Here is a 123,646-nt window from a genome sequence, read left to right as displayed (position 1 = left end):
TTTGATATATATTTTGATCTTTCTTTCAAATAAAATGGACATCTAAGTAAAAAGTGATATTCGTCTTCTAAATCGTTAAGATTACATAAAGTACAACTTCTTTCATTTCTGATAATGTTATAATGTCTACCAGTTTCAATTAACAGATTATGTGACGATAGACGTATTTTAGCAATACTGTTCTATGTTTATTTTTATTTTCAATGACATCTAAATACACAGATCTTTCAAATACAGGATTAAGTTCCTTATAAAAAAGTAAAGAAGTTGATGAATCAACATTAACTCTCCACTCAGATATATACTGATCTCTGAGTCTAGTCTTAAACAAAGGAATAAAACTTTCAATTATAACTGACTCAGGAAACAACCATACATCTGTAACTCCTGTTTGGTTTAAAATTTTGAGAACTTTAAAGGACCAATTAACAGTGTTATTTTGTGTTTCAATTTCTAATCTTTGCATATTAATGACCGTTGTAAGAATACAATTTCCTTGTTTCTTTTGATGCAGTTTAAAAAAGATTTAACAATTCGTAGGTATCTACCAATATACAAAGGAAATCGACCAAGTTCGGCATAGAGTGACATTAAATTTGTTGACAGTTTTACATTTAACAGTCTTTTACAGAACTTTCTGTGAATACGTTCAATATTAGTTGCCGCAATAAATCCCCATACTTCAAAATTATAATTAAGGATTGATAATACATATGAATCAAACAGCTTGAACATAACATTTGTTGGCACTTCCATATCTTTTGTAATACAAAAAAGTGAATTCATAGCCCTTGCAGCTTTACCATAAAGTGTATTAGTGGCAGGTATAAATGAGCCCCCACTTGACATAACAATACCAAGGTAGTTAAAATTGCTAACTATTTCAATAACTTTTTCTTTGTAGGTCCATTTGTAGTTTTTGCTTATCGGTCCCCCTTTTCTAAATACCATTATTTTTGTTTTTTCAATATTTACAGTTAAATTCCATTTGTTGCAATATAATTCTAGATTGTTCAACGATTCCTGAAGTCCTTCTTTAGTTTCTGAGAAAATGACAGCATCATTCGCAAATAGGAGTAATTAAATAGACAATTGATCTAACGTTATTCCTGCGTTTATTCCGTTTTGCAAATTAAATTCTATATCATTAATAAATAGAAAAAACATTATCGGCGAAGTTATTTCTCCTTGTAATAGTCCGACATTACTACTAAAAAGGTCCGAAAGTGACCCCATGTGTTTAACTTGCAGTTTGATCTCGTTATACATAGAGCGAATAAGTGAAATTAACTTGCCGTCGATTCCCGATAAAATCATTTTATGCCATAGCTGTCCGCGATTTATAAGATCATACGCCTTCCGGTAATCGACATAACAGCAGAAAAGTTTGTTTTTACTATGTATTTGCTTTTCTATTAAATGGTTAAGAATGAAAATTGCATCAACGGTACTGCAATTTGGTTTAAATCCTAACTGCGCGTCTGTAAGCATGTCATGGGTTTCTGCCCAAGATTTTAAGCATTCGTTCAACACATTTGTAAATAGTTTCGCAAAACAGCTTAACAACGTAATGCCTCTATAGTTATTTGGATCGGAAATATCGCCCCATTTATGTAACGAAATAATTACTCCTGTTGACCAGCTCTTTGGAAATTGTTTCGTATCCAAGATATAATTAAATAATAATTCCAATGGTTTGACTATAATATGCACTGTTTCTTTAAAGTATTCATAAATAATATTATCGTTCGAGGCTGCCTTATTATTATTTAAACGGCTTGTAGCTTTAATTTTTTCTTCTTGGGTTTGTCTAGGTCAGGGTAAGAGCTTATTGGATTTTCTATACTATCAAACTGCCGTAAATAAGTGTCGCTTTCGTCGTTGTTAACGTTAACGTCAGCCTTAGAAGCTAACGTATTGAAATACTCATAGAAATCTTGCTGCGATATATTATCCGCTTTCGGTGATACCGTTTTTTGTTTAAATAATTTCCAGAATTCGCGAGGTTTTTTGCGACTCATGTTATTTAATTTCGTTCCCTGTTCTCTGTTAAACGTAGATTTTGTTTTCCGACATAAATATTTATATTCTTTCCTTGCTGCCAGCATGGTTGTTCGTGTATGTATATTCTTATTTAAATTATACTGGTAAACTGTCTGGGTATACTCTGTCCGTTTTCGTCTGCATTCCTCGTTAAACCAGCGTTGTTTATTTGTGTCAGCAGAAGCGAATCTACTATGATTGTTAGAAACATTATTACTAATTACATGTTTAAAATACTTTTCACCTCGGTTATTTAGAAAATCAGTGAACTCCGAGACTAATAAATCCGGATTGCATCGCGAGTGAATACCTGACTGTAAATTGTGTTCTAGTTCTTGAGCACCGTTTAATATGTCGTGCACGAAATTATCCCTGTACTCTGATTTCCATTTAACGTATACGCGCTGATTATTTTTACAGTTAGAAACCGGTTTATTCGTGCTCAGAGCAAACGTCACTGGGGCATGACTGGAAAATTCCGTGAAATCTTGCACTTTAAAATCGGTTAAATCGTGAAAGTTTTTGACTGAGGTCAACAAATAGTCTACTGTACTTTCCCCATTATGAGTAAGTTAATTTGCCAACTCCTTTATCTTGAAATAGTCTACCGTTTACAATTCGTATATTGGTAGATTTACATACGTCTAATAAATAATCGCCAAATCTATTTGCACCAAGATTACAGGTTGCCCTCTGAAGTGGAGTATCTATTTCAAATAAATCAAAATCACCTAAGCTTCTGTCGTTGTCAATAAAATCAACTTTATGACCGGTTCTAGCATTATTTCTTACTAAAGAAACTCCTTTGCGTATGCTGTCTCTAATATAAACGATGATCCCGCCGCTCGAACGCCTTGCCCTTCGGTGTTGGAAGCGTCTGTACGAGTGTATAGGATTGCTGTAGCCTTTAAAGTCAATTGTTGAATTTTTGTTAGTCCAGGTCTCAATTAAACAGATAATGTCATGTTCAGCTAAAAATGACGAAAGTTTGCTGTCACCGCTCTTTGTAGAAGATAGCTCTTCAATATTCCAAGCGATTACTTTTATGGCACTCTCACTCTTGTCCTATTCGACGTACAGCTGTTTGTTGATGAACAACCTGTCGACCTTAACATAGGCTTCCTTTCCCTCTGATCGTGCCACCCTCATAATCGGAACCAGCTTTCTTCGTTTCTCCATTATTTCCGGGGGATATTGTTCTGCGATGCCAGATGGGGTTCTTTTTAGCTGATTGGCTGCCTTCCGTACCCTTTCCTTATCCGGGAAAAAAGCGAACTTAGCCACAATGGGTCTCACCTTGTCTTGTCTGAAAGCTCCCACTCTGTGTGCCCTGTGAAATTTGTATGGCCTCTCTTGCATTTTCTATATGTAGTTTTGTGACAAATAAGTCCAAAATTTTGTTCTCACAGTTTTCTTTTTTTTTTCTTCAGGGGTTCTAAAAAACAGCAGTTGTCCCGCATACTACGGCATTTAAGATCCGTTATCTCTGCCTGAAGTTTCGATTCCTTGGCTACATGTGCATCTTCTGTTGCTGTCTAATGTTTAATTTTTTTCAACACAATAACCGATGCATTCGTCTTTTTAGTTAGTGTTCAAGTTTCGTATGAATAGATATTATTATTTTTTATCGAACATAAAAATTAAAAAAATAATTTATTTGTACAAAAGCTTCTTTGATATTTACGCACATAATAAATACTGGATTTGTCACATGAGTCTAGTATGTTGTGGAATATATATGTAGATGGGTTGATTTGTCAGGAGCTACTCTGTCTGTTTATGAGGCCACGAGAGACCACGAAACTATGCACGACTTTATAGCGACTAGGGTAGCTAAACAAACGCGGATGTGTTCGTCAGTACGAAAAGGTCAAAGTGATCATACCGCCAAAACGTTACACAAATATATGTGGACGGTTACGGAACATTACCATTTTTGATGGTAACCTACTTGCACAAATAAGTTTCGCTAAATTAAGTCAGCATTATAAAGTTATGAAATACTATATCCCATATTGCGGTCACTCGATGGTTATCAAACTTTTTTTTACAATGTATTTGTTAGTCTTTTGGCACGTCTCCAGTTTTCGAAACGGTCAAATACACAAGCTATGTATTAAAACCAAACAATTCTCTATTAGTATAGGTGCACCCATCATTCGAATGCATAGTTACAAAATAGAAGGACATTGGCCTATATATTGTTAAGATTCAGTTTTTAGCTCCACTGGCCAAAGGCCAGCGGGGCTTATGTCATGGTCCTGTGTCCGTCGTGTGTGCGTCCGTGCGTGCGTCCGTGCGTGCGTGCGTTAACTTTTTCTTTAAACATCTTCTTGTCCTAAACTACTCGTCCAAATCTGATGAAATTTCTCAGGAATGTTCCTGTGGTGAACCTCTTTCAAATTTGTTCAAATTATGCCTCTGGGGTCAAATTTGACCTTGCCCCGGGGGGTCAAAAAATTGAAAATTTGCTTATATAAGGCCTATTTTGTGCGAACTTTATAAATCTTCTTGTCCATAACCATTAGGCCTAGGGCTACCAAATTTGGTATGTATTGACATCTTATAGTCCTCTACCAAGTTTGTTCAAATTATGCCCCTGGGGTCAAATTTGACCCTGCCCCGGGGGGTCATAAAATTGAAAATTTGCTTATATACGGCCTATTTTGTGCAAACTTTAAAAATCTCCTTGTCCGTAACCATTGGGCCTAGGGCTACCAAATTTGCTATGTAGTGACATCTTATAGTCCTCTACCAAGTTTGTTCAAATTATGCCCCTGGGGTTAAATTTTACCCTGCCCCGGGGGTCAAAACATTGAAAATTTGCTTATATAAGGCCTATTTGTGCAAACTTTAAAAATCTTCTTGTCCATAACCGTATGGCATAGGGCTACAAAATTTGGTATGTAATGACATCTTATAGTCCTCTACCAAGTTTGTTCAAATTAAGCCCCTGGGATCAAATTTGACCCTGCCCCGGGGGGGTTAAAAAATTGAAAATTTGCTTATATAAGGCCTATTTTGTGCAAGCTGTAAAAATCTTCTTGTCCATAATCATTGGGCCTAGGGCTACCAAATTTGGTATGTAGTGACATCTTATAGTCCTCTACCAAGTTTGTTCAAATTATGCCCCTGGTGTCAAATTTGACCCTGCCCCGGGGGATTAAAAAATTGAAAATTTGCTTATATAAGGCATATTTTGTGCAAACTTTAAAAATCTTCTTTTCCATAACCATTGGGCCTAGGGCTACTAAATTTGCTATGTAGTGACATCTTATAGTCCTCTACCAAGTTTGTTCAAACTATGCCCCTGGGGTCAAATTTGACCCTGCCCCAGGGGGTTAAAAAAATGAAAATTTGCTTATATAAGGCCTATTTTGTGCAAACTTTAAAAATCTTCTTGTCCATAACCATTGGGCCTAGGGCTACCAAATTTTGTATGTAGTGACATCTTAGTGTCCTCTATCAAGTTTGTTCAAATTATGCCCCTGGGGTCTAATTTAACCCTGCCCCGGGAGGTAAAAAAATTGAACATTTGCTTATATAAGGCCTATTTTGTGTAAACTTTAAAAATCTTCTTGTCCATAACCATTGGGCCAAGGGCTACCAAATTTGGTATGTAGTGACATCGTATAGTCCTCTACCAAGTTTGTTCAAATTATGCCCCTGGGGTCAAATTTGACCCTGCCCCGGGGGGTCAAAAAATTGAAAATTTGCTTATATAAGGCCTATTTTGTGAAAACTTTAAAAATCTTCTCGTCCATAACCATTGGGCCTAGGGCTACCAAATTTGGTATGTAGTGACATCTAATAGTCCTCTACCAAGTTTGTTCAAATTATGCCCCTGGGATCAAATTTGACCCTGCCCTGGGGGGTCAAAAAATCGAAAATTTGCTTATATAAGGCCTATTTTGTGCAAACTTTAAAAATCTTCTTGTCCATAACTGTATGGCATAGGGCTACCAAATTTGGTATGTAATGACATCTTATAGTCCTCTACCAAGTTTGTTCAAATTAAGCCCCTGGGATCAAATTTGACCGTTCCCCAGGGGTCACAAAATTGAACATATGCTTATATTGGGCCCATTTTGTGCAAACTATAAAAATCTTGTCCATAACCATTGGGACTATTTCTACCAAATTCGGTAGGTAGTGACATCTAATAGTTCTCTACTTAGTTTGTTCAAATTATGCCCCTAGGAACAAATTTGACCTTGCCCCAGGGGTCACAAAAATGAACATATGCTTAAATAAGGCCTATTTCGTGCAAACTTTAAAAATCTTCTTGTTCTTAATTATAGAGCCTAGGGCTACTAAATTTGGTATGTAGTGATATTTAATAGTCCTCTACCAAATTTGTTCAAATTATTCCCCTGGGCTCAAATTTGACCCGGCCCCGGGGGTCACATAACTGACGTTTACCAGTGGAGATTACTGTGGCCGTTTGGCTGTGACCAACAACAACATCAACATCTTGTAAACATGAGATAAAACCCTGTCATTTAGTGCCATTTTAGGTCAGATGGTGACTGCTTACAAAGGCATTGAAGTAAGAACATGTGTTGTGAATGTTTTTCTTATAAACTGAAAAAAGTCGGGTTTTATTTAAATATGTCGAAAGTGACCATATATCCGGATGAAAATATTTTGGATGACATGTTAATTTCATGTCTTTTTTGTAGTGTTAAAACCAGTTTAATAATATATTATTGATTTTAAAAACACAACTTCCATGAACATAATTATTTCAAGGAAAGTCAATATATGATACTGCACGGTAAACTCAAACTTTGTATCCAAGAGAAGGTGTTGAAATTAATGAAGTGCAATGTTCTTTACTATCGTATATGCTTCTTTTTAATAACTAATGATTCATTGTTCCATTTGTGAATAGTGACTGATCATGAATTGTTGAAATGATTGTCAATTGCTCAACAATCCATATATATTTCTGACCATTTTATAATTTTCTTAATACAAGTTATGAATTGATCTTAGAAGTCAAATGTATTACTTAATTAAATACATTTATAAATATAAAGAAATAATCTTTAGATTATCATAATATTCTCAGGCCTGTTGGTCTTAGGGATGTGTGGGTTGATGAGCAATTTCTCCTTTTATCACAATTATTTCTACCCTACCTGATCATTTCCTTCATATTCCATTTTAATTCAATTGACGTCTGCAACCTCTTTCAAATTGGGAAAGTCCAAAATGTGTTGTTTGGTAAAGGGTTAAGGCATTTTGATTCCTATGGGTCTTGTGAATCTGTTTCAAATCAAATGCGTAGATTTGATCTTCAGCATCTAAAAATATGTGAAATAGAAAGAACGACAATATATTTTGGAGAGATAAATGTACCTACGTTATAAGCAAAGGACCTGTGCAACAATTCCCGGGCTTTTTTGTCTGTTTAGTTAACACGGTAGTAACTTTTTCCATATATAAAAATGCTCACCCTTCCAACTTTATGCGCCCAGTGAGACGAGGGATAGAAAGAGAAAGTCACATGCTTGAGTACATTTCAACCCATGCGCATTACACGTTTCTTTCGCAAAGAAAAAACAGTGGAGCGATACAGGGCCATCATGGCCCTCTTGTTATATAGTGTTAAGATTAAGTTTCAAACAAAGTTTCAGCCAGATTGATTCATACATGTGACATCTAGAGTGGTTATAATTCATTCTAAGATTGGATCTAGGGAACTGGTGTTTGATTCCAAGTGACCCTGATTCATATTTTTGTTAGATATCATACATATATATATATAGATTGTCTGACAAAGTTCCAACAATATTTGCCAAATATGTATAATCTACAGTGATTACGATGTAAAGAGGTATCTATTATCGTCAACCCCACTTGACCCAAAGACGAACTAAGGTTTGATTTAACCAATGTCTGCGCATTGTGTGGTATAATGGTATTTCCAAGTAATTCCGTATAAAAGATCGATGCCAGGCTGTAATTGCGTCGCAAAGCACTTAAATATCTGAGAAATTTGATTATGTGTACATGTATTTTGTACTGTTGTTTGTTATTACAAGTTAGTCTAAATACAGCGATAGAACGCGCGCCACGTATGATATTTTTCTATCAATATTAATTTAAACAATTGGTATTTAAATTTGCTTTGATAAGTATTTATTTATAGTTGATTGGGTTTTCTTTTATACGATTTATTTTTCATTTCATTTAGTGACCAATTAGAAAAAACTCAGTGCACACATGGTTTAAACACGTATAATTTAATTGTATTATTACACCATTGTGATATGTATTTACTTTTGTTCATCTGTAAATGGTAAAATGGCACGGAACACGTATACAAGAGAAGAAACAGGATTTGCTAGAAGAATACAATAGTTTTTACCACACGCAGTGTGAATAATTGTGTCAAAACCGTAGACTTTGTGTTTAAGTTATCACATGGCAATCGTAATTGTCAAAGTCAAAATGTCTCTAGTATAAAACAAATAATTAGAGAATGATGTTGAATTAAGGTGTTAGCAATTTAATAAAGAGGTTCGACTATGGTGTCGACACTGTTCTTTTTCAAGTTTAATAACGTGGATTGGCCTTGATAACCTAAAATCCGATATTTCAGAAAAAGAGATTCCAAAAATAGCATAAGACGCAATCTGATAGTAAACTGCTTTGATGATTTGACATTTTTTAAACAAACGGAACGTTTTGTTCACATTTATTTGATAAGGATTTTGACAGTTTGTGAACCCACCCCTTTAAGTTCTTACTTACGTTTTACCTGAATTTCTATTCAACCCAAATTCAGTTCGACCCAATCATTTTTCGATCGCCCTATGTCTCTTTCAGTTTATTCGAAATTGCAAGGCTCGACATCAACGTTAGTCCGACTTTCCTGGACGGGATTAGTTATACCAGTCAATATATTGCTTTTCTCTTATAAATTGGCTCAAACATGTTGAAATGCAAGTCATTTGGCTAGAAGTTTATTTCAAAACCAATTTATGACATTTGAACGATCAAGTGCGAGGTATAACACGGGCGATCAGTCTTACATTGAAATTCCCATTACCGTTGCTGTAAGTTCCCTTGTACTTTATTAGCTTTCATCAGTGTGGTTCATTGATGTCAGCTTTAATGTACAATTATGCATAACAGTTCACAATATTTCTGAAGTCCTAGTTAGTTGGCTTTGTTGATAAAACAACTATGAATGTAATGCATAATACATTGCTGTTGAAGTATAAATTCACATCCTAAGTTTATTATCGGCTAAAATAGAGTAAAGTAATAGTTTTAAAGGTAATTCGCTTTCGTCGTAGGTTTGCTTGTATTATATTCAAATATCAGGAGACATCTTGTACGTTTTCAAGTACTCGCGGCCTAACTAATTTATTTAATGCGAGTCTGCTAGATACTAAGGGGACTACCCAATTAATGTCAGTTTAGCCTGTAAGGTACCTATGAACCTACCCATTTAATGTTATATTAGCCTGCAAAGTACCTAGGAGCCTCCCCTGTTAATGTAATATTAGCCTACAAAGTACATAGACGCAAGCTATGCACTCGCAGGCATACACAGTTAATGTCATAGAAGCCTTGCTAGAATCGCAAGAACCAACCAACCCATTGAACGCCAAATGAATCTGCGAGGTACTCAGGGTCCTATCCATTTGATGACACATGGGTCTGCTAGATATTCAGAGACCAACTCATTTAATGTGATTTATCATACCACCGCATTGAAATCTGCCTGCTATAACGTTGCCTGGTATATTTTTTATAGCATGGTCAACAGGAAGTTCTTATATCAGTCAATGTTTGGAGTTACGTGGGATTTGCAATAAAGTCAACTATTTCTATCAACATGAATCAGGTTCAACAAAACAAACAATTTGATACCAAGAACGTACATATTTTATTCTAGTTTAAAGGCAAAACTCACAAAAACGTTTTTGTTTTTTTTTAAATCACCACAGCCCGCTCTACAGAAGTTAAATGACGTCATCAATGGGAAAATAAATCTTAAATATCGATATAGTCATTGCACTCGCAAGTGTTGCTCAGAAAGTCAAGACAAATTATATCTGTATGCTAATACTCAACTATGTAAACAAACGATTTAACACGCTTATGTCAATATTGACACCATCACCAACATGTAAATTTCAATGCACATCTCCAAAATGGCGTCTCCAAACTTTTCGGTGAAAAATTGTACGGCTTATTATATTCTTAACTAAGTGTTACAGCGACGTATAGATAAAAATGGTATTAATCTAAATCAAAATTTAGAAAACATGGACAATAACGTTCATTTCGTGGAATGTTATTTTGAGCGTATCTGACAGTTTCTACTCTCAACGGGTGTTCAGAAACTCTTAATCTTACAATTTTTTTAGCGAATTCGTCAAGGAAGTAAATCTAAATATTCTTCATATTCCAAACTGGTTTTGAAAAAATTATACATATCTTTACAGAATTATTATTCATAATACCATACCATTCTTGTTAAAAATTGTCAACAAGTCTACATGTAAACTCGCTAATAAACCCATTAAATTACACAACGTTTGGATTTTCAAATACATACCATATCAAAAATTATTTAACATTTGCTTGATATTTGAGACTCCATTTATATAATCTTTATTTCAAGCTTGTTTGTATACTTTTTACGTGATGATAAATTCAGTGTTCAGAATTGTACACCGATATTTTATTTTTATTTTAACAAACCTATTTTCATAGAATTGATATCTACCTACTTCACCTTAAATAGTAACATTACATGTATTACTTTTAACCTGAATCAATCTTTTGCAAAATTTCTAATGAATGCGTTCAATATCATTTGACTTTGTGAAATCCCATACTTCTGAAGAATTATTAAAATTTTCCTAGTTTAATTTAAAATGTCAACACCGTTCCCAATTAGATAAAGTTATCAATCAATTCAATGTCATAAGTATTTTTCATTTTCTTTTAATCAAAGATCTATCAAGAAACATTTTATTTATAGTCATTTGTTTTAATCAATCTCTCTTCCGAAATACCATTATTTTTGTGTGTTTTTTACAGTGTTAATATTTAGTTAAAATTAAGCCCCCAAAGACTTGCAATTTAAATATAAGTAATATAAATGGGATTGAACTTCATGTGGTGACTTGGCTAAAATATCCATGTCGTCAGCAAATAATATTAACATCAATGCAATATATGTATATATATATATATATATATATATATATATATATATATATATATATGTGTGTGTGTGTGTGTGTGTGTGTGTGTGTGTGTGTGTGTGTGTGTGTGTGTGTGTGTGTGTGTTCTAGATATATAGATTTTTTTTTAAATTTTTCTTGAATATGAATAATAGTTAGAGTTATAAACCAAGATAATCTACGTGTGTACTAAATAAAATTAACGGCATCTTTACACCATTTGAAAATCCAGACCGTATGATTTGTAAAAATATGAGTCGTACAAAAACATTATTGCAACTGTTGTTATCAATGGCGAATAGAAGATAAATCCAAATGCATCTGCGTATGTCCTTGGTGCAGTTTTCTAGGACGCCAATGTGTTAAACGTATTTACTTCACGAATCCATGTCACAGGTATTGGGCGCGTGGCCAAGTCACTTGAACACTATAAATATGCCATAAACTGTTTATTGTTGCTGCTGTTGTTGTTTTCTTAAAAATTTAGGAGTTTGTTGTCACAAAACATATATTCTGTTCAGAATTAGGTACATTGATCCAAATACATGTTCATTAAGAAAGAAAATACTCGAATTTTCGACTGATTTTAAGCGATTTTCTTGAAAACAATCTTTACGTTGTGAACGTATTTGTTGTTGTTGTGTTGACAGGCTGCGATCATTTTGCTCATAGACGCCCCAAAGTTTAATAGAGCAATTACATTAATTCGTGTTAAATCGGTTATTTACGATCTCATTGCTAACATGTGTTTGCCTGTCGGAGAACACAGTCATATTCAAAAAGATGAAACATTTTGTATTGAGATTGCCATTCATTCTGTATTCGTTTATTTTCAGGCAAAATCTTCATATTGTCCCAAAAATGTTCGAAGGATAGCTGGATAGACGACTCTATGGCTTAATATGTATTGACGCAATCCAATCTTCAATGACCATAGTTTAAGTTTTTATGTTGCTAGTTTACGGGCAGATTATTATAAATGCGTTTGAAGGACGGCTGATAGTCAACCCCTTACCATGATATAAATTAAATTGGAATGCCTAATGAAAACAAGCGTGACTTGTTTTTTCTGTATGTTGCTAGGTTACGGACAATGTTCTCCAATGGCGATCTTCGGTCATCATGTCCAATGCCATGATAGGCAATGTTTCCTGATACTATAAATAAAGACATGTATGTTGTTGATCTCTTTTCATACTTTTATTTCTTTAACTTTTCTCAGGCAGTTATTATATCACAAAATAATTTGAACTGTTTGGGTTCCAATGCGCATAACAGAGTATTCCGAAACTATTTGTATTTAATGAAGATATGTACGGCATAAGAATATTGTATCGGTCGTTATGTGGTGATTCAATGAAAACGAATACCGATGTTGTGAGTTTCAATTGATCCATAACGAACATGCAGTAAATGATAAGCAACAGGCGCGTTTTGAATTATTTTAAGTAACCAGAATAAAGTGATTAAAACTAATTAGTGTTACATGATAAAGATCAGACGAGTATTTTACGATAATGAACCAAGTATTAAGTGATTAGGAACATGCGAGTATTATGTGATAAGAAGCAGGAGAATTTGGTAATCAGGGACATACGATTATTACGTTATAATGAACAGACGAGTATTTAGTGATAAGGAACAGACGAGTATTTAGAGATAAGTAAACAAGTATTAAGTGATAAGGAATTGATGCGAATTTAGTGATAAGGTACATGCGAAGATTGATAAGTAACAGACGATAATTTAGTAATACGGAACAGACGAGAATAAAGCGATACGGAACAGCAAAGTATTTAGCGATAATGAACAACAAGTTTTAAGTGATAAGGAACAGACGAAAACTTAGTGGTAATGAACAAACGAGTATTACGTGAAAAGGAACAGACGAGCATTAAGAAATACGGACCAGACGAGTATTAAGTGACGAGGAACAAACGAATAGTATTTGCTAAGGAACGGGTGAGTTTTAGCGATAATTAATAGGCGAGTATTGAATGCTGTTGCTGCAGTTTTTCAGAATTTGTCCATCTAATAGATTTTGTATAAAATCATTTTAACTGAAACATCTCTCTTTGCGTCAAAATAATCTATGAAATCGGAATCATGTACATCTTATTTAAGCTAAGATACAAATTATATCATTAAATTTCAATGACACCACGCACTACCAATGAAATGGGTGTATTCATTATTCTTTATAGGATAAAATACAACACAAGTGTTACCTTTATGACAAGTTTATAACGGGGATATTTTAATATGGAATTAACGGATTTAGACAAAAACAACTAAACGGTCATGCAAAATACAGATTGCAATTAAAATCGTGTTTAAGTGTGGTGCACTGTGCATGCCGCGTTTTGCGAGAATTTTGTTTTGTTGTCATTTTTGTTTCTTTGTAGAATTATTTTTAGGAGTAATGGCGGCTTTCTTTGAGCGCTCGACAAAATAAGTGATCATTAATTAAATAAAGCCATAAAAACATTTTTGCGACAGTGCGTTTTAGTGCCTGTGCAACCCGGGATAAATGATGTAACGAACCACAAAAGACAGCTTGGCATGGATTGGAACTAAAGGCGTTTTAATGACACGGTAACTTTTGAATATAAATGTATTGGGTGCGGCCATATTGTTTTTACCTGATGTTTACCTGTGTTACCTGCGTTGTACACGGTTTGTGACCTCAAGTGTAACGGTACAATGTGAAGGCCACCCACGCTCGACAAACCAATGTATACTGGGCAAAATTAGTGAGATAACAAAGTGATTTGGACAATGACAACTGAAGAAAAGAAACGTAAAAAGGGCATAAACTCTACTGGTAGTATCAGTGAAATTGATTTGCAAGAATCACCATCACAAAACAAACAACAAGAACAAACTCCAAAACCTCAAAAAACTCGAAAGGCAAAAATGTCAAAAGTTGGAGAGACAAATTGGAAATCAGAGTATAACGTGTCCTCTGAAATAAATGACATGAAATCTCAACTAAAAGACATTAATCATAAGTTAGCAAATGTAGCATCAACTGTCGATAGGTCTATTGAAGAATTAAATTCCAAAATTAAACAACTTATAGAAAAAGACGACGCACGAATTAAAAATACCATGAGAGAACTATTATCTGGCATGAAAGACGATATAGTGATTTCACTTTCAAAACAGATCGAAGTGCTTGAATCGAGATTATTCGAACGCGAAGTAGAAAATGATAAACTTAAACAGGAAGTTAAAGGGTTGAACAAGAAACTTGCAGATCAAGAAGAAGTCAATTCCAAACTGGCTAATTCAATCGCCAAGAACGAATCTGAAAGGAGAAATATTGAGAATGAGGCAAATCAATATAGCCGAAGTAACAATGTAATCATTAGCGGAATTTCGCATATTGAAGAAATCGTTGAGGGAAAAAAACAATTCAAGAGGTTTGAAACCGCTGAAGAAACAACCAAATACATGGTTGAAACCCTGAACACCAAACTGGGCTGCCGGATAGACACAAGCGATATCGACATCGCACATCGTTTGAAGAAAGGACCAGACGGTAAGAAGGACATTATAGTGCGTTTCCAGTCGAGGTTACTGCGAAACTCAGTGCTAAAACAAGGTCGTGTTCTCCGCCAATCAGGCATATTTGTTAGAGAAGACCTCACTCCTCTGAACTTAGAGGTCTTCATGAGTGTCAAACGAAAAATGTCTGACGAAGTGTCCAGTGTATGGACCCGTAATGGGGTTATCTTCTTCAAAAACACACAGGAACAGGTCACCCGCGTCCACTATGAGGACTATCAGACCTGGCTAGACCTGCCCTGGTCAAAACGAACAACAAAATAACGACGGTCAGTGCCGTCATTATCTATCACTGAACAGTATAGACTTGTGAATGATTTAAACTGTGCTATCATGCGTAACAGAACTTATAAATGGATGTAATTATAACAGCTCTCGTATCATCATAATTTTCAGAAGCGGTTAAATAGGTTCACGAAATAAACGCATTTTCTTTTGTGTTGTCACCTTTTTATAGACAAGGTCAACAAAGAATAGCATAAATGATAAATATTGATTTCACGTAAATAAATATTACAATAATAAGCAGTTAACAAAATCAACGTTTTTGTATTGGGCATTAGCATAACATGACAAAATAAGTAATAATACGTTTGATAATATTTATTGTTAACAACTTCTTATGTAAAGTGCTTACATCAGAGAAAACTATATAGAGAACATAATAGAGCAATAAATAATAATATTTATAAATATTATATAAATGTTACATTTAGTTTACTAATTATTGTATACTGATAGCTACACCAATGATACATCAAGCTCGCGATGTTTACATAGTGTATATTGTATAATATATGTAATAGTGTAATTAAACTGTAAAATAATAAAACTATATAGAGAACATCAACTATAAGCAATAAATAATAATATTTATAAATATCATAAACATGTTTCACTAAATAGACATATTATTTTACAGTGATATATACAACAAAAATTAATATAGATCACAATGTTTATATGTTGTATTTCTGTATGCTTTTGTATAGTGTAATTAAATTGTAAAAAAAAACTTTATAGAGAACATCAACTATAAGCAATAATAAAAATATTTATAAATATCATATACATGTTACACTAAATAGACATATTATATTATAGTGATATATACAACAAAAATTAATTTAGATCACAATGTTTATATATTGTATTTTTGCATATATATTTAAATAGTGTCATTCAAGTGTAAAATAATAAATAAGTATTCAAATAAAAATAATAATCAAACTGTAAAATGATAAATAAGAATTCAAACAATAATAGTAAATATATACATCACAATATATACATATGTTTTCTCTTTATTATAGTGTGGTGTATTTGCGAGCACTATTCTTTAAAACCGTTGTCGAATATATTGCCTTCCACCGTTGTTTGTTTTCTTTTGGGGGGGGGGGGGTTATTCCTTTTTTGTTAAAGGCACAAGAGAAGCATACATACATCTGTTGTCCCATTTTGGGTCTATATCCATATATTTACGATGCTAATATATAAATATTTTTTTATATATATTTTTTTATAATACCCCTTTGTGCTCTTCTTCTCTTTAGAGAAAAGGGTAATATTCATAAATTTTGTGGCTCATTTTGCTTCTATATCCATGTATGTACGATGCTAATATTTCAATTATAGCACTGTATACTATTCTTGCAAATATTTGTCAATATACTGCCTTTTCACGGTATTGTTTGTAAAAAGATCGAACGTGAAGCATGCAATTATTTGTTGTTGCAATTACATTTATACCTATGTGTCTTTTTTTTTTTTAGGGCAGAATTGTTTCATGCAATGTTTCCAACTTTCTCTTAAATATATCTCTCAATGTTACGTGTGTTAAATTCCTAAACCGCATCTCTTTTTTTCGTTTTCGCAAAAGAGAGCAACTAAGGAAAATGATATAGCATATTTAACAATGTGTAGTATCTCCATAAGTTTCTTCTATTGGAAGATTCATTCCCACGGGGATCCGCACATACTGTGTTTTCTATACAAGCCATTTATTAAGTACCATTCGTACTAAATTGTGTAGTTACTTGTACATATTTTTCTGTATTGTGTATGTTCGGACTACACTATCCTCACAAACAGTTGTCAAATACATTGCATTTTCAACAAACGTAAAGTGGTATATTTGCGATGCACCTTTCTATTTTCATATTTACTGAATTTGTTTTGGCAGCACTATCAGTAAGTTGCGCAATATATTGCCTTCCGCCTTTTTTTTGTTTCTGTATTGTTCCAATCTATTAAAGGCAAAAAGGAAACACATAAATTTGTTGTCTCGCTTTGCTTCTATACCCATTTATCTACAATGATAATATTTGTTGCCTCTATATTCATGTATGTATGTATTTACGATGCTATTATTTCATTTATAGTGCATGTCCTAGTAAACATTTGTCAATGCATAGCCTTCCACGGTATCGTTTGAAACACTAACGATAAAGATGTGTAAATATGCGCAGTGCAGTGCAAACTGAAATTCTAGTTAATTTAAAAGATAAGAGAATCTTGACACTGCACTAAATCTGGAATTAATTTTTATCAAATATAATTCCTTTATAGGATATAATTGTAAGAATTTATTACAATCCACAAAACCTTCCAATTTTAATCCTTATTCATTTAATCACTGTTAATATAATAAGACGTGAACTAAATTTATGCAATGCACTGCATATTGTAATAATATAGATGATTTAGTTCATTTTCTTGTATTAACACTCGGTATGTTTTCCAGCTGTATATTTTATGTCGATATAGCTATACATTGTCACAAATTGTATAAAATGTGTTTATAGAGCTAATCCATGCTTAGGCTGTCTGACTAAATTGTCAGGTATTGTTTTTGTACATATAATGTTTTTTTGTTGTCTCCTTTTAATCTATATATGGTTGCATAGAGAAAAAAATACGTTCTCACGTATGATTTTGTTAAGCATAATACAATGTATTGTTTATGAAACATCCATTGCTGAGACTTGAGACATGAATTTTTGCATACAGAGTACTCATCTGACCCATAACTCCATTACGCTTAACCTATTGTGTAGGATGAATAGCTCTTCTCTATTTTTCAAAATAAAACGAACCGGTCAAGCACACACACATAATCATTCACATCACCTTCCACCTTTTTAAATGATTAAAATATGTACTTTGAATGTAAAAGGGCTAAACAATAAAGACAAACGAATAAAAATCTTCAAATGGTTAGACGAAAAAAAAAATAGTGTATGCCTACTACAAGAAAGTCACTTGACACATACTTTAGCACAAACCTTAAAAGATGAATGGGACGGAGACATCTACCTCAGTGGGCAACATACTAATAAACAAGGCATTGCCTTTCTGATTAAAAACAATATAGGGATCACAGTCGATAACTTTAACGAAATAATAATTGGCAGACTAGCAAGTATAGATATCAAAATACATGAAACACAATTAACATTAATCAACGCTTACGGCCCTAACATAGATGATTCCACATTTTACGAAACATTACACTCGTTTGTAATTAATAACCAAGATAAAAACATTATAATCGGTGGTGATTTCAATACTGTTCTTAACCCATTATTAGATAAAAAGAGGGGAAACCTTTATGCTCATTCTAAAAATAGAAACATTTTGAATAACATAATTGAAAATTACAATATGATAGACATCTGGCGTACAATAAATCCAAACGAAAGCAAATTCACCTGGCACTCAAACACAAAACCAACAATATTTTGTAGATTAGACTATTTTTTAATATCTGAGTCACTTTGCAACATTATTGACACATGTAACATAAAACCAGGATATATGACTGACCACTCTCTAGTTGAACTTAAAATACACAACATAGAGCCTGAAAGAGGCCCAGGATACTTTAAAATCAATAACAGCATATTATTAGATACACAATACCAAACGCAAATAAAACAAGAAATACTCAATACAGTTCAAAACAATAAAGATGCGAACCCAAACACCTTATGGGAAGTAATTAAAGGAAATATACGTAACACAACAATTAGATACACATCATTTAAACAAAAAGAAACACGCAAACTTGAAACTGAAACCATCAAAAGCATTGAAACACTTGAAAAACAATTACATGAAACAAACACAAACGATACCAAAGACATTGAGAATGAAATAACATCAAAAAAACAAGTATTAGAAGGAATTTATCATACACAACTCAATGGAATTATATTACGAGCACGTGCACAGCATGTTGAACACAATGAAAAAAATACAAAATACTTCGCAAACATCGAAAAACGTAGAAGTGAACAAAAAACTGTACACAAATTAGTAGTTAATGGCGAAGATATAACAAACAGAACTCAAATACTAGAAGAACAAAGTTTATTTTTCGAAACCCTCTATAAACGAAAACATGTTGAAAATAACACCCTCTTTAAAAATACACATCATGCTTTAAATCAAGAAGAAAAACAACTGTGCGACGGATTACTTAATGAATATGAATGTGGATTAGCACTTAAAGAAATGCAAAATAATAAAAGTCCAGGATCTGATGGCATCACAGTTGAATTTTATAAAATATTCTGGAACGATATTAAAATACATTTAATTAATTCACTTAACTATTCATTTAACAACAAAAACCTAACTACGCTACAAAAACAAGGTATAATATCACTCATTCCAAAACCTGGAAAAAACCTTGAATCCTTATCAAACTGGCGCCCGATTAGTCTACTTAACAATGATTATAAAATTGCAACTAAAAGTATATCAAACAGAATAAAAAAAGTATTACCATCAGTCACTTCAAGATCTCAATCTGGTTTTATTAAAGGACGATACATTGGTGAAAATGTACGTCTGATACAAGAATGCATAAATTATTTCAACCAACCAAACAATTCTGGCCTCATTTTCTTTGCAGACTTTGAAAAGGCTTTCGATTCACTAGACCATTCGTTTATGTTCTCTTGCTTAGAAAATATGAATTTCGGTGAAAGTCTTATTAAATGGGTAAAACTATTTTATACCGATATTAACAGTATAATAATTAACAATGGCTTCTTCTCAAACAGTTTTAACATCGAACGAGGGGTACGACAAGGATGTCCACTCTCATCCTCACTATTCATTATATGCATCGAGTATCTATCACACTATATCCAATCAAATAAACATATAAATGGAATATCGCTAGAACCAGACGAAGATATTAAACAGTCCCTATTTGCTGACGACGCAACTTATTTTTTAAATGACAGTATTGACTCATTCAATAATCTCATAGAATCGCTTACCCTTTTTGGAATGGCATCGGGTCTTAAACTTAACAAAAGTAAATGCACTGTGCTACGAGTAGGTAAATTTAAACAAAGTAATATTCAACTTAAAAAAGAAATGAAATTCCACTGGACATCAGATGAAGCAACAACGTTAGGAATAACCTTTACAAACAATGAAAATGAAACAGTTCAACAAAACATACTGCCTAAATTACAAAAATTTAAAAATTGTTTAAAATCATGGCAGCATCGTAAACTTACACTAATCGGAAAAAACACGGTGTTGAAAACAATGATATTATTAAAGATATACAATCAGAAATATTTAATTTCATATGGGACGGTAAACCTGATAAAATTAAGCGAACTCAGTTAATTCAATCTGTAGAAAATGGAGGTATCCAATTAACGGACATCGACTCATTCTTGAATGCAATCAAATGCAGCTGGGTTAAAAGATATCTAGATAATACCAATACAAGTAAATAAATTATTTTACCAGAAAATCCTAAAAAAATATGGTGACTCCTTACTTTTTGAATGTAACATCAGCAAAACCATTTTGCATGAAATTGCAAACGAAAACATATTTCTATCTAATGTTTTATCGGCATGGACTAATGTTACTCATAATCTAGAAACCCAAATCACCAGTAAAACTATTTTATGGAACAATAAAGACATAACTTCAAACAATAAGACTTTTTTCTATAAACTTTGGTTTGAAAAAAACATTAAATATGTCGACCAATTGTACGATTACAGAATAAAAGACTTCTATTCTTTTGAGAATATATGTTATATATACGGAATACCTTCAAGCAATTTCCTAATGTATTACACATTAATTAAAAGCATACCCACACATATTAAATCTACAATTAATACTAATAACACACCATGTACTCAAACATCATTCACGGAAAACATACTTGCAAAACAAAACAAAACAAACAAAATATTTTACAAACTACAAATTAAACACCCTGCAGAAAACTCCAAGATTCAAAATAAATGGCAAAGCCTTCTTGGGGAACAAGAATTTAATTGGAAACAAATATTTATCATGCCATATAAAACAACTATAGATAGCACACTGAGAAATTTTCAATATAAATATGTCCATAGAATCATAGCTACAAATAAATACCTTTTTAAGTGCAACCTATCCAACACAAATTTATGTGATATATGCAGCGAACACATTGAAACAATAGAACACCTTTTCTGGGAATGCAAACATATTCAAATTCTATGGAACCAGTTAACATCATTTCTAGAGAAACAACAATTAAAATTAAAACTGTCTCTCTTAAATATCAGTTTCGGTGTGAATACTTTTAAAATACCAGAAATTATTAACACTGTGAACCACATTATCATATTAATGAAATATTTTATATTTAGCTTCAAATACAAAAAACAAATACCTACTTTCAACTGTTTTATAAACTATTTAAAACTAAAGATCCAAATTGAAAAAGAAATAGCCCTCAACAACGATAAACTTCATATTTTTGAACAAAAATGGAAACGCATAATCTTTCATAACCCAGTCCAGTTGTCTTCTACCTAACTCTACTCAACTCATCTATAGGATTGATTATTACATTTAAAAATAACAGAATACACCACATGCAACCAAGAGAAAAAAAAACAGTATATCCTAGCATATCATGTATAATATGTGTTTGACATGATTACTGTTGCATTGTACCACTTTTGTTCTTGCTTATGCACATATTTATATTGTATGTTTTTATATTGAATAATAAAAAAAAGAATTATTTTAGGAAATGCGTCGCTCGGCATTACTTTTTATCAATGTTTTACAGTAACACAAGTAGTACAAGATATAGAAGTTTGCGGTTGCAGACATCGAACAATGGATGAAGTTCCTTATTTACTACATTACTGTATGCTGCTGAAATACGCCTTTGTGTATTCGTTGGATGCTGTAATTTGGAATAACCGACGAGAAATGATTAAATATTTCAATAAAATGTTGTTCATACTTATCTTTTGTGTAATAAGAGTTTGACAGAAAGAGTGGTGAATTTTGTTTGATTTTTGGCCACATTCTAACGGATTTCTTTAAAAGTAAGCAGCTAGGAAGGTAAGGATTACGTTCATCACAAAGTCATTCTCACTTAGGCTCTGAAAGAACACACGCAAATCTGCTCAATTCAATACGTAAAATATAAAGAATAGGGAAATACTTATACTCCGCTTTTAACCGACATGTATACACTTCCGCAGCCGATGGATGAACCGCAGACGACGCGTTAGTCGATTGCACGGTGTGTTATTGGCATGGCAGAAGTTTTAGCAAAACAATTTATGCGTTTTATTTGTGAAGTTCCTTCGTTATGATAATATATAGCGATAGTTTTAGTTTATATAATAAGTTAAGAACTTACAAAAATAGAAAAAATGATGAGAAATTCAAACAATGCGATAATGCGTTTTTATTGTCTGTACAAATGTATCCTGTTTTTGGAGAACATCGATATGTTCATACATGTGTATTGATTCAGCGTCTTGCATATGAAGGGGTCGTGCAAAAATGGTAGTTATGCCATATGTGGCCGAGCTATCCTGTCCGCAAATGTCCGCGTGACTTAAATGGCGGACAAGGTAGCTCCTAAAACATCGCGAATACACAGGCTGATCTGGAGCTATGACATTAGACCCATTTTTGAATGACAATGCACATTTTCCTCAGACAAAGCTTAATATACCTGACAATGGCATATAATGGTAAAAGAAAAAAGTACTGAACATGGTAAACTATTTGAACATCGCTCTGTCTTTCTAAATTCTGAATAAGAAAATAACACACGGATACTTTAGGTATAGTTCGGGCGTTACTTATACATTAACGAAGCCAGTATTACTAGAACACTAATAAAGAGTTGCGGACATCTTGTGTATAATAAGTGTTAAAGTAAAAATGCAAAACTGGTTTTATTTTATAAATAACCGCTTTATTAGTGAAAAAAGTAAATTATGCAACATATAGTGGACGGGCTCCAGGACTATACATTTCAGCTGAGCCTGGTAATGGGAACATGGGACTTTTGCATTTTGGGGCCATCGTAGCTCCAGACAAGCCTGCGCGTCCTGACAGTGTGGTCAGAAGAGTGTTCTTCGATTAAATTTGTCGCTGCAGTCCATTCCTGATCTCCAATTCAAGGCTTTTATAATTAAAGCGGTTGTACTCTTCCCACTCGTAGTGCAAACAACCTTTTTTCTCTGAACGATGTTTAAAATAAGCGAATAATCTTGTCGTCTTTTCGAACGCCGTTGCTACATGTATGTCAACGTGTAAAAGCCGGATCAGCAAAATCAGTGGGGATCCGCACATTTTAAATATTATCAATGGATTGGTTTGCAGATTTTTAGGACAATGTGGTATGATAAACAGTAAAACAGGTTACTGCCCCATCGTTTTGTAATATATCAGGCTCGACACGAATAAAATAACGGCTCGGCAAGCCTCGCCGTTATATTATTTTAAGCCTCGCCTGATATATTACAAAACGATGGGACATTAACATGTTATTCTCTATATAAGCCTGCTAGGTACTCAGGGTCCTATCCATTTGATGACACATGAGTCTGCTAGGTACTAAGGGATCAACCCATTTAATGTGATATTAGCCTGCTAGGTACTCAGAGACCAACCCATTTAATGTGATGTTAGCCTGCTAGGTACTCAGGTCCATATCCAATTGATGACACATGAGCGTGCTAGATGCTCAGAGACCAACCCATTTAATGTCATATTAGCTTGCTAGGTACTCAGAGACCAACCCATTTAATGTGATATTAGCCTGCTAGGTACTCAGGGTCATATCCAATTGATAACACATGAGCGTGCTAGATACTTAGAGACCAACCCATTTAATGTGATATAAGCCTGCTAGGTACTCAGGGTCATATGCAATTGATGACACATGAGCGTGCTAGATACCCAGGGACCAACCCATTTAATGTGATATAAGCCTGCTAGGTACTCAGGGTCATATCTAATTGATGACACATGAGTCTGCTAGATACTCAGAGACCAACCCATTTAATGTGATATTAGCCTGCTAGGTACTCAGGGTCCTATCCAATTGATGACACATGAGCCTGCTAGATACTCATGGACCAACCCATTTAATGTGATATAAGCCTGCTAGGTACTCAGGGTCATATCCAATTGATGACACATGAGTCTGCTAGATACTCAGAGACCAACCCATTTAATGTGATATTAGCATGCTAGGTACTCAGGGTCATATCCAATTGATGACACATGAGCGTGCTTGATACTCAGAGACCAACCTATTTAATGTGATATTAGCCTGCTAGGTACTCAGGGTCATATCCAATTGATGACACATGAGCGTGCTAGATACTCAGGGACCAACCCATTTAATGTGATATAAGCCTGCTAGGTACTCAGGGTCATATTCAATTGATGACACATGAATCTGCTAGATACTCAGGGACCAACCCATTTAATGTGATATTAGCCTGCTAGGTACTCAGGGTCATATCCAATTGATGACACATGAATCTGCTAGATACTCAGGGACCAACCCATTTAATGTGATATTAGCCTACTAGGTACTCAGGGTCCTACCCAGTTGGTGCCATATGAGCTCCGTATCGATTGATCCTGGGAGGGTGGGACTTTGTTTCTGTCTGTTTGCAAAGCTGCGTCAAAATCACATTTTAGAATGGTTTTTAATTTGTAATCGATTTGAATTGCAAACTTAAAACTTGACTTTAATCGTTTGTTCTTTATTAACCTTCGGCGACTTGTAGTTGAACGTAGTACACAATGATAAATCAGAAAGATGATGGATGTGTCGTTATAACCAATGTCTATAACGAGGAACTACAAAACTGTTTATTTAATTATATATTTAATAATTTTCTAAGTACGATATTTACTATTTGCGCGCTATCAGCAGCTGGAACGTAAGTCTACCTTAATGATACCTACATGTACCGCGTGTTTCAGAAGATGTGTTTAAGTGTTTGAAAAGATTCTTAAGTACTGTGTGGTTTTGTTGTTTTTGTTGTTGTTTTGTGTTGTTGTTTTTTGTTTATTTTGTTGTTGGGTGGGGGTGATTGGGGGAATACATTTAAATGCTTACATTGAAGCAATATGAGATAAAAAGAAACTTATAGTGTATGCATTAATACTGAAAATTATTGACACGTAACACAAAGTAACAGAGTAACCACAACAGACCGATATTTTACCTTGTTCACCGAACTGCGACAGCAACCTTTGAGTCAGGTATTCAGGTCTGGTGCGCAACAGGAGAAAACCTAATCCGAACATGTGTGGTAAGTTATTTTAAACTTCCAGTCTTTTGGGCCAAAGTTGAAATAGACTTCTAACTGTGACATGCTCCTTTACATGCTGGTCGCAGTAATACAGTGTGACGCTTATATAAAGCTGACCTCAAGTAAACATAAGTAATTAATATATGTCTGTTTGTATTGTTAAGGGAGTTTTGTGTCAAACTTTAATGGAATATGTGTAGTGATAACGAGGATAATGATGAGTTTCTCGCATACGTAATATTAGTTACACTGTTAGTAACTGCTGGTGTATGGGATATACACCATCAGTACTTTCATACCATACTCGAGCGAGTATTGTATGAAAATAATGAGAGTGTATATCGCATACACTATCAGTACTAACTGCGTAACGATTATATCTCAACCAAATACTCGATTACTCGGGTTGTATGGAAATTACTCGGGTGTATGGAAAATACACCATTCGGATAAGGTCATTTTTGTTGGAGGTGCGATAAACCAGAATACCACCCTGCACGCAAAATCTACCTCACTTTTCCGACGCAACTGAATAAGTGAGTACTATAACTAAAACTGTTCGATGATTTATTTGAGGACTTTTTAAAGAAACTGGCACATATGGTTTTGAAGTAGTGTATGGTTTATTGGTAAACCTTCGTCTTATATCTAGCGCATAACGCCTGATACAAACAATTGATATTATACAAATATTTTACTGAATGTTGCAAGGTATTCAAACCAGGACATATTTAATCGACATAACTGTTGAGTCGTTGACGTAATTGATTATGCTTTGTTAGAGATTGGGAATCTGACACTTATGAAAAATACTGTTCCTAATTCAAATTCACGAAAACAAGTTACTTTTTCCTTGATCTAACTGAGATAACAATGTTGACACATTGTCAAGTTTAAAACTGTATGGTCTAATTATTTAAAGGCAATCGTGTTGGTCAATCAGACACGTATCCTTTAACGATTTAGAGCTACGTGTGGCACTTTGAATGTTGTTTCAACATAATTAAGTGGAAGACACCGACTTATTAATTTTATTTCTGGTGTACCTTGGTAAATCTAAAATTACGCCTACAAGCTGACCATTTTGTGAATGACTCTAGATGACGAATTAGTAATTCGAATAATTATCAAATGCGGTGTTAAATCTTCAGAGTACATGGACGTGAACATTTATATTTACATGCATATGCAACTTTTCGTCTATCGCCAATGCAGTGAAGTATCAATGCAGTGAATGAAAATTGAGTTTACATACCTATTTTAGAATTCACACACACAATTTTACTTAAGTGCACCTGTGCCAGACTCACATAGATTTTTGCATTTTACAAAAGATTTGAGATTTCTTTATTTTCAGTTACAAAACATGACGGAAGGGATTATGTCAGTTCGTTTCTACCTCAAGTAAAAGAAAGGTTTAAACCAGGTTGCGCTTAATTCATAACTGAAAGCGTAATGTTTAGTATTTTACATGATGAATAAAAAACAACAACATGTGTCTCATTTGCAGAATTATTTAAGTGAACATTCTTAAACGTATGTACGTTTTAAATGTCTGGAACGTCAGCATGGTGTTTCTTAGCGTCTGAAAAAGAAAATAGGCAGAATTGCTGCAAGAACAATACGGACACAGAAATATTTTTAACCAAATTATATTGAAGTTGTTTCCTTGTATATGTGTACTATTGTATTGGATATGTTGTAAGCTATAACGATTTACTGATTCCTACCACGGTGGAAGTACTACTCGGTACTTAAAAAACAATAAACACCTAATTTTGTGATTTACATATTTGATTTGCAACCCGTCCTTATGAATTACACTTATAACAAGTAATCGCCATACTGAAAACAGCACTCCGGGCATGTTTTCAACTGATCCGGATCACACAGCGCCTTTTTGAAGGTTTTCAAGATCTTACATTCGCAAATTGTGAAATAAACACTTGATTAAATTTCATTCCATTTTAATCACTAGATTTTGGTTACAGACAATGTTCTTTCGAAACAAATAATTACATTTCAAACATAGAAAATGACATTGACAAAATAGCGCGCCTTAAAGTTACAGAACAAATGAAACAAAAACCTTAATGAGATTCAGATATTTGTGTTATATTTACGGTCCACGATGTCAACACCCAGTGAATTAAAATACATTTATACGTTTTATCAATCGATCCAGTGTAACGTTGTAACAAATGTCTTACTTATGAAGACCAATATTAATTTAGTATGGCTTTGTAACGGGGTATTACCCTTTTTGCCCAGCGTATTCTCGTGGTAGCAATAGTAAGTGCTGTCACACTTGTCCATCGGAAACCAGCTAGAGTGGCACTCTTCCAAAGGGGTGATACACATTGTCGGATTACCAGGGGGACATTGTGCATTGAAGACAATTCATTATTAAATGAACGATGTATACATGTATTGATTGATCAATGGGTCGATTGTTTGTTAAATTTGAATGGTTGTTAGATAGACGGAAAGATGGATGGATATATATATATATATATATATATATATTATATAAATTTATATAACCAGCGAACATTACTTATAAAAGTAGTGCATCCTGTACGAATGAAAACAAAATGTGTTGAGTTTGCATCTTACAAAGACAACTCATTAATTCAGACATGGCTCTCCTATATCTTTTAAAGAGATACTTGTTCATAACGAGGACTTACTTATTTTACATTTTGCCTTTTGAAATCATGAAACACAAATATAGTTTAAATATAGCACTAAGTAATACCAAACATTATTTCATATTATTGTATACAATTACGATATTACAATTTCGCTCAACATAAATTCGCGTGATATTATGTGTTTATATGAATTAATCACATATTTTTATAAAGCATTCACTCACATAATTGAATACGTTTCTTGATTTCTTATGGTTGGAGTGCTATTTGCTTTTTTATGCAAACACTTACGATTGCTTCAGGCCATATTGTATTTGGAAAACGCGCCTGAAAACAAACATTTTAGTTCAAAACAAGTCGAGTTTTCACCGGTAAGAGCATGCACACGTTAAGATTAACTACCATAAACCGGTTATATTTACACATGTATATTGTATTATAGACATTTGTAACTAGGTTGTTTGTGCAAGATATGTAGGTTGATAAGGTTTTGAACACTAACAGTGTTCGATTACTTCTTGCCACAGGAAGCGGTATCATACATTTTAACTGCCTCCAACGACCTCCATGACACCATGGTCCCTAGGTTGTATATTGAAGGCAAAACAAGGTTATTGAACAATAATAAAGTTAAAGGAGCCTTTTCACAGATTTTCGCATGTTGTGAAATTTGTCATTAAATGCTTTCTTTTGATAAATGTAAACATTGGATCTTAAACTCTCCAGTAAAAAATCAAGAATAAAATTTAAATGAGTAACCCTCAGCAGGGCTCGAACCACTTACCACTGGAGTCCAGGAGTAAAAAGTCTACCACTTAGACCACTCGGCCATCCTTCCTCATACAAAGTTGGGTGTATTTTATACTTTATAGAAGCAATCCTCGTAGTTTCACAAAATATAACGACAACAGAACTTTCCAAATTATCAATCGTTTCGCGTTACAACGCTTTATTATTTTCAGGTTTTTAAATCGTCAAAAGATGCATATAATGGCTATTCTAGAGAATGGTAAATGTTCAGTATAATTGTTTCCTCACAAATATCATAACGAAAACGAAAATGTGCAAATCTGAAACAACTTTTTTTCAATTTTGTTAATTTACCAAAACCTGAAAAGGCCCCTTTAAGAATATTTGACACATCAAACATTAAACAGAATAACCAGAACAAGTGAAGCCAGACGGAGAAAATAACAATAAGAAAAATACTTAGAACCAGATAACAAAAACACAAAGATAAATGAATACCTGCTGTTCAATCTCAAGACTGGAAACAAACATACATTTGGTCTGTTTTAAATAATTCGTAGATATACTGCAAACCAAACTTTGCCATGGGCATCAGCAACGTAATACAAACCAAACACATGCATGTTACATGAGCAGAAATTTATTACGTAACCTTAACGCATATTCTATACAGATATGTAGATGTATATGTATAGACTCTATGTCCGTTCTAAACAGTAGTTATTTAACAAAACAAATATACAAACATGACTAAATATGTAAACGTGAACACATACGTTCTTAATGATGAAATAATACATTTACAATATTTATAATATCATAGATTTAACATATTTACACGATGTTTCAGCATCATCCATACGATATAGTTATGCAGAATTAAGAAAAATGTTTACTTTGTCGTTGTTTGATGTTTATAATATTGATGTATGTAGACAGAAACTGCGGTGCGTTTACTTTAGGATCATCACTTTTCCTTACTACGTATAATGAAATAAAAAAGTAGTAAATTGTTTCTTAAAGGTGTTGACACGTTTTTGAATTTGGACAACGAAATATTCGTCCTTTGTTTATAGAAAACTAGTGGCAGCCATTTTAGAATGTATATGTAATATGCATAATCGAAATTGCAAAAATGTTAATCATTAAAATAGCAAAAATGAATTTTACACTATATAATATGTTTGCAACTCTTTTCCCCTTATATTGGTTTCTTTTTATTTTTAGCTAAGAATCAAAAATCTTTCGACGCAAACATTGAGTTTCATCTACTAATATTGCATCGTTACTTCGACTGTTATAAAAGTAATAACATAAAGAAGAAATATACATAACAAGTGAGGCTGTGATGAACTGTATTGATGAAACAGATTGTTACGTGCTTGATGGTGGCTCTTTGCGTAATCGTTTACCACGGACGAAGGGCTACACAAACAACGTAATAGCCGAGTCTTATGCAGATTTCACTGACAAGCAACAGTGGTGTTCGATGGTAACTAAGACGGTCCTTCTATCAAAGATATCACACACCAGAGACGAGCAAAAAAACGTGAAAGTGAACTTGAGTATGAGTTTTAACAAAGAGCAACAAATGAGGCCTTTTTTTCGTGACAAAGACAAGCAAGGCATGATTGCTCTTATTAGCACTGCTCTGACTAAAAGAGGATGTTATTTTCTTGTGTTACTAGGTTATGCAGACGTTTATATTGTTAAAGCGAAAGTGGAATGATTCCGTCCATAGCCCCACAACATTAATCGGCGAGGATACAGATTGTGTATCAGGTGATAGTGGACATTTGACAAATAATGTCATAAATTGTATTTTGTGATGAATCAACTGCTCAGTGATATCAATAATTCACTTAAAGTGTTCTTTGTCTCCAAAACTATGACGTTTTACATAAAAAATCACCTTTGAGTCAAACGTTATGGACTTCTCATTGTGGCGATGGCTGTTTTTGAAGATTGTGCCGGATGTATGTGTATAATAATAAACTAACACTATGCCTGATGATCTATTAGTGATCGTTGGTACCCGAAACCTGGGTATAGACATCAAAAACATAAAATTTGAGTGGATAGTTACATAGTTCTGATCATTAATAGATTTTGGCGGCCATCTTAGCGGCCATCTTGAAAAAAAAACAATTTTCCGGAGGTCCGAATTCGGTAAACTTTTGAGTACGCGCTGCCCTACCAGGATCCGTGAAAATACCTTTCTGTTGCAATTTTTTGGGGGTCGAAGTGTATATTGACCTGACTACAGTGAGGTGCTATCAATGAGTGTACTCATTAAACTGTTAGGTTACCGACGCTTGGGTTCTAATTACTTTCAAATCTAGACCTACGATCTCGGTGTTAGTAAGTAAACATAAAGGACCAGGACAAGGCCAAAATTAAATGTCCATTTTACTAACAAAGCAGATAAACGCAATTCATATTGCGACGGTCTGAGCGGCAGTCAACAGTTGTTCTCGGAGTCTTTTAAAACAATAGTGTGACTCATTTCATTTCGGCTTCAAAACGTTTAATGATATTTCTGCGATACAGACGGTTACTGTTCGCGCAATGCCGTCAACTAGTAAAGTGAATACAATAAATTTGTCAAAACGTAATGTGGCCGTGATATTGCACGTTGATATGATAAATAGCGGTGTAAAACCTGAAGCAGTTAAATATTATTAAGTCAGTGTCAAAATATTGATTAGTGTTTTGTATTGCTTTTTTATTATTGATTGAGTTTGTATTATTTTTACACATGAGACGGTATGCGAGTCTATAACAAGTTGTACAAAACTCGTATCACTTTACAGCGTGCCTGGATGCGCATGACGATGTCGGTAATCAAGGAAGCGAAAAGTGTGATTGCCTATTCGACTTTTTTCACTGGCAAGGCATTCCTGTTTCTAACTAAGGAGTTGAATTTACTGGGAAACACATGTAAGGCGGTTATGAGGATGCGTTGATCACTTTACCTATTATGCTAAGGCAATCCCTTATCGCAATCAGAAGACGACCACAACTGCTAAAGCCTTGTTTTAACTTTGAATAGCTCATTACAGTTCTCATTTCATGAGCAACTCTATATAAATAGGCTAAAAAATTGAAGAGAGCACCATGCTTTGTCATTGATATTCAATATAAAAGACAGCCTGTGAACATAGTTCATAAAAGAACGTCGTTAAGGGGCCTATTAAATTCTTTACATGAACTTGATGTGTCCATTTGTTCTGTACTTGAACCTTAACATGTATTGCACACTGTGTGCAAGCTCTTGACCCATTCAAAGTTTTTGTCGAAATGCTTGAAGTTATTGTTAATATAGATCACGTTCTGATTATTTACAGAGAAGGAACAACAACGTTCATTCACATACTGCTGTAATATCAGGCTAAGTTATCATCATCGGTGCCCCTGCCATCTCGGATTCTTCTCTAACTCACTCTGATACTTTTTAACAGCCCAATTCTTTAAGGCTGACACTGTCACATGCAGCCATTCAACTCCTGCAGAGTCCGGTTAGTTAACCTCTTTCTCATGTATAAAGCTTTAGCAGAAGTCGGTCTCTGACCTTGTCTAAGCGAGAGTCTTTCACAGCAGACTCATACCCCAACGTCGCCCTACAGGCCGGTAAAGCGAGTTGCTATTTTTACAGATTGCAATGTTTTTCGTTTCATGACTTCATAATGCTGAACTTTTTAGATATTTCATTTTGGTAGTTCTGCTAATACATTTAGCTAATTAAAATAGGCGTTCATACATTATTTGTGCAATTTAATCTAATGTAAATTTTATTTTTGTAATAAGTGAAAAGTTCTTCCATGCTTGTGACCATGATTATTAACATTTTCGAAGCAGTCTATGTTCTGAAATCATGAAATTGTCATAATTTGTCTGCACCAATGTTATTTTTCAGGCCCTACCTTAACTATTGATAAAGGACACGTTAACATGATTTGGCAATATAATTGAGAAAATGTGTTTAAAACTCAAATAAATCAATACATTTTTAAATGTTTATTTATTGTAAAAATCGTACAAAGAAGTGAATCATTCTTAGTTGAAAGTGGTACAATTTATTTTTTGTTCCGTTATAAAATTCACAACAGGGAAGATAAATAGTTGCATTTGACTTTTCCATTAAATCATATTTATTATCGATTTTTTTCATTTCAATTATATGCTAATCAAGTAAGTATTTTTCGAACGTTTTGTTTATGCATCAGGTTAGTATATTGTGATATGTTTAACGTTGCTATGAAGTTAAAAAAATATATATTTGTTCTCTATTTATGTCAATTTTAATAAGTAAAGCTTATCGAAGATGGGACACAATTTATATTGAATAAAAATGTTGGGTGTGACACAGTCAATCCCCTTTGACTGCATGATATTCATTATAGCATAATCAACGTGTTTGTGTGTAATCTATGTTTTAATTGGTATTCGAAGTTCGATTGTTTTTCATTCAGGACTATCATATTGATCTCCTAATACGGTTGTACCTTATATTTAATAATAATATTTGTAATGTGTGAAATTGCAAAATATTTCTTCTTCAGAGAACTATTAATTGCAAGTTTAAACGTTTGAAGATATTTATTTAAATGGGGCGAACTTTATAAGATAGGTCATCTATGTTGTATTTATGCCTATGTTACAAATGACAGTGTCTATGTCATGTGTCTTCAATGTATCGATGTGCATCTGTTGTGAGATTCAGTCCATTGTCCTGTGTGCCTCCAGCCATGTTATGTGATGTCATACATATATTTAGAGGCAGAAGGATGGACATGAAATAATCAAGATTTGATTGCTCAGCATGTAAAAACATGTTTTAGAGATTGCAAATAACTGACCATGCTCCCCTTCGCCTTTGGGCAATCGCAAGAAAACTTCATTTTCACCCCATCGTAACAGTCTATATTTTACTGTTGACTTAACATACATGATACTCAAACATCGAGCGGTGGTTTGATTATTTGTGTCTTGTTCTGTGAATATTGGTCAAAATGTATTTGCGTTAAGTGTCGTCCCAGATTAGCCTGTGCAGTCCGCACAGGCTAATCACGGACGACACTTTCCGCTTTAAAGATATTTTTCGTTTAAAGGAAGTCCCCTTTCACCGAAAATCTAGTTTAAGCGGAAAGTGTCGTCCCTGATAAGCCTGTGCGGACTGCACAGGCTAATCTGGGTTGACACTTTACGCACATTAATTATGCCCAGTTTTCTCAGAACAAGACACATTTATATCCCCCATAACCCACTGAACATAAAATCAATCAAAATCTGCATATCAATTCTTAGTATTAATATGAAATAATTTGGGCCTGATACAAACGTAACTAACTTAATGTTAGTCTTACCTGTAAGCAGTTCATATACATTGTATCTAAATACGAGTTTTTTGCATAATTTAATATAACTTCTAAAATTATCAACGGCATCATGGTTGTGGCAAATTCATAAGTGCAAAAAGTGGGTGCACTTGAAAATGACACACTAGCTTAAAATTTGTTAGGTGCAACTCAAATATTTTTTAAATGTTCGATCAATTAAAGATCATAGAAAAGTTCTATGTTCGAAATGTGTGTTTTCCTTCTACTGTTTTTTCTTAAATATGACTTATGAATAAAAGGTAGTTTATTTGTGGTTTTCTGTGGGCATATAAAAACACATGTGTGCTTATATGTTCTATATTCCACTGTCACATCATTTTATATCATACATTCATATGTATTATTCATTTATGTTTATGTTAAAATGTATATATAATATGTGTTGCTGTATCAATAGCCATATTCATAAGCAAACCATTTGTAATTTAATGTGGGACAACAGTCAAATCGAATTATGTTTTGTAAACTCAAAGTATAATGTGCAACTCTGCGTTTCCAACAGTCGTCCATCGTAGATCATGCCATTTCAAAACTTCTAACCTTTAGCAACTATTAAATTGACGACCAACGTGTTATAATATAACATCCATCTTTGTTCTATTGTTAACATGCATGTAGAAGCATTTTCAATGTGTGCTCTTATGGACGATTCTGGTTCACCACAATCTAATTCTTAAGATTTAGTCTTGGGCGTTTTTGTGATGTGTGGCTTTAAAATGCTGTGTTTTACGCAACATTTTGGTCTTTTAAATTGAATATTTAAAGCCAATGCATACATAGTGTAAGCTGTTGCAAATTGATATATTTAAACAAGATCTAATTAACAAGATCTGCTCTTGTAACTTTAATCTTATTGTGTAATTGGTTTCATGGTGAAGAAATCCAGCCAAAATGGAAAATCAACATAAAACATGCAATATGTTATTCATCTTTATGAAAAATATAATCTTATATTAACTGATATACAATAATCCTTGAATAAGAACATGGGTATAACAGCAAAAATAGAATTATATATACAAACATGTAACAGCAGTAGTAATACATATATGAATCTTTGTTTGAACAAAATATTTACTATTGAGTACACGCATATGAAACCATATTTGTAAATTTTGAAAACAGGTAACGTTTGATACAATATTGATACATTTGTAAAGGGCTTATTTTTAATGTTCCATGAACAAGATTAAGTAGATACAGCCATAAAGGATACTTAAAATGCATATTTTACTATTTAACATTCAGACATATAAAGTATTCATGTGATACTACTTGCGTACTTGTAACTGGTTGTACACTGACTCTCTTAAAAAGCAGATATTAATTCAACCTTTGTATGCAATATAGTATAACAACAACAACAATATACAGACGGATTTCATATCCTTACACAATCATTAATATCTTATAACACACTATTGTTTTTAGAATTATAAATTAATCATAATCAGTTCAATATAGTTCATTAAAATACATAATTGGAACACAGAACATGCACATGTATGCGTCAAAGAAGGCTTCGTTTTTCTCTTTTCAATAAAAAAAATCATAACGAAATGCAGCACATATACCCAGACTACCCAAATAAAGTGACTTTTTTCGATCAGTGGTATACAACTTTATGATCCTCGTCAATCGCTTCAAGTAATCAGGTGAGATACAATAATTTCGATGTACTTGACATGCAATCATACATGAATATATATTTACATAAATATTTGATATGTGTGCTTCGGAAAGCTTTAATTATGCAACACACTTCATTGTTTTCCTATCACATTTGTTAAACCAAAATTGAATCCGCGGTGTATCCACTTTCAATGAATTGTGTGTTCCGCGTAGCAAGCTCAACCGTTCATAACCATAAACTATCGAATTCAAAATTAACATGTCGTTGATATAGAAACTAATATGCACTAAAAACCGTAGCAAGCTCAACCGTTCATAACCATAAACTATCGAATTCAAAATTAACATGTCGTTGATATAGAAAATAATATGCACTAAAAACATTGTTGAGCACCTTATGTTTGATATGTTCACAAGCGAAGTAATATAACAGATATTACATACGAAGTGAAATACATAAATTATTTTGATTTTTAGCATAGGTGCAACGCACCTATGCTTAAGGTATAAGCTACATTTCGAAAACCCACATCGATCGGTTGACCATTATGAAGCCTTACCGGATCAAAAATCAGACGAAATATCTATTTAATTAAGTATATGGTAATTCTTACAATTTTTTTTTTGGAAACGTTTTTCTAACGTTTTCTTCCAAGAATATTGCTGACACCGTTTTTAGTGAATTTTTCTAAGACCGTTTTACGTGAAAAAACCTTCTAAGAAACTAAAACAAATTTCGTTCGTAAAACAATTCTGTTCTTGTTGATAGTGACCTCACACCTAATTTCTATTTCCTTTGTTTACTGTTCTGTGAGAGGTCAAATGTTTACATAACTGAATTCATAAGGCCCTGGTTTAAGGATATGTAACATTTCATCGGTTAATTATAGAATTAAAACATATTCTCAGCAGGAAGTGGGGCATAAAGCACTTTTATTCTTTGAAAATGTGTAAAAAATGGCGGAGTACGATGAATGTTTTCCAATTTATGACATGGATTCTGACCAGCCTTTCTATGGATTTGATGAAGTAGAGTTTAAAAGTAATAGAGATGTGTTAATTGAAGTTAAAATTATTTACTTTGAGCCAGAAATTAACGTTACGAGTAGAGTTAACGGTTTAAATGTGGCATCGGATTTAATGGATTGGCGCGAATTCTGGACGAGTGTTGTGTCTGTAAAATATTAAATGGAAAGCTGTAAATGTATCAAGTCGGAAAAGAAAACGGATGGTTGCATAATGGTATGCGTGAAATAATGTAATTCTACGTATTTATTTTCATAGTTATGTCATTTTGTAACCATTCACATTCGTCACTATTTGGAATTCCCGTTTCTAAAAATAGAACATTTTGGTAGCAACAACAAGGGGGGCGACTCGTGATGTCAGCAATCGTTAAGGTTACAATATACTAAACAATCGAGTCATGAAGGGCTGTACTCTCTAAACAAATCATCATATTTTCCTCGAAGGCATGTTATACACTTTAGACTGTTGTTCTGGTTTTATCGTTTGGAGATATTGATAGGGTAAGCATAGGTGTTCACTACTAAATCCCTGAAATAAGATAAAGTTGGAGATTAAAGTAAACAAGAGGGCCATGATGGCCCTGAATCGCTCACCTGACTCATTAAGATCAGATGAAAACTATGACCTCTATTGTCTACACAATGTTTTTCTATGATTTGACCTAGTGACCTAGTTCCTGACTCTAGATGACCCAAATACAATCCCAATCCAGATTTCATCAAGATAAACATTCTGATCACAGTTCATAAATATTGGATGAAAACTGTGACCTCTATTGTCAACACAATGTTTTTCTATTTATTTGACCTAGATTTTTACCCCAGATGACCCAAATACAATCCCACCCAGATTTCATCAAGAATTCTGACCAAATTTCATAAAGGTTGGATGAAAACTGTGATCTCTAATGTCTACACAAGGTTTTTCTATTATTTAACCTAGTGACCTAGTTTTTGACCCCAGATGACCCAAATAAAATCCCAACCCAGATTTCATCAAGATAAACATTCTGACCAAATTTCATAAAGATTGGATGAAAACTGTGACCTCTATTGTCTACAGAAGGTTGTTCTATTATTTAACCTAGTGACCTTGTTTTTGACCCCAGATGACCCAAATACAATCCCAAACCGGATTTCATCAAGATAAACATTTTGACCAAATTTCATCAAGATTGGATGCAAACTGTGACCTCTACTGTCTACACAAACAAATTGTTGACGGACGGACGCACGGACACACGCAGGCACGCACAACGGACGCCAGACATCACATGATCACATAAGCTCACCGTGTCACTTCATGACAGGTGACCTAAAAACATGAACAGTTGTGGTTAAAATCCCATAGAAACAAGGGCTGTTTGTAAAACATGCATGCCCCCCTATATGGGCTATAAGTTGTAGTAGCAGCCATTGTGTGAATACGTTTTTTGTCACTGTGAATGGTGGTGGTGGTGGTGGTGTAGTAGTAGTAGTAGTAGTAGTAGTAGTAGTAGTAGTAGTAGTAGTAGTAGTAGTAGTAGTAGTAGTAGTAGTAATAGTAGTTGTAGTAGCAGTAGTAGTAGTAGTAGTAGTAGTAGTAGTAGTAGTAGTAGTAGTAGTAGTAGTAGTAGTAGTAGTAGTAGTAGTGTAGTAGTAGTAGTAGTGTAGAAGTAGTAGTAGTAGTAGTAGTAATAGTAGTCGTAGTAGTAGTAGTAGTGGTAGTAGTGGTAGTAGTAGTAGTAGTAGTAGTGGTAAAGAGTAGTAATAGTAGTGGGCGTAGTAGTAGAAGTAGTAATGGTGGTGGTGGTGGTGGTGGTGGTGGTTGGTGGTGGTGGTGGGTGGTAGTAGTAGTAGTACTAGTAGTAGTAGTACTAGTAGTAGTAAGTAGTAGTAGTAGTAGTAGTAGTAGTAGTAGTAGTAGTAGTAAGTAGTAGTAGTGGTAGTAGTAGTAGTAGTAGTAGTAGTAGTAGTAGTAGTAGTAGTAGTAGTAGTAGTAGTAGTAGTAGTAGTAGTAGTAGTAGTAGTAGTAGTAGCAGTAGCAGTAGCAGAAGCAGTAGCAGCATTACAAGACCAATACTTAAGAATGATCAAATGGAAAAGGTAACCTAGCACTGGCAGTATATATGGGGCTCATTTACAGGTCAGATTTGGAATCTCTGCTGTAAAATGAGATTTTGCATGAATTAAAGGGAGGCAAATCTGTAATAAAAAGAACATGCATAAACCGTAGTTGTTTCCCTTGTTTGAACCATGCTAAATCCTTACAAGTTTGGAAAGAATTGGATGAAAAATTTGGACTTTATATCATAAACACCATTTTCTCAATTCAAGGGGAGGTAATTCTGTACTTCATGGACCAATAATGCTCATTTTTTGTAGGGTTCGTGTCCTCATTGATATAAAGACACTGTGCAAGTTTGGAAAGGATCGGACAAAAAATGTGGAAGATTTTTGAAAGTTTTCACAAAATAGGCAAAAACGAATAAACATGCAAAGTTCAACGAGCTTCTGCGGCCATGTTTTTTGACGAATCAAATTTCTTTGAACAACTTTTTCAGGGGAGCATTCAAAGGTCATCCATGTGAAATTTTTTGAAAATCTGATGAGCGGTTTCTGACAAGAAGATTTTTTAAGGTTTTTACCATACTATGGTCATGGCGGCCATCTTGGTTATGTGATCAATTTTTTTTAACAATTCTTTTGTCCCATGACCTAGGGATGCTCCACATGAAATTTAGTTGGAATTGGCTCAATGGTTTAGTAGAAGAAGATGTTTACAAATTGTTTACAGACAGACGGACGGACGGACGGACTGACGGACGCCGGACGCTGAGTGATCACAATAGCTCACCCCGAGCTATCGCTCAGGTGAGCTAAAAATGACACTGCAAAAGGTTACAATCCACTAGAAAACGGCCGAAAAAAGGCGCAAAAACAGTCGATTTTGATTTGAGTCGAATTCTTTTTTGGTTTGAACATGACATATCTTTTTTATTGCTTAAATCGATTCAGCTAAGAATGCCCGTCAAAAAAAGGTATGGTTATGGGGGTCTCTATGTGCAAAATGTTGTATTTATTTTCGCTCAAAGTTGTCGCTTTTACATCGAAATATATAAGGAAACTATTTAGTATATTTTGACCTAAACATTTACTTCAGCAGCAACTTCCCTGTATCTTGCAACTATGCTTTCAGCGCCATCGGCGCTCTCGTTTAGATAGGGTAACAGAACAAATGTTAAACAAACATATATGCTTTTCCTATTTATCAACCATACAATGACAATCCATTACTTTGGAAGACGATGTGCATGGCAGCATATGTGTTGATTGTCGCAATATCTTAAAATATAACAAATATGCAGATTAAAACTCTTTTCTAATGACGGATTGTATACTTACTTTGTTAATATAGAATATGATCAAGAAAATTTGTCGATACTAAATGCTATGCTTTTAAAATTAAAAAAAATCTATGATATGTGTTTACCTTTAAAACTAACTATGCAAGTGGTGAAAATAAACAACATAGCCGAAATCAAAACACAATACAACAACCAGAATGTGAAAGTCTACATATCCGTAACTTCAATAAATAATATGTGGCATATAATTGTTCTGGTTGAATTAAAGATATATGTGAATAATAACGTATTGAGATGAACGTCCGCATGGTATTACATCAAACAGCACAGTACTTACATAGTCTTTATCACATCTTCGTGCCCTGCAAGTATAAATACAATCAAGATAAAAACTTAAGCACATGTGCGTACAACAACATTACAATATTAATTAACTTCTCGGGACATTCTTACAATGAACAAATCAAATTACACGTTGTAAATTAATTGGACAAACCATTGATTTTTAAGCGTATACAACAGCTTTAAAAAGTTTGAAAACCTTGGTTTGTAAAAGTACAATTTAGTATGGCTAAGCTTGTTGATCAGTAGTAATTGCACATACTTATGACTGAGGTAGAGAGGAGAATGAGTTAGAAATGACCAAGAATTTCATATTGAAGTTAAGCGACATGCGCTCTACTAGTTGAGCTAACTGGTCCGGAAAAAACATAACTATATTGATCATTACGCTTCTAAATAGGGTAAGAACTACGGTGCGAAACTGCGAGTTACGAAAAATATTCCTAAAGTAGTTACAGATTAGACATATTATAACTATTATTTAATGTCAAAGGCATTATATTTTGCCTCGGAATCAGAATATAAAAATGTCGTTAAAAGATATTAATTGTGAAGACACGTTTATTCTTGTATAGACAACCCCATGAATTGATTAGAAATTCTTCGACAATCTTTGACGAACTGAAAGGCGGTGAGATATTTGTATATGTTTTCATGTAAAGCACGTCATAACTTCAAAAACAAAATTTACAAGAAGCAATAAATTTTGCTGAAAGTGGTAATGCATCTTAAAATGGACACATCTCTGCTTTTTTTCGATAAATGCATCTCAAAAGAGAAACATCTCTGTACTTTTGCGAACAATGCTTTTCAAAAGGGACAGCTCTCTGTACTTATGGAACGAATGCATCTCCAAAGGAACACATCTCTGTACTTTTTCAATAAATTCATCTAAAAAGGGACATATCTCTGTACTTTTGGGATTAATTCAACTCAAAAGAGAAACATCTCTGTACTTTTGAGAAATGCATCTCAAAAGGGACACATCCCTGTACTCTTGAGATAATGCATCTCCAACGGGACGCATCTCTGTACGTTCGAGATAGACTTTTTATTTCAGTACATACCTCATATATAGGATGTGGTCTCCTATCGGTTAGTGGTCTCTGTATGTGATACTGTAAAATAAAAACAGGTTAATACTAGAGAGTGAAATAACGAAAGGCTGTGACTTATTTCTTTTTATCAATATACTGTTTTTAATTTAAGCTACAATCATCAGTCAAGTATGTAAATATGAATGTATTGATTTTTAAATATTCAGCTATCTTGTTAGGTTATAATTCCAAAATTGATTCTGGAATATTCAACATTCTTGGTTAAAATTCCTAACAAATAGCACTTTAGCTTAAAATATTAATATATAACGGAATATCGGCCTTTTATTTGGACAGTCTAATTATTTGTGTTTCGAATAGGGTACATTCATAATAGCATTACAGTCGCAATAGCATTATATAAATCATTGTAATATATCATGTAAATATGCACCCAGAAATATTCCTTTACCCTATTATTGATAGAAACCCACTTGTTGCATAAAGTAAAATATTTGTTAGAAAGTCATAATTAACCTTTTGCTATATAAACCTTAAGCAGGAATGAGCATGCTTTTGCTATAAGAATACGGTGTGTTGTTACACATGTATATACAAATAAGGTACGATACTTACTGGTTCGTTCGGAGATATGTAATTGTACAAGAAGTCCCATGAGAAATTTGAAGGTTGTTGGTTATCGTAAACTGAAACACACCAACAAACGTTTGAATTTTACAATGAAAAATAAATTAACACGTTTATTAAAATTGATAGCAAATATCATTTGCTGAACAAAAGAGTTACAAACGTTCCTTTCATTTATGTGGGCAATACTGTATACAATTTTAAAAAGAAAACCCTAGTCCTGACAAATATGTATATTATACAATCCGAAACCGCAAGAGATTTCAAGAAATTATAAGGTGCATAAACTTTAACATGGTAAGATCTGTACTCGACTTTTATGCTAAAGCTTAACATTAGAGTTTTAGTTGTCGCAGAAAAGCAATACTCGTGCATTCCATTTGGTATTTCGTACAATGTTCAACAACGCTTGATATGCGTCATCTGTGTATTCTTTAACCCATTTAAGCCTAGTGGACTCTCCCATCCTTCTAAATTGGATAAATTTATTTCCACAATTATGGATGTTTAGTATATTTATTTCTATATTTAGAATATTTCTACAGAAATTCCTTTAAGCAAACAGCACAGACGCCGCATTATGGGTCTACGCTGTTTGCAAGGGCATTTTTAGACGCTATGCATAAATGGGTTAAACACAAGTGAATGCAATCATTCATCATGTATGAGCAATTTATGCAGAACCATGTATGGGTTAAAGTATAAACATGTAAAACCTTTATAATTATAGCCTGTTCATGACGACAGCTATGATGCGGATTACACTAATTATGACCGTGGTGGTTACGGATGTGGAAGCTATGAAAATGAAGAAGATAATAATGATGATGAAATGTGATCATGGTTTCATACTTCCAAGTAAGCGGGTGTGTGTTTACTGTTAAATTGAGCCACCAGAAATGAATGCAATCATTCATAATGTATCAGCAATTTATGCAGAAACATGTATGGGTAAAAGTATAACATGTAAAACCTTTATAATTATAGCCTGTTCATGACGACAGCTATGATGCGGATTACACTAATTATGACCGTGGTGGTTACGGATGTGGAAGCTATGAAAATGAAGAAGGTAATAATGATGATGAAATGTGATCATGGTTTCATACTTCCAAGTAAGCGGGTGTGTTTTTACTGTTAAATTGAGCCACCAGACATGGAAATTTGACAAATATGATGTTAATGGTCGGAGATATCAACCACGGGTTTCGATTATAGACGTTTACGGTTCCGCATAACCTGTGTCTTTATACTTCCATCACATAGCCCGCATTATTGCGTAACGTACGTACCATAGCGTTCCTGGTTCGCATAATCAATGTCTCTATGTCGGCGTTTCTTCCGGTCGTCATCGGAAAAGGTGGACGAGGACGAGGTGTCCCTTTGTCGGCTGTGCTGCTTGTACATAGGGTCGTTTCGGCCCCATGTATCGATTTTTACAGGCATTCCATGTGTGAAGAAACCATTGTTGAACGAGTCCCTAAAAAGTGAAACAGAAGCATAATTTAAACGTCTTTTATTTTTGTTTGACGCTCCAGAAAAGGGCTTTTTTAACCACTTATGTTTCGTATTGGCTATATCAAGGAGTCTGCTTGGCGTCGATTCCTTCACTTTAAAACACCTTTAATGCTTAACGCATTTGGTATATGCAATAACATAAGATTATGCAAAATGCAATACACCACGGTTTTGCAGCAAAGCGGGTAAATATGTTGTTTGTTTTGTTCGTATATTCTAAATGCTTATCTGTACCTGTCATATTCAGTTGAGAACTTCCTTCTGCGATTTTTCACAGCATATATGATGATAATGGCCACAACTAGACCCGCGATCGAAAATAGCGGAATACCAATACCAAGCCCTAGAACCAGCCCTAAATCGTCCTCCGTCTTGACAGGCCTGCAAACAAACGTAAGAAGAGTTTTTTTTTCACCTTCAAACAGCAATCGCCTACAAACAGCAGCCCTCTTCCGATTAAATGTTGACGCAGAAATAAAAAGACCGACATAGAATTTATAAATCTAGCAATTTTATGTTTAAGTTTTGAAGGATTCCGAAGTAAGTGTTTGCTTATTATGATATAGCTTCCACTCAAATCTGGAACACAAGCAAGCATTTTTGTATGACGAAACCAAACGTAAATAATTTGCATATTATCTATGGCTGTCTTTCAATAGTCTGCGATCAACATTATTCGGACGGACAGACAAAAAACCGAGAGAGCGTGCATTTCCACCATATGACGCCTATTCTTGTTTTTAATACCATACGTAACCATGACAACTACACTAAACTTTAATAAGGTTTATTAAACATTTATGGTCTCTATAAAGTTTCATCACCATAGTTTAAGTAATTTTTTTGTAATATCATAATTAAGATTCGGAGATCACGCAATATTCTCTTCAATTAACTCAGACTATTTACTCGCCTAATCTTACAAATACTTTTTTGAATCTCCACACTAAATATTCAAATTAGAATTCATTTTTATATATTTTATTATATAAAATATACTCACTCGCAGGTAGGATTTCCTTCCACCACCACGCATGCGTAGTTGTATGAACATTGTCCGTTATCACTCAAGTAGATTGCACAGCTTTTGATCATTCAATGGTTTCGTTGGATCAACTGAAATTGACAAAATGTAATATACACAAGGTTATCAAGCTTACGAACTTTTGGGGCGATAAATCAAACTTAAATACAATATAATCTTAGCGCTCTCGTTTAACAATAAATAGAATTTTAATAGACACATACTAAATGTTAAAAACCTTTAAACATTCAAAACAGCTGATCATGATAACCAACAGCTGTTCATGTTACCAAACTACCACACAAACTACTAATAAAATCAATTCGATAAGAAAGGTCGACATCAAAACAAAATTATAAAATTTAATTTTAATGTGCAGTTATATAAGAACGAGCTAATTGAATTTGCTTCAAACATTCCGCAAGTGCAACGTAAAGCGGCAACTACAATTTTTAAGGTATGAAGGCAATCTTACTGGTAACGTCGCCGACTGCTACAAGATTCGCTGCATATGGCACATTATCAAAGGACAAATGTTGCATTGTTCAAGTCCTGTGTTGCTTGTGTGAAGATCTGTGAGGCTTCTTGGCTATCTTCCTTGATTATGGTGGCATTCACATTCAAACTTCCACTGTAAAATAGTACACAAAACTTGTGTAATTTTCTCATCATCGTCATCGTAGCGTAAACGTTCAGTTGATGCGTGTTATAATTAGTGAGTTTGTTGAATCGCTGATATGTATTGTGATTTTTGAGTCTATGCAATTAGTGGATACTACTTACTTAACCAACCGATATACTTTTTAAGTCTGACTTACACACACAAAAATTACACATAATAGACTATTCCGTAAAATGTGTTAAGCCACACATTGTCAAAGTTCTGGGAAATGTTCGATTCAAAAAGTAACTGAGCGACTTACATTGAGATACTACGAACTATAACCTTCTTTAGTTTCCTGTCCATCTTCTTATATCGGTCATTAATCTGTAACAAATCAACATCATACAAATAAGCGCGTTATTCAACATGCGTAATTCAGAACATCCCACCACTTGCAGACATTCTGGTCAATTTATGACATAAAATGCAATACTAATGAAATCACAAGACCAAATGCATAACAGGGATATATTAATATAGTATGTATATCATATTTAGAATCAGCTGGCTTACACAGAATCATTCGCTATTATGCAATGGTGTTGGACTTTAGTAACGTCTTAGGCCTAACCAATAATGAAATTAAGTGTTGAAACATGCGTATAAAGGTGAAAATTAATTACGTTTAGTAACCAACACGTGAAACTTACCCAATGAAGGAATATCTTTTCCCATACATCGAACGTCGCCTTCACAGTAAAGTTCAAATGGATGACCTTCTCTTTAGGAATATTAATCGTGATGGAAATATCAACGCCATCCTCTGTTCAACAAAAAAAAAGCAATATGTTCAGATATTTACCATAGATAAAAGAAATAACGATATACATATTATTTTACGCGTTTGTGTTGGATATGTCAAATAACTTTTTTTTCGCAAAGCTAGTATTGAGCTGATGTCGAAATAATCTTGCGCATAAAAGTAATGAAAGTATGCACACAATTACTGTAATATCAAAATATTAATAAGCGATCCCTTTAAGAACTTAATGTTACTTAAAAAATATGATTAACTACTTACGTTGCGGGGCTAATGTAGTTGTCGTTAGGGCTGAAACAAGTACATTTAAATCCTTTAAGTTCAAATTCCAGTTAAACTACTCCATACTAGTTTGCGATATAAAGATAAGGTCAGTCAAACTTAGTTCAAACAAAGTTTAAAAGAGTCAAATGCGTATCAGTAACAATATTGACAGAGTGAATATAATATATAAGTGGAATCTTCACAATAATATTCATTATATATCATCATTATAGATCATGAACATCATTAAACTGATTTCAATTGTTCTTACCGTCCGGAATGCACGATCCGTTTATTGCATTGAATCCTATCAGACACGAGCATTCAAAGCCTCCGTTGGTGTTGTGACAGAACTTGCTGAGGTAAGCACAGTTGTGAGTACCAAGCTTGCATTCGTCTGCATCAGCTTCACACGTAGCACCTTCCCATTGGGCTTTGCACAAGCACGTGCCATTCACGTGATTGCATGTCTGCGTTGAAACCAACGCGTTGGTGGTGTTGCAGTTACACGGCGTGTTACAGCCATTTCCATATTTATTGTTGCTACATGCTGAAACAAATTATGCTGACACCATATATTTACAATAAAAATTAAAATGCAATAACAGTGTAATTGTACTTGAATTATTTTGTTTTTGATTGTCTACGTTTCTTCACAGTTTATACTCATGAATTCATCGAGAAAAGTAAAGAACTTTTTTATGAGAATCGGGATGGATACAGCGCGTATCCCTATAACTATGTTGTTTGCAACAACAAAAGAAATGTATATAAATTTTACTCTGCTGCATCTGTGTAACAAAAAGAAACAGACTACGTTATGTTTTTCTCGTTGAAAATGCTGAGAAAACATGGTTTACGGATTAAGGTCGACAAAATACGATAATTTCAATTTACCTTGGCATGTCCCATCTCCAGATTTAACATAGCCATTTTTGCAGTTACAAACGTACGACCCGGGCGTGTTTGTGCATTCTGAATTTGCAGGACATGGGTTTGGATTGGAGCCACACTCATTTTTGTCCTGATCGCAGTTGGTGCCATTCCAGCCTGCCTTACAAGAACAGCTACCTGTGTCAAATGCACACGACAACGTGTTTGTTTCATTGCATGAACACACTGAACTGCAGTTTGCACCGTAGTTTCGAGCGGGACATTCTGAAAGGCGTAAGGTACACAACGTATTGTTTTACGGTTGTGATAATGATGATATAAAGCAATACACAATTAGCATTTTTTGTACTTTTAAATAGTGTATGGAATTTTTAAGTCATAAATTGAAAAATTATTTATTTATTATAATTAACAAACATTTAATTTTAAATTCAGTTTATTACAAAAATATATTATAATTAACAAACACTTAATTTTAAAGTCAGTTTGTGTGTGTATGTTAAACAGAAATGTAAGATAGAATCTTTGAAATTAAGATTTTGATTTATACGATAACAATAATTATGTACGATCAGATGATAATTGATGATGGTGTCTTACTTACTTATACAAGTAATCTGGTCTTTGTCTAACGTGTAACCCGTCATGTTACACGCGCATTCATAGCTTCCCTCTGTCTCCAGGCACGATTGCGAGCAGGGATTTGTTAAACATTCTTTAATGTCTGTAGAAAAACAAATAATCATTCCTTCATTTAATAATAACAACGAACATTTGATGAAATTGTCGATACAGTTGTGTTCCTCCCCTACATATATAATGAGAATTATCAAAACATAATTAACTGACAAAACGAAACGTTTAGCAAAACTTATTTATTTTATGTACATACATTTTGAACAGTTGTTTTTAAAAGCCATATTTCATAAACAGTATGAGTAATAAGTTAAACAAACTGAAAGTTTTTATGTCGTTACAGAAAGATAAATGTTTTGTTGCTGAAAAAAAGGAAACACCAATTATGGTACGTTCTCCTAGATTATAAATGTACGAATATTTGGGCGTTATTGACTAAAGCAAGTTTAACGATGATCAATTAAAAAGTTTTATTAAGTGAACATGATTACCTTCGCATTCAGTTACGCTCCCTGTCTTGAACTTAAAGCCTGCATTGCATGTACATGTTTGGCTGGCATTTATCAAGGCGCAAACACCATTTGTACAATAGTTTGATGTGGAACATTTTTGTTGCGCTGGAGAAAAAACATTTACATGATACACTTTTACATACAAAAAATAACATTTTAATCATAACATGAGCCAGCAAAAATGCGCATGCCTCAGATTTATTCTACATGTAACCTTTTTATATTTATCTTTCGTACGTAACGTGTTTGTATTTTGAAAATTAATCAAGTAAATAATTCATTTTGTCCAGCAGCACATTCAATTATTGTACTACCTGTTGTCAAGACAAAATTTAGATAATCATCAAACATACCATTTACCAATCAACACAATTAATAAAAACAATTAATATTTCATATATTACTTGTTTCATTTTCCGTGTTTAGATACGTCATGGATGCACATCATGAATCATAAGGAAAACAATGAAATATTGAGGCAGTTAAATTGAAACGCATTTAGCAAACCCATTTTTGATACTCACGTAAGCAAGTCTTTTTGTCGTCGCCAAGCATGTAAAATTCGTTGCACGAGCAACGGAAGCCGCCATCAGTGTTTGTGCACACCTGAGCACATTTAGCTTGTCCGTTTGTGCACTCATTTATGTCTGTAAAAGTTAAATGCAATGCTGGAGAATTCATTGTTTTTTTTTATCATAATCTTTATACGAATTCAACATTTTGTTTACCAAACAGAAATTGATAAAAAAAACTATAAATTATAATTTATGAATTATATATACAGTTGTTGAGCCGAGATAAATCAATCGAAAAGGCTTAAAAGTATAATGTAATTTGTTTTATTGCTGTTTAAATTATTTAAAAAATAAATTGTCCAATATTCTATGTTATGATCAAAGTACATAGTATCTAGTATAATATATAAAAAGGATATCCATGAATAACAATACCACAATTGGTAAAACGCAACGAGTTAATAATGAGGTCAAATCATATAAATATCATTATAGAATTTAGTTTTACAACAATGTCTACCTGTGCACTCTTTGCCATTTAGCACATAACCTGGATTACAACTGCACTCGTAGCTGCCCGGTGTGTTCGTGCAAATCTGCCTACACTCATTAGACTCCACACATTCGTTAATATCTGAAGCGATAAAAATAACACTGTTACTGATTAGCAAAATAGACATTTAAACAAAGGGTTTTATTGATAAACAAATCATATTCAAAAAAAGAAATGTGTTAATATATGTCCGATAAATTGTCAATGCTTTGTTTAATAACTAAATATGTGTTAACACAAATAGTGAACCATTTCATTTGTTCAGTGAGCATCGACAACATACCAACGCAGATTGCATTCTCTTCTTTAAACCCGGTCTTGCAGCTACACAGGTATGAGCCGGGCGTGTTAGTACACATCTTGTTACTACCCGGACATCTGTTTAGATCCGCGCACTCATCTTGATCGATGGTGCATTTTGCGCCACTCCAGCCCTGCTTGCATACGCATCCTGTCACGCTGTCACACCTTTGTGCTCCCACACCGCAGTCACACGCGGTAGAGCAGTTGACACCATAGTGGAAAGAATCACATACTGAAATGAAAATTTTCTATCTGTACAACGTGTATTCGTTAAGCTTTTAAATAAAACATGTAAGTACAAACAGTACAGTGAAACGACAATTTGTTAACATTAGCTTCAGAGTAAAATATATCATGCTAGATTGTAGTAAAAATGAAAATTTCTAAAATTTCAAAATTCATATCAAATTCATATAACAAAAAAAACTATCTAATTGTTAATGTCTTAAGTTGAAATCTTTAACAATATCGATTGAAACATAGTAATAAACGACGATAAAAGTTTCTGTATAATTTATACATACCTTCACAAGAGCGACGGTCGTTTGCTAGTTTGAAGCCCGTATTGCACGCGCAAGTGTAATCCCCAAGTGTATTTGAACACGTTTGACTGCACGCATTCAACGTGTTATCTTCACACTCGTTTATATCTGTAATATATGTGAACATGCCCCCATCATTGAGGTCAATGTAATATAAAGAAGTGAAACTCAAGCTGCTGGAGCATCATTGCATTCTCATTAAATACAATTAGTTGGTCCTTTATTTAAGGCAAGTGACCAATTGCCAGAACAGTACGAAACAGCACAATACGTACAACAACATGTAAATGGAAAAATAGTCTGCATGCCACCTTATATCTGTTTTAAGAGTTTTGTCATTCGTATAGTTTACTATGTGTAATATTCGTATGTTCATCGAGGTGAAAATGTGTTGATTATGTAACGATTGTTGTTGATATTGCTTTTGTTAGTTGATATAATGTTAACAATAATACATGTATGAAAATGGCAAAAAGCTTTGTATAAAAAAGACAAATGTATGCTTCAAAAATGTCCTTGGGGTTCTCATTATTAACTTTGACGATCAATGGTATTTTATGACATATTAGTATTCCCAAAATACGCCCAATCCGTACCTATGCACGTTTTGTTGTCAGCACCAAGCTTGTAACCTGTGTTACAAAGGCACTTGTAGGTCTTGCTTTGCAGGTCCGCTCTACAAATGTCTGAGCAACCGTTATCTGGGAACTCTTTCATGCACACGTCATTCGCTAGAAAATATAATTATTTGTTGTAATAGAAAAAAATTATTATATAATACTTTTTTCAAGTACGCATGTGTCCCACATAAAAAATACGTATGGGCGTATGTTTTATACCATATGGCCATAGCGTGATGATTACAAACAATTTAATCATGTCACTCTTGTTTGACGTTCGGCCCACTGTGGTATCTTGCATCGATTTGTTTCCAACAATGGAATCTGGTTACGACGTGTTTTGAAGATTTCCCCTTATATTAATGAGTCACGGCAACTGCAGTTGAAAATATGTAGCTCTCTGAACAGATACAAAAGAATGGAAATCAGTGTCATTTTGTGTAAGCATCTGTACCTAAAACGCATTTCTTGCGGTCTTCTTGTAGTTCAAAACCAAAGTAACAAGCACAGCTGAAGCGGCCGACGCTGTTCGAGCAAATATGTTGACAACCTGACACCCCGGCTTGGCACTCGTTGACATCTGAAAATGAACGTTTAATCCATATCGAATTTATGGGCCGTGCTCTGTGAAAAGCGGTTCAATACATGTGCGTAAAGTGTCGCCCCAGATAAGACTGTGCAGTCGCACAGGCTAATCAGGGACGACACTTTCCACTTTTATGATATTGTTTGTTTCAAGAAAGTCTCTTCCTATCAAAAAACTAGTTTAGGCGGAAAAGCCTGTGCGGACTGCCCTTTAACTCCCTTGTCACAGAGCTCTGTGTGTGGACTGCCCTTTAACTCCCTTGTCACAGAGCTCTGTGTGCGGACTGCCCTTTAACTCCCTTGTCATAGAGCTCTGTGTGCGGACTGCCCTTTAACTCCCTTGTCACAGAGCTCTGTGTGCGGACTGCCCTTTAACTCCTTTTCACAGAGCTCTGTGTGCGGACTGCCCTTTAACTCCCTTGTCACAGAGCTCTGTGTGCGGACTGCCCTTTAACTCCCTTGTCACAGAGCTCTGTGTGCGGACTGCCTTTTAACTCCCTTGTCACAGAGCTCTGTGTGCGGACTGCCCTTTAACTCCCTTGTCACAGAGCTCTGTGTGCGGACTGCCCTTTAACTCCCTTGTCACAGAGCTCTGTGTGCGGACTGCCCTTTAACTCCCTTGTCACAGAGCTCTGTGTGCGGACTGCCCTTTAACTCCCTTGTCACAGAGCTCTGTGTGCAGACTGCCCTTTAACTCCCTTGTCACAGAGCTCTGTGTGCGGACTGCCCTTTAACTCCCTTGTCACAGAGCTCTGTGTGCGGACTGCCCTTTAACTCCCTTGTCACAGAGCTCTGTGTGCGGACTACCCTTTAACTCCCTTGTCACAGAGCTCTGTGTGCGGACTACCCTTTAACTCCCTTGTCACAGAGCTCTGTGTGCGGACTGCCCTTTAACCCCCTTGTCACAGAGCTCTGTGTGCGGACTGCCCTTTAACTCCCTTGTCACAGAGCGGAAAAGCCTGTGCGGACTGCCCTTTAACCCCCTTGTCACAGAGCGGAAAAGCCTGTGCGGACTGCCCTTTAACTCCCTTGTCACAGAGCGGAAAAGCCTGTGCGGACTGCCCTTTAACTCCCTTGTCACAGAGCGGAAAAGCCTGTGCGGACTGCCCTTTAACTCCCTTGTCACAGAGCGGAAAAGCCTGTGCGGACTGCCCTTTAACTCCCTTGTCACAGAGCGGAAAAGCCTGTGCGGACTGCCCTTTAACTCCCTTGTCACAGAGCTCGGCCCATATTATATCCAACGTATTCACTCAATAATTCTTACAAAACTATGAGAGGTAATCATTGTAAAAATATAGTTTCATCTCGAGTTGCGATTATAAACGAGCAAAAACATGAAAAGTGCTGTACACAGAATGCGTAGAAAATTTAATGAAAAGTAATCCCGATTAATGATTATCTACTACTTCCATGTGTATTTCAGATCCAAGACGATAGCATTGTTTTATGAGAATATCACTCTATATGTGTCACAATTGGGTTTTACACACTTAATCAAACCACGTTAGAGTTATTAAGTTAGAAGATGTTCCTATGATTTAAACGTAGACGTGTATCATTCGTCGAAATACCTGTGAATCAGGTTTGCATTGAAAATAGTTCCAGTGCGTTTTCAATAGCTTACATATTGTACAAAGTAATAGATCCGTGTTTTATGTGTCCTGATCTAAAAATTACCTAAGCACTTTGTCGCGTCGTCCTGATTAACTATGTATCCTTCCCTACAGGAGCAGGTGAATCCACCGATCGTGTTGGTACAAACCTGACTACACGTGTTCAGATCCGACCTCTGACATTCGTCGATGTCTAAAAGATTATTTCAATGGCGGTTATCTTCAGCGCAATAATAATGATTATATGAGCAATACAATAATATTTAAAGGATCATTGACTTGTGTGAGAATGATACCCATAACATAAAGTCTGCAAAAGTTCAATAATTTCTCCAATAACCGATGATATGTAAAGATATGCAGTCTTACATCAGCCTTTCTGCACTATGTCGCGATTGGAATTACTAAGACAATTAACAAATGAATTAGTCCATAAGGCGTAGACTATATGTTAAAAAGGTTATTGTTAAACATATTTAGTTACGCTTGTTATTTTCATATTTCATCAGCATAAATCAACTGATAATTTTTTAACGACCGACAATCAATCGATTATTCACAGTTTGAGTTATGAACTTAGAAGCAACTTACCAACACATGTGACATTGTTATCATAAAATCCCGCTCGACAATTGCACGAAAATGAACCAATCGTGTTCGTGCACACTTTGTTGGCGTCCTTGCATTTATTTGGCGTTTCGCACTCGTTTATGTCGGTGTCACAGGTGGTTCCCGTCCAGCCAGCCTTACAGACGCATCCGCGTACAGGGTCGCAGCGATCGGAACCAGCCCCGCACTGACAGATTCTGGAGCACTGAGCTCCGTAGTTAGGGAACTGGCAAACTGGATAATAGTTAATTTATTTAAGTATTGAACTGTATTTTACTACCAATAACTGTTCACAAAACCTTATTTGATTCTGTGAATATCACATTTAATTGCAAATAAAAGATAAGAACAAACAAAACAATACACATCATTCGCTATAAAAGTGTCCAAATTGTACAATGAACATATATGCAAGCATGTTTTCAGTAATCTTGTCTATGTACAAATAAAAGATAAAATACAACATGAGTATTTTATTCTAGTTCCAAAGATAATTTGGAACTGCACACATTTAGTATAACTTTCATATGTAACACACACGGTTCGAGTTGTATCAATCATAGATGAGAACTTTGATTGTTTTCTTTCCTAAATTGAAATTCAGAAACATTAACAATGATATTTCATATACATTTACTTTTTTTACCTTCGCATGTGATTTTGTCAACTCCGAGTTTGTATCCATCGTAACAACTGCATTGGTAACTTCCAACAATGTTGTTGCATTGTTGCGAACATGGTTTGGTTGAATTGCACTCATTAATATCTGCAATAAAACAAAAGAGCTATGTCAGATATTAACTTAATTCAATGAAAATCATTTTGATGTAACAGCTAAGATCAACATACACACATTATACGGCTTAATGAAGGGCCATAAATATATATTGTGAATGAGAGGCCAAAAGTGAAATTAAATTATATTTCATGTCGTTTAAAAAGGATTTTTTTATCATAATTAGTAAACGTGAGATAAACTAAAATTACTCATCTGTGCAAAACATTATAAGAAACACGTTTATAATAATGATGACAACCTCATCCTTACCATCGCAACGTGTGTTTCCACCATTCAGCTGGTATCCAGCATTGCAGAAACACTTGGGTGAGTTGTTATCATCAACACATCCGTCCGTACCGTTACATTGATCTTTACAAACGTTAGGTAGCGTACCTAAAACATAAACACAGTCATTTCTCTTTAAGTAGTTAGCGTCTGAAATATTGAATGTTTAAATGCCTCACTGCATGCCGCTAAAATGTTAAGTTTTATCTGCGAAATAAACGCAAGCGTATTAAGAAAAATAACAAAGACCACAGAAACCGATGAATTATAATTTAAAAATAACTAATAAACAAAATACTTCAAATATACCATACACGTTTAAACGGTTCCAGGGGAATCGCCTCAGTTTCAATAGTTATTTAATTTTCAATGTCGCATGGTATGTTTTGTCTTGTACAGCATAGGTCATTCGTCAATGTTTCTGGTTTTCATTATTTCTATATATTTAAACATAATTATCCGTTCTTATTCAGTAATTTATCAGTCGTTTACATGACAGACCTTGTTTGCATTGGTTTGACGTTGAATTGAAGGTGTATCCGGCATAGCAGGAGCATGTGAAGTATCCCTGGGTGTTGTTGCAGACTTGGTCACAGCCGCTAGTTGACTCTTCACACTCGTTTATATCTATGACATTCAGAGAGATTTGCTTTTCTTTTCTTTTATTGTAATATAATATATGTGGAGTTTCAAAATGAAGGCTAAGAAGAAAATTAAAGTTTAGTACGTTTACTTGACAATAGAATCGGCTTATTGCAACAACTAGGTAAATTTAACAGATGTACAAAGCGAAAGGAAAGAATTTTCATTCTTAAGGCAAGAAAAAAAAACTTGTTCATAAAGACCCCATATTCTTTTATGTAAAGTGGTATAAGAGTTATATTTTAAGTATTCAGTCAATCATTAATTGACTGGAATGTTTATATGGGTAGATATTTTGGTCACATATGAAGAAAATGGAAAAATGTACAACTGGGCTATAAAATATAAAACATATCAAAAGTTTTACCTGAACAAAAAACTGCCACCCTTAAAAAATACCCATAGTTCTATTTTTGAGCAAATATGATAGTGAAAACCTGGGCTTCAAATATTAAACAAATTACACAATCATTTTGAATGAAACAATCCAATATTAGTTGTTTACCTGATCGTGATTACTTACCTACTTTAATGTTAATGTTTTTGAAATTGATATTAAGTTGACCTTACCGTTACATGCGGTTTTATTGGTTGAAGACAAACGGTATCCAGCATTGCAAACACACGAGAAACTCCCCTCTGTGTTTACACACTTAGAACTAAGACCACAGGGCAGGTTCTTACATTCGTCGATATCTACAATGTAATATAGATATATCCATCTTTGCAGCTAGCTTACATTAGACCCGATGTTTTAGAAGGAGTATAATTGCTAAGTATTTGTTGTATTATCATCCTGTATATACATCAAATAAACTCTTAAAGCATTACATAATAACTGTGTTTAGGCTCAATTCTTATCGAGAAACAACCAAGTTTTGAGTGAAGATATGTAATGAATTTACAACGAAAAATAATAAATCGTTAAAGACGTACCCTCGCACTTAGCATTGTTGTCTTCAAATCCAGCTGGGCATGGAGTGCAGGTGTAAGTCGGTATTGATGGATTTCCTTTGTGTGCGTCCGCGTTTGTGTCCGTGCAGTTGCGTCCGACTGAACAAGGATTTTCTGCGCATGCGTCAAAATCAAATTGACAATCATCACCTACAATATATACATAGAAATGTTGCATAATGTCCTTAAAACCCATCTTATTAACTAGTTGTATCAATCTAACATTTAGGTAAATGACCTCTTACCTGTCCAGTAAAGCTCGCATTGGCATGTTGCTAATTTGTAGTTAGGGTTGCCATGGGTCTCTCTCAACACACTCGTGTTGCACGTGCCGTGTCCGCTACACAGAGAACACACCACGAGTACAATGTCCAGAATGGGGGCGCTCACATTATTGCTGTCAGTGACAGTGACACTACACTCAACAAAGAAAACGAATTAGCATACAAAACATATCAACGATACCAGCTTGTCAATTATTTATTTTAATTATACCGAACTGTATAAAATACACACTTATTGTTAACACGTATTGCGTCCAACCAAGCCTTAGAATCTTCACATATGCACTATCTGAACATCATTCAAACCATCGTGCCCTAAATGTAAATATATACCACAAATTGACATCTATAATAGGAACTAACGGTCTATTTTTAATATATTGGTTAATGTATAACACACATTTAAGGTAATATACATTACAACAAAACAGCATAGTTACAAATTACAAAGCAATGATGATGTTCATATAGAACTAATCAAATGAACGACACAATTGTATGTTTTCCAATTGCAACACACTAGTGAATCGCTATCAGTTTTTATTGTACTTAACTCTTACCTCAAATTCTTTGGATTAGTGTCTGTCAACTTTAAAGTGACGTTCCTAGATCTGTCCTCTAATTCTATGCTAAGCTCAGCACCGGAGTTGCCGAGCACTAAGTAGTTTAATATGCTTCCATCGTCTTCTCCTTTGACTGTGATTGATCTTGATTCGTTGACGTTAAGTATCAACGTGTTCTTGTTGCCCACCACCTGTGTTCCTGCCACCACAGTTATATTCGGGATTCGGTTGCCTGTAATGATTTAAATATACATTTTTATTTTGCAATTGGTAGTTAAACATAGAACATAAAAACTATCAAGAATTTTTTAATTGTACGAAATATCAACGTTACCACACCATTTTGGCGATTTTTGTGCAAAGTATTAAAGTAAAAAATTGTAAACAAACAATGAACGGAAACTATACATACACAATATAACGTAATAAGATGAAGTATGTTCCTGACTATATATTGCACGAATTATTGCACATGATATAAGAAATATAGAAATCGGCATGATATTTAATTTCAGTATTATTGTGATTCAATATAACCTTAAGTAACATATAAGTATAGATATTACCAAACAATATTTTCATTCGAAAATAGTACGTACTTGCTGCCTCATTTGTTCGTACCGCTTTTTCTTCAGTACTTCCGGTCTCCTTTGCGAGTTGCTCATTCCCAGTGAAGACAAAATCAAATACACACTGAAGGTTTCCACTACACTTTTTCTCTGCTTCTGCTCGTAATGTAGCGTTGGCTTCCTCCAAGAATTTCGGAGTAAAGTTCGCCTGTATGAAATTGGCGTGGGTAAAGCCGTCCTCATACTTGAAAATTGACTCTTGTGCGGTAGTCATCCCTGCAATTCAATAACTGCTTAATGTATTGCATGCTATATTATAACAAAGTATTAGTGTAAATAGCATCAATGTAAGTTGAAATATAGCAAAAATGAGTGAACGAAACATGTCTTATATCCATTTTAACCATTAGCTATGTACCCTACTTAATATTCAGTTTTATATAGAACAAGATGTCAGACAACTTACTTTTATATTTACCTATTAAATTGCATCGTACTAAAGGGTATGGCATTAATAATATACATAAAAGGCGATGCACCACTAAAAAAAAATTGCGCTTACATGTACTGCCGAATTTCTCGAAAATCTGTCTTTCAGAAGGACTTGACAGGGAAGTGTTGGCATCACGTGGTATAAAGTCATCTTTATCATTGTCATTGTAGTTACCCAGCAACCCAACGGTCTTCTTGTTTTTCAAAGTGTTTGGCATCGCGATCGCCATCTGAAGAAGCCCGTTTCCTTCTGTGACATTGAATGTTACACCTAAAATAAAAAACACAATTAATAAATACATGTTTACATTCCTATTTTGTCATATATTGTGTAGTGAAGATAAATCATTCAAACGACAGTTAAAGAATTGCAAGCAGTTTAAGAATAATAATAAAAAATGCAATATTATTTCTTATTTATCAGACATATTATTGTGTATGTTTAGTAAGTTAGAGAACAAAATGAAGTAGTTTCGTATTAGAACTCAGATGTATATTTTTTTGCAAAAGACTAACAGCGATTCATTCACATGCATTGGCCTTAAGTATATCACCCTCGCTATTAAATTGGTTTGTATCTTGGCAAAAGACCTGTATAACTAAAACCACGGATCCATATGTTTATAATCAAATCGTGTTCATTATTGACAATATTACTTATATTTTATGAATATATGCACATGTTTGCGTGTTATAGTATACACGTATGTGTAATATACGAGTGTGTTATTACGTAGTTTGTTTTCCGAAATTCAAAAGGACACAAACAAGTTGATAAAAATAACCACGAGCCTGAATCACTGAAGAAAGCCGAAATCGTTTTCTCAGACATGTTTCTTGACACGGTCAGTCCAGTGACCGATTTGATAACCATAGTTCCAGGGTTATAGTAGTCATTCGTGTAGTCCGCCCACGAGGTTTTATCCGTGCCCACGAATAGCTGAGTCCTGTTCCCTGCCTCGTTCAGCTCCACCTGCATCCAGACCCCATCGCCTTGTATAGCAAAGGCGGAGAACACGGTAGCATCGGAGAGACCCCCAGTTGCTTTCTTCGCTCTCTGTGTTCGGCACTGGATTCGGAGGGCTACATCTTGTTCACTCACTTTCAGCATCACGTATTCGCCATGGCCGTTGAAAGTGAAATTTGCACCATCTAACGTGTTGAAGTGAGGATCACCGACTCCTCGGGCTAAAAATCGCAATGCATTGATTTTTTATTTAAGAACACACTTTCATAACGAATTGTTCTGACATGAACTTTGCATTGATATAGTAATGTTTACCCATTTACTCTAACATAATTATGCTGTGCACTTAACAGGACTGTTTGTCGCTGAAACATTATAAATAAGCAACCAGGTTTATTTTACATGTATGGGAATTAGTAATATATTTTATGTGACCAAAATGCTTTGTTGAAATCACATACATAAAATGTCGCGTGCTATTATTAGAACTTTCTAAATAAATGGTTCATTAGCAATGGCAAAAGTTATGGTTTTAGAAATGCTACACAACATTTTGCTGTTCTGTTCTTTATTCGCATATTTCCAATTGCCAGTAGATTCTGCACCCAAAACCAAAGTAAACTAAGTTTTGCCAACCCTTAAACAAGTTTTTTTTCCAGTTTATGTCATCTTTTCTAATTAATCAGCAGTGTCATTCTTATGAACATCAATATTTATAAGCAATGCTAATTTGGTATTATTAGTGACACCGTTAGTTACTAACGGTGTATGGGATATACACCCTCAGCAATTTCATACAGTACAAGAGCGAAGATTGTATCTCAGCCGACTACTCGATTGCTCGGGTTGTATGGAAATTAACATGGAAAATACTCCATGAGCACGTGACCAATCTAAGCCAATCGGATTAGGTCATTTTTGTAGGTGGTGAAAAATTTATATATATACATGAATATTTAATATATGCGTTTATGAAACTAAAGTAGGTGTTCCAAGTTAAATTAAGAAAACATAAGCACAAATGCTTTGTTATCTCCCCCAAGAAAAACAGAAAAACGGCAAATCTCTAGTCGATAGGTCAGTTTTTAAACAATTTTTAAATAATTAAAAAAAATTAAGTTACACAGAAAATAAAACTTCCAGGTTAGAAATTATGATGTTTCAACTAACAAAAAAAGAAAGAAAAGAATTGTAAATTCACTAAACAACTTTTAACCCTTTCAGTGCGGGAACCGAATTTTAAAGGCCTTTGCAAACAGTTTGGATCCAGATGAGACGCCACAGAACGTGGCGTCTTATCTGGATCCAAACTGTTTGCTATTCTGATAGTATTCTTTGAAAAAAAATGAAGAAAGTGCTTATTTTACAAATTCAGCAGACAACATTTTAGCAGACGAAAAATTTCCCAGCATGCAAAGGGTTAAGTTCCAGCATCACTCGCAACAGCACCATGTCCACCTTATCATTTGTGGACAAGGCTAACAGCACCATGTCCACCTTATCATTTGTGACCAAGGTTGTATGCATCGTACTTAACTCATATCCTTACAAACAATTCCTTTTCATGGTACATTTCAAGAATAAATTGCTCACGTTAACGTTTGAATGTATAACATACGTTAAACAGGGAAGATTTTGACTTGGCTTAAACATGGACAAACTTATTATTTGTTATTGACATTTACTCAATTTATGACTATTTTAAAGTAGTTCGAATTGTCTTAAATACTCATATTTGCCAAACACAGCTTTGTGTACAAATGTTCTCCTGACACACGAATCAAACCCGGCATCACTCGATATAAACGCGTATGCTTTATCTCTACACAACGAAGTTACATGATTTAAAAATAAGTATTTAGATATACATATCGTTATTATACGCATATACTCGGAGACAGTTCGGGTTGACGGAAATGTACGGAAGAAGGCGATATAACAGGAAACTCATAACTGTTTTAAAACCGCAATATTAATATCGCCTTGACGCGGTTTTCTAATATCACAATACAATCGAATTTCAGAATCCATTGATACTGGCACCTACCTCGCAGCGAGAACGGGAAAACCGAATAACATTGCGAAACGAGAGGCCTGACTTCCCAGAACAGGTCACAGAGGTCTGTTCTCTCACAACACACATCCCTGTAGTGTAGGTCCTCCAACCGATGGCTACGGAGATTGACCAACTGGTTGACAGAAGCAAAGGTCCCGGCATCTTGCCCAAATCCGATGAAAGAAAGGGTGGAGACATCATAGGCACATGACTGAAATGAATTAAGGCAATTTTTAATTATAACAATGTGAATGAAATCCAGAAAGCTTATAACCAGTGTTGCAAACATGTAATATGTTCAGAAAAGTATTGATGTAATATATAGATTCAATTAACCTAAGTGTTATACGAATGATCGGCACACTTTTAAAATCGCTAAAAGCACAAAAGAAATCAAACAAAAAACCGCATTTCAGAAGAGGTATGGCGTCACGAATGAACCAATAAAACAATCTCACGGGTTTAAGTGAAACCTTTCAATCCAATATTTGAGTTTAATCTTAAGCTGTGGACACCAATTAAACAATCATATATTCTCACTAGATCGAGTGAAACCTTTTATTCACACATCCACATGGGATCTTATTAAATATTTTTACCAAATATTAGTACACAGTCATGAAATTTCGTTGATCGCTACTTTTTCAGCATTTTTGAAAGTCTTACATATGGCAAGAATGAGCTTAACGCCCCACAGTCAACATGTAGTCAAGAATATGTAGCTCATCATGTTATCAAAAAGCGGGAATCAGCCTGGCATCGTTTATTCTTTATCATGTTCTACTGGCCAATAATTCTGACACACTATCTATTCAATAGCATATACGTTCGAAAAGAAACAACACGCATTAAGTGTGATAAAACTGCAATTGTGAACGAATTGTTAGCCATTGTCAAGGTATTTGGTAACTCATCTCAAAGCCTCTATCTTCAATTGGTCTAATACATTCAACCTAAAATGTGTTAACTTTGGGCAATATAAAATTAGGAACAGCTTATTGTGTTCAACAAAATAAGTACCTTTCCATATGGCCGTGTACGACGTGTAGGTTCCATAGGAACGTGGATGACGTTAGTCGAGTGCCAAGTTAAGTCCCAAAAACTAAAGCTCCGGTCCCATCGCAACCAATCCAAAAAGCAAGGACAAACAGGCATTCCAAATGCAATTGTCTCATACTGGTGTGCCTTGGATTTCTCATTCTTGTACCAGAATTTGCACGCTAGTTCGTCGTTATCTTCAATATTCGTCTTACTCGTGTAATCAAAACTGATGGCACCTTTGTATTGTTCTGAAATATATTGCAATTCCATATAAACTCTGAAAACGAGAATGCTTAGGATGTATTATTATGAGTGTGATCACGATTATCAATTTGTTATCATCATCATCACCATCAACACTATAAATACACTCTTCTAAACCATCGTAGCCATCACAATCTCCATGATCTTCATCTACAATTGCGAATCATAAAACCAAATACTAGTATTTTATGCATGAAGATTATTAAATAAATGGACAATTAAAAAGCTTGGTGACATACTATTAAATTTTAGATTTTGATCAGCTCTACGTAAGTAGCTGCCGTCGGCTGTGTTGTCGAGTCCCTCGTAATCACCATTAGCGATGTAACCAATAAATGGTGAGCCAAACGTATCAAGCATTCCGCCATTAGGGTACGAATTGAACGAGTACGAATGAGTTCCGTTTGTTGTAAATACGACTTGGAACGTAACGCTCTGAAACAATAAAATACCAAGAACAATTTAATTATGAGCGATGGCGGTCGCAACGTATGAGCAACATCCTCGTGTATTAAGAAATTGTATTACTTTTCATATTGCATCTCCTTTGAAGTATATTTTTTGTTGTTTTTGAAGATGCAATTCGGAGTGCTCATGTGTATGTTTTGAAAATAGTTTTATTTTAATATTCAAGAACAGCCTACTTAAAGCCTCATAAATACTCAAAATCAACGAATAGTTCGTAAAATATTTCGTAAAATAAAGTTAACCCATACAAAATCCGTGTTCCTTATAGAAAAATGCAAAAATTTCGATTATTTCCTAAAATATTTCGAAAAATAAAATTACAACCTAAAATATTATTATAGCAATAGCCAAAATTTCAACGCTAGATGTGGGGGGTGTGACAATATATCCCATGTGAATTTCATTAACACGAAATAAAATTAATGTAGCAATGGCGAAAATTTCCACGCTAGATGTGGTACTGGTTTGGAGTTTTTTTTTGTGTCACAATATATTCCATGTGAATTTTCCGCGACGATTTCTGAACATTTACTAGCAAACGCGAGATTGGCTACGGGTAGCGTTAGGCGTACGACATAGTTCTCAAGAGCTGTCCGAAGCTAATCTTGCGTTAGCTTGTAAAGGTTCGGATATCGTCGCGGGAAATTCACATGGAATATAATGTTACACATAACTAAAATGTGCATTTTGTTCCTCGTTTAATCATTGTTGCCAGAACACATCTAGCGTTGAAATGTTTGTTATTGCTATCATGATTTTTTAAGTGTAAGCTTTATTTTTCGAAATATTTTACGAAATATTCGTTGATTTTGAGTGTTAATGGGCTTTTAAATGGAAAGAACGAAATGAACTTGAGAATCCACTCACATCATTTCCTCCTCCAAATCTTTTTGCCGCAATCCACGTGGCTTTCAGCACATAGATGGGCTCGAAGTTTGCCTCTCCATAGCTTTCGTTCACAAATCCCTTCACCTTAGCGCTCACATTAGCATTGCTAACAATTGCAAAGTCCTACGACTGGTAAAACAACTGATTGTTTGTCACCAATAGATCTGCAAAATAAGGCGCGATGCAAACGGCGCCCCTGAAGTCTGCGCTGTAACCTCGACTGTTGATTGGTGGGAAATAACCCGAAAATGGTTGCTTGAAGCAAATAAGTCCGTTCGGACAAATCTACAATGAAAGGGATGATTTGATTTAAGTATTTTAATAATTTAAAAACAGTTTAAATTTTTTAATCAATTTGTATATATTCTCAGTTAAAGCGGGTATATACGATGTTTAATGTGCTAAATTGTAATATATTGATACAAATATGTTATCATAACACACAATATAAAAGAAAAATGATTTATTTAAGACGAATTTCATAAAATGCAGAAAATACAAATTAGCGACCCGAGCCGATTGTGACGAAGATAATTCGTACATATTTTCCTACAACAACCGATGCATTCGTCTTTTTAGTAAGTGTTCGTGTGTCGTATGAATCGATATCGCTGCAGGAATTTAAAATGAACTGTTTAACTAAATTTAGATTCACATCGTACATGCATTATATACATGCTGGCGAATTCGGCTGTACAGTTTTTTTCGATTTCAGAATTAAATATATGGCTTATTTCGCATTTTTCGACACATGCTCTTCTTAACTTTTATTTTAATTTATATTGAAATATATGTATAATAATTTTTTTTACACATTTTTATATTAATTAATAAATATTTGACAAGATCGTATATACCCGCTTTAACGTTTTCATTTGAATTATTCAATCATCTAAGATGTGTTTTCGTGTATACTTTTAACTTCTCATGACGACATTATAAAAAACGCACACATTTTTTGACTTGGTTAATCTTAACGACGGTTGTTTTGTGGAACTTTTTTTAACAAACTGTTAAATCTTTTTGTGTAAATAAGAAATGAAACAAAAGGCCAGATCGAGACAGTTCAGAAAATATGGCAAAAACAAAAATTCTAGCACCTCAAAAAATAAATAATATATTAATTATTTAGCACTGTTTTGTATAGTCATTAATTAACGAACGATACGTATTCGTAAAATGTAGGATTCAAACGCATAATTTGAGTACGACTTGCGGTGGAGTGATGTCTAGCCTCTTAATCTTTCTACTTGAATCTGAATATGAAAGGTAATGGTGTAGCAGAACAACAGAGAGACACTTACGTATATTTTTCTGTACCCCGTACCGCGGAATGGTACCCGGTATCCAAGATTGATGAGAACGGTACACGTATCGTCAGAGGCGGAGGAGGCCTGGTCCCCGGCTGTTGTGCCATATTCCAAGAAAAAACCTGAATTATAGGCAAACATGACACCAATTTTCAACCGAGGACATAAAAAGGCATAAAATGTGATCATTAAAAAACATGATACACACAAAAACTTGAAAAAATAGGTATTGCAAAATACCATATGTAAACAAGTAAATACTGATGCTCGACAAATAACTAGACAATAAGTGAAATAAAAACATAATATAACATACCACGTGATGGAATCTCGGGAGCTGCAGGTATAGTAGGTGTCTGTGTTGTAGTAGACGGCTGAGTTGTAGTAGGAGCATGTGTTGAAGTAGATGTCAGAGATGTAGTAGGTGTCTGTGTTGTAGTAGACGGCTGAATTATAGTAGGAGCCTGCGTTGAAGTAGGAGCCTGTGTTGAAGTAATTGCCACAGATGTAGTAGGTGTATGTGTTGTAGTAGACGGCTGAGTTGTAGTAGGAGCCTGTGTTGATGTAGATGCCATAGATGTAGTAAGTGTCTGTGTTGTAGTAGACCGCTGAATTGTAGTAGGAGCCTGTGTTGAAGTAGGAGCCTGTGTTGAAGTAATTGCCAGAGATGTATCAGGTGTCGGTGTTGTAGTAGACGGCTGAGTTGTAGTAGGAGCCTGTGTTGAAGTAGATGCCGTATTTGTTGAAGTTGCCGAAGTTGTTGTTTCGGCCACAGTGCTTGTAGCTTCAACAGTTGTTGTTTGCGTAACAGTTGTTCTAACTGGCGCAGATGTTGATTCTGTCACAGTTGTTGTAGCAGCAACAGTTGTTGTAGCAGCCGCAGATTTTGTTTCTGTGAATGTAATGGTGTCAGTAGATGTGGCTGTAATTGTGCCAGAAGATGTGCCTGTAATGGTGAAAGAAGATGTGGGTGTAATGCTGTCAGAAGATGTGGAAATAATGGTGTCAGTGGATGTGGCTGTAATTGTGTCAGACGATGTGGCCGTAATTGTGTCAGAAGAGGTGACTGTAATGGTGTCAGAAGATGTGGGTGTAATGGTGTCAGTGGAAGTTGCTGTAATTGATTCAGAAGATGTGACTGTAATGGTATAAGAAGATGTGGGTGTAATGCTGTCAGAAGATGTGGCCGTAATTGTGTCAGAAGATGTGACTGTAATGGTTTCAGAAGATGTGGCCGTAATTGTGTCGGAAGATGTGACTGTAATGGTATCAGAAGATGTGGGTAAAATGCTGTCAGAAGATATGGTCGTAATTGTGTCAGAAGATGTGACTGTAATGGTATCAGAAGATGTGGCCGTAATTGTGTCAGTAGATGTGGCTGTAATGGTATCAGAATATGTGCGTGTAATGCTGTCAGAAGAAGTGGCCGTAATTGTGTCAGAAGATGTGATTGTAATGGTATCAGAAGATGTGGTCGTAATTGTGTCAGAAGATGTGAATGTAATGTTATAAGAAGCTGTGGGTATAATGCTGTCAAAATATGTGGCCGTAATTGTGTCAGAAGATGTGACTGTAATGGTATCAGAAGATGTGACCGTACTTGTGTCAGAAGATGTAACTGTAATGGTACCAGATGATGTGGGTGTAATGTTGTCAGAAGATGTGGCCGTAATTGTGTCAGAAGATGTGGCCGCAATTGTATCAGATGATGTGACTGTAATGGTATAAGAAGATGTGGGTGTAATGCTGCCAGAAGATGTGGCTGTAATTGTGTCAGAAGATGTGACTGTGGTGCAGTTGTTTCCTTGCCATCCATCTTTGCAGGTACATGTTCCATTAGTGTTTGAGCAACTAAGCGAGTTGGCAGTGTTACACCCACAGTCAGTCGCGCATCCGACGCCATATTTCCATGATGGACAAACTTCGATTCACAAGTAAAAATAAAAGTTGTAAAAAAATGCTATTTTTAGGTTTACCGCTTTAATTTAGTTCTCGATTGTTTACTAATCCGGTTTAACTGAAACTATTGGCAGATTAAATGATTTGCATTTTCAAAAGTCGTTCAAGCAATAAAAACTGCATACTGACCAACCACCTTATTAAATTGGATAACTATGTTAATCGGCGAGTTAACGTCGACTATAAACCGACTTTAAACGCAATTGAGTATCAATCACATTCTATCGACATTCAAGAAACATAAACACAGAAATGTTCATTTACTTTATCAAAATAATTTCAATTTACCTTGGCATGTCCCATCTCCAGATTTAATATAGCCCGTATTGCAGTTACAAACGTACGACCCGGGCGTGTTTGTGCATGTAGAATTTTCAGAACATGGGTTTATGCTACACTCGTTTTGGTCTTGATCGCAATTAGTGCCATTCCAGCCTGCCTTACACGTACAGTTGCCAGTGTCAAATGCACATGACAACGTGTTCGTTTCATTGCATGAACATACAGAAGTGCAATTTGCACCGTAGTTTCGAGCGGGACATTCTGAAAGGCAGAATTTACACGTAATTTGATGCAAGAACAACGTAATAATTGCACGTTTATGATAATGATGATATAATATTATACACAAAACTTCTATTTTTAACTTTTATGAAGTGGGTTTGTAATTTTTAAGTAATCGATTAAAAAAGTATTAGTTGATTATTTTAAATAGACACTTAATTTTAAATACCGTTTTTTTGTGTTGAACAGAAATGTAAGATAGAATATTTGAATTCAAGATTTTGATATATATGTATACGATGACAATAATCATGAACGCGTATATGATAAATAAAGTTGTTGAGATGCTTACTAATACAAGTCTTCTGATCTGTATCCAACGTATAACCCGTCAGGTTACACGCGCATTCATAGCTGCCCTCTTTCTCAAAGCATGATTGCGAGCAGGGATTTGTGGAACATTCTTTAATGTCTGTAGATAAACATACAATCATTAATTTATAGAAAAATAATATCGAACATTTGATGAAATTGTTGATACAGTTTTGCTCCCCAATCATGACCATGTATATAATGAGAATTGTCAAAACATAATTAACTCACAAAACGAAACGTTTAGCAAAACTCATGTATTTCATGTACACACATTTTTAAACAGTTGTTTTGAAAACCATATCTCATAAACAGTATGAGTAAATAGTTAAACAAACTGAAAGTTCTTATGTCGTTACAGAAAGATAAATGTTTTGTAGCTGAAAAAAGGAAACACCAACAATTATTGTACGTTCTCCTTGATTATAAATGTATGAATCTTTGGGCGTTATTGATTATAGCAAGTTAAACGATGGTCATTTAAAAAGTTGTATTAAGTAAACATGATTACCTTCGCATTCAGTTACGCTCCCTGTCTTGAACTTAAAGCCTGAATTACATGTACATGTTTGGATGGAATTTATCAAGGCGCAAACACCATTTGTACAATTGTTTGATATGGAACAATTTTGCTGCGCTGGAAAAAAACAGCATGATACACTTTTACATACAATTTTTTTTGGCTACAGTACTTAACATTTTAATCATAACATGAACCAGCAGAATAGCGTTTGCCTCAGATTTATTCTACATGTAACGTCCTTACATTTATCTTTCGTACGTAACGTGTTTGCATTTTGTAAAACAAATCGAGTAAATAATTCATTGTGTACAGCAATACATCCAATGATTGAACTACCTATTGTCAAAACCAAATATAGATAATCAGCATACATACCAATTACCTATCAACACAATTTATAAAACAATAATTTTTCATATATCACTTGTTTCATTTTCTGTGTTTAGATACACCATGGATGCACATCATGAATCATAAGGAAAACAATTAAACATTGAGGCAGTTAAATTCAAACTCAGCAAACCTATTGTGATACTCACGTAAGCAAGTCTTTTTATCGTCGCCAAGCATGTAAAATTCGTTGCACGAGCAACGGAAGCCGCCATCAGTGTTTGTGCACACCTGAGCACACTTAGCCTGTCCGTTTGTGCACTCATTTATGTCTGTAAAAGTGAAATGCAATGCTGGGGAATTCATAGTTTTTTATCAAAATCTTTATGCGAATTCAACATATTGTTTACCAAACATAAGTTGAGAAAAAACTATGAATCATAATTTATGAATTATATATAAACAGTTGTGGAGCCCAGATAAATCAATCGAAAAGGCTTTAGTGTATACTGTAATTTGTTTTATTATCCCCATGTTTTTCAGAGAAAAAGTGGGGATATTGTATTGATGTGCGTCTGTCCGTCCGTCCGTCTGTCCGTCCGTCCGTCCTGGCCACCTGCTCCTCCTACACTATTAGCACTAGAACCTTGAAACTTACATACATGGTAGTTATGAGCATATGTGCGACGGTAACAGTGACCGAATTTTGATCTGACCTCTGGGTCAAAAGTTATGGGGGTTGGGGCGGGGCCGGGTCAGATACTTTCACTTATTTTTATGCCCCCAGTATGGTGCATTGGCCATAACTTTTGCAATATTGATGATAGCAACTTGATATTTGGCATGCATGTGTATCTCATGGAGCTGCACATTTTGAGTGGTTAAAGGTTAAGGTTAATGTCATCCTTCGAGGTCAAAGGTAAAAAAAACAAATCCAAGGGAAGTAATAATCTTTAAAGGGAGGTGAGTAAATAACCTCCCAAATGATTTTTTTTAATAAATCAAAGTGGCGCATAGAGTTACCCAGTAGTGGCGCAGAGATGTATTTAGTATTCAATTGTTTGTGTTAACTCATCTGTGAAATGGTTTAGCTCAATCTAATGTTTATACAAGGGATTATAAAATATTCGCCCAAAGGGACACCTGTATATGAGAGAAGAGATAGAATGCAGTCAAGCATAAAAAGCATGAGAAACTCATGGAATATAGCCTTTAAAGCAAGATGGACTTTGAACAGGCACATCAAAGACAGACATGAAATTCAACATATTCATTGTTGTGTACAAGATTGCGATAGAAAATTTCTGAGACGATACTATTTAGTCAACCATTTAACCTCAAAACATAACTTTTCCAAAACAGAGGTAAGAAGATTGGCTAAAAGAGAGCATGTTCAGTCATCTCATAAGTCATTCCAATTAGGATGGCATGTACATAATTGACAACAGTGGAGTTGATTCATTATTAGATTTGTTAGGAGAGCAGGATGAGGAGGAGAAATTAGGGTATAGATTTTCACTCATTTGTAAGGTTATTTTACATTAACTTCTTCATTTGTACATCGAATTACTTCAAATTTACACTGAACATCTCCTATGACAATACGGTCAATCTCAACTATGCATGGCCCATTACCAACCCTGGGGCGCCCCTGTGTCAAACATGTGGCGTGGGGATACGCGTCGGCCTCTGCCGCGCCATTTCTAGTTGCCGTTATAATTATTTAAACAATAAATTGTCAAATATTCTATGTTATGGTCAAAGTACATAGTTTTCAGTATAATATATAAAAAGGATATCCATGAATAACAATACCATAATTGGTAAAACGCAAGGAGTTTATAATTAAGACCAATCATATGAATATCATTATAGAATTAAGTTTTACACGAATGTCTACCTGTGCACTCTTTGCCATTTCGTACGTAACCTGGATTACAACTACACTCGTAGCTGCCTGGTGTGTTCGTGCAAATCTGCCTACAATCATTAGACTCTACACAATCGTTAATATCTGAAGCGACAAAAATAACACTGTTACTGATTAGCAAAAAAGGTTTTATTGATAAACAAATCATATTCAAAAAAAGAAATATGTTAATATATGTCTGAAAAATTGTCAATGCTTTGTTTAATAACTAAATATGTGTTAACAAAAATAGTGAACCATTTCATATGTTCAGTGAGCATCGACAACATACCAACGCAGATTGCATTCTCTTCTTTAAACCCGGTCTTGCAGCTACACAGGTACGAGCCGGGCGTGTTAGTGCACATCTTGTTACTACCTGGACATCTGTTTAGATCCGCGCACTCATCTTGATCGATGGTGCATTTTGCGCCACTCCAGCCCTGCTTGCATACGCATCCTGTCACGCTGTCACACCTTTCTGCTCCCACACCGCAGTCACACGCGGTAGAGCAGTTGACACCATAGTGGAAAGAATCACATACTGAAATGAAAATTTTCTATCTGTACAACTTGTTAAGCTTTTAAATAAAACATGTAAGTACAAACCAATTTAGGATTGAATTTGAAATGTATACCCGTTTCCATTTGTCATGTATTACACAAAGTGAAACGACCATTTATTAACATTAGCTTCAGAGTAAAATATATCATGCTAGATTGTAGTAAAAAGCTTCAGAGTAAAATATATCATGCTAGATTGTAGTAAAAATGAACATTTCTAAAATTTCAAAATTCATATCAATTTCATATAACATAAAATACTATCTAATTGTTAATGTCTTAAGTTGAAATCTTAAACAATATCGATTGAAACATAGAAATAAACGAAGATAAAAGTTTCTGTATAATTTATACATACCTTCACAAGAGCGACGGTCGTTTGCTAGTTTGAAGCCCGTATTGCACGCGCAAGTGTAATCACCAAGTGTATTTGAACACGTTTGACTGCATGCATTCAACGTGTTATCTTCACACTCGTTTATATCTGTAATATATGTGAACATGCTCCCATCGTTTGGGTCAATGTAATATAAAGTAGTGAAACTCCAGCTGCTGGAGCAGTATTGCATTCTCATTATATACAATACGTTGGTCCTTTATTTAAGGCAAGTGACCAATTGCCACAACAGTACGAAACAGCACAATACGTACAACATGTAAATGGAAAAATAGTCTGCATGCCACCTTATATCTGTTTTAAGAGTTTTGTCATTCGTATAGTTTACTATGTGTAATATTCGTATGTTCATCGAGGTGAAAATGTGTTGATTATGTAACGATTGTTGTTGATATTGCTTTTGTTAGTTGATATAATTTTTACAATTATACATGTATGAAAATGGCAAAAGCTTTTTATAAAAAAGACAAATGTTTGCTTCAAACAATTCCTTGGGGTTCTCATTATTAACTTTGACGATCAATGGTATTTCATGACATATTAGTATCATAGGCGCTCGATGTCAATGACAATGTTGTTTGTTTTTATTTATTTATTTATTTTTTATTTACCCGTTGATATTTATAATGCATACACATACTAAATAAATATAAATCTTCCGACAAAACGTCTTCTTAAAAAAAAAGATAGTTCGACTATGTAAATAGATATTAACAAGGTAAATCACTCGCCATTTTCTAAAGCAACGGAAGTGCGTCATTATGCATAATTAAATCGCGGTCACCCCGCTCGCTTATTGAAATGCGCACGCAGATCAAATCTGGCGCCCATAGTGTTAAGTGGCTGTTATTGTGTATAAATAGCGAGGTTCCCGGCCTGTGCGCGCATTTCAATAAGCGAGTGGGATGACAGCGATTTTATTATGCATAATGACGCACTTCCGTTGCTTTAGAAAATGGCGAGTGATTTACCTTGTCAATATCTATACATACATAGTCGAACTATCCTTTTTTAAGAAGACGTTTTGTCGGAAGATTTTTATTAATTTAGTATGTGTTTGCATTATAACAAACAACGGGTAACTAAATAATAAATAAATCAATAAATTAAAAAAAAACATTGTAATTGACATCGAGCACCTATGATAAGTATTGCCAAAATACGCCAAATCCGTACCTATGCACGTTTTGTTGTCAACACCAAGTTTGTAACCTGTGTTACAAAGGCACTTGTAGGTCTTCCTTTGCAGGTCCGCTCTACAAATGTCCGAGCAGCCGTTGTCTGGGAACTCTTTCATGCACACGTCATTCGCTACAAAATATAATGATTCGTTGTAATAGAAAAAAATTATTATAGTATACTTTTTTCAACAAGTACGCATGTGTCCCACATAAAACATACGTATGGGCGTATGTTTTATACCATATGGCCATAGCGTGATGATTACAAACAATTTAATCATGTCACTCTTGTTTGACGTTTGGCACACTGTGGTATCTTGCATCGATTTGTTTCCAACAATGTGGAATCTGGTTACGACGTGTTTTGAAGATTTCCCCTTATATTAATGAGTCACAGCAACTGCAGTTGAAAATATGTATCTCTCTGAACAGATACAAAAGAATGGAATTCAGTGTCATTTTATGTAAGCATCTGTACCTAAAACGCATTGCTTGCGGTCTTCTTGTAGTTCAAAACCAAAGTAACAAGCACAGCTGAAGCGGCCGACGCTGTTCGAGCAAATATGTTGACAACCTGACACCCCGGCTTGGCACTCGTCGAAATCTGAAAATGAACGTTTAATCCATATCGAATTTATGGGCCGTGCTCTGTGAAAAGGGGTTTAATGCATGTGCGTAAAGTGTCGCCCCAGATAAGCCTGTGCAGTCGCACAGGCTAATCAGGGACGACACTTTCCACTTTTATGATATTGTTTGTTTTAAGAAAGTCTCTTCCTATCAAAAAACTAGTTTAGGCGGAAAAGCCTGTGCGGACTGCCCTTTAACTCCCTTGTCACAGAGCTCTGTGTGCGGACTACCCTTTAACTCCCTTGTCACAGAGCTCTGTGTGCGGACTGCCCTTTAACTCCCTTGTCACAGAGCTCTGTGTGCGGACTGCCCTTTAACTCCCTTGTCACAGAGCGGAAAAGCCTGTGCGGACTGCCCTTTAACTCCCTTGTCACAGAGCGGAAAAGCCTGTGCGGACTGCCCTTTAACTCCCTTGTCACAGAGCGGAAAAGCCTGTGCGGACTGCCCTTTAACTCCCTTGTCACAGAGCGGAAAAGCCTGTGCGGACTGCCCTTTAACTCCCTTGTCACAGAGCGGAAAAGCCTGTGCGGACTGCCCTTTAACTCCCTTGTCACAGAGCGGAAAAGCCTGTGCGGACTGCCCTTTAACTCCCTTGTCACAGAGCGGAAAAGCCTGTGCGGACTGCCCTTTAACTCCCTTGTCACAGAGCGGAAAAGCCTGTGCAGACTGCCCTTTAACTCCCTTGTCACAGAGCAGAAAAGCCTGTGCGGACTGCCCTTTAACTCCCTTGTCACAGAGCGGAAAAGCCTGTGCGGACTGCCCTTTTACTCCCTTGTCACAGAGCGGAAAAGCCTGTGCGGACTGCCCTTTAACTCCCTTGTCACAGAGCGGAAAAGCCTGTGCGGACTGCCCTTTAACTCCCTTGTCACAGAGCGGAAAAGCCTGTGCGGACTGCCCTTTAACTCCCTTGTCACAGAGCGGAAAAGCCTGTGCAGACTGCCCTTTAACTCCCTTGTCACAGAGCGGAAAGGCCTGTGCGGACTGCCCTTTAACTCCCTTGTCACAGAGCGGAAAAGCCTGTGCGGACTGCCCTTTAACTCCCTTGTCACAGAGCGGAAAAGCCCGTGCGGACTGCCCTTTAACTCCCTTGTCACAGAGCGGAAAAGCCTGTGCGGACTGCCCTTTAACTCCCTTGTCACAGAGCGGAAAAGCCTGTGCGGACTGCCCTTTAACTCCCTTGTCACAGAGCGGAAAAGCCTGTGCGGACTGCCCTTTAACTCCCTTGTCACAGAGCGGAAAAGCCTGTGCGGACTGCCCTTTAACTCCCTTGTCACAGAGCGGAAAAGCCTGTGCGGACTGCCCTTTAACTCCCTTGTCACAGAGCGGAAAAGCCTGTGCGGACTGCCCTTTAACTCCCTTGTCACAGAGCGGAAAAGCCTGTGCGGACTGCCCTTTAACTCCCTTGTCACAGAGCGGAAAAGCCTGTGCGGACTGCCCTTTAACTCCCTTGTCACAGAGCTCTGTGTGCGGACTGCCCTTTAACTCCCTTGTCACAGAGCGGAAAAGCCTGTGCGGACTGCCCTTTTACTCTCTTGTCACAGAGCGGAAAAGCCTGTGCGGACTGCCCTTTAACTCCCTTGTCACAGAGCGGAAAAGCCTGTGCGGACTGCCCTTTAACTCCCTTGTCACAGAGCTCTGTGTGCGGACTGCCCTTTAACTCCCTTGTCACAGAGCTCTGTGTGCGGACTGCCCTTTAACTCCCTTGTCACAGAGCGGAAAAGCCTGTGCGGACTGCCCTTTAACTCCCTTTTCACAGAGCGGAAAAGCCTGTGCGGACTGCCCTTTAACTCCCTTGTCACAGAGCGGAAAAGCCTGTGCGGACTGCCCTTTAACTCCCTTGTCACAGAGCGGAAAAGCCTGTGCGGACTGCCCTTTAACTCCCTTGTCACAGAGCGGAAAAGCCTGTGCGGACTGCCCTTTAACTCCCTTGTCACAGAGCGGAAAAGCCTGTGCGGACTGCCCTTTAACTCCCTTGTCACAGAGCTGAAAAGCCTGTGCGGACTGCCCTTTAACCCCCTTGTCACAGAGCGGAAAAGCCTGTGCGGACTGCCCTTTAACCCCCTTGTCACAGAGCGGAAAAGCCTGTGCGGACTGCCCTTTAACTCCCTTGTCACAGAGCGGAAAAGCCTGTGCGGACTGCCCTTTAACTCCCTTGTCACAGAGCGGAAAAGCCTGTGCGGACTGCCCTTTAACTCCCTTTTCACAGAGCTTGGCCCATATTATATCCAATGAATCCACTCAATAAATCTTACAAAACTATGAGAGGTAACCATTGGAAAAAATATAGTTTCATCTCGAGTTGCGATTATAAACGAGCAAAAACATGAAAAGTGCTGTACACAGAATGCGTAGAAAATTTAATGAAAAGTAGTCCCGATTAATGATTATCTACTACTTCCATGTGTATTTCAGATCCAAGACGATAGCATTGTTTTATGAGAATATCACTCTATATGTGTCCAAATTGGGTTTTACACACGTAATCAAACCACGTTAGAGTTATTAAGTTAAAAGATGCCCCTATGTTTTAAACGTAGACGTGTATCATTCGTCGAAATACCTGTAAATCAGGTTTGCATTGAAAATCGTTCCAGTGCGTTTTCAATAGCTTACATATTGTACAAAGTAATAGATCCGTGTTTTTATGTGTCCTGATCTAAAAATTACCTAAGCACTTTGTCGCGTCGTCCTGATTAACTATGTATCCTTCCCTACAGGAGCAGGTGAATCCACCGATCGTGTTGGTACAAACCTGACTACATGTGTTCAGATCTGACCTCTGACATTCGTCGATGTCTAAAAGATTATTTCAATGGCGGTTATCTTCAGCGCAATAATAATGATTATATGAGCAATACAATAATATTTAAAGGATCATTGACTTGTGTGAGAATAATACCCATAACATAAAGTCTGCAAAAGTTCAATAATTTCTCCAATAACCGATGATATGTAAAGATATGCAGTCTTACATCAGCCTTTCTGCACTATGTCGCGATTGGAATTACTAAGACAATTAACAAATGAATTAGTCCATAAGGCGTAGACTATTTGTTAAAAAGGTTATTGTTAAACATATTTAGTTACGCTTGTTATTTTCATATTTCATCAGCATAAATCAACTGATATTTTTTTTAACGACCGACAATCAATCGATTATTCACAGTTTGAGTTATGAACTTAGAAGCAACTTACCAACACATGTTACATTGTTATCATAAAATCCCGCTCGACAATTGCACGAAAATGAACCAATCCTGTTCGTGCACACTTTGTTGGCTTCATTGCATTTATTTGGCGTTTCGCACTCGTTTATGTCGGTGTCACAGTTGGTTCCCGTCCAGCCAGCCTTACAGACGCATCCGCGTACAGGGTCGCAGCGATCGGAACCAGCCCCGCACTGACAGATTCTGGAGCACTGAGCTCCGTAGTTAGGGAACTGGCAAACTGGATAATAGTTCATTTATTTAAGTATTGAACTGCATTTTACTACCAATAACTGTTCACAAAACCTTATTTGATTCTGTGAATATCACATTTAATTGCAAATAAAAGATACGAACAAACAAAACAATACACATCATTCGCTATAAAAGTGTCCAAATTGTACAATGAACATATATGCAAGCATGTTTTCAGTATTCTTGTCTATGTAAAAATTAAAGATAAAATACAACATGAGTATTTTATGCTAGTTCCAAAGATAATTTGGAACTGCACACATTTAGTATAATTTTCATATGTAACAAACACGGTTCGAGTTGTATCAATCATAGATGAGAGCTTTGATTGTTTTCTTTCCTAAATTGAAATTCAGAAACATTAACAATGATATTTCATATACATTTACTTTTTTACCTTCGCATGTGATTTTGTCAACTCCGAGTTTGTATCCATCGTAACAACTGCATTGGTAACTTCCAACAATGTTGTTGCATTGTTGCGAACATGGTTTGGTTGAATTGCACTCATTAATATCTGCAATAAAACAAAAGAGCTTTGTCAGATATTAACTTAATTCAATGAAAATCATTTTGATGTAACAGCTGAGATCAACATACACACATTTATACAATGAAGGGCCATAAATATATATATTGTGAATGAGAGGCCAAAGTGAAATTAAATTATATTTCATGTCGATTAAAAAGGATTTTTTTAAATCATAATTTGTAAACGTGAGATAAACTAAAATAACTCATCTGTGCAAAACATTATAAGAAACACGTTTATAATAATGATGACAACCTCATCCTTACCATCGCAACGTGTGTTTCCACCATTCAGCTGGTATCCAGCATTGCAGAAACACTTGGGTGAGTTGTTATCATCAACACATCCGTCCGTACCGTTACATTGATCTTTACAAACGTTAGGTGGCGTACCTAAAACATAAACACAGTCATTTCTCTTTAAGTAGTAAGCGTCTGAGATATTGAATGTTTAAATGCCTCACTGCATGCCGCTAAAAGGTTAAGTTTTATCTGCGAAATAAATGCAAACGTATTAAGAAAAATAACAAAGACCACAGAAACCGATGAATTATAATTTAAAAATAATTAATAAACAAAATACTTAAAATATACCATACAGGTTTAAACGGTTCCAGTGGAATCGCCTCTGTTTCAATAGTTATTTCATTTTCAATGTCGCATGGTATGTTTTGTCTTGTACAGCATAGGTCATTCGTCAATGTTTCTGGTTTTCATTATTTCTATATATTTAAACATAATTATCCGTTCTTATTCAGTAATTTATCAGTCGTTTACATGACATACCTTGTTTGCATTGGTTTGACGTTGAATTGAAGGTGTATCCGGCATAGCAGGAGCATGTGAAGTATCCCTGGGTGTTGTTGCAGACTTGGTCACAGCCGCTAGTTGACTCTTCACACTCGTTTATATCTATGACATTCAGAGAGATTTGCTTTTCTTTTCTTTTATTGTAATATAATATATGTGAAGTTTCAAAATGAAGGCTAAGAAGAAAATTAAAGTTTAGTACGTTTACTTGACAATAGAATCGGCTTATTGCAACAACTAGGTAAATTTAACAGATGTACAAAGCGAAAGGAAAGAATTTTAATTCTTAAGGCAAGAAAAAAAACTTGTTGATAAAGACCCCATATTCTTTTATGTAAAGTGGTATAAGAGTTATATTTTAAGTACTCAGTCAATCATTAATTGACTGGAATGTTTATATGGGTAGATATTTTGGTCACATATGAAGAAAATGGAAAAATGTACAACTGGGCTATAAAATATAAAACATATCAAAAGTTTTACATGAACAAAAAACTGCCACCCTAAAAAAAATACCCATAGTTCTATTTTTGAGCAAATATGATAGTGAAAACCTGGGCTTCAAATATTAAACAAATTACACAATCATTTTGAATGAAACAATCCAATATTAGTTGTTTACCTGATCGTGATTACTTACGTACTTTAATGTTAATGTTTTTGAAATTGATATTAAGTTGACCTTACCGTTACATCCGGTTTTATTGGTTGAAGACAAACGGTATCCAGCATTGCAAACACACGAGAAACTCCCCTCTGTGTTTACACACTTAGAATTAAGACCACAAGGCAGGCTCTTACATTCGTCGATATCTACAATGTAATATAGATATATCCATCTTTGCAGCTTGCTTACATAAGACCCGATGTTTTAGAAGGAGTATAATTGCTAAGTATTTGTTGTATTATCATCCTGTATATACATCAAATAAACTCTTAAAGCATTACATAATAACTGTGTTTAGGCTCAATTCTTATCGAGAAACAACCAAGTTTTTAGTGAAGATATGTAATGAATTTACAACGAAAAATAATAAATCGTTAAAGACGTACCCTGGCACTTAGCATTGTTGTCTTCAAATCCAGTTGGGCATGGAGGGCAGGTGTAAGTCGGTAATGATGGATTTCCTTTATGTGCGTCCGCGTTTGTGTCCCTGCAGTTGCGTCCGACTGAACAAGGATTTTCTGCGCATGCGTCAAAATCAAATTGACAATCATCACCTACAATATATACATAGAAATGTTGCATAATGCCCTTAAAGCCATCTTATTAACAAGTTGTATCAATCTAACATTTAGGTAAATGACCTCTTACCTGTCCAGTAAGGCTCGCATTGGCATGTTGCTAATTTGTAGTTAGGGTTGCCATGGGTCTCTCTCAACACACTCGTGTTGCACGTGCCGTGTCCGCTACACAGAGAACACACCACGAGTACAATGTCCAGAATGGGGGCGCTCACATTATTGCTGTCAGTGACAGTGACACTACAATCAACAAAGAAAACGAATTAGCATACAAACATATCAACGATACCAGCTTGTCAATTATTTATTTTAATTATACCGAACTGTATAAAATACACACTTATTGTTAACACGTTTTGCGTCCAACCAAGCCTTAGAATCTTCACATATGCACTATCTGAAGATCATTCAAACCATCGTGCCCTAAATGTAAATATATACTACAAATTGACCTCTATAATAGGAACTTACGGTCTATTTTTAATATATTGGTTAATGTATAACACACACCTAAGGTAATATAAATTACAACAAAACAGTATAATTACAAATTACAAAGCAATGATGATGTTCTCATAGAACTAATCAAATGAACGACACAATTGTATGTTTTCCAATTGCAACACACTAGTGAATCGCTGTCAGTTTTTATAGTACATGACTCTAACCTCAAATCCTTTGGATTAGTGTCTGTCAACTTTAAAGTGACGTTCCTAGATCTGCCCTCTAATTCTATGCTAAGCTCAGCTCCGGAGTTGCCGAGCACTAAGTAGTTTAATATGTTTCCATCGTCTTCTCCTTTGACTGTGATTGATCTTGATTCGTTGACGTTAAGTATCAACGTGTTCTTGTTGCCCACCACCTGTGCTCCTGCCACCACAGTTATATTCGGGATTCGGTTGCCTGTAATGATTTAAATATACATTTTTATTTTGCAATTGGTAGTTATACATAGAACATAAAAACTATCAAGAATTGTTAAATTGTACGAAATATCAACGTTACCACACCATTTTGGCGATTTTTGTGCAAAGTATTAAAGTAAAAAATTGTAAACAAACAATGAACGGAAACTATACATACACAATATAACGTAATAAGATGAAGTATGTTCCTGACTATATATTGCACGAATTATTGCACATGATATAAGAAATATAGAAATCGGCATGATATTAAATTTCAGTATTATTGTGATTCAATATAACCTTAAGTAACATATAAGTATAGATATTACCAAACAATATTTTCATTCGAAAATAGTACGTACTTGCTGCCTCATTTGTTCGTACCGCTTTTTCTTCAGTACTTCCGGTCTCCTTTGCGAGTTGCTCATTCCCAGTGAAGACAAAATCAAATACACACTGAAGGTTTCCACTACACTTTTTCTCTGCTTCTGCTCGTAATGTAGCGTTGGCTTCCTCCAAGAATTTCGGAGTAAAGTTCGCCTGTATGAAATTGGCGTGGGTAAAGCCGTCCTCATACTTGAAAATTGACTCTTGTGCGGTAGTCATCCCTGCAATTCAATAACTGCTTAAAGTATTGCATGCTATATTATAACAAAGTATTAGTGTAAATAGCATCAATGTAAGTTGAAATATAGCAAAAATGAGTGAACGAAACATGTCTTATATCCATTTTAACCATTAGCTATGTACCCTACTTAATATTCAGTTTTGTATAGAACAAGATGTCAGACAACTTACTTTTATATTTACCTGTTTAATTGCATCGTACTAAAGGGTATGGCATTAATAATATACATAAAAGGCGATGCACCACTAAAAAAAAATTGCGCTTACATGTACTGCCGAATTTCTCGAAAATCTGTCTTTCAGAAGGACTTGACAGGGAAGTGTTGGCATCACGTGGTATGAAGTCATCTTTATCATTGTCATTGTAGTTACCCAGCAACCCAACGGTCTTCTTGTTTTTCAAAGTGTTTGGCATCGCGATCGCCATCTGAAGAAGCCCGTTTCCTTCTGTGACATTGAATGTTACACCTAAAATAAAAAACACAATTAATAAATACATGTTTAAATTCCTATTTTGTCATATATTGTGTAGTGAAGATAAATCATTCAAACGACAGTTAAAGAATTGCAAGCAGTTTAAGAATAATAATAAAAAATGCAATATTATTTCTTATTTATCAGACATATTATTGTGTATGTTTAGTAAGTTAGAGAACAAAATGAAGTAGTTTCGTATTAGAACTCAGATGTATATTTTTTGCAAAAGACTAACAGCGATTCATTCACATGCATTGGCCTTAAGTATATCACCCTCGCTATTAAATTGGTTTGTATCTTGGCAAAAGACCTGTATAACTAAAACCACGGATCCATATGTTTATAATCAAATCGTGTTCATTATTGACAATATTACTTATATTTTATGAATATATGCACACGTTTGCGTGTTATAGTATACACGTATGTGTAATATACGAGTGTGTTATTACGTAGTCTGTTTTCAGAAATACAAAAGGACACAAACAAGTTGATAAAAATAACCACGAGCCTGAATCACTGAAGAAAGCCGAAATCGTTTTCTCAGACATGTTTCTTGACACGGTCAGTCCAGTGACCGATTTGATAACCATAGTTCCAGGGTTGTAGTAGTCATTCGTGTAGTCCGCCCACGAGGTTTTATCCGTGCCCACGAATAGCTGAGTCCTGTTCCCTGCCTCGTTCAGCTCCACTTGCATCCAGACCCCATCGCCTTGTATAGCAAAGCCGGAGAACACGGTAGCATCGGAGAGACCCCCAGTTGCTTTCTTCGCTCTCTGTGTTCGGCACTGGATTCGGAGGGCTACATCTTGTTCACTCACTTTCAGCATCACGTATTCGCCATGGCCGTTGAAAGTGAAGTTTGCACCATCTAACGTGTTGAAGTGAGGATCACCGACTCCTCGGGCTAAAAATCGCAAGGCATTGATTTTTTATTTAAGAACACACTTTCATAACGAATTGTTCTGACATGAACTTTGCATTGATATAGTAATGTTTACCCATTTACTCTAACATAATTATGCTGTGCACTTAACAGGACTGTTGAAACATTATAAATAAGCAACCAGGTTTATTTTACATGTATGGGAATTAGTAATATATTTTATGTGACCAAAATGATTTGTTGAAATCACATACATAAAATGTCGCGTGCTATTATAAGAACTTTCTCAATAAATGGTTCATTAGCAATGGCAAAAGATATGGTTTTAGAAATGCTACACAACATTTTGCTGTTCTGTTCTTTATTCGCATATTTCCAATTGCCAGTAGATTCTGCACCCAAAACCAAAGTAAACTAAATTTTGCCAACCCTTAAACAAGTTTTTTTTCCAGTTTATGTCATCTTTTCTAATTAATCAGCAGTGTCATTCTTATGAACATCAATATTTATAAGCAATGCTAATTTGGTATTATTAGTTACACCGTTAGTTACTAACGGTGTATGGGATATACACCCTCAGCAATTTCATACAGTACAAGAGCGAAGATTGTATCTCAGCCGACTACTCGATTGCTCGTGTTGTATGGAAATTAACATGGAAAATACTCCATGAGCACGTGACCAATCAAAGCCAATCGGATTAGGTCATTTTTGTAGGTGGTGAAAAATTTATATATATACATGAATAGTTTATATATGCGGTTATGAAACTAAAGAAGGTGTTCCAAGTTAAATTAAGAAAACATAAGCACAAATGGTTTGTTATTTCCTTTTAGAAAATCAGAAAAACGGCAAATCTCTAATCGAGAGGTCAGTTTTTAAACAATTTTTAAATAATTAAAAAAATTAAAGTTACACAGAAAATAAAACTTCCAGGTTAGAAATTATGATGTTTCAACGAACAAAAAAAGAAAGAAAAGAATTGTAAATTCACTAAACAACTTTTAACCCTTTCAGTGCGGGAACCGAATTTTAAAGGCCTTTGCAAACAGTTTGGATCCATATGAGACGCCACAGAACGTGGCGTCTCATCTGCATCCAAACTGTTTGCTATTCTGATAGTATTCTTTGAAAAAAAATGAAGAAAGTGCTTATTTTACAAATTCAGCAGACGACATTTTAGCAGACGACAAATTTCCCAGCATGCAAAGGGTTTAGTTCCAGCTTCACTCGCAAAAGCACCATGTCCACCTTATCATTTGTGGACAAGGTTAACAGCACCATGTCCACCTTATCATTTGTGGACAAGGTTAACAGCACCATGTCCACCTTATCATTTGTGGACAAGGTTAACAGCACCATGTCCACCTTATCATTTGTGGACAAAGTTAACAGCACCATGTCCACCTTATCATTTGTGGACAAGGTTAACAGCACCATGTCAACCTTATCATTTGTGGACAAGGTTAACAGCACCATGTCCACCTTATCATTTGTGGACAAGGTTGTATGCATCGTACTCAACTCATATCCTAACAAACAATTCCTTTTCATGGTACATTTCAAGAATAAATTGCTCACGTTAACGTTTGAATGTATAACATTCGTTAAACAGGGAAGATTTTGACTTGGTTTAAACATGGACAAACTTATTATTTTTATTGATATTTACTCAATTTATGACTATTTTTTAAGTATTTTGAATTGTCTTAAATACTAATATTTGCCAAACACATCAGCTTTGTTTACAAATGTTCTCCTGACACACGAATCAAACCCGGCATTACTCGATATAAACGCGTATGCTTTATCTCTACACAAGGAAGTTACATGATTTAAAAAAAATATATTAAGATATTATTATCGTAATTATACGCATATACTCGGAGACAGTTCGGGTTGACGGAAATGTACGAAAGAAGGCGATATAACAGAAAATCATAACTGTTTTAAAACCGCAATATTAATAACGCCTTGACGCGGTTTTCTAATATCACAATACAATCGAATTTCAGAATCCATTGATGCTGGCACCTACCTCGCAGCGAGAACGGGAAAAACGAATAACATTGCGAAACGAGAGGCCTGACTTCCCAGAACAGGTCACAGAGGTCTGTCCTCTCACAACACACATCCCTGTAGTGTAGGTCCTCCAACCGATGGCTACGGAGATTGACCAACTTATTGACAGAGGCAAAGGTCCCGGCATCTTGCCCAAATCCGATGAAAGAAAGGGTGGAGACATCATAGGCGCATGACTAAAATGAATTAAGGCAATTTTAAATTATAATAATGTGAATGAAATCCAGAAAGCTTATAACCAGTGTTGAAAACATGTAATATGTTCAGAAAACGTTTTGATGTAATATATAGATTCAATCAGCATAAGTGTTATACGAGTGATCGGCACACTTTTTAAATTGCTAAAAGCACAAAATAAATTAAACATAAAACCGCATTTTAGAAGAGGTATGGCGTCACGAATGAACCAATAAAACAACCTTACGGGTTTAAGTGAAACCTTTCTATCAAATATTTGAGTTTAATCTTAAACTGTGGACACCAATTAAACAATCATATATTCTCACTAGATCGAGTGAAACCTTTTATTCACACATTCACATGGGATCTTATTAAACATTTTTACCAAATATTAGAACACAGTCATAAAATTTCGTTAATCGCTACTTCTTCAGCATTTTTGAATGTCTTACATATGGCAAGAATGAGCTTAGCGCCCCCCAGTCACATGTAGTAAAGAATATGAAGCTCATTGTGTTATCAAAAAGCGGGAATCAGCCTGGCATCGTTTATTCTTTATCATGTTCTACTGGCCAATAATTCTGACACACTATCTATTCAATAGCATATACGTTCGAATAGAAACAACACGCATTGAGTGTGATAAAACTGCAATTGTGAACGAATTGTTAGCCATTGTCAAGGAATTTGGTAACTTATCTCAAAGCCTCTTTCTTCAATTGGTTTAATACATTCAACATAAAATGTGTTAACTTTGGGCAATATAAAATTAGCAACAGCATATTGTGTTTACATAATAATTACCTTTCCATATGACCGTGTACGACGTGTTGGTTCCATAGGAACGTGGATGACGTTAGGCGAGTGCCAAGTGAAGTCCCACAAACTGAAGCTCCGGTCCCATCGCAACCAATCCAAAAAGCAAGGACAAACAGGCATTCCAAATGCAATTGTCTCATACTGGCGTGCCTTGGATTTCTCATTCTTGTACCAGACTTTGCACGCTAGTTCGTCGTTATCTTCAATATTCGTCTTACTTGTGTAATCAAAACTGACGGCACCTTTGTATTGTTCTGAAATATATTGCAATTCCATATAAACTCTGAAAACTAGAATGCTTAGGATGTATTATTATGCGCGTTATCACGATTATCAATTTGTTATCATCATCATCACCATCAACATTATAATTACACTCGTCTAAACCATCGTAGCCATCACAATGTTCACGATCTTCATCTACAATTGCGAATCATAAAACCAAATAATAGTATTTAATGCGTTAAAATTATTAAATAAATGGACAATAAAAAGCTTGTTGACATACTATTAAATTTTAGATTTTGATCAGCTCTACGTAAGTAGCTGCCGTCGGCTGTGTTGTCGAGTCCCTCGTAATCACCATTAGCGATGTAACCAATAAATGGTGAGCCAAACGTATCAAGCATTCCGCCATTAGGGTACGAATTGAACGAGTACGAATGAGTTCCGTTTGTTGTAAATACGACTTGGAACGTAACGCTCTGAAACAATAAAATACCAAGAACAGTTTAATTATGAGCGATGGCGGTCGCAACGTCTGAGCAACATCCTCGTGTATTAAGAAATTGTATTACTTTTCATATTGCATCTTCTTTGAAGTATATTTTTTGTTGTTTTTGAAGATAAAATTCGGAGTGCTCATGTGTATGTCTTATTTTAATATTCAAGAACAGCCTACTTAAAGCCTCATAAATACTCAAAATCAACGAATAGTTCGTAAAATATTTCGTTAAATAAAGTTAACCCATACAACATCAGTGTTCCTTATAGTAATAGCAAAAATTTCGATTATTTCGTAAAATATTTCGAAAAATAAAATTACAACCTAAAATATTATTATAGCAATAGCCAAAATTTCAACGCTAGATGTGGGGGTGTGACAATATATCCCATGTGAATTTCATTAACACCAAAAAAATCACTGTAGCAATGGCGAAAGTTTCCACGCTAGATGTGGTACTGTTTTGGAGGTTTTTTTGTGCCACAATATATTCCATGTGAATTTCCCGCGACGATTTCTGAACATTTACTAGCAAACGCGAGATTGGCTTCGGGTAGCGTTGGACGCACGACGTAGTTCTCAAGAGCTGTCCGAAGCAAATCTTGCGTTACCTTGTAAAGGTTCGGATATCGTCACGGGAAATTCACATAGAATATAATGTCACACATAAATAAAATGTGCATTTTGTACCTCGTTTAATCTTTGTTGCAAGAACACATCTAGCGTTGTTTGCTTTTGCTATCATGAATTTTTAAGTGTTAATGTTATTTTTAGAAATATTTTACGAAATATTCGTTGATTTTGAGTGTTAATGGGCTTTTAAATTGAAAGAACGAAATGAACTTCAGAATCCACTCACATCATTTCCTCCTCCAAATCTTTTTGCCGCAATCCACGTGGCTTTCAGCACATAGATGGGCTCGAAGTTTGCCTCGTTATAGCTTTCGTTCACAAATCCCTTCACCTTAGCGCTCACATTAGCATTACTAACAATTGCAAAGTCATACGACTGGTAAAACAACTGATTGTTTGTCACCGACAGATCTGCAAAATAAGGCGCGATGCAAACGGCGCCCTTAAAGTCTGCGCTGTTACCTCGACTGTTGATTGGTGGAAAATAACCCGAAAATGGTTGCTTGAAGCAAATAAGGCCGTTCGGACAAATCTACAATGAAAGGAATGTATTGATTTAAGTATTTCAATAATTTAAAAACAGTTTAAATTTTTAATAGATTTGTATATATTCTCATTTAACGTTTTCATTTAAATTATTCAATCATCTAAGATGTGTTTTCGTGTGTATATTTAGCTTCTCATGACGACGTCATAAAAAAAGCACACATTTTTTTACTTGGCAAATCTTAACGACGGTTGTTTTGTGGAACTTTTTGAACAAACTGTTAAATCTTTTTGTGTAAATAAGACATGAAATAAGAGGCAAGATCGAGACTGTATGGCATAAACAAAAATTCTAGCACCTCAAAAAATAAATAATATATTAATTATTTAGCACTGTTTTGTATAGTAATTAATTAACGAACCATACGTATTCGTAAAATGTAGCATTCAAACGCATAATTTGAGTACGACTTGCGGTGGAGTAATGTCTAGCCTCTTAATCTTTCCACTTGAATCTGAATATGAAAGGTAATGGTGTAGCTGAACAACAGAGAGACACTTACGTATATTTTTCTGTACCCCGTACCGCGGAATGGTACCCGGTATCCAAGATTGATGAGAACGGTACACTTATCGTCAGAGGCAGAGGCAGTTTGGTCCCCGGCTGTTGTGCCATATTCCAAGAAAAAACCTGAATAATTGGTAAACATGACACCTGTTTTCAACCGAGGACATATAAAGACATTAAATGTGATCAGTAAGAAACACGATACACACACAAAAAAAATAGGTATTGCAAAATACCATATGTAAACAAGTAAATACTGATGCTCGACGAATAACTAGACAATAAGTGAAATTAAAACATAATATAACATACCACGTGATGGAATCTCGGGAGCTGCAGTTGTAGTAGGTGACTGTGTTGTAGTAGACGGCTGAGTTGTAGTAGGAGCCTGTGTTGAAGTAGATGTCAGAGATGTAGTAGGTGTCTGTGTTGTAGTAGACGGCTGAATTGTAGTAGGAGCCTGTGTTGACGTAGGAGCCTGTGTTGAAGTAATTGCCAGAGATGTAGTAGGTGTCTGTGTTGTAGTAGACGGCTGAGTTGTAGTAGGAGCCTGTGTTGAAGTAGATGCCAGAGATGTAGTAGGTGTCTGTGTTGTAGTAGACGGCTGAATTGTAGTAGGAGCCTGTGTTGAAGTAATTGCCAGAGATGTAGTAGGTGTCTGTGTTGTAGTAGACGGCTGAGTTGTAGTAGGAGCCTGTGTTGAAGTAGATGCCGTATTTGTTGAAGTTGCCGAAGTTGTTGTTTCGGCCAGAGTGCTTGTAGCTTCAACAGTTGTTGTTTGCGTCACAGTTGTTCTAACTGGCGCAGTTGTTGATTCTGTCACAGTTGTTGTAGCAGCAACAGTTGTTGTAGCAGTAACAGTTGTTGTAGCAGCCGCAGATTTTGTTTCTGTGAATGTAATGGAGTCAGTAGATGTGGCTGTAATTGGTTCAGAAGATGTGGCCGTAATTGTGCCAGAAGATGTGACTGTTATGGAAAAAGAAGATGTGGGTGTAATGCTGTCAGAAGATGTGGATATAATGGTGTCAGTGGATGTGGCTGTAATTGTGTCAGACGATGTGGCCGAAATTGTGTCAGAAGAAGTGACTGTAATGGTGTCAGAAGATGTGGATGTAAAAGTGTCAGTGGAAGTGGCTGTAATTGATTGAGAAGATGTGACTGTAATGGTATAAGAAGATGCGGGTGTAATGTTGTCAGAAGATGTGGCCGTAATTGTGTCAGAAGATGTCACTGTAATGGTATCAGAAGATGTGATCGTAATTGTCTCATAAGTTGTGACTGCAATGGTTTCAGAAGATGTGGGTGTAATGCTGTCAGAAGATGTGGCCGTAATTTTGTCAGAAGATGTCACTTTAATGGTATCAGAAGATGTTGCCGTAATTGTGTCCGAATAAGTGACTGTAATAGTATCAGAAGATGTGGGTGTAATGCTGTCAGAAGAAGTGGCCGTAATTGTGTCAGAAGATGTGACTGTAATGGTATCAGAAGATGTGGCCGTAATTATGTCAGAAGATGTCACTGTAATGGTATCAGAAGATGTGGGTGTAATGCTGTCAGAAGATGTGGCCGTAATTGTGTCAGAAGATGTGACTTTAATGATATCAGAAGATGTGGCCATAATTGTGTCAGAAGATGTGACTGTAATGGGATCAGAAGATGTGGGTGTAATGCTGTCATAAGATGTGGCAGTAATTGTGTCAGAAGAGGTGACTGTAATGGTATCAGAAGATGTGGCCGTTATTATGTCAGAAGATGCCACTGTAATGGTATCAGATGATGTGGATGTAATGCTGTCAGAAGATGTGTCCGTAATTGTGTCAGAAGATGTGACTGTGATGGTATAAGAAGATGTTGACGTAATTGTGTCAGAAGATGTGACTGTAGTGGTGTCAGAAGATGTGGGTGTAATGCTGTCAGAAAATGTTGATGTAATTGATTCAGAATATGTGGCCGTAATTGTGTCAGAAAATGAGGCCGTAATTGTGACAGAAGATGTTACTGTAATGGTTTCAGACGATGTGGATGTAATGGTGTCAGTGGATATGGCTGTAATTGATTCAGAAGATGTGACCGTAATTGTGTCAGAAGTTGTGACTTTAACGGTGTCAGAAGATGTAGGTGTAATGGCGTTAGATAATGTGGGTGTAATGCTGTCAGAAGATGTGGATGTAATTGTGTCAGTGGATGTGGCTGTAATTGTGTCAGAAGATGTGGCCTCGGTTTCTACCGTAGTTGTTGTAGCTTCCGCAGTTGTTGTAGCAGCCACAGTTGTTGTTGCTGCCGCAGTAGTTGTTTCTGCCACAGTTGTTGTCGTAGCCGCAGTTGTTGTTTCTACCGCAGTTGTTGTGGCTTCTGCAGTTTTTGTAGATGCCGCAGTTGTTGTAGCAGCCACAGTTGTTGTAGCTTCCGCAGTTGTTGTAGCTTCCGCAGTTGTTGTAGCAGCCACAGTTGTTGTAGCAGCAGCAGTTGTTGTAGCTTCCGCAGTTGTTGTAGCTGCCACAGTTGTTGTAGCTTCCGCAGTTGTTGTAGCTGTCACAGTTGTTGTAGCTACCGCAGTTGCTGTAGCAGCCGCGGTTGTTGTTTCGGTAGCAGTTGTTGTAGCTTCCGCAGTTGATGTAGTTGTCGTTTCTGCCGCAGGCAGTGTTATTAATATTACGATTATCATAAGCATTTCGAATATCACGCTCATTTTTGCCCAAGTTCTGAAAACAAAATAAAACACCCTTTCTAAATAAATTGATAGTTTTAATTTATATCATGTTGTTTTGTTCAATAATGATAATTTTAGAATAGTAGATATAAAAAACAATGCGTTTTGCGACAAGATATGTAGCACTTTTGCAAAAATGTATTCATATTATTTTTATTTTGTTTTATATGTGTAGTTATAAAACATAAAAAAAAACTTTTCAATGATTTTGTTTGAAGTATTTATTGTGTTAATATCACCTCCGTATACCTCGGTAAATAGTGGTGTTGCTGTTGTTGTCTTCAATTAGTTTTCTCAATTTGGTTACTGATTATTATATTCGTGTCTGTGTTTACAAAAATCAGTTTACTTCACGACGAATTTTAACTGCAGTAGTATGGATAGCTTCTTTGCACAGATTGTATGTATGTTTATAATAATAAATTATACCTACAAATTACACGAAGTTTAAGAACGCCTCGTATTTATAAACGATGAGAACGTATACTGGATGCTGTGATTGCGAGTAAAGTGAATATACATGTAAACACATGCTAACTTTCATAAATCAAATGTTAAAATGTTTATTACTGAAAACGGTTCTTATAGGACGACTTTTTTAAACTGTCGAAGTTAATGTGTTTTTATTAATCATTTACTCAGCTGCCCTCAACTAGAAATAAAGTTGGATTGCTAATTCAGGTGAAACTCATGTTACAATCATAGACATGTTGTTATTCGTTACGTGAAAATAACTAAAAACCACTGACTTTAGCAAATGTTTTGATATAAAAATACTTTTGTTAAACGGATGACTGTTAGGATTTGATTTAAGGATGAATAATTGAATCGGATGTTTGTTGTTTTAAATAACATATCGTGATTGTTTAAGTTTCTGTATGGTGAAAATCATTTTTATTTCTGTCAAAAATCTGGTATAAAATAGTAAATTAAATGTGGGCGATCGTGAATTGTTTGAAAAGAATCAAGTTTTAGTACCATAAGCTGTTTACATATAAAAACAAGATGTGTTTGAGAAAAACTATGCCCCCCCCCATATATTTGATCTTTGACCTTGAAGGATAACCTTGACCTTTCATCACTCAAAATATGCAGCTCCATGAGATACACAATGCATTTAACTGGGAGATGTTGAAAAACGGATGTAAAATACATTGTACATGTACATAAATACTGAACCGTTCACCTTATATTTAACGGAATAACCAGGATATAGTTCATTGTATTAAACTTTACAAATTCAAAAACATTAAGGAAACACAGAGTGGATATTTTTATTTTTTACATATATTTTAGTTTTTGGCAATCTTATGTCATTCTTATTCAATTATACTTTCATAAAAACTTTATAAGTCCGTTTAAACACTGTTAAACGAAAACAATTTAGTTAAACTTTATTGAGTTGAAGTTTTATTTCATTATGCTGATGTAGTTGCAAAAACACGTTTTATTTTCATATTGGTAGCTCCGAAATATAATATACACAGAGGATAGAAAGTATATTAAAAAATACGAGTGCTCAGCGAATTTATGTAAACAACCTTAAATGTGTTCGAAAATTCAAGTGTATAGAATGTTTTGCTTCAAAATAATGCTAATGTTCATGTTGTATGCAATCAATACATGAGATTGTGCATATTTACACGTAGTCGAATTATAACCTAAGACTTCCGTGGGGTAGAGGATATGGTATCCGCCTAGCGACCGAGAGGTAACGGGTTCGATCTACACTGTGGGAGCAGACTTTACATCTTCCCCATAGACACCAAGTAGTGCTTCTAGGCCCAAGAAAAGGACTCGAGAGCATTTCAGTTAAGTCCTAGGCTTGTTATGCAATCGAGCTAAAATAAATAGGTTTAAAGTTTAATGGTCAATGTCAAAGGGTTCCGTGTCAAACTGCTTTTGGTAAGTTTATCTCGCTTATTTATGTTTCTTATTACACTTTATCTTTTATTTGTTATTCGTTATTATTTTAGCTCGGCTCGTTCAACCTTTCAAATCCTGGTATATTGTATATAGCTTCTATAATGTATGCTAGCAATTAAAAATTAATTTATGCATTCCCTTTTTTAAAGAAACAGTTGTGTTTTCTTCTCATTCCGCTATAATATCTACTTAGATAGGGACTTCAAAGATGTTTTAATGTTACTACCAACCAGTTTATAATAATACTTAATCATAGTTTGATTAGGAAGAAAAACGTGCATTGGCATAAATGCGCCTCGTTCTGGGAAAACGGGACTTAATGCATATGCGTAATGTGTCGTCCCAGATAAGCTTGTACAGTCCACATAGACAAATCGGTAACACACTTTCCGTAATGTGTCGTCCCAGATAAGCTTGTACAGTCCACATAGACAAATCGGTAACACACTTTCCGCTTTTATTGTATTATCCGTTAAAATGAAGTCGTTTCTTAGCTAAAACCCAGTTAGGCGTAAAGTGTCGTCACTGATAAGCCTGTGCAATTATCACTGATAATTAATTTATTGGCAAACATTATTGGTTTAACCTCCTTATTTGGAACTAACTTCCTTTTAAGCACATTTTGGGATCTGACTTCCAAATGACAAACAGCTCTTTCATATGTAAAAGAGCTTGAAATGATATACCTACCCATCTTAAATAAAGTGTATATGTGTACTTCAATATTATAGTTTTATAGCATGTTACGTGGTGCAATATAAGTGTTTTCTTAATCACGTTACTTACTGTAGAATAATAATAATGCTGTTCGAAAAACCTGCCGACCAATTGAATCAATTCACCTTTTTTCAAGAAGATGGGTTGTGTGGTGGCTGATGTACGAGATAATAGAACGTTTATCTTTCAGTAATATTATAATTAATTTCATGTATTTTATGACGTGTCGACCTTATTCTGCTATGAACTTTTTTTAACCATTCTTTTACTGTCTTTTCAGATGATGCAGGTTAAAGGGCGAAAATAAGTGCATCTTTCGTTGCAGTATATGTAATGAGGAATTTTACATCAGGGGAGGATTGAGATATCATGCCCCATTCATGGACCACATGAGTTTAAATGTAGAATATGCAAGAAAGAATCCTTCAACAGAGCCGGACTAAAACAGCAAATAAAAAACACGAACATAACAAAACCTGTACAGCTGATGTTTGTAGTGTTTTTGTTTTATTTATAAAGTCTACATAGACAAGTCTGACATATAATTGCTATGAGTGCTACGTAGTTACACGTTTTGTTCCGTATATGTCATGATGCTAGTTTCTCACTTTGTTATGAAAATAAACCATTATCTGTGTTACGTCATTTCTTTCTACGATGTCTATGCATAAATTTTCAATTGTATTCAGCACTTACATACATGTTAAAAAAAGATTTGGGTCGAATTTAATTCGTTATGCATTTGACATATTAACATTACTTACGATTAGAAGGCAATGTTAGGAACAAACGAAATAATCTTTCTAAGTGAACCAATACTTTATTCCCTCAATACAACAGTCATAAATAATATGTATTCACTTAGGTATAAAAGAGAAAAAACATACATGTATAAAAATTATATTGATCACTTCTACTGAAATCATATCGTGTAATGCATTTGCACAAATCTTTCTATCCACTACAAACTCACTTTTTGCGATTATAATATAGTGTTCAACTCAGAACTGGTTTAAAAGAAGGTCGTCCAAAATGTGTCACATCAAAGTCACATACATGTATCAGTATCGTTATGGTAAAACGCGTCAAATGTAATTGTATTAAATAAACAATTCATATTTAAGTATCATAAAAAAACATCCACCGATATGCATCTTCTAAGCAGATGTCAGGTATTCCAAATTGCTTCATGTATTCCGAATCGCAACAATGGCAGTATTTGGTTACATCAACCTTATACTTGTATCAAACCGGCTTTACCCTCTTCTGATTTTCATTACACTTTTATTGCACGTATATGTGATTGTTTGGCAAGGTACTTCGACGTAATCTTTTTTGTTTGATTGGTGGGTTTTCATGTACCTATCGCATTCTAGAGCAGTACACACTTCGTTACGCCGTCTTTTTTAAATCTTGGCATCCTCAACATATATAATTGGCGTCTAGATATCTGGAAATAGTAAGCATAGTATGGATGCATATTCAAACATAAGTATGTACACATGTGTTAAAATAAACAGGTAAGAATTACACTGTGTTTATAATACCGTCGAATGTCTTATATTACACACACTAAATGTTAGCGTTGAGTACGCGATAAAACATATAATAATACAAATTAATAATAAAACAATTAATAGAAAAAAGAAAACTCTTGATTTCTTCAAGTGAAAATGTTTTCCAAGACATTCGCACCAATGCGGAATTCATTCACGAAAAATAATTCGCATACAACCTTGTAACATAGGAAAGAGCTGTTAATCATTTAGAAGTCAGGTCCCAAAATGTGCTTAAAAGGAAGTTTAGTTCCAAAAATGGGGGTTAACCCGTTATAATTCGGCATTAAATGAATCAATAGACATAATAACGCGTCGAGATAATAAAATACTCGTGATTTATGTTATATTTTACTGTATACATGCACAAATACTGTTTATTATGAGAGAAAATGATATTCGAACATCCAACATCACGAAGGTTAAGAAATTAAACAACAAATTTGTCGACGGTTTTGCATCAATAACTTTTTTATTCCGACGTCTACGGATTTGAAACAAAAAACCGAGGGGAGCACAAACACCGGAGAGCCGAAAGGGCTTATTCATTTAAAATAAATATAAATATAAACTGGCTTACCGGGTGAAAATATCCGCTACTCCTTCACGAAAAACACTTAAACGACGCCATCTTTGAAGTTTTGCAACAACTTTCTCACTTAAACGCGGTAAGCTCCCGTATACGCGTGCCCCCCTGCCATCCGATGTTTGTCACCAAAAAAGATCGTATTTCATCCCATACAAATGGCTTAATGCAGCTACTGTTCCAATCCGTGACCATATAACCTGAGAAGTATTGATTTCTGCGCTCAGGCGTGACTAACCGCGATTTTTTGAACACGAAATTTAGGCATGTATTATGCATTTGTAAACAATAACGAGTGCTGTTAGAACAAAAGAACGGTGCAGCGGATATTTGTTCGTATTAAATGGTTTTGTGAGTATTTGCATACTGTAGATTTGATCGAATTTCGTTACATACCCGGTGCGTCTTCTTTGATTTGAAACCATTACACTAAAGAGGAACGCGCGTTAACGTGTCACGTTCAATTAATTGTTTAGTGTCACATTGTAAGCGTTTACTTGAATACTTGATCATCAATGGCGTTGTTTATTTGCTAAAATAATTACCAGCTGACACATGGTGCAAGCGTCTAATATTGCATTCCGTTTATACGGCCGTTTTATCGATATGAAGAGCGTAAGTAGTAAATCAATTAGGAGCACAAAGACAACAGGTCAGTAGGTCGAAACATGTTACGGGACACAAATAAGGAGCATCGCTCACCGGCGCCAAGGCTTTTACCACCAGAGTCGGATTTGTTTTTGACGATGCAGGAACAGCATCGTCCAAGGTATGATAACCATCAAAATATTCTTCACAATGGCGACCTATGTAAAAGACCGAGCCAGTCCGATTGAGATAACTCGATTTTTCAGTTACTTCCCTTTTGCATTCGCCACTGCGTAGGAGATTGCTCGTCATTGATAACATTCTCCTAGCAGAGTTGTCGTTCGTGTTTCAACATTCAACAATGGCCGCCCCCATGAGAGTCTCGATTCAAAACTTTCTTACTGCATAAATTTGCTTGTTTCGCTATTTAGAAGCTGTCATTTATGATATATGAATTATTTATTCACTAAATCTCCGCTAATGACAACCATGGATGGAATTCGAAGGATATATTCGATGTGAATGGATCACTTTCTACAACAATGGCTTCGCCCATGAGAGACTTGATAGCCCTCGTGTCAAAACTTTCTTACAGCTTAAATTGGCTTGTCTTGCTATTTAGTAATGCAACAATAAATGGAATTCGAAGGATATATTCAATGTGAAATGAAGCACTTTCTGGATCTCGACAGATTGACAAGGCAAAACTGGCATACTGATGATACTGGTATTTTTAGTTATCAATTTAAGTCACATTTTGCTTTATAAATTTTGTTTGAGCATTTTGCGACTTATTGAATGGCTATGATACTAGATATCAACAGCACATATGGGATTTGCATATCATCAAGCTGTGCTGAAATACAACATTGATTACAAACTCTTTACTCAAATTACTGGTTTGTATGAATTATTTCTTCTTTCTATTTAAGTAGTTGATATCATAGTCCAAATAATTAGACGTAATATACCGTTTAGTCCATGTATATCGACCTCATATTTATAGGAGTAGATATTATGTTAAAGGGGCATTGTCACAGATTTTAACATGTTTTGAAGTTAGTCATTAAATGCTTTATATTGATAAATGTAAACATTGGATCTTAAAAGCTCCAGTTAAAAATCCAGAATAAAATTCTTTTTAAAAAAGTAGTCCGCCGCAGGGCTTGAACCAGTGACCCCCTTAGTCCTTGAGTAAAAACGCATTAGCCTGCTCGACTTTTCTGCCAAGTATAAATGGTTGACGTATTTTATACCTAATATAAGCAATCTTCGTAGTTTCACACAATTAAACAACAACAACATAACTCTCCAAATTATACAATCGTTTCACGTTGCAACGCTTTATAATATTCAATCGTTAAAAGATTCATATAATGACTATATTAGACCATGGTAAATGTTCAGTAATACTGTTTCCTAAAAATATCATAACTTAAACAAAAATTTGCGAATCCGATACAATTTTGTTCAATTTTTGTCAATTTACCAAAACGTGAAAAGATCTCTTTAAAGTTAAATGAACTGTATCCCAGTAAAAGAGACATTGTGATTGTGGCCAGTTTAGATCCAGTTCAGCCTGCAGTTGCTTGAAAGCTGTTTGCTTAAGAGCGGTTTTCTGACAATGACAAATAGTTTAATTGGATACTGATTAGACTGCCCTTTTCCTGTGACCTGGCTAATTAAATTCAGAAGCCTGGTAACAGTTTAACGTTAATGTTACCAATGTGTCAGACCAGGGCCTGGATTTTGAAATCTAGGACATGCATGGTCAGAAGATGTCATTTAAGATTATACATTTTTTCAAACATATACAAATGCATACAAATATAAATAGTAAAATGCACTAAGTCAGAAGGCATTTGACTTCGGCTGGTGCCTTGGCATACCAGGTGTTTCGGTTGCAATAGTTTGATGGACTCACTACTTGGATGTGTAGTTATATTATTTACAGTATATCAAACAGTATTTAGCATGAACCAATGATTTTTTCAAACATAAATAATTATCGATGTTAAATGCTTGGAGGAATAATATTTAAGGTTTAAGAAGGCATTTTCTTTTTGTTTTAAAGGATATCTTTGAAAATTATATTTTTTATGATTTTTTTTGGAACAAGGGGTAACGCATTTTTTAAAAATGTAATTAATTTTCGACAAAAAACTGGTACCATGAGTAGCATAAAACAATTTTTTTTAACATTTGTAATTGATGAAAAATGGTTGCAAAAATAATATCTAGGGTCTAATAAAGCATTTTTTATTTGATTTTAAAAGGTTACTCTGAATATTCTATTTTTCATGATATTTTTTGCAACAAGGGGTTATGAAATTAAAAAAAATGTTACTAGATTTTTAGACCAAAACTGGTACTATGATAATACTATAATGCACTTCGCCAAAACATTTATAATTATATTGTTTATTCTTGAAAATGTATTTCCCCTATTCACTGAATATAACACTTTTGATCAGAAAATTCATATATAATGATGTTTACTTTTATTTTCAAGAAGCATAATGCCTCTTTTTAGTTGTATTCAGCTACAAGTTCTTGTCAGCCACTTAAGGGTTATATGTTGCCTTTCTTTTACTAAATGCAAAATAATTCTACGCTTTGAGACATTCATAAAATATTTTATGTCTTTACAACACCGACAGGCTAATTAATTTATATATCAAGTACTTCCATACTAACAGGACCATTCTAGGCGAGCAACCTAGCAACCCTGATTTGTTCATATCTTCCTATCAATCTGTTATATGTGTTATGAATCATTTGTTCGGAGAACATTTAATGTTTGTTATAACTTTTAAATAATTCAATGTTCAAAGTGATATTGTTATTGACCGATAAACCAACATACTGATTACAAGGGAATATTTTATTAATTATTTGCATTTTATCTTACATGAGAAATATTTGCCTAAATGTTTTTCAAACTATAGAGAAATCTATATACAATTAATAATTGACAACGTTTATCAAAAAACATTTATGAAATGGTAGTTTAAAGATAAAAAATAAATAATGCAAGTTTTTGTCAGAAATTCGTAATAATTTCCATTATAATTGAGTGTCTGAGCAATGTGGATGAATGAATATATCGGATAAAACGAACACTTGTCTACACTTGAATTATGATTTATTTTTCAATATTGTATGCACTGAAGTTTAGCCTTTATGCTTTTTTTAGCATTTATAGACAGTGTCCCTCCCCAAAATCAAGGAATTATTACTTGTCATTCATTTGTGTAATGGAATACAATAATGTTGTGGTAGAATATTTGAGAAAAACATTAGAAACGAAACTTGTGATGAAATTTTCCATATGGTTATGGCAATTACCGATCGTCGGTTTCTGAAAAACAATACGTCACGGTTTCCAAAAATATGATGGTTGTGCCCAAAGATTTTGGTGTTAATGAGCATTACTGGTTTATATTTTAATAATTTCGATTCTCATGTGATAAATAGGTAATTTCAAGGCTGATAAACTTGAAATATGCATGCTATTCTTTCGTTTTGCATATGTCTGTCGATACATCTGTACAATCGGTAATTTCCGTAACCATTCGTTAAATTGTAGCAGACACAAGTTTAAATGAAAAAAATTATGTTAAACACTAATATTCTACCTCTTTCTTGCTAAAATCTAATGCATGAATGATTTACAAGTAATATTGCATCGTTTTCAGCCAGGAACACTGTCTATGACCGCGAAAAAAAACATAACAAACTTTTTGATTTACGATATTTACTTTATAAATAGCTTGCATGCGGCATGACATTGCATGTTCCGCAAGATAAATATCTCGACTTTATTTATTGGATGATTTCGGACTGTTTCATCCAATCAGAAAATAACTTTTAAACGTAATTTAGACCAATGTTTAGCGAGATAATTAAGTACCACTTTTTATACACTGCCAAATTGTGACATAACAAGTTGCCCCCCTTGTTGATTCATTCTACTGTATTATTATGCCCCCCTTCGAAGAAGAGAGGGTATATTGTTTTGCACATGTCGGTCCGTATGTCCGTCCAACAGATGGTTTCCGGATGATAACTCAAGAATGCTGGATGCCACGTTTATATTCCAATCTTCATAAAATTTGACCAGAATATAAGTCTCAATGATATCTTGGATCAGTTCGAAAATGGTAACAATTGGTTGAAAAACATGGCTGCTAGGGGTGTGGCATTTTCCCTTATATTGCTATAGTAAAACATTGTTTACACCCAAGAGGTCACATTTATTTTCCGATATTCAAGAATTTTGGTCACAATATTTGTCCCAATAATATCTTGTTATCTCAGGTGAGCGACTTTGGGCCTTTCAGGTCTCTTGTTTGTTCATCTTACCATTTGAAGAAAAGATATCATTGCACAGATGTCTTTTACTTTTAGAATGTGTTATGCTGCATTTCTTATGTGGCTTGTTCGGGGTATATTGTTTAGCACATGTCGCTCAGTCCGTCATTTGGTCCGTCCACCAGATGGTTTCCGGATGATAACTCAAGAACGCTTAGGCCTAGGATCATGAAACTTCATAGAAACATTGAACATGACTGGCAGATGAACTCTATTGATTTTCAGGTCACAAGATAAAAGGGTAAGGTCACAGTGACTATAATGCTTAGGCCTAGGATCATGAAACTACATAGGTACATTGATCATGACTGGCATATGACCCCTATTGATGTTCAGGTCACTAGGTCAAAGGTCAAGGTCACAGTGAGTCAAAACAGTTTAATGATTTCCGGATGATAACTCAATAATGCTAACGTCTGGGATCATGAAACTTCATAGGTACATTGATCATGACTGGCAGATGAACCCTATTGATTTTCAAGTCACTAGATTAAAGGGTAAGGTCACAGTGACTAGAATGCTTAGGCCTAGGATCATGAAACTACATAGGTACATTGATCATGACTGGCATATGACCCCTATTGATGTTAAGGTCATTAGGTCAAAGGTTAAGGTCACAGTTAGTCAAAACAGTAAAATAGTATCCGGATGATAACTCAAAAATGCTTACGCCTAGCACCATTAAACTTCATAGGTACGTTAATCATGACTGGTATATAACCCTTATGGATTTTCAGGTCACTTGGTCAAAGGTCAAGGTCATAGTGATTCATAACAGTAAAAAGGTTTCCTGATGATAACTCAAGAATAGTAAGGCCTAGGATCATGAAACTTCATAGGTTAATTGATCATGACTGGCAGATGATCCCTATTGATTTTCAGTCACTAGGTGAAAGGTAAAGGTCACAGTGACAAAAAATATATTCACACAATGGCTACCACTACAACTGACAGCCCATATGGGGGGCGTGCATGTTTTACATACAGCCATTGTTTGTCTTATGTTGGTTAATATTCATCTCAGTCAAGTCTAGGTTAAGTTTGAAAGTAGGTCATATGTGGTTCAAACTAGGTCAACAAACCAAATCACAGAAAATGTTAGTGAACACTCCAGAGGTCACATTTTCTTCCAGATCTTCATGAAAAGTAGACAGAATGTTATCTCGATGAAATAAAGTTTCAGTTTGAAAGTTGGTAGTTTGTCGAAAACTAGGTCATTCGGTCAAAATATTGAAAACTTCCTTTATCTTTCTACATGTCACATTTTCTTCCTGATTTTCATGAAAATTGCTTACAATGTCCATCTTAATCAAATCAAAAGCTGAATTTGCAAGTTGGTCATGTGCAGGTTAAAGCTAGGTTACAACTTAGTAAAATTATACACAAGTTTTTGACACTATAGAAGGAGTTTTGGGTGAGCGATACAGGGCTATCTTGTTTTAGAACAGCCTGTAGTAAGAAAGGGAAGGTATTGTATTTGTTTCAAAAGTAACATTTTATTGTTATTGGAAGTAACTGAGCAATTATATGATGTCATAGTTTTGGTTATTTAGCTCACTTGTTATGATGGGACAAGGTGAGCTTTTGTTATCACTCTTTGTATGTTGTATTTTATCCAAAGTTTATTGTGAAGACATAAGATATCATTTTACAATGTTTAAATTTGAGTGTCACCTCTTTGCCAGATTCTTATTAAACTAGTCACTTCTATGTCATTTTGGGTTTCATATTCTATCAACAATTAGGGCACTAGGTCAAATATAAGAAAAGGTCTGTTAATACTTTAGTGGTCACATTCTGTCTTTGATCCACTTGTAAATTGGTTAGAACATTATTTTAAATGATTTCAATGTCAAGCTTGAAAGTAGCATATTCAACATTTAGGTCACAAGGTCTAGTCTCAGTGATTAACAGGTCACGTTCCAAAGTGGGTCATGTGCTTCCAAGCATTTGATCAATAACTAAAATCATTAAAATCTATGTTAACACTTACATTTTTTTTACCTGATCTTCATTGCAGTTGATCAGAATGTTCAAATAAATAAAAGTAGGAACTCGGTAACAAGGCTCAACTAGACCGGATAGACGCAAATAGTTTGTTCATACTCACAATGCCTTTTTTCTAGATCTTCATGAAAAAATAGTAAACACCACTAGGAAACAATCAGTTTCAGATAAGCCACATTGTGCTGTTAAAGTTATCTATGTATAGTATATATTGTTACAAAACCTTGTTTATCAATAAAAATAAATGAAAAAAATGGCTTTCTAACAGTTGTAGTCTTGGATGATATATTCCTCAACTTATAATCTACGAAAATCTTTTGAGAAGAAAAACAAAATTTGACTATTATTATACCCCAGCATACTGTGATTGGGGGCTAGCACAGGAATTCTCAATTATGTTCCTCGAAAAATAATGGGTTAGCATATTGTTGCTGTTTTATCCAGTTGTCTGTACCATTACTCCCAAAAGAATTGTAAGTTCAAATATGAGATATTTAGGTAAATAAATCTCATTGAAGGGAGTGCAGTGTCCAAAAACGGAAACGATTGCACCACAACCATTCTATTGACCTGCGGATAAATGACAAGCAATAAAAATTACACAATTGCGGTGATGTAGATAAACGTAAATGGATGCTTATTTATTTTATGCTTTCCGGCGATTTATACAGAAATATCAGTGAAATAAACTGGTATTTCACTGTTTTAAACAGTGAAAAATAACAGTGAAAATATCGATATTTTTCGCTGTTTTTCTTGGAAAATCGATATTCCGCCGAATCCAACAAATATCCTCTATATATCCATCCTCTTCAAAAGCATCGTCAAACCAGTACTTTCAGTGCTTTGATTCGTTTATAGGGAGCGATACAATAATGAAGAATCAGAAGTTTCCATTTGATTCAACATTTTATTATTTCGCGATTTAGGAATGTTTACAGTTCAGAAAGGTCAACACTAAAAATGTAAGCATTTATATCACGTGTATAGAAATATCTAGACTCCTAATTACAGAAGAATTACAAACAAAGCGTGAAATAGATAATTCGTGTGTCAAATACGCCATTTCTGTATTAAAAGAAGGATACATTGTGGGACACGCTTCAAAAAAAAAAAAGCAAAATTGTTGCATTGTTTTAAAGCACTTAGGTGTTCTTAAGTGTTTTGTGACAAATAAATACTGACACTGTGACAAAGCAGGTATATTAGAGATTCCGTGTAAAATGATATTTTCCGGCCCGACTGACCTCATAGATAGATTGAAAACATTGGTATAATTGCGAAGAAAGGTAGCACAATTGCTTTTTAGAACGGGCGCTTATGCATTTGCATTCTGAAAACATGTGGGGAGGTTATATAGGAGCATTTTATATATCATATTTTATATGCACTACAACAGTTAGGTGTCAAAGTGATGTTGTCTCGATGTATAATGATGCACTTGCATTACAATTAATCAAGTTTGCAGCCAAAATTGTTCTATATGATAGGCCTTTTTGTGATTGTTATTTTTTTTATTCTGTAGTGATAGCCAAAGTATCAGCCATACGGAAAAAGACTTGGAGGATGTGGTTTCAAAGATTTTGAAGTACGCGCCTGACAGAAAAGGCGGAGTGGGCCGAAGGCTAGAAAAAAACAACAACACCTTAATGTAAGACAGACTCTGGACCATAGATATCATTATGGAGTGTGTAGTCCCACCTTTGGTTATTCCCATTAGATTGCTCAATAGCTGGTCAAGAAACACCAATCTTGCCATTGTGATTGCCCTTTTGTGTTTAACACTTGACCAGTATGTAGTTAATGTATGTACAAATATAAATACTTAACTTTAAAGAAAAATATTGACATTTCATTTGTAATTTTATTGATTGGGATATTCCATTGTCTCATGACATATCTCAGATTCTCCTTTAGAGCACTCTTTTCTTTTCAATTTACGTTCCCTCTTGGTAATTTTACCTGTTTGCATTTTTTTTACAAATACCATTTTGGGAGCATGCACCTAATTGTCTATAACAACCTGAACCTATGTTTGTCTTAAGTTTGTATTTTGATTAATTGTGTTCAGATATGTAACTTAAAACGTGATAATTCTGTGTCATGACTTTGTTATTGATTATATTCTACAGTGCTGTACATTTAAATAGTCTTTTCAAAGAAATAGGCAAGCTATTCTACTTGCCCTGAATCACGTTTGGTAGTTTTTATGACCCCTTCGAAGAAGAGGGGGTATATTGTTTTTCACATGTCGGTCCGTCGGTAGGTAGATCGGTCCGTGCGTCCGTCCACCAGATGGTTTCCGGATGATAACTCAAGAACGCTTAGGCCTAGGATCATGAATTTTCATAGGTACATTGATCATGACTGGCAGATGACCCCTATTGATTTTGAAGTGACTAGATTAAAGGTCAAGGTCACAGTGACTCAAAATAGTAAAATGGTTACCGGATGATAACTCAAGAACGCTTACGCCTAGGATCATGAAACTTCATAGGTACATTGATCATGACTCACAGAAGACTCCTATTGATTTGTAGGTCACTAGGTCAAAGTTCAAGGTCACAGTGACTCGAAATAGAAAAATGGTTTCCGGATGATTACTCAAGAACGCTTACGCCAAGGATCATGAAACTTCATAGGTACATTGATCAGGACTGGCAAATGACAACTATTGATTTTCAGGTCACTAGATCAAAGGTCAAGGTCACGGTGACTCGTTCATTCATTGTACATGTATATGTGTGTCCAAAAAATTTAATCTTGGTTTAAGTTTGATAACTTTTGAAATATTGAAGATAGCAACTTCATATTTGGCATGCATATGTATCTCATTGAGCTGCACATTTTCAGTGGTGAAAAGTCAAGGTCATTCTTCAAGGTCAAAGGTCAAATATTGTATTTTTCTTACCTAAAACTTTAGCCCATTTATGCCTAGTGGACTCTCCCATCAAAATACATTGGATCAATTTATCATGACTGGCATATAACCCCTATTGATTTTCAGGTCACTAGGTCAACGGTCAACGTCACAGTGATCAAAACATATTTACACAATGGTTTCCACTACAACTAACAGCCCATATGGGGGCATGCATGTTTTACAAACAGCCCTTGTTTGTGTTGGTTTCTAAGGGGCTAACTTGAAGGAAACTGTACATACTTAAAAATTGATTCTCTTTATTTAAATGAACCAAAATTTCGTTGCTCTAGGTAGATTTTTGTCAAGAATATGTTTTGTATGCTAAGGCAAATAAAATTGCATGTAAATATGCAGGTTAAATATTTTGGATTATACTATACCCCCGTAACCGAGGCTTGGCTTCATGAATACTTGCAATCTATATTTGTTAAACATGATATGTGATGTTTTTGTTGCTTTTTGCGTCTTAAATATAGTACGTCTTCTTTACGTCGAAAAAGACGTCAGCAAATACTTAAAAAAACAACAACCAAAATCACACGTGATAAAGAAGTCGCAAAAAGACGTCTTTAACGGTCACGAAAAGACGTCAAAAACCTTTCAAAAACAACCAAAAACAGACGTTATAAAGACGTCGCAAAATACGTCTTTTTCACGTCAAGAAAAGACATCAAAAAAACTTTTAAAAACAGCTAAAATAAGACGTGATAAAGACGTCACAAAAAGACGTCTTTTACGTCGAGAAAAGACGTTTAAAAACCTTTCAAAAACAAGTAAAATAAGACGTGATAAAGACTTTACAAAAAGACGTCTTTTTACGTCGAGAAAAGGCGTCAAAAAACCTTTTAAAATCAACCAAAATAAGATGTGATAAAGACGTCGCAGAACAACGTCTTAACAACCATAAAAAGACGTCATTTGTTTGCTGGGTTATATCGCTTGTTGCTAAGAAAATCAAAGAAATGTCTAATTGTATGTGAGAGGTATATATCATTCAAAGTAATAAATAAGTATAATGTTGCAAAAAGCAAGTGTACCGTTCATTTAATCGCGTTTTATAATAAACTTAAAACACATATAAAAACATAATCTATATAAAGTATTAAAAATATTTTATACTTCTTAATCAGTAAAACCGAAGTTTAATATCAATAGAAATTGCAGATTGCCCGAAAGATGACAGCATATTATTTGTTTAAAAATTAACATTATGATACCGGACAGCTACTTGGAACAACTCAAACTTAAATATAAATAAAAAATTGAATACTCACGTTCTCTTAATAAATCCCATGTTTATAGTTTAATAATAATGCCGGTAACAGGTGTGTTACTAGTATACACACGATATCAAACTTGGAACTCAAAATACATTTAACACGTGTCACAATGTGGCACTAATATATTTTCAAAGTTTTCGTAATAAATCCTTTATAGATAAAACTTAACTCATGCAAAAATATCGGAATAAATTAAGTTTTGATTTCCATCTGTTCCACTTCCAGCGCCGAACTGATGTCTAGTAGAACTGATATCCTTTTCCCATAAACCGGTGATCGCTTCAGTAGTTTAAACGGGTAACGCGGCACACCCCATTGTAGTCAGCGGCAATAATCCGGTTTTGAAAACGCTCAATGAAATACAATAGTGATGAAAAAAATACACTGGCTGAAATGTCTCATTCATGAAAAAGGTACGGTCACGGGTCAGTGCCTGGTTAGACCGACTATGCATCACGCCTGGTATTGATGTTGCCTGTCGGCGTGCAATGGTCGCAAGTGTCGTAATTTTCGGGATAAAGGCATTTTGTTATTGTTTAAGTTGAGGCTTAAACTAGCCATGTAAGCCGTGTCTGCACAAAAGTGTGCTGTACTTTTGTGAGAAATATATGAGCCTTGTTCTTAGAAAACTGGGCTTAATGCATGTGCGTAAAGTGTCGTCCCAGATTAGCCTGTGCAGTCCGCACACGCTAATCAGGGTCGACACTTGACGCTTTTATGGTATTTTTAGTTTCAAGGAAGTCCCTCCTTACCGAAAATCAAGTTTAGGCGGAAAGTGGCGTCCCTGATTAGCCTGTGCGGACTGCACAGGCTAATATGGGACGACACTTTCTGCACATGCATTATGCCCAGTTTTCTCAGAACGCGACTCATATCATGTGTATTTAAATATGTACGCGGTATTTTACCGTGGAGATAATATGAAGTCTTAATTTTTATTTATTAATGAGATCGGATTTCTAAACACATTTACGGTAAAAAAAATTTTTTTTAATGAACACGTGCGCTTATAAAAAGATTTATTTTTCACACTTGGTTTCCTTTTTAAACTCTGTTTGCGTCTTGGGTTTTGTATTTTAAAAGTGTTTCGTTGATGCGTTATGATAAGTGTACACCGCATTGATTGCTTGTTTACAAGAAAAGCATGACCAGTAAAACAAATTGAATGTGTTTACGGTTTAATGGGATAAATATTTTCTAAATGAGCGAGTCTCATAAAACTTAGGCCTAGTTGAATACGCCTGCATTTATTGCAAACAATATCGATACATCGTCAAGACAGGTCCGGTATGGCGATAAGAATATGCACAATATTTTGACTAGCTCGGGCATGTCGTATATTATACAAACCATAATTTAAAATAAGCCACTGAAAATAACCAAAACAGGCACGTTTACAACAAATAAACCTGTTGCCACAACTTCAGTATTGTGATTGCGCATTTGGATCAGTTTACAACCAACTCTTATTCTATTACGTATTTGTTCAGTGTGCAATATTGGACTCAGAAATGTCGTATATTGTATTAATGGACCAACCAGTCTCGCCTTTTTTAGCAAGCTGTCTAAAACCCGGTTGTAAATATCTTCGATTCGCCAACTCGTCGCTCGACGGTAATTAGAACTATTTACTCTTGCACAGTTAATTACACTTAAGGGAGGAAAACATGCCGTTGATATTGACAAAAATATGCATTATATGATTTATGTGAGCTCGATGTTTTTTAACATGAACCTTAAATAAATTCAACACAAGTAAAATAAGCTATGACGATTTTAGGGGTAAGTCGACATTTCCCTCAATCAAAATATGTAGCTAACGTTGGGGATAACTTTTCTATTTTCTAAATAAAGTGTTATACCCGTTTGGTCGATGTTGTCCAGTTTGTCATACAAAATTCTTGTCTGTCTTTTTACTGAAAGCTTACGGTAACCCATTTATTCCAAGCGTCTAGGAAAAAGGTCTTTGCAAACAACGTCGACCCAGATGAGACGCCGCATGATGCATTAAGCTGTTTGCTTAAATGAATTTCTGTAAGAAATATTCTAAATATAGAAATAAATATACTAGACATCCCTTATTTTGGAAATTAATTGATCCAATTTAGAAGGATGGGAGAGTCCACTAGGCATAAATGAGTTAATTCTAATATCCTGTTCTTTTCAACTCTATGTCAACCTGCCCCCGGTTATTTTGTACAGTTGTCTGAGGTGTGGAGAACATGTACTTAATCAAGGACGTAAAAGAATCAAAGCGCTGAAGGCACTGGAGATGTTCGCTGTTGCATAATTTAAGACGCAATTAATTTTTGAAAATCAATTGCAAGTTTAAAATGAACACACGCCATTCAACTTTATAAAGTGTGTGTCATAGCGCACGGGTCGAATTTGTGTGCACTTTTTATCATCCTTATTATTTCATAGAAATAACTAAGACAAAATAAAAACAACATGCTTTTTGGAAGTTCTGAAAGCATAGAAAGTATGATGAAAATGGTTATGCGAACTTAATATAAAGAAAATTTGCAGTCACCATCATATTAAAGGAATATTTTTCTAATATCAAATGACTATCTCACCAAGAATATAAATTCATAATGAAAGTTCCGTGTACAAATTTTTTGATTTTTGACACCATATACAAATTCAAAATATACAATAATCTTCGTATCTTGTATATGGAGGAATAAAAGTATATAAACATTGCTGTTTATGCTTTACTTGTTACCCGAGCAGTTCACACGGTGTCAACAACGCTAACATAAACATAGGTATAGAGCACTAATGCGCTTTTAGGCGTAGCTGTTTCAGTTTTCATCTTAGTGACTTTTACATAACGCCAACAAACACGCATGAATATTTTCGAATATTTAATAAGCTGATTCGAGATACAACCTCTGAATTTTTGCTAAATCACTGCGTATGTGCTCAATTCAAAGGATGCAGCACTGTTCAGTGTAAGGAATTCCGGACTTCTCTCTGTATGCTCAAACGACACAAATTGTGGCCCTGTTACAATTACGCGTTACAATCAATCTCGCAGAATTTCACTTTCGCCTCCAAGATGAGTAAACAATCATTAGCGAAATAGTATAGTGTCACGATAAGAGAAAATCGTTTAATTATCATACCACAATGTTTGCCGTACTTGGTCAGCACGTCTGGAAATCATTCCTTAATGTGTGGATAGGCTGCCATTATTAACAAGTTTGCTATTTTGAATTCAATTTTGTATCAAAAAGCATTGTTCTTAAATGCGGCATTTTCAATTCGCAATGAGATTTGTAATGACCCTCGTCATGCGAAAATGGGTCTTATTCCATATTCGCCCATCATATAAATAGCCCACTCAGCTATCCCTCCTTCTGGTAAGGAGAAACATAGCATATTGAGTGATTTTAAAGCGAACAGCATCGCCTATGGCCTGACTGCGCAAAAGCACATGTTGGGTTTAACAAACGCTTGCCGAAACGCATAAGACCCATTTTCGCATGACGGCGCTATTGACGTGTGATTTAAATGTGTCGAAAGAAAACTGCGTTTAAATCAAATATTAACATACGATATATTTCGATAGAGAAGAAAGATACTCATAACAAGGCATATGAGGACACATATGAAGTTCTCTCCCGTAGTATATTTTTTATTTTCTCACACTAATGTGTGGTTTGACAATGCTAACACACATTTCATGCGGTGAATATGCAGCTTACAAGTGAAAAACAGAACACAATAGTTTAACTTTTGTTTAATTGTATTTAATTATTTAGAAAAGTAAATTGCTAACTTTATTTCAAAGTCAGCGTATACGCAGACTACATTTTTAAAAGACATTTATTGTTATAAATATATTAAATATAATATATTTAGTTGTTTTCGGTTTTAGCGATTATAAAGCATTTTCGAGGTTGCCTATAGTATCCCGTAAATACAAAAGATCGCCGCTATCTGTTCAGAACCAAAGAACGTTTTTAGAAATACCCGCTGTAGTAGCATGAACGAGGTTATGAAACAGGTCATTCGTATTATTATTATAAATTGTTTGTTATATTCGGGTTTAGCGATTATGAAACTTTTTTTTTGTTTTTGTCTATCGTATCGCTGAAGTTATTGTTGGACTTGTGTTCAGCGTTTTATAAATTGAGAATATAAATAAGCGTCAACTTTTTCCCGAATCTCTCAATTTACGACCTGTACTTCGTAATTGAGTTGTATGTGAGAGCGTAACCTATTGCGTTGTTATAACCCGTAAACTTTCCTTTGTTTATCGACAGGCGCATCTATTAATAGCCTCATATCATGAATGCCAAAACACCCGCGAAAAAAGAACCACGTGACCAAATAGGACGCTAAACGCAAATACCATGTGACTACGACTTTTATTGTCGCTCCTTTGAAGCCGGAGCCTTGTGTTTGCTATTACGTAAAGAATTGACCTCTAACTGAAGTAAGCAAAGGAAACGCAGCACCCAATTGACCCATTCCTTCTATGTGCGAAGGCAGATTGAATTTTACTGATGTATGGTTTGCCTATTATAACACACATTATAATGCGGTAAATATGCGACTAACAAGTAAAAAATACTATAATTATACTTTTGTTTTGAATTAAGTTATTTAGAAACCAAAATTCCAAACCTTATTTCAAAACAGCATGACTACATTTTTTAGAGAATATTCTTGTTATATTTAAATGTTTTTTTTAACAGTTTCAGCGATAATGAAACATTTTTCATGTTGTCTATCGTATCCCTGTAATAATTGTTGAACTCGTGGTCAACGTATTATTAATTGAGACCTGTGAATATAAACAAGCGTAACCTTATACTAGTGCGTTATTCTCATCCGGACTCCCCTTTGTTTATCGCCAGCCGCAGAGTTATGAATGAGCTGAGCGAAAATACTACGTCACGCAGACGCAGCAGAAAGTGGACTATTTTAATCATTCATAAACAATCTCCTCCGCGACACGTACAGTACGATCATTGTTTATTGATTCTTTTCTATAAAACACCGTTCGAAAATATTGAATGTAACACGATATTAATATAATGTTTCCATTTGTGAATACACATAATTGGAGAACTCAAACCTCTTGCATAAATTATACAACTCTTTCTTGCGCGGATACGCAATCGGGTATTGGGTTAATCATACCTAGGCCGTATCGACCTGAATTTCACATCAAGCACATTAGACGGTCGCTAAAGCGACCATCTAAAAACCATTCATGCCCGATATTTAAGCTTTATATTTGAGAGATATGGAACTAAAATTTCTAAAATCAATGAATTCATAGCATAATTGTATTGTTTGTTTGAATTAAGAGTTAAATGAAGTGGAAAGCAATTACTTCTATTTGAGTGCACACTCAACACGCAATTAGAGCTATTGTTACGCGAGAACATGCAAGATAGCAGAAAACGGGCAGATCAGATAAGGGGTTTTAATTACCTAAAACACGCTATACAATTAGTACTAGCCTTGTGTCAAATCACTCCGCGTATTCTGACTTAAAACTAACGCACTACCATGTGTTTTTTTTAATTGCAAAAATTATGTCAAGTGGGTTATACGATTTTAGATTCAAGATAACATTTCTAAAATATCAGGCAACGACACTATAACAATATTACTTTGGACAGTTCAATAAACATAAATAACTAAAAGGTTAACTGTACCATAGCTTTACTTGTTGTTTTAATGATTTTAACAGCGGCAACAGTATTTCTTCGCCGAAACCGACCTTATTTTTAATACGGCAAACGGAAAGTTGTACTTTGCTTTCATTTTAAATTTTGATTGATTAACGTTATAAGCGTATACGTTTTCATAAAATGTGTATTACATCGTGCATTGCCGTATAAGGAATGCTTCACTTGGGATAAACTCAATTAAAGCGACCAATGTGTATAAATAGTCTAATCGGATTTTTGAGAACCTAGAAATGAAGAGTACAATGATGCAATATTTCAAGGATGCAACATATAAAGGTATAGCTTTAATTTAAGAGGGTTTGCCACCTTGGCAAATTAGGGAATCTTGCCTAATTTGTATAAATTCAAAATGGCCGCCAGATGCAAAGGTCAATTTTCCGCATCTACATCTATCAACTAATATAGCTTGTACGGCGTCTTTTCTATGGTTTTTATTAGGGATGGGAACGAATACTGGAAACGATATTCGAATCTTCGTTTGTCATTATTCGAATATATTCGAATATTCGATTTTTACACCTTATATTAAAATGTCCGAATTTATGACCGTCCGGAGCAAACTATTCCTGATTGCCACAAATGGCACTATAAATCGTATCTTATGTGCAGCTTTGAAAAACAGGATCGAGTAATATCATTGATTATTATGCTCTTTTTAAAAATAAATACTGTTTAGTTTCATTAGACGTAAGATATGTCAGAAAAGCACATAACCGTAATTCTAATTTATTTCAATACTTATAATTGATCTGGATAACTTTCCATCGATATTATTTATGTTTTGGTTTCGCAATTTTTTCTGGAATAAAGAATATTTAAGAACAATTTAATTGCTTTAGATTTGAGAAACTAAATTCTGAGTAGATAATCATTGATTTGCATATATGGTTAACGGAATTAAAACATACATGCCAGATCTCGACGGGACAGTCCCGCCAGTTTGGTGATTGTTCCAGCGTCCCGATATGAGACAATTTGTCCAGATATTCGTTAAAACGTTCTATAAATTAACAATAAAAATTGCTATTCAAGCTCTGTCTGGCTAAAAGTTACCATCGCTATATATATATATAATCCCTTATTGCCCCCTATAGACAACCAACTTCTACTTCTCGAGTGCAAAATTACCGGTATGTAACGCGTAGACAGCTCTGTGAGACTTCATTTAAGATTAAAGGTTAACCAATCGCGAGAAAAATCAGCATTTTCCAAGCTTAAACAATGTTCTGTTTTCCGTACTCTTCAACATGCATAAGGTACAGTAGGCTAAGTGAACAAAGCAATAAGTAGACTTATCAACTATGTAAGAATTAAATTAAATAAAGCTTAATTGAAACATAATTTTAGTGATGTTACGTATATTAATTCGGTAACTTGAAACGAATGAAGTTTTCATTTTAAGTCCACAATATTTAATGCTTAATGTCATGAACATAAAATACATATTAGCTATTTAAACACAAACTTCAGTTAATTTGATACTCAATGCAAGTGATTGCGTCCCAAAGAATAATTTTATGTTTATTTACCTCATGTCATATTTCAAATATAGATTCTATCTCTCAAAACGCAGTGTTGCGAAACGGACACGTTTATTGCTTCAAACTTTATACAGCCGGGATTCGATCATAAATTTCGTGAAATTATGTACAAAAGCATGAAACTCACCCGATTTTATTAAATCTATGTAACCAGACCACATTTAGCGTTCACATTTTGGCTGTTGCTTTAAGGAACAGTGATTTTGTATGGGTCAACTTTATTGTACGAAATATTTTACGAAATATTCGTTGATTTTGAGTGTTAATGGGGCTTTAAATAATGCATTGTACCAAGTTTCTGACTACAACGAGCATGGTGTCCATTAGTTATTAGGTAACGAGTGGCCGCTTTGCTTTGCTTTGAGTTTATGAAGATTTTCTTTCATTAAGCTCTTAAAACGTTTACCTCTCGGTCACTAAAGGGTTTAACCCGTGTTTCGCTTATTTCTTTTGTTACAGAGTCAGAGGCCATATTGGAAAATGTTCATCTGACAAATTGCGCGAAAACGACGTCATTGTCAGGGTTGCATTGTTGGTAATTTTACTGTGGTAAGTTAACAAATGTCAATGGTCAGGTTACAAAGAAGTAACCATCGTTTATACAAATACAATTATATTGCGGTAACATAACCATGTAAATAACTGTGTTAATCAAGTTACTAAAGTTAATATTAACCACTGTTTATACAATTGACCGCTGAGGTTAAAAAACCTGTCAAAACACCAATTGTTAAATGTTTAGCAATATACGTAAATGCTTTACATAAATTAACTTTCATTTTCGACTGATTTTCAGAAAATAGTTTGTACATATTGCATAACTATGAATTGATAGTAATTCGACGATTGGTCCCTCTCCTTATACCATCCCGTCGGCCAATTATCATCTCGTTCATTGATGGAAGCTGTTATCATGTACTTATAACTTTTTGAAAGTAAATCTGCAAAAAAATAGAATATTCGAATATGAATTTTTGATTCGAATATTTGGCCGATTTTCGAATATGAAAAATCGGATATTCTGTCCCATCCCTAGTTTTATGTATGCTGAATCCATTTATGCTGTTTATTTTATGATATAGTGTATCAAAATGAAGAAATCAGTTCAGCTGAAAAATGCCATTTTTAGGTCATATTTAACAACATATTTAACAAACTTTATCTGATATTCTTTATCAACAATTGTATATATATATTTAGATTTGATATGAAATAACTCCTTTCAGTGGCTAATACCATTTAACTAATCAAGGATTGGCTTAAGTGGAAAGCAATACGCAAGACAGTCTATTATGCTCTTGTGTTTTGAATGTTCGTAATACCAATGTATAATTATCTTACGTACTTTGCTGATAATCTCAAAATAAAAAATATACATACAAAATCCTCACATGTAGTACTAATTTGCTATGGTTAGCTTAAGTAATATTTTTGTGCTTTTCAGAACATGATGCACACTTAACATCATTAGTAAGTCATATTAACTACATCTGGCTATATAAATAAACTTAGCACTTGTTTTGGTCCACTTTCATTATTACGGTCGCAAGTGAGCTAAAAGCTATTCCTTTGTTGAAAGTACTACTATCTGATATGATGTTTATGCAAGATTATCATTATTATGCACATGTAGATAATATTCTTTAATCGCATTCATTTTCGCCGTCCTCTTCTTCTGTATCGTCATTTAAGCCTTCATCGACTTCTCCCACAACCTCCTCTCTCAAGTTGGTATCTCCTTCTTCTTCATCCTCTTCGTTCGTTACTGTTTGCGTTTGATGGGATGTATTAGGATTACAGCATGTTTGACCTCCAGAGCATGAACAGTATGATGTACACGACAGCCGTTGCTTGCGACACCCACATGTTTCTTTACGGCACTTGTTGTCCATTGCTTAGCACTGGCAGCGGATAACATCTATCAGTTCTGGTGGTGCGTGAGCTCCTTCGGCAACCTTGGGTACAGGTATCCCATCCTTAATCAACCAGTCATACTGTGTTATGTCATATGAATCATCAGGGAGTGCTTTGCAGTTTGCTGCCTTCCACAGCATGATCTGTAGATGTACACGTAGAATACGTAGAATGTGATAATGTAGGTTAGGTTCTGTTGGTGGCAGTTACTGAACCTTTGGAGTGTTCTTCTTCATTGTGAAGATTTTGAAGCGCGCTTTTGTCATGCCATTCTCTACGGGCTGGTCACATAGGGCATTAATGAATGGCTTCGATTCAAAGCTGCTCATTGGTTTTCCCCTCCTCTCCTTAAACATCAGAAAGTCCTAGAAGTTTCCCGCCAACCGTTTGTTTAAAGCACCTACCTTCCCCTTCCCATATGGGTATGAGGTCGTGTCGCATCCGCTGAAAGCATGCATGCCAAGGAGCTGAATACATTTTGGACCGTAGGTTGAACATGTTGCATTGACATCTAGTAGAATACGGTCCCATCGTTCCATTTGAACACGACATTGCACATTTGCTCGATAAACTCAGTGCACCAGAAGGATGAATATATCAGTATCATCACTGAGCACCCAAACAACTCCATGGTTAGATTTGGCACACTCAGGCATGTATGTGACAATTGTCACATCCGCCTCATCATGATCAAATTAGTCCATCATCTGGTGTCTCCATTTTAACGTTCTCTACAAAGTTGACTGTACCGAGTACTCAAGCGAGACGGTGTATATTCTTCCTGCTTTTCATGATTGCCTCTCTTTTTGGCAAGAGACTAGCAAGTGAGAGGTCATAATCAACAACGACCTTTCCTGAACGCCGCATTCTCTCATGGTCTTTTTCTGACAAGGCTTAGTACTTGTCGAACACAAGTGTCTTTTCGACAGAGCGTGCATACCAATCAAGTCTAGCCTGTATTGGAGAGATCAAGACTGCAGGACTTCCACCATTTAGCCAAACCATGTGGTAGAAGAGTTGTGACATATCAATTATCACTGTACTTGCTGCCCTTGGTGAAATGTCTACAACTCCAAGGCGTTTGACAAGAGCAGACTTGCTTAATTTGCGCAAACAACAAAATCCGTCTATCAATGCACATGGCAAAGCACAGAGTTCATACGCAAACAATAAGACGATGAGATTTACCCTTGAGCGTATGAGCTGTATATTTTGTGTGTAGTTTCACAATGTCATTGTTGTTCACAGTCAGAATAAAAGTTAGCGTATATTGTGTTACAATACTAAAGCCATGCTCATATACATGTATATATTGCCCTTATTGTTGTCATCGCTATTGCGTCTTTTCTGGTATCGTGTTCTTCTCAAATGATTTCTTTACATACCAAACGCATATAATTTTATAAAATAATGTATTCCCTTACCGAACAGCTGTTTCATACATTAATAACTATAAAATGAATATGTTTTGGGCCAAATCCATAAACGGAATGGATTGGCCAAGATTTCTTAAAAAACAAACGACAACAGAGATTTCAAGCATAAACTTAACAGGTTAACACTATCTGCGCATATTATCAACGTTTTGTTGATCATCATCATCATCATCATCATCAGCATCAGCAGTAGCAGCAGCAGCATCATCATCAGCAGCAGCAGCATCATCCTCATCATCATCATCGTCGTCGTCGTCGTTATTATTATTATTATTATTATTATTATTATTATTATTGTTATTATTATTAGTATTATTATTATTATTATTTGTGGCAGTGGTGAAGATCATAGTTATGAAAATGGCACGTAATGCAAACAACAAGGGCGTGTACGTACTAGTATAACTGTAATTTTATATCATCGTCCTTTAGACGAAACATGTGTATTGCTAAAACTAATATACTAGTGGTTGTATTATGATCAGCTGTATCGCACAGCCTAGACACGATTAAAGTTATTTGTAATGAAATAAGATATGGGCATTTTCAGGTGTTTTGAATACTAAGCGTCTTAAATGCTTTTTGTCAACAGACGAGTGTTTGGGATTGGGGTTCAATTACGTTCTTGTCGCTTCAATTTCCATCACAAATTAACCGGATTAATGTTTCTTATACTTTAAAGAATGTCAACGAAATTGCTAGACATTTTTATTGAGGGTAACTGTAGTTTTTCAAGGTACTTAAGATCAACAACACACGTAAGAAATCCAGACTTCGTGATTTATGCAGTTTTTAAGACTCGTAGATGTCGATCCTCGCACTGTGCTGATAACACTGTATTGGCATAACTGTATACTGTAGGCTCAGCCTTTCCACGTTTGGGTAAATTGACAAAAAATTTTTTTTTTCAGATTCGCTAATTTTGGTTGAGGTCATGATATTTGTGATGAAACAGTTATACTGAACATTTACCGTGCTCTAAAAATGAAATTATCCTCGGTTTGATAAATACTGTATAGTATGGTTTATTACGTGTTATTTAGAAGAGAGACTATGGTAATGGTTTAGCGCGAATAATGCAAGGGTTTGGTGTGCATGTTTTAGCACGAAAGCGCACGAGTTTTTCGTTTTGGAGTATATATGACTTGCACAGCTATTGAGTCGCCATTCAAGGGTGTATTTGACAGGCAAACGTTATGGAACGAGAAAACGAAAGGGCGATAACCCCGCCCGCCCGCCCTTAATGAGCAAATGTATGGTTAAATAATTGGTTACATTGCTTTTATGTTTATAATTTTGCAATTATAAAGTCTATATTCAGTATATTTTCAGTTCGGTTTTTAGTCCATTTGAGATGGGATCTTAACACAAACCGATTCCTTTAAAGGGGAAAGACGATGGGTGTATTTTCATTTAAGTCTGAAGCAGCTAAGTTTTCTTGATTATTTTGATTCATTTTTTACTTAATATTGTGTTTGAATGAGGTTTTTTAAGTTATGGGTGTCATGTTTTTCGAGACTCTCACTTCCTGGATATAGTACCTCCAGCATATTTATTGAAATATTGGTATGTTTAAATTTCAGTGTTATTATTTTTTGTTGTCTTTCGTAATGAACGTTTAATTTTAAAGACATTCTTATTGTACGATAACTTAATATTTTCAATTTGGTGTGACTGGTTAGATGTTGAAGTCGGTTTAATATAGCTGTTCGTCATATGCATTTATATATTTCTCGGAATACTTATGATTTATCAACATTCTTTTTCGGTGCTTTATGGATTTTATGGTTTGAGTGATTTGTTTGTTTTTATGTTGATGTCCGGGGTGTGTGCGGGATGCTTTTGATGTTTGTTATGTTAATTTGCGCAATGAAATTGATAATGTTTTAATTACATTTTTTACTAAATAATACTTAATGTTTACAGTATAATAATAGCTGCTTATTTGTAGATTTCTCTAAAATTAGAGGTTTCGGGAGGTGATGAAGGCACCTAGACACCGGTCTCGAGCCATGGGTCCTCATACGTCCCCCTGCCATTTAAAGAAAAAATAAGAAAACAAAAATGGCAGTAGGGTTGCGTATCCCGCTCGCGGTTTTACCTGAATCGTTTATTACTACTGATTATTGTATGGGGTGTACGTGAAGTCATGTACACTTCTCTTGATTGGTGGTGATGGATGAATCTTGCAGATATTAGCAACTTCTTTGTACAAATTAATGTTTCACAATTGTTAATTTATAATATTTAAGCAAGTTAGCGTGATTGATGGGCATTGGGGGCCTCCTGTGTGCACTTTGGGCATCGGTGGGGATCAGTTTATTCAAACAGTAACTCTTTATTTGAGATATATACTTGACGTCTAATTGTTATGAATAAATTTGCACTTTTTCACACGACACACATGTGCATGTGAAGTATTCATAATTACATGCCCTACAGCATTTAAAGAGTATCGTTTCAGTTCTTTATACACCTGAACAAAGATGTTACACCGTTTCCAGTCATCTCGAGACTCATCAATTGAGCGGTGCCGTTGAGGGCTATATCCATTGCACATACAACACATACGGGCGTCAGAAGAATTGTTTTTTGCATTTATATGTTGAAAGTCCTGTCAAATACAAGCACTCACTCCTATTTTGGCTTTGGTTTATTATTTGTATGATAATGATAATGATGATGATATGGGTTATAAAGATGATGAGATTTTAATAGTATTTTGAGAATAGAGAATAATAAATTTACTCATAACTATGAGTAATAGCCATTACATGCATCTTGTGACGATTTAAAAACCTGACAATTATAAAGCTTTGTAACGCGAAACGATTAAATAGTTCGGAGAATTCAGTTGTTGTCATTATAGTTTGTGACACTACGGAATTGCTTCTATAAAGTATAAAACACATCACTGATTGTATGAGCAAGGATGTGTGAGTGGTCTAAGCGTTAGACTTTTACTCCAGGGGTCGAGCCCAATTGAGGGTTACATTTTTTTTCTTTCTTTAATTTTATTCTTTTTTTACTGGCGCTTTTTAGATCCAATGTTTATATTTATCAATATAAATTATTTACTGACAAACTTCAATACATGCAACAATCTGTGAAAATACCCCTTTAATATCATCAACCATTTCAATGTAGCTGGTTAATAGAACATATATACAGGTTTGTTTTTGGTGATTTTAAATTAAATTAGCCTTCGTCGGTTTCAAATGACGTAAAATGTAGTGAGCATTTCAAACTTTTTTGTCTGATTTTTTAAACACGTTTAAATAGGGCTCGAGGCTACAACTTGTTTTCCTATTATTGTGAACACCTGTGTTTGGGATTTCACCTCAACTTTCGAATTGAGAATTACTACCCGATACAACCTGATTCTTGTTTTATCAAAATTTTACCCCATCCCCGACAGTTTATATTCATTGGGTCACGTACTCACTACACTAGAAAAGATCAGGGCCGCCCCTTTCTTAAGGCGACCATGGGTCATTTCCAATATTTGATGCAGCCCCCATGTCCGCTTTCGATCTAAATCGATTATAAGATTAGATTGTATTGAATTGAAGAGTGAAATTAAGAACTGTGATATTCAAACATCCCTATGTTTGTAATTACTTTAAATTACCAATTGCTCCAGTCACTGAGTGGAATATGCATCCTTTACATTTTCTTGTAACAATGATGCTTTCGTTTTAAAGGATTAACGTTTAGATCTGCATTTTTTCAAACGTATAGGGGTCATTCTGTTTTAATTTATTTGTGAGGAACAGGAAATTCAGTTGATTGTGTGGGTTAACATTTTAACATATGTCATTTTATTTTATTAACATTATATTTTGTTTATATAAGTCGGAACGTACCGAAATCCGGTCTTTCCGGTATTAATCGTTAAAAATCGTATTTGAAAAACGTGTAAGATTGAGTTCTGTGTGCGCGTGAAGAGTCCAGGTCTCGAAGCCGTACAGTAGGATGGAGACTACGAGGGACTTGTAGAGCATGTACTTGGTAGAAAGCTGATGTAGCTACATAACTATAATCTGCTCAGTCTAGCCAACGCTTCAGTTGCCAAGGCGATTTTTATTCGGACCTCAGCGGTTCTGGTACCATCATCGGTTATGGTTGATCCTGCTCATTTGGTCATTGTCGACCTGAAATGGCTTGAAGTCACCCGGGGTTGACTAGAAGCCGATTAATGTCACCCTGGGGTAACTTCAAGCCGAATCTAGTCACCCGGCCGGCTTGAAGTCACCCCAGGGTGACATGAATCGGCTTCAAGTCACCCTAGGGTGACAAGAATCGGCTTCTAGTCATCCCCGGGTGACTTTTCCATTTCAGGTCGACAATGACCCAATGAGCGTTCCTCCTAAGCACTTGAAAGTGGTCCCTTCTTCTAGTTTCACGCCGTATACTAGTATGATGATGCCTACGCTGATGTTGTTCGTTGTGTTCACGGAAACAATGATGAAAACGCAATCGGCAATACGTTCTTGAAATATTTTAAATAAACACTCTGAACACATCTGCAGCACAAGCAAATATTGATTTTATAGGATATAGCTATACAACTCATCGCCCCAAGTCTGTTGTTTTGGAATTTTATATGAATAATGGCTCGATTGCATGTGCAAACTCTAGGTTAATTAGCGCGATAATGCTAGAAACTATAATCGTACAGAAAGTTGGCCTTGTGTGCATTTATAAGTTTTAAAGGAAATTATGTGCCTGGTGATTTATTATATGTGGACCCGGAGTGTGTCCATCACTTTTAACTTATAAACATTCTATACTTACGAAAGTCGGTTCATACGATGAATTGCAGTTATAATTTCCAGCTATATAGTTGTTATTGAAAGATTTTCACATGGGTTTTGGTATTTTATAGTGTAGGGAAGCCGTAGTTACCGGTTGAAACCCCCACTGTCCCGTGTGGTGATCAACTACAAAACTCCCACACTGCCAGGAACGTGGATTGAAATCGGGTCGCAAAAGAGAGAAGCGCTTGCACTAACAACAGCGCTTATCGGACAGTGGAGGTTGTCATGGCGGTGGTCATTTTATTATTAGAAGAATATCGACGGGTCATGATAAGTAGAGGGACACTTGTGTTTGATTGGTTCTTCCTGTGGTTGAGTAGATCACTGCGTTAATTTTAATTAGTCTGTTTCGTATCTTTGTATTGACGTTTTGTTTGTCGTAGTGGTGACGTACGTGATGCAGTCTCCTTAATCTCGAAGGCGTATTGATGGGACGAGAGTTGATTGCTTTTACTGTTAATGGTCCAAATAAATATCAGGTATTGATGAGAAGAAAACACAACTATGTATGACAATATACGTTTACAATAGATACATGGTTATGGCTTCTAACTTCTGAGTTATCCCGATGGGAAAACGGGAAGATTCATGTTTATTGACGATTTCGGATTACAAATGAAAATTAAACAGCGTTTCAGTGTATTGGAATTTGAGTTGTCTAGTCAAAGAAAAACTCGGCGTCATTTTCTTCGTTATTTACTTTCTGTGGTAGTTGATTTAAATACTGATCAATACTATTTGACTCGGTGATTTGATCAATAAAATTTTCTTGTGTCAATCTTTCAACAAAGGCATAGCTGTCTGCGGTATTTACATATTTTGAAAAGCGGCAACTTGAACGTTTCACTTGCGAAGGCTAAATTGCTACAAAGTCATTGTCGTCTATATAAATTGAGCTTGATATCAAATTAATTCAAAACTAAAGTAGGTGAAAGACCATCCCATTATAAAAACATTAATTATTGCAACTTACGGCATGCTTAACGGATGTGTTATAAAAATATTACATTTAAAGGGTGATATGAATATACCAATGACAGTATTAAGAAATACATTTGTAAAATCTCTAACATTTCAATGGGCATATCGGCGGATAATGAAGAATTAGATTTCAATTGTTTATATTATCTTTTTTAAGCTACGCGTTAAACATATAGGTGTTCTTTTACTAAAAGCCAAGAAAAATGTTTGTTATTCTATAAATTAAATTGTCAAATATGATTCTTTTCGTGTGAAAAATCAGAAGTAGCGGCTGTGTCGATATGAATGCATCTTGATAGAC

At 35.1% G+C, this 123,646-nt stretch overlaps 1 protein-coding gene across 1 annotated transcript; it reads right to left on the bottom strand.

Annotated features, from left to right (window-relative positions):
- Positions 1-44,811: 44,811 nt before the first annotated feature.
- On the bottom strand, positions 44,812-90,958 carry LOC127879093 (uncharacterized). Its single transcript, XM_052425751.1, has 56 exons — positions 88,582-90,958; positions 88,265-88,392; positions 87,442-87,747; positions 86,367-86,562; positions 85,844-86,112; positions 84,816-85,035; positions 82,403-82,798; positions 81,682-81,882; positions 81,150-81,395; positions 80,548-80,782; positions 79,950-80,119; positions 78,611-78,736; positions 78,092-78,217; positions 77,691-77,810; positions 77,028-77,279; positions 76,500-76,628; positions 73,684-73,809; positions 73,201-73,335; positions 71,986-72,111; positions 71,356-71,607; positions 71,055-71,168; positions 69,364-69,486; positions 68,282-68,401; positions 67,067-67,180; positions 65,783-66,110; positions 64,136-64,262; positions 63,070-63,235; positions 62,645-62,784; positions 61,487-61,706; positions 59,265-59,660; positions 58,543-58,743; positions 58,011-58,256; positions 57,409-57,643; positions 56,810-56,979; positions 56,547-56,714; positions 56,181-56,306; positions 55,470-55,595; positions 54,951-55,076; positions 54,549-54,668; positions 53,885-54,136; positions 53,358-53,486; positions 51,550-51,675; positions 51,072-51,206; positions 50,458-50,583; positions 49,914-50,165; positions 49,598-49,711; positions 49,087-49,209; positions 48,542-48,667; positions 48,019-48,138; positions 47,418-47,678; positions 46,792-47,070; positions 46,518-46,547; positions 46,147-46,259; positions 45,756-45,820; positions 45,308-45,463; positions 44,812-44,924 (listed from the first exon to the last, which is right to left on the bottom strand). The coding sequence occupies exons 1-55, from the start codon at positions 90,956-90,958 to the stop codon at positions 45,355-45,357; spliced, it is 11,862 nt and encodes a 3,953-aa protein (XP_052281711.1). The 3' UTR covers positions 44,812-44,924; positions 45,308-45,354.
- Between the last annotated feature and the right edge of the window lie 32,688 nt (positions 90,959-123,646).

Source organism: Dreissena polymorpha, chromosome 1, assembly GCF_020536995.1.
Source record: "Dreissena polymorpha isolate Duluth1 chromosome 1, UMN_Dpol_1.0, whole genome shotgun sequence".
In the NCBI taxonomy this organism is placed as follows: domain Eukaryota; kingdom Metazoa; phylum Mollusca; class Bivalvia; order Myida; family Dreissenidae; genus Dreissena; species Dreissena polymorpha.
Note: the sequence above shows the minus strand (reverse complement) of the source record. Positions and strands in the feature narration are given on the sequence as shown.

What these genes read in the sequence shown, in the direction of transcription:
- LOC127879093 (XM_052425751.1), bottom strand. Translation starts at nt 90,958, where the DNA reads ATGAGCGTGATATTCGAAATGCTTATGATAATCGTAATATTAATAACA. An exon ending in TCCCGAGATTCCATCACGTG is followed by an intron (nt 64,263 to 65,782) that starts GTATGTTATATT and finishes TGCAATTGTTAG; the next exon opens with CAATGCTAATGTGAGCGCTA. An exon ending in TAACAATGTCACATGTGTTG is followed by an intron (nt 53,487 to 53,884) that starts GTAAGTTGCTTC and finishes ATAATCTTTTAG; the next exon opens with ACATCGACGAATGTCAGAGG.